The sequence below is a fragment of the Odocoileus virginianus genome, chromosome 13 (genome assembly GCF_023699985.2).
Source record: "Odocoileus virginianus isolate 20LAN1187 ecotype Illinois chromosome 13, Ovbor_1.2, whole genome shotgun sequence".
Taxonomy (NCBI): domain Eukaryota; kingdom Metazoa; phylum Chordata; class Mammalia; order Artiodactyla; family Cervidae; genus Odocoileus; species Odocoileus virginianus.
The window spans coordinates 62,719,872-62,864,050 of NC_069686.1; the positions used below are offsets into that span (position 1 = coordinate 62,719,872).

Below are 144,179 nucleotides of genomic sequence, written 5' to 3' on the forward strand. Positions count from 1 at the left end.
ATGGTAATGATAACCCTATATGCAAAACAGAAAAAGAGACTCAGATGTATAGAACAGACTTGTGGACTCTGTGGGAGAAGGCGAGGGTGGGATGTTTCAAGAGAACAGCATCGAAACATGTATATCTAGGGTGAAACAGATCACCAGCCCAGGTTGGATGCATGAGACAAGTGCTCGGGCCTGGTGCACTGGGAAGACCCAGAGGGATGGGGTGGAGAGGGAGGTGGGAGGGGGGACCGGGATGGGGAATACATGTAAATCCATGGCTAATTCATTTCAATGTATGACAAAAACCACTGCAATGTTGTAAAGTAATTAGCCTCCAACTAATAAAAATAAATGAAAAAAAAAAAGTGCATAGGAGAGGCTCCCTTACTAAAAATGACCTGAGAGCCCTATGTAATTATTTCTGTCTGAAAATAATTTCTTGCATTATGAAACTACCGTATGTGTTTGGGTACAAATGAAATGGGAACTGTAATCACCAACTTTTTATTCAAAGTATTTTCTGGCTATTTAATAATTTGGTATTTTCATCATAATTAAATAAGCCGTGTGGATTTCTAATGTGTTCTTCCCCGAGGGGCCTTATTTTCAAAGGTGGCTGGCAAATTGAGGTCAGTGTTTTCTTCTTTTGGTGCCAAAAGGGAAAATAAGGAAGAGAAATAGAGAATTCCCAAGAAGTCTTTTTAAAATACTTATACATTAGTTCGGACCAGCAGAGGTTTGCTGTACCTGAAGCTATAGGAAATCTATTAGCGTCTTTAAGGATGAGGGTGAGGACAGGAGGGCCGGAGACTGGGTCAGCTGAGGCAGCGCCTGCAGAGAGGGACAGTGCTCAGAATTAATAGCTGGACTGTCACAGGGACATTGCTGGATGTGCCCAGCCTGGGGTGGGGCTCGCCTTTAACCCAAGATCAGTGCTTCATTTCCCCTCGATTTCTTTGGTCCAGGGAAACTCCCTGGAGGTGATACCTTCCCGAGAACCCAAGCCGGCTGGTGCGGAAGGAAGTGCCTGGGCTTGGGTTCCAGCAGGGCTGGTTCTACTCCTGACCCTGTCGCCTATCACAGCTGTGACACTTCGGGCAAATCTCTCTGCCTCTCTGAGCCTCCCTTTCCTCATCCGAGCACTGGAAACAGTCACGTCTCTCATTTGTCTGTTGCGAGCCTGAATGAAAACGTAGAGCAGGGAGGAGATGCTGAAGGGATGGCAGCTGTAGCAGGATGATTACCGGCAAGCCCATCCATCCGTCCTCATGAACACACTGTCAGCAGATCTTTGGGCACACTTGTACGGGAGGTGGACCTTCCCAAAGAGCTTTCCCATCTGCTCCCTCTTGTGGGTCCCTTGATGTTCCATGAGGGGTTGAGGTCTCCAGTTTGCAACTGAGGAAGCTGAGAGGTCACCCTGCTCACAGTGGCAGAGGGGCTAGACCTAGGACTCCCTATGGAATTTGCAAGGCCCAGTACAGAATGAAAATGTGGGCTCCTGGTCAAAAATAATGGTTGGGAATTTCACGGAGGTGACAGCAGAGAATGAAGCCAACAGCCAGGTCCTGCTGGGCAGCGGCTCTGGGATCTGCATGGGTCACTCCTCACATAGCCGGCTCGGTCAGACCAAGGGCATTGAGCCACATGCCTCAACCTGACCCCAAGTCTGCTGCCTCTTTGCCTGCTCCCAGAGCTGTGGGGAGCCTGGTCACCATGATCACCATGGACTGATGGATCTTATGGGTGGGAGGGTCCAGGGCTGCTCCCAGCCCCTCAGGCTGGGGAAAGCAGCATGCTGCCTGGAGGCCTTCTCCAGGGAGCTCTGATCACCATGGAAATGACGTGCTCCTGACTTGCCCTGAAATCTCCTCCGAGAGCTTCAGTGACCAGCTCCCGATGACTTGGAGAAAGCCATGCTCTGCTCCTTTCTGCAGCCATTTGGGTGTTTGGACATAACCCCCTGTCTCCCACTAGTATTTCTCCTGCAGGCCAATGAGCTCCAGATCTCTTTAGCCATATGGTGTCTGAGGCTGAATCTGGGCCTCTTAATGTGGTCAGAGTGGAAAGAGAATTATTTCAGGACTCTTTCAAGTAACAACCTGCACCTACTGTGCTCAGAACTCTATTCCAAGTGACAGGAATCCAGAAGTGAACATGAAACACAGTCCTTGTCCTGCAGTCTGGGGCCTTGGGATGACCTGGGTCCAGGATGCTCGTCACCCAGCACAGGTGGGGCAGAGCGTGGGCAGGGAACTTGAGGGGTTGGGAGAAGCGGGGCCCAGATGGCTTGGGGGCTGGCTTCTCCCAGTGGGTGCTTGAGTGAGATCCCCAGGGAGGAGAATGAGGAGTTCCTGGGGGCAGAGCCTTCTAGGCAGTGAGCAGAGGGCAGTCGCTCAGAGCCATCCCTGGGCACAGAGTGTAGTTGAAGCAGTGGGATGTGAGGAGCTGGCCTGTGTGAGCTCCTAGAGGCGGACTGGGTGCTAGGACCCCCTGAGGGGGCCATCACTCTAGAGCCTGATATTAGCTGGAACTGCCCAGGAAAACTGAGGAATTCCCAGGGCCCATGCCCTGTCCCAGACCATTGAGACCAGAATCTCTGGGTGTACACATGCCAGGGATGGGGTTTGGAAAACTCCCCAGGTGTCTCTGATCTATGGCCAAGGTGAGGAGGATGGGTGGAAGACAGGGGTTTTCAGTACGGCCGTCTAGACCAGCAGCACCAGCGTGCCTGGAACCTGGCTGTAGTGGAAGTTCTTGGGCCCCACCTCTGACTGGGGAGCAGAGACTCTGGGCTGGGAATCAGATCAGGCCTCTGGGTGGTTCTGATACCCTATGGGGTTTAAGGACTGCTGTCCTAAGAGCTTAGGCTTTTGGGACAAAGATCCACAAAGACCTGCTATTTCCTCTTCTCTGCCCTGGGGTGTCCCTTCCCTGAGGCACCAAAGGACTTAATCAGCTACCTACTCTGGGGGTGGTGAGGAAAGGGGGAAAGGCAGGGAGAAGGTACTTCCATCCATGATTATCTCAAAATGTTGCCCAGCCAGACACAAACCTGAGGACCAGGCAAAAGTGGGCAAAGGGGCCCCTGAGGCTCTGAAGGGGTTGAGGTCCCTGCCAGACCCTCAATGGGAGGGCCTGTGGCTGCCAGTCTGACAGGGACTGGAGTGGGGGCGAGTGGGTGCCCTCCAGCCCGTCAGCCTCTTGGTGGTCTGCCGGCTCCTTGTGAGAGCTGCCGGGCCCCAGCCTGGGCTCCCACATCACTATCCCAGTGTCTGTGTGGCAGGGGTTGCCGGGTGGGACATCCTCACTGCCCTCGGAGGCTGGGACTCTGAAAGCAGGTCTTACCTCTCAAAGGCTCTGGGGCCATGAGAAGGGAAGGGCAGCATCCCTGAGATGGCTGGGGAGTGGGTACCATGGCAGGCCGGGAACCCCTGCATGGGGACTGGTTACATCAAACCCCTTCAGCCTGTCTGCCCATCCAACATGAACTGGTGCTGCTGAGAGCTGGGCGGAGAGAGCTCCAGACTTCGGGCCAGTAACCTGAGGTTCCCTCGGGGCCTACCTGTAGACAGGGCCTGGGACAGTGACTGCTTTTCCGGGTCAAGAAGCTTCGGAGAGAGGTGAGAGAGTGTGCCGTAAACCCAAGTGATGAATCCAGGCGCACCAGCCCTCCTGCCAACGCTTGCTGACCCCACGGGCTGGGTCGGTGTCCGCTCCGGGCCTCCATGGTCCCCGGGTGCCCTCCGAGAGGGCAGTGGTCGCAGGTACAGCCAGTCTGTGTTTAGGGCTAGTCTTCTCTGGACCCAGAGCTCTCAACACCAGAGATATCCTCTCTCTCTCTGTTTTAATTCTTTTGTTTTTTGGCCACTCGTGCCTGGTGACAGGCAGGGCAGAGCGCACATTTTCGTCCCCTGATGGCCCTCAGGCCTCTCCTGGGGTGACCTTGCTGCGCCTGAATGCCCCTCGGACCCCTCTGCTGTCTGGTCATGCAGACTGGTTAGGAAGGGTGTGTTTTCAGGCTTCGGCAACAGCCTGTCCATGACTCGTCAGCAGACTCCGTAAAGACGGGAACTTTGCTCGTGTTGCTAGGCTCGTGTGATGCAAGGATGAGAGCCAGCTTGTTTTGGAGGCGGTGTGAGAAGCTGCAGTCAGGGGCCTGGAGAGTGCAGTATCTGGGACATCAGAGTCAGGATGAGTCGTTAAAGTTGCAGAGAGTCCGGGAAGGCTTCCTGGAGGAGGAGGTGAAGACAGAGACGGTCAAGGGTGGGAGGGCTTGAGGACAAGCTCCGAGAGTAATTATGCTGGAGAAAGATGTAAATCCCCCAAGTAAAATGAAGTAATTAAAATGTCAGCACCATCACCTCTGATTTCACACAAAGCCGAGTACTCCACGCCTCATAAGAGCCCCGCCGGAAACTATTGCCGAGAAATGTTTTCTTTAATTGGACAAGGCACCGATTTAGACAATGCCTCTCTGGCAGGGATTTAAAAAAAAAAAGGGTAAATGACTTAATCTTGGTTCCCTTGATGAAGCTAAGGTTTCTGAGGGGGCTATTGGAAGAGATAGAATTTCTCTCCACCTCATTGGGCTCATCTAATAAAAAAATCAAACTTCATCAAGCCTTAACCTACTGTGGCTGAGGTTCCAGCAAGCTCCCAGGAGCTCCATGTGGCCAGAAGACTTCTCTGACCTTCTAGAGAGGTCAGGGGAGAGGGCTGGAGAAATGGTCAGTCCTTCGGGGGAGCTGGGGCTGACACCAGGCTCCGGGTCCCCCATCCTGATTGCCTGGATTTAGAGGCAGTGCTGCCTGAGACTCTGGGACCCTGGCCTGCATCTGAGCAGAGCACGGACCTCTGAGCGTCTCTAATGGGCTCATGCTGGCTTGGCATCTTGCCTTGGGGCCTGTTCCCTCACCTGGAAAATAATAACCATCACCCACTGGGCATCTGCTCCCTGAGTGACCTTTAACCTGTGTTATCACTTCTCACCACCACCCCATGAGGTAGCAAGGAATTATCCCCATGAACGGATGAGTAACTCGAGGTCTGGAAAAGTGAGGTCTTGACCAATGTGAGACCACCAGTAATCAGTGGAGGCAGTGTGCCCTCAGGATCATCTGTCTTCCCAAAGGTAAGCTTCTTCCTGTTTGTGGGTTGAACTGAATGACTTGTAAGGGCCCCTGGCAGATTGGCCATCTGCCCCTACATGGCTTTGCGGGGCTTCTGTGTACCCAGGCACCCACAATAACACCATGTCAAAAGGGATGCACATTTTCACTTCCCCAGTGGTTCATCAGCTAACATACCATGACACCCCACCACATGCCAGGAAGGGCATTCACTTCCATTATCAGTGAACTTTAGAATCCACCTCTGAGACATATTGATTGTACTTTAGGATTGACTGAAACATTAGGCTCCCAGACCTAGGGAATAGGGTTTGTATGGCAGGAATTACTTAGAAGTCTTGATAACAATAGACAATATTATAAATCAAGCCCCCATTTCCCACGTTATTTTAGTACCATCAGGTTGGTGAAGAAACCTGTTGGAGGTGGAATTTGCCTCCAAGACAGATGAGAATCATTTCAAAGTAGAGTCCCCTGGACCTGGTTGGCTTGGCTGGGTGTGACCTATAAGGGGGCAGGCAGTAAATGGGAGTGGGACACTGGCTGTGGATGTGCCCTGGGCTGGATCTTAGAGTTCATGGAGGGAGGGGGCAGGGCTCGCTCAGGAAGGGTTGGCTGCACTCCTGGGCCAGCGGCCCTGGGTTGTGGTGTCCTGGCCTGGGGGCGCTTCTTAGAGGCATCCATTCAGCCACCTCTGACTCAGCAGCACCAGGGCCAAGGCCGTCTGCCTGGCCCGTGGTGTCCCCACGTCCCCCTCGAGGGCTCGCTCATCGTGTTTGCTCAGTCATCAGGCCACGTGCTCATTTAGCAGAGGCCACTGAAATGTACCGTGCACTTGGCACTCTTCTAAGGTGGGGAGAGCGCAGTGGCGAAGACCAGCAGCCCCTTCTCTTATGGAACTGGCATCTCAAGAGGAGTCCTCCCCGAGTTAGAAAGCTCTGATTTCTGGAATGTTCTTTCTTAGGACAAGCAACCCAGCCTTCCTACGGCTCCCCCACCGGCCACCCCCTCTTCTCTGGTGGTGGACCCCCATCCTCACCTCCTTTCCGGTCCAGGCTCCTGCAGCCCGACTGAGCCTCAGGCACCCCTCCCTCCATCATCGTTCCATCACACAATCTCCGCCAGTTCTTCCCTCTGGACCCTGGGTTCCACTGAAAAGCATTCATAACTCTTCTGAGGGGTCCTGGCTGGGCAAGAGCAACCCTTGTAGATGCCATAGCTGCCCTAGGTTGCTGCGCCACCTTTGGAAATGGTTCCCCCTGAGCTGGTCAGAGTTTGAACCCACTGTTAAAATTTCATTTAGAAACAGCACTTGAGGATGGGGAAGATGGAGGGGAGGTGGAAGATGAGGTTACGGGGCAACAGGGAGACAGAAAGGGGTCAGATTCTCTGCTGTGAGCCTGGTGCAGGGCATAGCCAGCCTCTCCACCCACGTGAATATGTCACATTGGGAGGCAATCAAGCTTTTATGAAGGGAGTGCGGATGTAAAGTCCTCCACTGAATTTTCTATAAATGCTTTTTATTAGCCAGCGCTTTACAATGTGATCACTATTGAATTAAGCATCCATTAGCTTGTGCTCCCGGGGGAAGTGAGGATGGTTCCCTGAGTCCTCCGTGCAGGTGGAGCCACAGGAATGTGAAATCAGGTCCACAGCGAGGCCTGGTTATCAGGAGGGCATTGACAGCCCTCAGAGGACATCTTCCTCAGGAAGCAGGATAATATAAGACACGAGCCCCGAGAGCAGAGCAGCTTCCCTCCTAAACATCAGTGCATTTAAAGCAGCATCCAAACAGACATGTGGTTGCCAAAGGGGAGGGGCATGGGGGAGGGATGGACTGGGAGTTTGGGGTCAGCAGACGCAAACCATCATATATAGCATGGATAAACAGCAAGGTCTTACTGTGGAGCACAGGGAACTATATTCAGTATCCTGTGATAATCCAGAATGGAAAAGAATATGAAAAAGAATATATACATGTATAACTGAATCACTCTGCTATGCTGCAGAAATTAACACACCATTGTAAATCAACTATAATTCAACAAAATAAACTGAAAAAAAAAAAAAAAGCAGTCTCTGCTCATTCTGCACACCTATCTCCTCTGCGTTTGAGGGTCCTGCTTCCCCTGACCTGGACTCAGTGTTCACAGCCCCAAGAAGGTACAAAGCGAGACCAGCTTTCTCGTGGTTGGACAAGGCGTCCCTGCTGTGGCCAGCTCGGCAGCACTAGGTGTGACCCCGAAACTCTGAGGAGGGTGAGGGACAGGCCCATTTTTAAGGAGCCTGCCGTCTGATGGGGGTGACAGCCAGGAGCACGACATGGAGGCATAAGCTGCTAAAGGAAGTAGTTGAGGTCTATGGGGGGTCGGGGGACGTGATCTGAAGGAGGGGCTCTGAGCACTGAGGGGGGCTGGGGCTTGTGTCCTTCCTGGGGGAGGAAGGTGGTCCAGATGGCGAGTGAGGACATCGGCCCCCAGGACTTTCCCTGTCGGCAGGAGGGGACTGTGGGAAGTGTAAGGTGGAGCAGATGCCTCTAGTGTGGTTGGGCTTGGAAATAAGATGTCCAAGTAGCAACTGGCTCTGGGACGCAGGTGGACAGCTGGCTTAGACATCTTTGTGTGTGTGTAAGAGAGGTTCTTTCAATGACTGAAAGAAGAGGGAAGGGGCCAGGCTTCAGGGTGTCCCTTTGGCATTAGCAGATGCAAAGCTGAGCAGGGGCCCCATGTGCAGTTGTGTGGGTTGTGCACTGCCCAAGGATGCTGCATCTAAGTGAGTACCGCTCTTATCATGGAAACCCTAGATTTATATTTCTGGTGTGCTAATTCACAAAAATGGAAGTAAAATGCCTCACTTTAATATCAGAAAATGATGATGATTTTTTCTATGAATGGCAAAGAACTATCTTAACAAGGGGCATTTTTTTTAATCTTAGGTTTTTTTTCAGAAGGGACATCTTTTTTTGATTTGCACAAAGGTATCACATAGGCTCCCGTCATCCCTGAGGTTGGTCGTGTGGACTAGACCAACCCATGGTGGACAGGAGAAAGAGGGGTGCCCTGGGCTCCTCTCTGGCACACCCATGTCTGGTCCACTGCCCAGCCCCACAAACCTCTGCATCTGGCCTTCTTTAGCAATAATCTTCATGAATTTTCCATCGAGTATTGGGGTGCCTCCGTCATGAGGACCTACAGGCAATGAGGATGAGAGACCAAAGGGGGAGACCAGTGCAACAAATACCTTGCTGGAGGTACTGAAAATTGTTCAGGTGAGAGGCGGGAGTGGGGCCGAGGGTGGAGGTGGGGCAGCAGGGTAGGATGCAGTCCAGTGTGGAAGGGAGACTGGGGGCTGGGGAGGACAGGGGCTGGGCCGTGCGACTCTGCTGCTTTCTGCTAGGTCGCTTCAGCTGTGTCTGACTCTGTGCAACCCCATGGACTGTAGCCCACCAAGCTCCGCTGTCCATGGCCTTCTCCAGGTGAGAATACTGCAGTGGTTGCCACTTGCTTCTCTAGGGAATCGTCTTGACCCAGGAGTTGAGCCCTTGTCTCTTATGTCTCCTGCATAGCAGGTAGGTTCTTTCCCACTGGCGCCACCTGAGAAGCTAGTCTGTTGCATTGAGCAGGTTTTAAAGCCCAGCCTGGCTTGAGAAAGCTGCCAATTCCTTACTTTGAGGCATGTTGTAACTTCCAAACCATTTTTGCTGGAAGCACTGGTCCTGAAACACCTGATGCGGATTTCTGGCATCATTTGAACTGTCTTTCTTTTCCGCAGATACAACAGGCTATGAGGCTGGGCTGTGGGAGGTTTAGAGAACTAGCCGCAAGACTGGGCACAGAATTACTTCTTCCAACTAAAGACCAGGAGGTCTTGTGTCCTTAGGGTGACCCCTTTTCCAGGAAGCTCCTCAGTTTCCCAGGACACAGCTGTCTCCTGTTGCGTCAGCCCTTCGGCTTGTCCAACAAGCTGGTTTTACATCCAGCTTGACTTCTGTCTCAGGAACGGCCCCTGTATCCCAGGATAACACACTGGGTTTGGCAGTCAATTCACTGAACGTGCATGCCCAGACAACCACGATGGCCCAACCCAGCCCTGTGATGAGCTTCTGCTTCAGAGGCTAAGAGAGAAGCTCACACTGGGGACACCTGAGACACTTCTTTAATTCTTTTTAAAACTTTTGTTTTATTAGAGCATGGTTGATTAAAAATGTTGTGTTAGTTTTGGATGTACAGCAAAGTGACTCAGTTATACATGGATACACATTCTTTTTCATATTCTTTTCCATTAAGATTTATCACAAGATATTGAATACAGTTCCCTGTGCTCTACATAGGACCTTGTTGCTTATCTATTTTCTATGTAATATTTTATATCTGCTAATCCCAGACTCCCAGTCCATCCTTTCCCCTTGGTAACCACCAGTCTGTTCTCTATGTCCAATCTCGTTCTTCTTAAGTTTGGGCCACACTCCTGCTCATTCTTTTCCTCCCAACACAGCACCCTTATCTGGTCCACAGCCATCCCTGAATGCATAGAGCAGCTCCATGGGCAATATTCCTGCATCCTTATGTACTTATTTGTAGCACCTGAATCCCAGAATAGACATTTCTCCATTAAGGAATACAAATAATGGAAGAAGAAAAAAGACACCCACTTCCTGGAGCAGATTGCTTTGCCCAAAATAGTCCTATAACAAACAGGCTGCTGGACTACCTCGTGATGAAACCTATGAACATTTGTAGTATTTTACATTGAGCTGAATAATTTATTAATGTTTAATATTTCACAACAGTAAAGCAGAAAACCTGATGAAATTTTCATATCTGCTATTATAAGCTAAATGGACTGAGATGCAGCTGGGTGGTGCTGAGTGCCTGCAGGTAGGTGTATACACACTCCCCCGTCCCATTGGCAGACCCACGTGGCCAGAGCAGCTCTCGTCTGCCTGTTACCCCAAGGTCCTGTGCACTTGGGAGAACCAGGTGCTTGAGGGCATCTCCAGTTTGGTTGAACAGCAGGTCCTATTTAGGAAGTGATTTCACTAGGGCCAAGCCTCTTCCTTACTCCTTTAATTTTCCTCACTGCTCTGTTTTGGATGCCTGAATTGTCCACCATTGGTACAGATTGCATTCTTTGTGAGATAATCAACATCCAAGGAAAACGTGACTGATGATTAACAATAGCCATTAAGTAATAATATGATTAATAATCTGAAAAAGAGTATATATAGTGATAGTGAAAGTCACTCAGTCATGTCCGACTCTCTGTGACCCCATGGACTATACAGTCCATGGAATTCTCCAGGCCAGAATACTGGAGTGGGTAGCCTATCACTTCTCCAGAGGATCTTCTCAACCCACGGATTGAACCCAGGTCTCCCACATTGCAGGCAGATTTTTTACCATCTGAGCCACAAGGGAAACCTGATTAATAATCTGAAAAACAATATATACATTCTTGAAATAATGTGAAATAGAATAATATGAAATAATAATAATATGAAATATATGAAATAACTGAAATAATATGGTGGCCTCACCTTGGGAAGAGTTGAAAGTACTTTTGGTATCTTAAAGGATAATTGCATTATGTTAAGGCCTCCTTTAGGAGATTTAAATGGGAGAAGAATAACTTGAGGGAATTTGGGGGAGCCAAAGGGATGCCCTGGAATGGACAGATTATTTTTGACCTACTAGTCTCCAAATAGTCCACTTCAGGAAATGAAGGGGTACAGTTACCATCTCTCCTGGCATCCTGGCAACTGGGGTGGAGGCAGGTAACCCAGCCTGGGTCAGTTGGATGTTCCTGCCCGGGACCCTGAAAGTTGCACCACAGGGTTGCTCAGGATAGGAAGACATGGTTCTCTGTAGCTGCGGAAGACAGGAGCCCAGGGACAGTGCAACCAGTGGTGGCAGGCCCAGAAAACTGTTTTCAGCTTATGAGCTTCTCAAAGTCTTATTTCCCTTCATTTTCATCTCTATTCCGAATCTGATTCTCCAGGCTTCATTGATTCTGTGAGCTAGCCAATGTACTGCAATTAAACTTCTTTTTTGCTTCACTTCGCTGGTGGTGTTTTCTGTTCTTTGCCTGGCAGAACACAGATTGTTAGAGCTCTCAATACACTATAAATCACTTTTTTGTGTGTGTATGTCTGTGTTTTAGAACTTAACTCAATGCGTTAGAGAATTAGCAACTGGGGCTTTCAAAAGCCTTCAGAGGGAAATAAACAAGTTAATTCACCCACAGACCTCATCCTAAGAAGGCTTGGAGCAGAAATCATCAGTGGGATGAATGAGGCGATTCAGATCTGGGCTAACCCTTAACCAGAACTAGGATATGGGAGAATTTTGCTTGAGATGGTTTCCACCTTTCACACCTTACATTTGCTACCCAGTATTTACAGAGAGAGGAGGCTGGAGGAATTTCATGGAAGTGACTTGGAAGATTTTTAAACTAATTGAGAAGGTGAATGATTTTGAATAGTGTTTCATTTATTGATTTCCCATTTACTGATGTATACAAATGCCACATTCCTAGAGTAGCGGCTGGTCCGTAGGAAGAGAACAGAGTACCAGACACCAGGGTCAGGGGACTATAAGGTAAAATATTTACCATCGATGACCTCGTTTAACCTCACTTTATAACTTGGTCTAAATCCCAGCTTGGAGGTTCAAAAAAACCACTGAAATGAGTGTGTCAGCATGAACGTGGATCGAGGACAATTTTTCTTGGCATTTTTGCCATAAGGATGCAGAGAAGCTGAGAGAGAAATGGTGTTTTATTTGGTGTGGTTTCAGGCTTCATGAAAACCAAATCAAAACCAAATGGAAAACAGCCCATCACTCTCAACCAAATATAGAAAGCTTTTTTCTCATAAAACAACTCCTCTCTGGCATATTGGATTCCTGTTCCTTTTGCTCACTGAGTGACCTCTTGTGACCTGACCGGGACGGCTACAGGCTGGGAATTCTTGACCACAGAGTGAGTAATTACAGGCCCTTCAGTCTTCCCCCTTCTCCAAAAGTGCTATCACCCTCACTGCCCACAGCCAGACCAGTGAGAACGCCACACGCAGCCTGTTCTCTGCCAGTGCGCCTCCTTCGAGGCCATGATGCTGAGGGCTGACCCCCAAATCTCACATCACATCCCTCCTGAGTCAGGCAGCTCTCTTTCGAGGAGTGTTGCAGGGGTCCAAGCTGCTTCCACTTATGACTTTGCCATCTTGTGCTTCTTGTGCTGCAAAGAGGCCAGCCTGTCACTCAGTGGGCAGGTAGGGGAAGAATGTGGAGACTTATACGCACCTCATATTCAACCAGATCAGTCTGAAGTGACATGCATCACTTCCACCCACATTCCATTGGCAAGATATATGGTGCCATCCAAATGCAAGGGGAGCTGGGAAATGTAGTCTCTGTGCCACCCAAATGCAAGGGGAGCTGGGAAATGTAGTCTCTGTGCCACCCAAATGCAAGGGGAGCTGGGAAATGTAGTCCCTGCACCACCCAAATGCAAGGGGAGCTGGGAAATGTTGGCTGGCTTCCAAGCGACGATGTGATGCTGTGGGCCCATGTTGGCCTGCCACCATGTCTACTCTTCTATCTAATACTGAAACCTTCCCCAACAACCAGCCTTTGACTCACTACCCTGGGGAGAGAAACTGCATGAATGAATTCACTCTCTGCCATTAGTATATGATAACATTTTATTATTCCCAGAATACTTAAAATTTTAAAAAGAATAGGAAGATAAAGCAGTGAATCTAAAGGTAGAGGAGGTATTTTTGGAATGGGAGATATTCCTGCTGTGATATCTTCTGTTAATTTGTAGAGGGACACACATTCACCTGGGTGCAGGGGGATTCACCTCCAAACCTCCAAGCCCACCCGTATCAGAGAAGGGACAGAGAATGTCCCTTTCATAGGTTTTCAAACAAATTCCAGTCTCACTGTGTCCTTACTGGCTCTGTAAGTCCAGAGGCAGAGCTGCTGGCATCTACTTGGCGACCAGCTTGATAGTTGGTGCTGCCCAGCTCCATTGGAGTGGGAGGGAGATTGATCAGAGCGCCATCCATTTTCCAATGCTGATAGATTTCCTGATTCACTCACTTGGGCCAGACATGCATCTCCTGCTAGGCAGTAAAAATGTCAATAACCGCTCTCTTTTTACTCTTCTTCTTTCCAAGCTGGAGACAAGTTTCCATTAAATCCTTAACCCATGCTTTCTTGATTAAATCAAATTTACAGCCAGTGGATAGGGACAGAATTTCAGCCACATTCACCTTGCCCTCTGTAAAGTACTCTGGACTTGGCTTTTCAACAACTCTCATATTTTATGCCTCACGTATCAGTTTCCAGGCAAGGCCAAGGGCAGGCTCTTGGCTAAGCTTTGGATATGGTGAAGCTTTGTCACCTTCTCTGTGAGCCCTGTGTCCCCAAGACAGAGGAAGGGGAGGCGGCGCTGCAGGGAGGATGTCTCGTTTGGAGGGAGGGGGGTGGACCTCCCTGAGAGTGGGTGACATTGGAGAGAAAGCGGGTGACAACCGGGAGGGGCCAGATTCACTAGAGTTTTGGTCGTTTAATTAAAGCCGACTGTGTTTATGCTTCTGTCATCCTCTAAGAAACTGAGCTGATAGACAAATTCATACCTGAGTATTAAAGACTAATCAGAGTTAATGTTACTGATGACTTAACTTCACGTCAGTCACTATGTGAACCAGTTTACACATGACCTCAGCTAATTGTTCCTGTGAGCCTACACAGAAAGTACTATGACTTTCCTCATCTTATAGATGAGGAGATGGGGCTTAAGAAGAGGATAAATAACCTTCCCAAGGTCACACGTCTGTAATTACTGGAGCTAGAATGGGAATCCCTAAACTTGGCTCCAGAGTCCATTCTCTTGCCTGCTGTCCTACTGTGCAATTCCAAGAGTTTCTTTGTAAAAGAATCTGTATCTCTCTTTCTCTCTACATATGTGTGTGTATATATATATATATATATATATATATACACACACACACATACACATACATATATATGTATATCTCCAGGGAATTTTCCTGACCCAGGGATTGAACCCACATCTCCTGCATTGCAGGCAGATTCTTTACCATCTCAGTCATATATATGAATAACTTAGCTGTATATTTGAAATAACACAACATTGTAAATCAACTATACTTCAATAAAAAAGTGAACTGAAAAAAGAAGAGCTTCTATGTCATTGCTCCCAGAAATGGTTGCATTTTAAAAGGGTCAAGAATGAAGCTAATGGAATAAAGCAATGCTGGTGGCCACTTGACAAGGAGGTGAGGGAGACCTTTTGAGCTGGACAGTCTTCACAACCTGTCTTTCAAATCATGCCAAGCTTTTGGTGCAGTTTGTTGTCTGTTGATAAGCCCAGTCTGTGGTCATGTCCAAGATGGAACATGTTACCCCCAATCTTTTTTTTTTTAATTGAAGGAGAGTTGATTTACAATGTCATATTAGTTTCAAGTGTACACTGAAGTGTTTCAGTTATCACACACACACACACACACACACACGCATGCATGGGCTTCCCAGGTGGCTCAGAGGTAAGAATCTGCCTGCTAATGCAGGAAACACAAGAGATGTGGGTTTAATTCCTAGGTCAGGAAGATACTCTAGAATAGGAAATGGCAATCTGCTCCAGTATTACTGCTTGGAAAATCCCATGGACAGAGGAGCTTGGCTGCCTACAGTCCATGAGGTCGCCAAGTGTAGGACATGACCGAGTGACTGAGCGCACACTCACACACATGCATTCTTTTCATCACAGGTTATTACAAGACATTGAGTATAGCTCTCTGTGCTACACAGTAGGTCCTTATTGGTTATTTATTTTGTATATAGCAGTGTGTATGTGTTACATTACAAAGGTCTGTCTAGTGAAAGCTATAGTTTTTCTAGTAGTCATCTGTGGATGTGAGAGTTGGACTATAAAGAAAGCTGAGCACTGAAGGATTGATGCTTTTGAACTGTGGTGTTGGAGAAGACTCTTGACAGCCCCTTGGACTGCAAGGAGATCCAACCAGTCCATCCTAAAGGAAATCAGTTCTGAATATTCATTGGAAGGACTGATGCTGAAGCTGAAACTCCAATACTTTGGCCACCTGATGTGAAGAACTGACTCATTGGAAAAGACCCTGATGTGGGACAGATTGAAGGTGGGAGGAGAAGGGGACAACAAAGGATGAGATGGATGGCATCACTGACGCAATGGGCGTGAGTTTGAGTAAGCTCTGGGAGTTGGTGATTGACAGGGAAGCCTGGCAAGCTGCAGTCCACGGGGTCACAAAGAGTCGGACACGACTGAGTGACTGGACTGGACTGAACTGAACAGAGTGTGTGTATGTTAATCCCAAACTCCTAATTTATCCCTCCCACTTTCCCTTTGGTAAGCATAAGATTGTTCTCTATGTCTGTTAAGTCTGTTTCTGTTCCATAATAAGTTCATTTATATCATTTAAAAAGATTACTATGTAAGTGATAATCATATAATATTTGTCTTTTTCTGACCTACGTCACTTAGTATGATAATCTCTATGTTCATCCTTTGCTGCAAATGGCATTATTTAATTCTTTTTTATGGCCGAGTAGTATTCCATTGCGTATATGTACCACATTTTCTTTAACCATCTGTTGATGGACATTTAGTTTGCTTTTGTGTCTTGGCTATTGTGAATAGTGCTGCAATGAACATCAGAGTGCATGTGTTTTTTGAATTATGGTTTTCTCTGGATACATGACCAGAAGTGGGATTGTTGGATCATACGAGAACTTTATTTTTAGTTTTCTGAAGACCCTCCATACTGTTCTCCACCGTGGCTGCACCAATTCCCATTCCCACCAGCAGTGTAGGAGTGCTCCATTTTCCCACACTCTTGCCAGCACTGGTTATTTGCATACTTTTGGATGATGGGCGGGCCATCTTCATTCTTTTTATTTTCTTTTACTTTTAATTGGAGGATGATTACTTCACAATACTGTGTGTGGCTTCTGCCATACGTCAATATGAATCAGCCACAGGCATACCCATGTCACCCCCCCTTAATCTCTTGCCACCTCCTTCTCCATCCCACCCCCTAGGTGGTCACAGAGCACTGACTTTGGGTTCCCTGTGTCCTATAGCAAATTCCCACTGGCCATCTACTGTACATACGGTGATGTGCATGTTTCAATGCTCCTCTCTCAAATCACTCCACCTTCTCCTTCCCCTACTGTGTCCATGAGTCTGTTCTCTGTGTCTGCATCGCCGCTGCTGCCCTGGAGGCAGGTTCACCTGTACCATCTTTCTAGATTGCATATATAGCATCATCAGTCTTAAATCTCGGATGTGGAGTTGGAAGGGTCGAGATCAGTTTTGAGCTGGTCATGAATGGGTTGGAAGGAACACAGAGAGATGTAGGGGAGCCCAGCCGCCACCCTTCAGCCTCTGTTTGTGTTTTCCCCACACTAGTGTTGGTGCATTTTCACACTTAAAAAAAGTCAGCCTTGAGTCAGATTCTTCAGCCTGTGGTTATATGGATGTCCTTCCAAATGGATGTGACTGCTACAGTAAGACTAGGATATTAGTTTTGCATGGGTGGCCACTCTGGAAAAGCATTTAGAGCCCTTACTTGTGCAGAGAGCCTTGGGGGTGGGGGCCACTGGGGTGCTGAGGGTCAGTGGCCCCCCACCTCCCAAACACCCTGGCAGCTTCTTGGGGAGAGCCTCTGCCAGTAACAGTTAGCAAACAGATAATATAAGAAGCTCCCTCCTAGGTGCTTCTGGGGACATTCAGTCATCTGCCCCTGCAGCCTTGTAGGGATGACAAAGGCCCAGGGAGTTAGAGTGGTCAGGGGAGGAAAAGGCCCAAGGAGTTAAAGTGGTCAGGGGAGGAGGTTAGGGGAGGACCCAGACTTAGCCTGGGCTGCTTTGCCGGGCGGGTAGTGGGTGTGGAATGTTGCTGCCTATGGGGCCGGGGCTGCAGCTGGTGGCGGGGGACTGGGGGGAAGGAACTCAGGTGTTGATTGCCCCTGTGTCTGTGGGTGCTGCCACCTCCCCCTTAAGTAGCCCCGGGCTAAGTTGAACAGCCTCAGGGAGCAGGATGGGTCAAGGGTTTGGACTGGATCTTGCAGACAGCCATCTTTCTGAGTCTTGCCGTGACCTTCCCTCCGTGGAGTACACTCAGAGTATCTCTTCCTCTCCTGTAAGGACGTGAGTCCTACTGGATTAGCACACCACACTTATGACCTGCATAGCGTTGTGCACAAGGACATCAGGCCAAATAGCGTGGTGACGAGGCTCTGCCAACAGCCTTGCACCTGCTATGAAGCTCAGTCTGCACAGAGGAAAGGGCAACTGTTTCCAGTTTTCCTACAAGTCCTGGGTCCCCACCTTGCTGTGCTCCTCCCACCCCTCCACGGCCTTGACTCAGAGGAGGGCCTTGATCTAATTTCCCCAAAGGTTCTACCTAGCCCGGGTCTGCTCTGGGCTTGGGCACCCCAGATGCCTGACATTTGGGATGGGATCCTGAGAGGTGGTGAGGGGCAACCAAGAGCAATGTCACGGCTACTGTTGTCTCCTAGATGGAATGGCCATTCCTGAAAAGGAGGGAAGACGTGTGGAAGTGAATAAATGTGACTTGCAGGGGTCATCGTCTGATACGGCTGTCATAACAGTACACCCCTCACCGGGGTTCTTCCCTGGCAGAAATTCATTTTCTTAGAGGTCTGGAAGCTGGAAGTCCAAGCTCTGGGTGCTACAGGGCTGGTTTCTCTCTCCTCACCTGGCCAATGACCGTCTCTGTGTCCTGACATGATCTTCCTTCTGCGTATGTACATTCTGGCATCCCTTCGTGTAAGGACATGGGTCCTATTGGATTAGGACCTCACCCTTATGACCTCATTAACCTTGATGACCCTCTTAAACTGTTCTCTAAATATAGTCACAGTGGGACTAAGGCTACAACATATGATTTGGATGGGTGGGTGTGTGTATGCTAAGTCATTTCAATCATGTCCTACTCTTTGTGATCCTATAGACTATATAGCCTGCCAGGCTCCTCTGTCCATGGGATTCTCCAGGCAAGAATACTGAAATGGGTTGCCATTTCCTACTCCAGGGGATCCTCCCGACTCAGGCATTGAACCTGCGTCTCTTATGTCTCCTGCATTGGCAGGCGTTATCTTTACCACTGATGCCACCTGGGAAGCCCCTAGGTGGGTGGGTGGAGGAGACAGTTCAGTCCATAACAGCAGGGAATACTTGAGATTTTGTTAGTGCTTTTGTAGTATCAGCAAAGTGTGTGTGTGTGTGTGTGTGTGTGTGTGTGTGTGTGTGATTCCAACTAGTTTCAACCTTCCAAAGCAAGGCTGTGTTTGAAAAGTCTTTTTTTGACCCCTATCCTCATAGACCCCCAACCTTCCACCAGAGGGCCAAACATAGGAGGCGTTGCATAAATGCATGTGAACAAACCCCAAGTGAAGCTTCTTGGTGGATACTGTTGCCAAAGATGACTCTCCACCACTTGTCCATGGCTTTCTCTAGATGGGATCTGGGAGAACTGGGCTGGAGAGAATGCTCTGATTGGCTCACTCTTTGAAGGATGGTATGAAATTTTCAGAAGGGAAATGAAATTTCATTTCAGTCAATTCACACTTCAAGCTCACTTTGTTAAGCAACATTATTTATTCAGTAGCCTTTGGATTTCACATGCTTTGTGTTTAATGGGTCCAATTATGCTCTTTATGGCATGTCTGTGAAAGGTGCCATTTTTACTATCCGAATGTTGATTTGATGTGATCTCGGATGTTATACTAATCTATGGGGGAGAGGCCCTTATAGCCACCAGACTCCGGTAGTAAGAATGAGCAGAGAGAGAAGCTTTTATCTGTCTGCATAATTCATAATTGCTGTCTACAAAGGTCCTGAAGGATGCAGACCTTTCACTTCTTCAAAGACTGTTCATTTTTCATTTTACTAAATAGGAAAGTAGCTTATTTTTCTGAATGGTAAAAAAACTGATACACCTTAAAAAATGTAAACAAAGAAGAATACTACAAAAATTAGTGCTGACTCATAACTCTGCCACTTAGGGACAGCCTTAGAGGTTTGAATGTGCTACCGTTTGATTTTCTTCCTAAGATCATGCACATGTATATGTGTGTCTGCCCCATGCCTTTTTCATAATAAAGCATAATATATATGATCTAAATGTTTCCTTCCCCTCATTTAAAAAATATTTGTAATTATGAAAAATTCCAAATATGTACTAAAACAGATTGTATAACATATTGCTTCTCTATTTGTGACTAATCTTTAAAAAAATTATTAGATTTGTCACAAAACATTGGCTATATTTCCCTGTGCTGTACAATATATCATTAAAACATTTTAATGTATGTATTCATGTACGGCTGCACTGAGTCTTCACCTTCGTGTGGGCGCTGCTCTCTCGTAGTGAAACGTGGGCTTCCCATTGTGCTGACTTCTCTGCTGTAGCACATGGGCTCCAGGGTGGGCGGGCCGCAGCAGCTGTGGCTCCCGGGGTCAGGAGCTGCGGCTCCCGGGGTCTGGAGCACCGGCTCGCTGGCTGTGGTGCGGGGGCTTAGCGGTGCAGTGGCGTGCGGGATCTGCCTGGACCGGGGATTGAACCCACGTCTCCTGCACTGGCAGGCAGATTCTTTACCTCTGAGCCGCTAGGGGAGCGCCTGCACGGTGGAGTCTTGCTGCTTACCTGGTTCACACCTGTCAGCAGCTTGTATCTTTTAACCTGTACTCCTACCTCCCCCCACCCCACCCCCACTGGCAAACACTGGTTTTCTATATCTGTAAGTCTGTTTCCGTTTGGCATATATATTGATGTGTATTATATACACATATACATTATATACCTATACATTGATGTGTATTATTCTGTAGATTTTACATAAAAATGATACTATATGGTATTTGTCTTCCCCTCTCTGACTTATTTTTCACTCACTTATGTATCTCTAAGCATAATATTCTCTAGGTCCATCCTTGTTGCTGCAAATGGCACAATTTCATTCATTTTTATGGTTGTGTAATGTTCATTTGTGGCTAATCTTATTTTGTCTGTATTTTAATTTACCCCCTCCCCAGATTATTTTGAAGCAAATCCTAGCCATCATATCATTTATTCAGTAACTATTTCTCCCTAAAAGATAGAGATACTTCAGAAATAACAATATTTTTGTCATACTTAAATAATTAATAGCAACATCTTAGAAATTCTCAAATATCTAGTCACTGTTAAAATGTCTTTGTCTTACAATGATTTGTTTGAATCAGGATCAAGTTTTATACTTGTAACTGGCTGTTTTGGTTATGTCTCTTCAGTCTTTTTCATCCATAGTTTCCACCTCGAATTTTTTCTCTTTGCAGTTTACTTGTCAAAGAAACTCATCATCTGTTCTATAGAATTTCTCAGCCTGAATTTTGCTGATTTCTTCCCCATGGCATCATTTATAATGTTTCCTTAAATTGCTAGTTCAATCTCAAACCTTGATCAGATTAAGATTCCATCCTTATGAGTCAAGTGTACAAGTCTACTTGTGAACACCCCCAGGAGGCACATTAAGTGCTGCTGTCTCGATTTGAAATGCTACCTAGATCTAATATTTGCAGCTGAATTATTTCCCCCCTCCCATTCATAAGTTGGAGTCCCAAGCTATAGAACCTCAGAATGCAACTGTATTTGGAGGCAAGGTGGCTAAGTTGCAACAAAGTCATTAGGTGTTATGATACAAACAGGGAGCTTCCTTGGAGTTCAGAAGTAGAGACTCCACCTGCCAGTGCAGCAGATGTGGGTTTGATCCCTGGGTCGGGAAGATCCCCGGAGGAGGAAACGGCAACCCACTCCAGTATTCTTGCCTGGGAAATTGCATGGACAGAGGAGCCTGGAGGGCTGCAGGCCGTGGGGTCGCAAAAGAGTCGGACACGACCACTGGACAGCATCAGATGCAAAGAGGACGCACGGGCACGGATGCACACAGAGCGATGACCTTGCGAGGACACTGGGGAAGATGGCGGCCCACAGCCGGGAAGAGACGGCCAGGCAGACCAGCGCCGCGGATGCCTCGGTCGTACTTCCAGCCGCCAGAACCGTGAAAAAGGACATTTCTGTCATTCAAGCACCCCTGCCCCCTTGGTCTGTGGTGCATTGTCAGGGCAGCCCGAGCAAACTAATGCGTCTATAAATTCATTAGACAATATAAAATTGTTATATTCTGATCCTACCATATTCTAATCCTACAGAAGCCAAATACTTCTGTAAAGATAAATTTTCCTTCAATCACTATTTTGTCACCTGTGGGGAAAATTAGCACAGGAAGAACAAGATAGATGCTTGATTCTTTTCCTTTATATCCCAGTTTTCAAAATAATGGTTTGGTTTCTTATTATCCCCCCAAAGTGAGTGACAGGTTTTTTTTTTTTGTTTGTTTTTACTATCAAATAGATTTAAAAATATTTGATGTGTTTCAATATACCTTTAATATATCATAAACATTTTTCTATGTCAATATAATTACAAATAATTAGCTTTAGTGACTACATGGTTTTCCCGTATATGAATGCATTAGAATTTATATAACCATTTCTTACTGTTAGACATTTACATTAAAGCCCTTTTGATTTAGCATTTCCACTCAAGTTCAGTCTTGCTCTCACAAATAAATACATTTTTCCCTGAAGCAAGGTAGTACTTTCCCTAATTTATTTGAAAAGGTGAAATTAGTAGATTAATTTTTAATGATGACTATGATATGAAAGGCAGTCTGGTTAGTTGAGTGGCCTTTTTATTGAAGCTTGAAAGATCTTTTCTAGTCTGTCTATTTAAAATATTTATACCATGGGTGAGGAGAAAATCTCTCTTTTTTTTTCTCTCAAGGTTTGAAGTTCTTCATCAAGGACAGAAGTTAAAATAAGACTTGCAATTAAGCTCAAATAGTCATTAAGAGTGAAAAAATGATGGTGGCAAGTTACTTTTTGATATTTCCACATTTGCTTGAATGTTTTCATTTTTGAAAATCAATGTTCTTGCTTTGAAAGAAGCCATTGCTACCTTCGCTAATCCTTCCTAGTGGTAGGAACCGAGCCCACGGCCAACTTTGTCCGTCAGTGTGAGGACCAGAGCAGCTCTGGGTCAGGTGGCAGCCCACCCTGATGTGCCTGGATTGGTACAGTTTATGCCTATTCTGGAGCAGCTCCTCATAATGTCCCCTTTCACTCTCAAAAGAGTCCTGTTTTGGACAAGAAATTATATGTAATCATCCTAGGTTTTAATAGTTTTGTTTCCTTCTACCTGTTCAGATTTCTTCATGTCCCAGCTTCCTTGAAGACAAGACGGTGATATTGAAGAATAAACTTCCTGTCCACCCAGATGTACCCTCTCCCCACAATCACGTGGCTATAATTAGTTTCCCCAACTTGTGCTTATTTCTCATTTAAGCAAATTTCTACCATCTCCCTCCTCATCCCCTACTTTTTTCTTTTTTAGCCATAGTCCCTTCAATAGAGCACAAAGCTGTCAGAGCAGGGAGGAAATTGCTGTGTAACAGATCTGAACAGGATTGGGTCCCTCTGGAAGACTCAGGCTGGAGGAGTCATTATCTGAGCCCAGGCGACACCGCTAGGGCACGAGAGCAGGACAAGGACCAGGGCCTCCCGATTTTTCTGCCAACTTATCTTGGCTAAGTCATCCTTTTAATAATTGCTGGCAATTTGATGTTTTGAAGAAGATGGGACCCTACCTGCTTTCCCCTCACGTTTGCCATCAGGGGGTGAATTAGAATGAAAACATGTTTCACATCTAGTTCTGCTGCTGCTGCTGCTAAGTCGCTTCAGTCGTGTCCGACTCTGTGCGACCCCATAGACAGCAGCCCACCAGGCTCCCCCATCCCTGGGATTCTCCAGGCAAGAACACTGGAGTGGGTTGCCATTTCCTTCTCCAATGCAAGAAAGTGAAAAGTGAAAGTGAAGTCGCTCAGTCGTGTCCAACTCGTAGTGACCCATGGACTGCAGCCTACCAGGCTCCTCTGTCCATGGGATTTTCCAGGCAAGAGGACTGGAGTGGGGTGCCATTGTCTTCTCCCTAGTTCTGCTACAGATGCTCTATTTATTACCAAGTTCACATTTACTAGAAGCGGGCACAGAAGAGTTCTACAACTTCTCTCTGTTAACTCGGTCAAGTCCACACCTAATTCTTCGGCTCTTTGACGGGCACCTTGTATAAAACGTTCACTTACAGGCAGAGGTAACAGTGTTCTGATGGCGGAATCAGAACTTTCTGGCTAGGTCGGGTGACAGCATCTTATGTTGAGGACGATGAGAGACTGCAGTCTAGACCCAGAGCCACGGGTGAAATCTGCTGGGTTTGACAGATTATTTCTTGCAAGGATGTGAACTCCCATCCACCCTTCTAGCCAATTACAGTCGTCGAGTACCATGTACTGAGCCAGTGAAGGTGTATTTCTCACAGTGGGGAAAGGATGGCTCACAGCAGCCCTTCAGCCTAGTCCTTTCCTTTGGGCAGGGTGCTGGAATGCCTCTGGGAAAGGAAAAAGGAAGGTAAATGTTCTTGCAAACATGCTAATTTCAAGCCAAGCAGATAACATTAATGATAACTAACAGGGGAGTCCTTACCTGTGGAATGTTGTTAGCGGGATGTACCTGGTCTGTGTAAGGTTGCTTATGATAAGGAAACTTGGAATCTAGGGATTTGTGTTGCATGACTTCCTGGAAAGTGTCGAGTAGGCTATGTGACAATTTGAGTGTGAAAACAGAGATGTTTCCTAATTTAAGCATATCCCTTTTGCATGAGAGATGTGACTGCATGCCATACCTCAGAGTCTTGTTAATGTAACAAAAAAGAATCCAGGGAGCTTATTCTGGGGGCAGGGGCGGGTCTAGATCCCTCCTTGCATCACTTCCGCTTCACAATTGCTTGTATTTTTGAAAGACAAAGAATCAAAATTTTTGATACTGGGTAAGATCTCTGATTCCTGAGAGCCTTATTTGACACTGTGCTCTCTCTCAAATCCCATGGACAGAGGAGCCTGGTAGGCTGTAGTCCATGGGGTTGCTAGGAGTTGGACACGACTGAGCGACTTCACTTTCACTTTTCACTTTCATGCATTGGAGAAGGAAATGGCAACCCACTCCAGCGCTCTTGCCTGGAGAATCCCAGGGACGGGGGAGCCTGGTGGGCTGCCGTCTATGGGGTCGCACAGGGTTGGACACGACTGAAGCGACTTAGCAGCAGCAGCTCTCTCTCATTCCTTAGGCTAAACAGTGCATCCATGCAGATAAAAACTTCTGAGAGGCAACATCTTACTCTGTTCTGGAGTGTGGATTTATTTATTTACTCTTTTATTTTATTGTGTATTTTTATTTTTTAAAATTTATTTATTTTTAATTGAAGGATAATTGCTTTACATAATTTCGTTGTTTTCTGTCAAACATCAGCATCAATCAGCCTTTTTAAATAGTGATGTCTGTTTACTAAAGTAAAGGAGAACCCAAGGGGAAACAGTATAATTTCACATTCCCTATGAACCATTAATATTACCCAGTGAAAGTGAAAGTGTCGGTCACTCAGTCGTCTGACACCTTGTGAACCCACGAACTGTAGCCCACCAGGCTTCTCCATCCACGGCATTCTCCAGGCAAGAAGACTACAGTGGATAGCCACTCCCTTCTCCAGGGGATCTCACCGACCCAGGGATCAAACCTGAGTCTCCTGCTTGTAGGCAGGTCCTGTACCATCTGAACCACGAGGGGATGTCAGTGATTAAATAACACTCTCCCCACTTTAAGTAAATGAAAAAAATCAACCCCTGCAAAGAGCCCCACTTTCGATTTTTGAAGTTTTGAAAACCTTTTTATTTTATATTGAGTATAGCGGATTAGCAGTATTGTGACAGCTTCAGGAAGACAGCAAAGGGCTCAGCCATCACACACACGTGCCCACTCTCCCCCACACCCCTCCCGTCCAGGCTGCCGCATAACATGGAGCCGAGTTCCCTGTGCTATACAGTACGTCCTTCTTTGTTACCCATTTTTAAAATTTATGTGTTTTTTTTATTGAAGGATGGCTGCTTTACAGAATTTTGTTGTTTTCTGTCAAACCTCAACATGAATCAGCCATCAGTTCAGTTCAGTTCAGTTCAGTCGCTTAGTCATGTCCGACTCTTTGCGACCCCATGGACTGCAGCATGTCAGGCCTCCCTGATCATCACCAACTCCCGGAGTTTACCCAAACTCATGTCCATTGAGTCGGTGATGCCATCCAATCATCTCATCCTCTGTCGCCCCCTTCACCTCCTGCCTTCAATCTTTCCCAGCATCAGGGTCTTTTCAAATGAGTCAATTCTTCGCATCAGGTGACCAAAGAATTGGCATTTCAGCTTCAGCATCAGTCCTTCCAATGAATATTCAGAACTGATTTCCTTTAGGATGGACTTGTATCTCCTTGCAGTCCAAGGGACTCTCAAGAGTCTTCTCCAAAACCACAGTTCAAAAGCATCAGTCTTTGGTGCTCAGCTTTTTTTACAGTCCAACTCTCATATCAATATGACTACTGGAAAAACCATAGCTTTGACTAGATGGACCTTTGTTGGCAAAGTAATGGCTCTGCTTTTTAATATGCTGTCTAGGTTGGTGATAACTTTTCTTTCAAGGAGCAAGTGTCTCTTAATTTCATGGCTACAGTCACCATCTGCAGTGATTTTTGGAGCCCCCTAAAATAGTCTGCTACTGTTTCCACTGTTTCCCTATCTATTTGCCATGAAGTGATGGGACCAGATGCCATGATCTTAGTTTTCTGAATGTTGAGCTTTAAGCCAACTTTTTCACTCTCCTCTTTCACTTTCATCAAGAGGCTCTTTAGTTCTTCTTCACTTTCTGCCATAAGGGTGGTGTCACCTGCACATCTGAGGTTATTGATATTTCTCCAGCAATCTTGAATCAGCCATAGGTATACATCTATCTCCTCCCTTCTGAGCCTCCCTCCCTTCTCCCTCCCCATCCCACCCCTCTAGGTTGATACAGAGCCCCTGTTTGAGTTTCCTGAGACATACAGCAAATACCTGTTGGCTGTCTATTTTACATATGGTAATGTAAATTTCCATGTTACTCTTTTCATATGTCTCACCCTCTCCTCCCCTCTCCCCATGTCCATAAGTCTATTCTCTATGTCTGTTTCTCCATTGCTGCCCTATAAATAAATTCTTCAGTATCATTTTTTCTAGATTCTGTATATAAGCATTAGTATACGGTATTTATCTTTCTCTTTCTGACTTTACTCTGTATGATAGGTTCTAGGTTCATCCACCTCATTAGAACTGACTCAAATGCATTCCTCTTTATGGCTGAGTAATACCCATTGTGTATATGTACCACAAGTTCTTTATTCATTTATCTGTCGATGGGCATCTAGGTTGCTTCCATGTTCTAGCTATTATAAATAGTGCTGCAATGAACACTGGGATAGATGTGTTTTTTTCAATTTTGATTTCCTCAGGGTATATGCCTAGGAGTGGGATTGCTGGGTCATATGGTGATTTTATTCCTAGTTTTTAAAGAAATCTCTATACCGTCTTCCATAGTGGTTGTATCAATTTACATTCCCACCAACAGTGCAAGAGCATTCCCTTTTCTCCACACTCTCTCCAGCATTTATTGTTTGTAGACTTTTTGATGATGGCCATTCTGACTGGTGTGAGGTGATATCTCATTGTAGTTTTGATTTGCATTTCTCTAATAATGAGTGATGTTGAGCATCTTTTCATGTGTTCGTTAGCCATCCATATGTCTTCTTTGGAGAAATGTCTGTTTAGGTCTTTTTCCCATTTTTTGATTGGGTTGTTTGCTTTTTTGGTATTGAGTTGTATGAGCTGCTTGTATATTTTGGAAATTAATCCTTTGTCAGTTGCTTCATTTGCTATTATTTTCTCCTATTGTGAGGGTTGTCTTTTCACCTTGCTTATAGTTTCCTTTGCTGTGCAAAAGCTTTTAAGTTTAATCAGGTCCCGCTTGTTTACTTTTGTTTTTATTTCTGTTACTCTAGGAGGTGCGTCATAGAGGATCTTGCTTTGATTTATGTCATGGAGTGTTCTGCCTATGTTTTCCTCTAAGAGTTTTTTATAGTTTCTGGTCTTACATTTAGGTCTTTAATCCATTTTGAGTTTATCTTTGTGTATGGTGTTAGGAAGTGTTCTAATTTCATTCTTTTACATATTGCTGTCCAGTTTTCCTGGCACCATTTTTGAAGAGGCTGTCTTTGCCCCAATGTATATTCTTGCCTCCTTTGTCAAAAATAACGTACCCATAGGTGCAAGGGTTTATTTCTGGGCTTTCTATCTTGTTCCATTGATCTATGTTTCTGTTTTTGTGCCAGTATCATATTGTCTTGATGACTGTGGCTCTGTAGTATAATCTGAAGTCAGGAAGGTTGATTCCTCCAGCTCCATTATTCTTTCTCAAGACTGCTTTGGCTATTCTGGGTCTTTTGTGTTTCCATACGAATTGTGAAATTTTTTGTTCTAGTTCTGTGAAAAATGCCATTGGTAATTTGATAGGGATCATGTTGAATCTGTAGATTGCATTTGGTAGTGTAGTCCTTTTCACAATATTGATTCTTCCTACTCAGAAACATGGAATATCTCTCCATCTGTTTATGTTGTCTTTGATTTCTTTCATTAGTGTCTTATAATTTTCTGCATACAGTTCTTTTTTCTCTGTAAGTAACTTTATTCCTGGATATTTAATTATTTTTGTTGCTATGGTGAATGTGATTGACTCCTTAATTTCTCTTTCTGATTTTTCACCGTTAGTATATAGAAATGCAAGTGATTTCTGCATATTGATTTTATATCCTGCAATTTTGCTAAATTTACTGATTAGCTCTAGTAATTTTCTGATACTATCTTTAGAGTTTTCTGTGTACATGTACAGTATCATGTCATCTGCAAACAGTGAGAGCTTTACTTCTTCTCTTCCAATCTGGATTCCTTTTATTTCTTTTTCTTCTCTGATTGCTGTAGCTAGGATTTCCAGAACTATGTTGAATAATAGTTGTGAAAGTGGACACCCTTTTTTGTCCCTGATCTTAGGGGGAACACTTTCAGTTTTTCAACATTGAGAATAATGTTTGTTGTAGGCTTATCATATATGACCTTTACTATGTTGAGATAGTTTCCTTATATGCCCATTTTTTGGAGAGTTTTAATCATAAATGGGTGCTGAATTTTGTCAAAGGTTTTTTCTGTATCTATTGAGATTATCATATGGTTTTTATCTTTCAATTTGTTAATAAAGGTGTATCACATTGATTGATTGTGTGTATTGAAGAATACTTGCATCCCTGGAATAAACCCAACTTGATCATGGTGCACGGACTTTTTGATGTGTTGCTGAATTCTGCTTGCTGAAGTTTTGTTGAGGAATTTTGCATCTATGCTCATCAGTGATATTGGCCTGTAGTTTTCTTTTTTTGTGTGTTGTCTTTGTCTGGTTTTGGTATCAGGGTGATGGTGGCCTTGTAGAATGAGCTTGGAAGTGTTCCTTCCTCTGCAAGTTTTTTGAAAGAGTTTTAGAAGGAGAGGCATTAGCTCTTCTCAGCAGTGTGTACATATCTACCCCAAACTCCCTAACTATCTCTTCCCCTCATCCTTCCCCCCTGGCAACCATACGTTTGTTCTCTAAGTCTGTGAATCTGTTTCTGTTCTGTAAATAAGTTCATTTGTATCTTTTTTTTTTAAGATTCTGCATATAAGGGATGTCATAGGCTATTTCTCCTTTTCTGTCTGACTTACTTTCCTCAGTATGATAATCTCTAGGTCCATCCATGCTGCTGTAAATGGCATTAGTTCATTCTTTTTAATGGCTGAGTAATATTCCATAGTATATATGTACCACATCTTCTTTATCTGTTTCTCTGTCGATGGACATTTAGGGGCTTTCATGTCTCGGCTATTGTAAACAGTGCTACAATGCACATTGGGGTGCATGTATCCATTCAGGCTGTGTTTTTCTCCAGCTATATACCCAGGAGATGAATTGCTGGGTCATCTGGTAGCTCTATCTTTAGTTTTTAAGGAACCTCCATACTGCTCTTCATAATGGCCGCACCAGTGGAGAAAGTGTAGGAAGGTTCTCTTTTCTTGGAGTGTTGATTTATAACTAGGTGGTTCAAATATTCTTCAGTCATCCCTGGATATAGATTACAGTTAACTTGCTTACATAAATACAGGATGCTGTTCATATTGAGATACTTTAATGCATTTTACAGATAACAGATAGCAGATAGGCTACCCTGGTGGCTCAGAGGGTAGAATCCGCTTCAGTGTGGGACACCTGGGTTTGATCCCTGGATTGGGAAGATCCCTTGGAGAAAGGAATGGCAACCCATTCTAGAATCTTTGCCTGGAGAATTCCACGAATAGATGAGCCTGGTGGGCCAAGGTCCATAGGGTCACAAAGAGTCAGACATGACTGAGCAACTAACACAGACAACATAACATTACCAGTGCAGGATTATGTCTCTTATGATCACTAGTGATGGTGATGAATAGCAATGACAATCACATTAGTTTTGGCAGTAAGTACCAGTTGCTTTGTTATTGTTCTGTGCTGTGCATATCACATCTATTAGCTATAGTTCAATATATCTGCAAGGTCTCTGTTCTCATTTTCCAGGTGAAAAAAACATATTTCAGAGAGATTATGTAACATGCCCAAGGTCACATCAGTGTGACCTCAAGCCTGTTGTACCTACAGCCTTTGAATCTGCTTCAGCTCTGAACTGCCACCCATGTTGACCTTAAGAATTGGGATGAATGGGAGCTTTGGGTTTTTGTAGTTTTAGGTTTATAGTGGCTTTAAGGAAGTTAACTGTGCATTTCACTGCAGGATCAGTATGACAAATAATGGTTTCAAATCTGTCATTTGAAAGCTCAAAGTGAAGCTTATATGCCTAGCAACATTATCCTGCCAAACCTAGTGGGGTCACAGACCTATCTCCATAGCAATTTCATTCAAGATTTTTGAGAGTTGATACCAGAGCTTTGAGATGCCAAAGCTAGAGCAGCTGCAATGATAGATGAGACAGTTCACAAAAAAGTTCTCCTTCCTGGCACCTTTGATCTTTACAACTTCCTTTCCCATGCTTGGCTAAAACGGAAGAAGGAACAAAGGTGAAGCACTCCCACAGTGCCTGCCAGGAAATGGTATCTGATAATACGATTCTGAGGGATGTGCTTTGCTGTAAATTCACAAACACATTGGCAGCTGTGTCATCTGGATGGTTTCCACCCCCTTCATTGGAAGAAGGTCGGGAGTTTCTCACAGTCACTGCTGCGGTACCTCTGGTGCTCAGAACACAGCCCGTCTCGTGGCTGGTCACAGTAAACGTTTATTAAATTACTCATCTTCCAGGTAGGAGTTTTGTTCTTGGCTGAATGTTCCCAAATCCATGTGTCAAAGCCCTCAGTCCCAATGTGACGGTATTAGGAGTTGGGGCCTTTGAGAGATAAGTTCAGATGGGATCATGAAGGTGGGGCTCCTCTGATGGTATTGGTGTCCTTATAAGAAGGGGAAGAGGCATGAACATCTCCCCTCCATGCTCACATGCCAAGGAAAGGCCATACAAGGACATAGGGAGAAAGTGGCAACCCAGGCTCTCACCGGTCACCTCCTGGTACCTTGATCTTCAACTTCCCACCTCTAGAATTGTGAGAGATAAGTGTTTGCTGTTTAAGCCAACTGGTCTACGAATTTGTATAGAGCCATCCAAGTGAGGGCACATTTTAAACATCAGAATGGTTTCACTTAAAAGCCTGTGGGGACTGAATTTTGCTCCAGCCACTTCAGGCATGTGTCAATCTTGTCTTCCAGCCTAGACAGCAGGTAGCTCAAGTGCAGGTTGCAGCCTTCTCCAGGCTATCCCAGCTATGCCTGCATTTGAGGCACCCCTGACTGCCTGAGCACTCAGGGAATTTGTCCGCTTGCCTGAGGGATGTGTAACTGTGGGCACAGACCTAGGCAGGCTGGCAGAGTCGGGCTGCACCTGCAGGCTCCAAGTTCCAGCTGCTTCAACAGCATCGCTGGAGGAAGGCTTGTTTGGGGTGGTAATAGGGTGACTTTGCTCCCAATAAATAGAAATTCTACTTTCCTTGCTCCGTCTCATTCCTGTTTAATTTACAGCCTGTGCAATGGAGAGAGAGGGCAGGGGATGTAAAACCGTTAATAAATGTGCCTTACTTCCTTGAGGTGTCAGGGGACACAATAGAAAAGGCTTCATCTTCAGCTCAGGGTCCATGCCAATGAGTTTGAAGCAGCATGTAATTTCTGGCAAAGACCTTTCTGGCTCACAGATGACAAGTGAGGTCGAGTGTATGTTTTGCACTTGTTTTTAAAGCTGTGAAGGGCAGAGGGTTGGGAGGCGGCATGAGAGAGTAGTCCCATGTCTAAGTTCTCTCTCGTTGTCAGTGACCTCAGGCTGTCTCTTTCTGGGTGATGTGCCTTTGCTGGGACCTGGGAGGTCTGAGGGACTGCTTTTGGATACCAATGCTATGCTGTCACCACCTCTTATTTAGACTGGTGATAAAATGGTCACATGACTCATTTTGGACACTTTTGAGAATCAGAGTATTAATTACATGGGACAAAAGGTGAAACCAGGACTGTCCTGGGCAAACTGGAATATAATGTGTACCTTAGCCAGTGACCTCTAACATTTTTCACTTGCAATGAAGTCTTCAGATCATGGGACTTCCCTGGTAGTCTAGTGGCTAAGACTTCATGCTCCCAATGCAGGGGCCTGGGTTTGATCCGTGGTCAAGGAACTAGATCCTGCGTGCTGCAACTAAGATTGAAGATGCTGTGTTCCACAACTAAGACCCGGTGCAGCTGAATAGATAAATATTTTTAAAAAACAAAGCTTCAGGCCAGCTCCCCACTTTCAGAAATTTCCTGCTAGCCACTGCAGCAAAGGAGAAAGTCTTTCCTCTGGGCTCGCCTAAGCGCTTTGTTCTTCTAACAGATAATGATTGAGGATCTCCTCTGGGCACACAGTTGTAAAGTCATGGTTCTCGATCTTGTGTCACTTACAGTCTAATTCAAGTGTGGTTTTGGATGGACAAACGATGGCCACGACATCATTTCTTACCCACTGAGCCACCAGGCAAGTCCTTTTGGTACATCCTTAAGTGCACTGGGACTCTGGGGGCAAGGAGTGGGGTAAGAGTGCTAAGGAAGTCCTCAGAGGAAGACAGCCAAGCTCAGGAGAAAGACGTCGGTTCCAATTCTGACTGTCACGGCTGACTTGGTGCCATGTAGCAAGAGGCCTAGGCTCTCCAACAAACAGTAACAGCTACAGAGTGTCTGATGCTGAGTCCTAGCTTGCTCATTCTTTGTCCTCTGAAAGTGAAAGAAAATGTGTTAGTCACTCAGTTGTGTCTGATTCTTTGCAACCCCATAACTATAGCCCGCCAGATTCTTTTCTGTCCATGAAATTCTCTAGGCAAGAATACTGGAGTGAATAGCCATTCCCCTTTCCGGGGGTTCTTCCTGACCCAGGATTGAACCCAGATCTCCCACATTGCATTCAGATTCTTTACCATCCGAGACACCAGGAAAGCTTGCTCATTGCTCGTCCTCTGAGCAACACTCAAAGAGATAGTCTTATCTCCATTTTGCAGTTGAGGCTCAGAAAGAATTAGTGACCTGCCGATGACCCCATTGGAGGTAAAAAGCAAGTTTCTATCAATATTTGAACCTAAGTTGATACTATAGGCTCCCCCACAGGAGCTGCAGGAGACATGGGTTCAATCTCTGGGTTGGGAAGATCCCTTGGAGGAGGGCCTGGCAACCCCCTCCAGTATTCTTGCCTGGAGAATCCCATGGACAGAGGAATCTGGTGGGCTACAGTCCATGGGGTTGCAAAGAGTTCCACACAACTGAAGCAACTGGGCCACACGCACTCTCCTCACAACTGTTCCACTATTCCAGTGGTTCGGGCACCAGCAGAAGAAGCCTCACCTGGAACCTTGTTCAGAATGTAAATTCTTTCTTTCTACTTTATTCTTTTTATTTTAGTTAATTAATTAACTAAAAATTTATTTTATTAAAGTTCAGTTGATTTGCCAAGTTGTATCAGTTTCCGCTGTACCGCAAAGTGAGTCAGTTGTACATACATCTACATTCTTTTACATATTCTTTTCCATCATGGTTTATCTCAGGGTATTGAACAGAGTTCCCTGTGCTATACAGTAGGACCATGTTGTTTATCCATTCTATATACAATAGTTTGCATCTGTTAATGCCAAACTCTCCGTCCATCCCCCACCACTCCTGTCTCCCCTTGGCAACCACAGATCTGTTCTCTGCGTCTGTGAGTCTGTTTCTGTTTCATAGATGAGTTCATTTGTGTCATATTTTGGATTCCACATATAAGTAATATCATATGGTGTTTGTCTGACTTTCTTCTCTTAGTTTGATCATCTCTAGGCTTATCCATGTTGCTGCAACTGGCATTATTTCATTTTTTTAAGACTAAGTAGTATTTCTTTGTACATATGTGTAAAAGCATATGTGTATATTTGTGTATCTCACATCTTCTTAATCCAATTGTCTGTTGATGGACACTCAGGTTGTGTCCATGTCTTGGCTTGTCAATCGTTAGCCTGGTAAGTATTTGGAACATAGTAAATAGAAGGTTCAAAGAGGGAGGAAAACCATCTGTCTGGGCAGGGGAGGGCATTTTGGATGACCGGGTGCTGCACAACCAGCTGCTAGCAGGGTACGGAGCCGTCCTCCCATTGTCTTTAAACTCCGTCCTTCTTTCCCGTCTGTAGGAGATGATCATGATCATTATTACTGGTGAGACACCTGCTCAGGGTAATGAACATTCAGTTCACTGCAATCAGCAATGAGCGGCTCCTTGTAATTGGCTCATAAGAATGACAAGGTGTTGAAAGCACAGTTAAGGCTTTTCCAATTCACATGTGCCATTAGCAGGAGCTCATTAAAGACACGCACGAAGAGAAAGTGTAAATACAGAAGCCTGCTGTTTGTAATTACAGCTGTACATCTGACCGCCTCCTCCCAGGGCTCAGCCGGGAGGGGCTCCAGATGCCGGCACCGCCTGGCCCCTGAGTCTCTGCCTCTTTATTTATGCCATTTCTCGGGGTGCTCATCTCTGTGGAGCTGCAGGTGGGCTAGGATGCAACTTACAGAGTGGCAGTGATACATGTACATGACCCAGCTGGGTAGTTCCAGCCCAGTCTGTGGGGTCCCAATAGCCCCCTTTTCCTGCTGCCTACTGAGGGCACAGCCTGGAAGCTCAGTGTGGGCCGAGTGACCTTGCAGGTCATGTGATGCAGAGTTCTTTGGCCTGTCTTCCGTACTGTAAAAATAAAAGTAACTGACAACCTAGATTACCAAAAAACTGCCTCTACTATATATAAAACAGATAATCAATGAGGACCTACTGTATAGCATGGGCAACTACACTCAATATTTTGTAATAACCTATTTTAGGGAAAAAAATCTTAAAAAGAATACATGTGTGTATAACTGAATCACTTTGTTGTACACCTGAAACCAGCACAAATTATAAACCCACTATACTTCAATTAATAAAATGTGCTTAATGTATAGTCAAGAAACATCTATTGAGTGATTCTTCTATGCCAGGCTCCATTTAGGGACATTCTGCTTTGATTTTAACATGTTTCTAACTAGAGGTGTTCCTGAAGCCAGCTGTCTACAAAGGCAGCTCAGTAAGCCCAGCTGCATGGTATGATCCAAGGTGCAGAGAAAGGCATCTTTTTCTATATTGAAAAAATCCTACCAAGCAATAAAACATTTTAAAGACAACAGAAATGTCTCAGTGTATCCTGAGGGGAAAGAAGATTTTGTAAGGAATCCCTTGAGACTGAGATGAGTGTTTGTATGAACTCTGCAGGTGCTCTGATGGGGGCCGAGTGGTCCAAGACACTGTTCTGTTCTGTGGTCTTTGTGGTCCAGGGCTGATATTTTTAAAAAATATTCTTTTTCATTATGGTTTATCACAGGATACAGAATATAGTTCCCTGTGCTATACAGTAGGGCCTTCTTGTTTGTCCATCTTATATATAATAATTTGCATCTGCTAATCCCAAACTCAGTCCATCCCCCATCATGCCTACCCCTCTTTGGTACCCACAGGTCTGTTCTCCATGTGAGTCTGCTTCTGTTTTGTAGATAAGTTCATTTGTGTTATATTTTCTGTCGTTTAGTCACTAAATCATGTCCAACTCTTGTGACCCCATGGACTGCAGCTCACCAGGCTCTTCTCTCCTCCACTATCTCAGGGAGTTTCCTAAAATTGATGTCCATTGAGTTGGTGATGCCATCCAACCATCTCATCCTTTGTCACCCCCTTCTCTTCCTGCCCTCAATCTTTCCATGCATCAGTGTCTTTTCCAATGAGTCAGCTCTTTGCATCAGGCGGCCAAAGTGTTGGAGCTTCAGTTTCAGCATCAGTCCTTCCAGTGAATATTCAGGGTTATTTCTTTAGGATTGACCGGTTGGATCTCCTTGCAGTCCAAGTGACTCTCAAGAGTCTTCTCCAACACCACAGTTCAAAACAACAATTCTTCAGTGTTTAGCCTTCCTTATGGTCCAACTCTCACATCTCTACATGATTACTGGAAAACTGATAGCTTTGACTGTACGGACCTTTGTTGGCAAAGTAACATCTCTGCTTTTTAATATGCTGTCTAGGTTTGTCATAGCTTATCTACCAAGGAGCAAGTGTCTTTTAATTTCATGGCAGCAGTAACCTTTCATAGAGATTTTGGAGCCCCTCAAAATAAAGTCTGTCACTGTTTTTCCACCTATTTGCCATGAAGTTATGGGACCAGACGCCATGATCTTCATTTTTTGAATGTTGAGTTTTAAGCCACTTTTTTCACTCTCTTCTTTCACCTTCATCAAGAGGCTCTTTAGTTCCTCTTTGCTTTCTGCCATAAGGGTGGTGTCGTCTGCATATATGAGGTTATTGATACTTCTGCCAGCAATCTTGATTCTAGCTTGTGTTTCATCCAGCCCAGCATTTCCCATGATGTACTCTGAATATAACTTAAATAAAGAGGGTGACAATACTTCTTTCCCAATTTTGAACCAGTATGTTGTTCCATGTCCAGTTCTAACTGTTGCTTCTTGTCCTGTACACAGGTTTCTCAGGAGACAGGTAAGTGGTCTGGTATTCTCATCTCTTTAAGAATTTCCCACATATTTTAGATTCCACATACAAGTGATATCATATGCTATTTGTCTTTGTCTGACTTACCTGCCTCCTGCATACAGAAAACTGTATGCAAGTCAAGAAGCAACAATTAGAACTGGACATGGAACAACAGACTGGTTTCAAATCGGGAAAGGAATACATCAAGGTTGTGTATTGTCACCCTGCTTATTTATCTTATATGCAGAGTACATTATGAGAAATGCTGGGCTGGATGAAGAACTAAAAAGCCTCTTGATGAAAGTGAAAGAGGAGAGTGAAAAAGTTGGGTTAAAACTCAACATTCTGAAAACTGAGATCATGGTATCTGGTCCCGTCACTTCATGGCAAATAGATGGGGAAACGGTGGAAACACTCACAGACTTTATATTTTGGGGCGCCAAAATCACTGCAGATGGTGACTAGAGCCATGAAACTAAAAGACACTTGTTCCTTGGAAGAAAAGCTATGACCAACCTAGACAGCATATTAAAAAGCAGAGACATTACTTTGCTGACAAAGGTCCATCTAGTCAAAGCTATGGTTTTTCGAGTAGTCATGTATGGTTGTGAGAGTTGGACTATAAACAAAGCTGAGCACCAAAGAATTGATGCTTTTGAATTGTGGTGTTGGAGAAGACTCTTGAGAGTCCCTTGGACTGCAAGGAGATCCAACCAGTCCATCCTAATGGAAATCAACCCTGAATATGCATTGGAAGAACTGATGCTGAAGCTCCAATACTGTATTCACCTGATGCAAAGAACTGACTCCTTAGAAAAGACCCTGATGCTGGGAAAGTTGAAGACAGGAGGAGAAGGGGATGACAGAGGATAAAATGGTTGGATGGCATCACTGACTCGATGGACATGAGTTTGAGTAAGCTCCAGGAGTTGGTGATGGACAGGGAGGCCTGGCGTGCTGCAGTCCATGGGGTTGCAAAGAGTTGGACACAAATGAGCGACTGGACTGATTTACTTCACTTAGTATAATAATCTCTAGGTCCATCCATGTTGCTGTAAATGACATCATTTCATTCTTTTTTATGACTGAGTAGTGTTCTATTTTGTATATGTACCACCTCTTCTTTGTTCAAATTCATCTGTTGATAGACATTTAGTTTGCTTCCATGTCTTAGCTGTTGTTAATAGTGCTGCAATGAACACTGGAGTGAATTATCTTTTCAGATTATAGCTTGTCCGAATAAACAGGGCATGACATGACCCTTTAATAGCACAGGTATACTGTCTGTCTGTTCATATATTGTATATGTTTGAGTTTTATATACAAAAAGAGTAAGATGTTTTTCACCCCCTTCAAACATCCCCAATGCAATGCAGACACATAGATGGAAAATGATGCTGGCGAAGACAAAGACTCACAGAGGTATTAAGAGATGGCCATAGGTGTCCCTGTGCAGGGCTCACTCTGTTCTGGGTGCCATCCCAAGTACTTTAGACCCAGGGTCCCCACCCAGGGCCTTGGGCTGGTATTGGGCTATGGCCTGTTAGGAGCTGGGTTGAACAGCAGGAAGTGAGCAGTGGGTGAGCGAGTGAAACTTCATCTGCTACTCCCCATTACTCTCATTAGCAACTGAACCATCCCTCTGACTTCCCCGGCCCGTGATAAAATTGTCTTCCAAGAAATTGGTCCCTGATGCCAAAAAAAGGCTGGAGGGGACTCTCAAGAGTCTTCTCCATCACCACAGTTCAAAAGCATCAATTCTTCAGTGCTCAGCTTTCTTTATAGTCCGACTCTCACATCCCAGAGGGATGGGATGGGGAGGGAGGTGGGAGGGGGTTTTGGGATGGGGAACACATGTAAATCCATGGCTGATTCATGTCAGTGTATGGCAAAAACCACTACAATATTGTAAAGTAATTAGCCTCTAACTAATAAAATAAATGAAAAAAAATCAATACAAATGAATTTATATACAAAACAGAAACAGACTCACAGACACAGAAAACAATCTTATGGTTAACAAAGGGGGAAGGGGATGAGGGATAAATTAAGAGCTCAGGATTAATATATACACACTACTATATGTAAAATAGATAACCAATAAGCATAGGGAACTATACTTAGTATCTTATAATAACCTATAATGGAAAAGAATAATCCACCTATATTTCAATAAAAAAATACAAAAACTATGTAGGTGATTAAGATGTTTAGTTCACTGGTCTAGCTAAAGCTAGTCAACAATTAAGACAAGTACAGTCCATATGTACCAAAATGATAACAAAACATTTGCCTTCCTCCATTATTTCATTGCTAGGAATTTATTCAGAGACAATCCCAGATGCACATGACATTATAACTACAGTGCTTATTAAATTTTACTTATAATGGGAAACATGTGACAAAAACAATAGGCTTTCAAATTACATTTCTTTTGATCCAGACATAATCAGATTTGCCAACAAATATTTATCTAGATCCCAAGGATAGCTGCATAATGCTGAAAAGTTGGAAATATCTTAATTTTCACAATTAGGTTGGGTGAATAAAAATGTACTTTATCTACACATGATATATACCATATCATCATTAAATGATGATAAAAATGAATATTTAATGGTGGAGGAACAGTCTTCATGTTGTGTGAAGTGAATAAAAACATGTAAATCCATGGCTGATTCATGTCAATGTATGACAAAAACCACTGCAATGTTGTAAAGTAATTAGCCTCCAACTAATAAAAATAAATGAAAAAAAAACACAATCTGAGTCAACAGATCTTTAATGGGTGCTTATTGTGTGTCTCCAGGCAGCGCTCTAGGTCCTAGGAAGGTATTAGTGAACAAAAAACAACAAAACCCTGACGTAATCATGGAGATGACAGTCTAGCGTGGGAGAGAGGTGGTTTCATGGCATGTTGAAGGTTAAAAGTGTGACAGAAAGTAGATCGTCTAGGGAAGATAGAGGATGGTGAGGGGTTTGTAGGGGTGGTGAGTGGAGGGTTTTCAGTCTGAAAAAAGCCTCGGTCTGGACGGCCTCACTGAGAAGGTAGCATTTGGGTTAAGATTGAGGGAGTGAATAAACAACAAATTCCTACTGTGTAGCACAGGGAACTATATGATAAACCACAGTGGAAAAGAACATGGAGAAGAATGCATTGGGTTGGTCAGAAACTTCATTTAGGGTTTTCCTTAAGACGGTAAGAAAAAACTCGAATGAACTTTATGGCCAACCCAATATATGTATGTATAACTGAATCCTTTTGCTGAATAGAAGAAATGAACACAACATAGTAAATCAACTATATTCCAATAAAATAAATTAAAAAAAGATCGAATGGGTGAGAAGGAGTGACCATGGGATAGGAAAGTCCCCAGTCGAAGGGGACCTTGCGGGGGCCCTGGGGCCACCTGTACCTGGCTCATCCAGGGACCCGTGAGGGGCCCCGTACGGCTGGAGTCAGGCAGAGGAGGGGTGAGGCCCAAACGGCGAGGGCAGTGTGATCACAGAGGGTCCCAAGAGCCATCGCCAGCGATTCTACTTTTGCTTGAAGAGAGATGGGAGGGATGTTTTCTGCGTTTGTGAGATCCTATAGCTGTGCTGTCCAGTACGACAACCTCTAACTCCTCGTCGCTGCTGAGAACTTGAACTGTGGCTACTCTGAACTGAGTGCCTTGTAATTGTAAAATGCACGCTGGGCTCAAAGGCCAAATTCAACACTGCTGCCGCCGTTGCTGCTGAGTTGCTTCACTCATGACCGATTTTTTGTGACCCCACGGACTGTGACCTGCCAGGCTCCTCTGTCCATGGGGTTCTCCAGGCAAGAGCACTGGAGTGGGTTGCCATGCCCTCTTCCAGGGGATTTTCCCGACCCAGAGATCAAATCTGCATTTCCTGTGGCTCCTGCATTACAAGCAGATTCTTTGCTAGTCAGCCACAGGGGGAAGCCCAAGTCTGTATTCTTTAGTATAAAAATAATTTAAAATATCTTCATCATTTTTATATTTACACATTGAAACGGCAATACTTTAGGTATATGGACTTTTTTTACTTTGTAAAAATAATTCATTTATTTTTATCTGAAATGCAATGGATTTTTGCCATTTGTGCTTTCTTGTCATATGGGCTATGAAGAAGAGCAGGTTTAAACATATGTAATCATTCTGTCACCTCCTGTCCACTGTCTTCTGGTCAGCTGCTGTTTTAGCAGCGTTTCTTTGTGACAGCAGCCAGCAACAGTAGGGGGCTTCTGGACTTTGTGTCCAACCTTGGATGGATCCAGCCTTGGATGGATCCAACCTTGGATGGATCCAACCTTGGATGGATCCAACCTTGGATGGATCCAGCCTTGGATGGATCCAACCTTGGATGGATCTAACCCTGGATGGGTCTGTGATTGTATCTTTTGCTGCTAAAGGAGTACAGCCTCCACGTGTTGGCAGTTTCTCTCCTATTTGTCTGATCAGAAAATCTTGGGCAAATTGTGAATTCTTCAAGACAGCTGCTGTTTCTTCATCCATTTCAACAGTTTCATCTTTCTTAAATGTGAAATTTGCATCAAATATTGATTTTTCGTGTCCTATGATTCCTCCATTATGAATAACTAGTCATCTTTCGGTTGGTCCTGTCTTAGGGAATTTGAAGAGGTGACATGTTGCAGAAACAAAGTGGCAGTCACCAATCACGCTTTCTAGTTCCTTGTTTTGAACTGTAATGAAATTGGCAGTGACCAAATGAGGAGGGCAGAGCCAATTTTTTGGGCAAGGATAGGAAGGTCTTTCCAGTACAAAGCACCAACCAGGCACTCACCCCATAAAACTTTGTGTATCCTGATTTTTCCTGGCAATTCAAGACTAGCATAGATGTCACTGAAATATAGCCCGGCACCATGCTTTAACACTCAACGTATCTCCTGCAGCACTTGCTGTTTATTAGGTACAAGGTTAATGGCATAATTGGATATCACAATATCATAGCGCTCATTCTTGATTCCAGCCTCTTCCAGTTTCTCTATGTAGCCATGAATAAAGGTCACATTGGGTGCCTGGAAGCCACAGTTTTCCATGTGATATTCAATGTACTTGTTAACCACTTCTACTGACCTTCTGTCATATCTATTCCAGTGACATGTCCCTTCTCACCAACCAACTAAGAGCGTAGCAATCTCGGTTAATTCCACTACCCAGGTCCAAAATCCATCAGTTTTCCAGACACTGAGCGATGACCAGACCCCGGCCATAATAGCTCAAAGATGCTCCCTCGTGTACACTCTGCAGGGCTCCCCGGATGTTTTTGCGGACAGCCTGCTGCAGTGACACCGGCATTGGTCTGCTGATGTCTTCAGCTCCTGCATGTCTTTCTGGATCTCAGTGTTGTGAGGGGTCACCGCGTCGCCTCTGTCTCCAGGACTTGGGGACCCTGCAGATGGCTCTTGAGGCTAGATGCTGTGTGCTGTCTTAGTTGCTTAGTCATGTCCGACTCTCTGCGATCCCATGGACTGTACCCCACCTGGCTCCTCTGTCCATGGGATTCTCCAGGCAAGAAGACTGGATTGGGTTGCCATGCCCTCCTCCAGGGATCTTCCCAACCCAGGGGTCGAACTCAGGTCTCCTGCATTACAGGCAGATTCTTTACTGATGGAGTCGCCAGGGGAGCTGTATATGTTGAATAAAATAAATATACTGTTAAAGTTAATCGAGTTGTTTCATTCTTCCTTTATGGATGTGGCTAGTAGAAAATGTAAGCTTACAGGCGTGATCCCCGCCTATTTCCACTGGACGATCCTGCTCCGTAGAGAACAATGGGACTGTTCAGTCACTCAGTCGTGTCTGACTCTTTGTGACCGCATGGACTGCAGCACACCAAGCTTTCCTGTCCTTCACTGTCTCCCTGAGTTTGCTCAAACTCATGTCCATTGAGTCGGTGATGCCATCCAACCATCTCATCCTCTGTCACCCCCTTCTCCTGCCCTCAATCTTTCCCAGCAGCAGGCTCTTATCCAATGAGTTGGCTCTTTGCATCAGGTGGTCAAAGTATTGGAGCTTCGGCTTCAGCATCAGTCCTTCCAACGAGTATTCAGGGTTGATATCCTTTAGGGTTGATTGTTTTCCTTGCTGTTCAGATGACTTCAATTCTATAGATGAGAGGTAGAAGCAAATGGGACCCTCATGATTGTGTCGGAGGTGAACAGAAATGGTAGGAGATGGGATACAGGTTCACATTTACTTATTTTGGGGCTGTGCTGTGTGGCTTGCAGGATCATAGTTCCCCTACCAGGGACTGAACCCATGCCTTCAGCAGTGAAAGCTCAGAGTCCTAACCACTGGACCACACAGGAATTCCTAGGACATCTTTTGAATCATAAATGATACAGTTTTGGGGGCAGACTGGATGGGAGTGTGAGAGGATAACTCTAGGGTTTTTAACTAGGAAACTGGAAGGGTGGAGCTGGGACTGATCAGGTCTCAGCATCAGGTATTGAATTTGAGGTGTCCACAGCACAGCCAAGTAGAGATGCTTGGTAGAGAGTTACAGAGGGGAGTCTGGAGCTGGGGGCGAGGGCAGGGCTGGGGAGTGAGCTTGGAGGGGATGTTTCAAGCCCTGAGTCTAGACAAGGACCCCAGGGAAGAGAAGAGGACTGACCCCCAGTGCTCTCAGCTCTCAGCCCCCTCTCAGCTCTGAGAGGCTGGAGGAAGAGGAGAAACTGCAAAGCCAGCCAAGAATGGGTGGGGAATGGGGGCTGGAGGACTGACATCCTATAAGCAGAGCAAAGAAAGAGCTTTCGGGAGGAAGGAGAGGGAAAGAGAGGCAAACACCAGAGAGAAGAGGGCTCTTTTAGTGGAAGGCTGATGGGAATGTCTCAAGGCAGACCCACCAGGGAGGAATTTGGAGGAAGCAATTGCTGCAATTTTTTTCAAAGAAATTAGTGTAAAAAGGAGCAGAAAACTGGGAAGATAGCATTAAGATTAGGCTATGCTTCCAAATGTGAAGAGTTGCACCCTTGGGATGATGAATGTGCTTCTTAAAATTTTGTTGTGACTTAGGAAAATAATTCCTGTAACAACCAGGTTAATTTTGAGCAGAAAATGTTCTAAAATCAACAGTGGAGTTTGTATAATTTCTTAATAGCTAAACCCTCTAATCAGCTCAGTTCTTAAATACAGAACTGGAAGTTGGGAGCTCCCTATGGATGTTTTCAAATTTCCGCTAAAAAAATGGAGTGACATTATCTTTTTTACTTGGGCTGAGACACAATATTGAATTTCTCCTTAAATTACTAGGAGCTGGCCTGTTTCTAGAATGGACCTGAACAAATTGATCTACACTCTGTCAATGAAGGGCTTTTAAAAGGATCTTCTTGCCTTTCAGCCTTTTTCAAACAAGTATTTATTTTTTATTTTTTTCCATTTATTTTTATTAGTTGGAGGCTAATTACTTTACATCATTGCAGTGGTTTTTGTCATACTTTGAAATGAATTAGCCATGGATTTACATGTGTTCCCCATCCCGGTCCCCCCTCCCACCTCCCTCTCCACCTGATCCCTCTGGGTCTTCCCAGTGCACCAGGCCCGAGCACTTGTCTCATGCATCCAACCTGGGCTGGTGATCTGTTTCACCCTAGATAATATACATGTTTCGATGCTGTTCTCTCAAAACATCCCACCCTCGCCTTCTCCCACAGAGTCCACAGTCTGTTCTATACATCTGAGTCTCTTTTTCTGTTTTGCATATAGGGTTACGTTACCATCTTTCTAAATTCCGTATATATGTGTTAGTAAACTGTAATGGTCTTTATCTTTCTGGCTTACTTCGCTCTGTATAATGGGCTCCAGTTTCATCCATCTCATTAGAACTGATTCAAATGAATTCTTTTTAATGGCTGAGTAATATTCCATGGTGTATATGTACCACAGCTTCCTCATCCATTCGTCTGCTGATGGGCATCTAGGTTGCTTCCATGTCCTGGCTATTATAAACAGTGCTGTGATGAACATTGGGGTGCACGTGTCTCTTTCAGATCTGGTTTCTTCGGTGTGTATGCCCAGAAGTGGGATTGCTGGGTCATATGGCAGTTCTATTTCCAGCTTTTTAAGAAATCTCCACACTGTTTTCCATAGTGGCTGTACTAGTTTGCATTCCCACCAACAGTGTAAGAGGGTTCCCTTTTCTCCACACCCTCTCCAGCATTTATTGCTTGTAGACTTTTGGATAGCAGCCATCCTGACTGGCATGTAATGGTACCTCATTGTGGTTTTGATTTGCATTTCTCTGATAATGAGTGATGTTGAGCATCTTTTCATGTGTTTGTTAGCCATCTGTATGTCTTCCTTGGAGAAATGTCTGTTGAGTTCTTTGGCCCATTTTTTGATTGGGTCATTTATTTTTCTGGAGTTGAGCTGGAGGAGTTGCTTGTATATTTTTGAGATTAATCCTTTGTCTGTTGCTTCGTTTGCTATTATTTTCTCCCAATCTGAGGGCTGTCTTTTCACCTTGCTTATAGTTTCCTTTGTTGTGCAAAAGCTTTTAAGTTTCATTAGGTCCCATTTGTTTATTATTGCTTTTGTTTCTAAAATTCTGGGATGTGGGTCATAGAGGTTCCTGCTGTGATTTATGTCGGAGAGTGTTTTGCCTATGTTCTCCTCTAGGAGTTTTATAGTTTCTGGTCTTACATTTAGATCTTTAATCCATTTTGAGTTTATTTTTGTGTATGGTGTTAGAAAGTGTTCGAGTTTCATTCTTTTACAGGTGGTTGACCAGTTTTCCCAGCACCGCTTGTTAAAGAGGTTGTCTTTTTTCCATTGTGTATCCTTCAAACGAGTATTTTTAGTTGAAGGATAATTGCTTTACAACGTTGTGTTGGTTTCTGCCACACAGCAGCATGAATCTGCCATGGGTGCACGTATGTCCGCTCCCTCTTGACCCTCCCCCCGCCTTCCACCCATCCCAACCTCTAGGTTGTCATAGAGCCCTGGTTTGCGTTCCCTGAGTCACAGAGCAAATTCCCACTGGCTACTTATTTTACATGTGGTAGTGTATATATTTCCATGCTACTCTCTCCATTTGTCCCACCCTCTCCCTCCACCCCCCATCCTGTGTCCATAAGTTTGTTCTTTATGTCTGTATCTCCTTTGCTACCCTGCAAGTAGGATCATCAGTATCATCTTTCTAGATCCCATCAGTTCAGATGCTCAGTCGTGGCCGACTCTTTGCGAGCCCATGAATCGTAGCACGCCAGGCCTCCCTGTCCATCACCAACTCCCGGAGTTTACTCAAACTCATGCCCATTAAGTCGGTGATGCCATCCAGCCATCTCATCCTCTGTTGTCCCCTTCTCCTCCTGCCCCCAATCCCTCCCAGCATCAGGGTCTTTTCCAGTGAGTCAACTCTTCGAATGAGGTGGCCAAAGTATTGGAGTTTCAGCTTCAGCATCAGTCCTTCCAATGAACACTCAGGACTGATCTCCCTTAGGATGGACTGATTGGATCTCCTTGCAGTCCAAGGGACTCTCAAGAGTCTTCTCCAACACCACAGTTCAAAAGCATTAATTTTTCAGCACTCAGCTTTCTTCACAGTCCAACTCTTATATCCATACATGACCACTGGAACAACCATAGCCTTGACCAGATGGACTGGTCAGACTGGTTCCAAATAGGAAAAGGAGTATGTCAAGGCTGTGTATTGTCACACTGCTTATTTAACTTATATGCAGAGAGAAATCATGAGAAATGCTGGGCTGGAAGAAGCACAAGCTGTAATCAAGATTTCTGGGAGAAATATCAATAACCTCAGATATGCAGATGACACCACCCTTATGGCAGGAAGTGACGAGGAACTAAAAAGCCTCTTGATGAAAGTGAAAGAGGAGAGTGAAAAAGTTGGCTTAAAGCTTAACATTCAGAAAACTAAGATCATGGCATCCAGTCCCATCACTTCATGGGAAATAGATGGGGAGACAGTGGAAACAGTGTCAGACTTTATTTTTTTGGGCTCCAAAATCACTGCAGATGGTGATTGCAGCCATGAAATTAAAAGACGCTTACTCCTTGGAAAGAAAGTTATGACCAACCTAGACAGCATATTAAAAAGCAGAGACATTACTTTGTCAACAAAGGTCCGTCTGGTCAAGGCTAGATCCCATACATATGTGTTTATATATATGATATTTATTTTTCTCTTCTGACTTACTTCACTCTGTATAATGCACTCCAGTTTCACCCACCTCATTAGCACTGACCAAATTTACTCCTTTTCCTTTTTATGCCTAATACTCCACACACACACACACACACACACACACACACACATGAAGTGAAAAGTCTCTCAGTTGTGTCCAACTTTTTGCAACCCCATGGACTGTAGTCTGACAGGCTCCTCTGTCCCTGGAATTTTCCAGGCAAGAATACTGGAGTGGGTTGTCATTTCCTTCTCCAGGGGATCTTCTCGGCCCAGGGATCGAACCCAGGTGTCCTGCATTGCAGGCAGACTCTTCACTGTCTGAGCCCCCAGGGAAACCCGTATATTTACACCACAGCTTCTTTATCCATTCATCTGCTGACAGGCCTCTGTGTTGCTTCCATGTCCTAGCTGTTGTAAGCAGTGCTGCAGTGAACACTGTGATACGTGTGTCTTTTTCAATTATGGTTTTCTCAGTGCCGTTCAGTCTTTTAGTGCGAAAGTCAAGGGGAACTTCCCCATGTCAGGGTTATTCCCATGTGAGTGGCACTTAGGCCAGGATTTGGTGCAGCCCTGTTATCACCTGAGATGTGATTATTTACAGTAAAATAGTGATAGCCACTACTGTGTTCAACGCAGGCCAGATATGATGTTAAGAACTTTATCTACATTTATTAATATTAGTATAATCAGCATACCTGATTATATCTAATATATTAATATATTATATAATATATATATTATATATATAATTATACCTAACCTATGAGTTAGATATTCTTACTACGTCCTTTTTGATGGCTGAGGTAGCTAAAACTCAGAGATCACATGGGTGGTAGAGCCAGATTTGCTTGATCAAAGTTCAAGTTCCAGCCTATTCTCAGGGATGAACAAAACTGGGGGAAACCTCCCTTCCCCCTCCAGGCCCTGCTACCTATGGTAGGTAGGGAGGCAGTGCAGTGGGGACTCCACTCGGGCAGCCTTTTGCAAGTTTTCAGTCAAGATTTTAGAATAAAAAAATATATTTTCTTCCTGAAGGAAGAGTTAGAAGGAAGAGTTTTTCTGCCTTCAGAGCTTAAAAACTAGTCAAGAAGCGTGCTCAGCACTGTCTGTAACCTTGGCCTGTGATAGAGTTTTGGCAAATCCAGCCTCTGGTATCACTAAGAGGGGGTCAAGCCCCCCATTTATCTCTATATCAGAGAGAGTTGCATCTTAGCAATGGGAGAAAATGTCTTAAAACAACTTCCTTCAAGAAGACAAACAAAGAAACTGAAATAAATAAAGAAAGAAAGAAAGAAAGGGAAAAAAATCCCAGAAACAAAAACAACCCCCAAACTCTTTTAGGCTGTGTATCCAAAAATTATTCCTGTGGTATTTTTATTCCCCAAATAAAAGTCCCTCATACTGATGAGTTCCATTAAAAAATATCCCTTGTGAAACACACCGTTGGTGGAAACGGAAGTCGGTGCAGCCACTGTGGAAAAACAGTATGGAGGTTCCTCAGAAAACTAAAAATAGAACTGCCATATGATTCAGCAATTCCACTCCTGAGCACTTATCCAGACAAAACTCTAAGCTAAAAGGATACGGCACCTTTATTTTCATAGCAGCACTATTCACAGTAGCCAAGACATGGAAATCACCTAAATGTCCATCAACAGATGACTGGATAGAGAAGATGTGGTACATATACACATTGGAATACCACTCAGCCATAGAAAGAATGAAACAACGGCATTTGCAGCAACGTGGATGGACCTAGAGATCATCATACTAAGTGCAGTAAGTCAGATAGAGAAAGACAAATGCCGTGTGACATCAGTTATATGCGGAATCTAAAATATGGCACAAATGAACTTAACAGCAAAATAGAAACAGGCTTACAGACATAGAGAACAGGCTCGTGGCTGCCGAGGGGTGGGCGTGGGGAGGGGTAGACCAAGATTAGTGGGTGCAAACTATTATGTAGAGAACGGATAAGCAACAAGGCCCACTGTACAGCACAGGGAACTATACTCAACAGCCTTATGAAAAACCATATGGAAAAGAATATGAAAAACAATGTGTATATATATATTTAACTGATTCACTTTGCTGTACTGCAGAAATAAACACAAGATTGTAAATCAACTGTACTTCATTTAAAAAAAGAAATAAAATGTCCCTTCACTTAAAAAAAGAAATAAAATGTCCACAGATTTGATTGTTTTGCTAGCTAGTGACAACCCTATAGCGTGTAAAAATTTTCTACAGTGAGTTCAGTAAATAGAATAAACACTTCCACTGTTTCTTCTAGTCTCCCCTTTATGAAAGGGAGTAATAACATCCCTCACAGTCTGGAGCTAATGTAAGTGTTCAGCATGTTGGCTGCCCATAATAAAGTCTTGGTAAATGTTAGCTGACATTAATAATAAATTCATACTAGATGACTGACATAATTAGCATATCAAACACTAGCCTAAGCATCACACCCTACTTCTTGATCTAAAATACCTTCTTCGTAGGCAAATTGTGCTTGGGAGATGTTTAATAGTTTTATTCTCTTAAATAGGTAAATATTTCTCCCATAATTTGATTTACTCTGTAAGATGAACCCAGTTAATTATTTGTTGCTCTGATGGAGGCATCAATTTTATGTATCTAAATTTGTACGGATTCAACATTAGTGGAGAAAATCTGAGTTGACCAAAGTGTCTGTAGGTTGCAGACTGCAAACATACTCAGGTGTCTAGAGAAAGTAGAGTTTCTTTATGCTGTCCATAAATGCTGTGTTCCTCTAAATTAACTTTAAGCCCTTCTAGGTTTAAAATTGGAGAAGGAAATGGCAACCCACTCCAGTACTCTTGCCTAGAAAATTCTATGGATGGAGGAGCCTGGTGGGCTACAGTCCATGGGGTCGTAAAGAGTCGGACACAACTGAGCGACTTTTCACTTTCAGATTTAAAATAGTGTGGCCTGATTAATTTGTTAGGTAACATATTCAAAAAATTTTTGGGTGCGTTTCAAGTTTATTTTATTACTATTAGCGACATTTTTGCTGCTCTGTGGCATGCGGGATCCTGGTTCCCTGACCAGAGGTCGAATCCTAGCACGCTGCAGTGGGGGTGTGGAGTCCTAACCGCCGGACCACCAGGGGAGTCCCAGCGTATTCCAACCTTTAAGGAAAAAAGTGTCAGCCTTTTAATCCCCACCTCTCTCCCCTCCCATCTACTCCCCAAGGTGGCATCTGATATCCTGGGGTGAAGGGAGTCATGTTGGATCCCTGTCCCTCATCTGACACCCACTCCCCTTCTACGCCCATCACCTGCCAGAAGCCTCCTCTCCCCAGGATTCCCTGGGCCAGAAGAGGGGCTTTTCCTTCCTTTTCTGATCAGACCTCCTACCCAGGCCTGGCTTCTAACTTATCGGATAGATTCTAAAGAAATGTACTCAGACATAAGAAAGAGCAAAATAATGCCATTTGCAGCCACAAGGATGGACGTAGAGACTGTCATTGTGAGTGAAGTGAGTCAGAGAGACAAATGTCACATGATATCACTTGTAAGTGGAATCTAAAAAACTATTTGAGCTAGGTACAAATGAGCCTATTTACCAACAGAAATAGACTCACAGATGTAGAAAAGAAACTTACGGTTATCAGGGGGACAGCGGGTGTGAGATGAGTGGGGAGGTAGGCACTGACATATCACATTGTGTGTGAAATAAAGAACTATGAAGGACCTACTGTATAGCACAGGGACCCTTACTCAGTACTCTGTGATGGCCTATATGGAAACAGAATCTAAAAACGAGTGGATATATGTGTATGTACAGCTGACTCACTTTGCTATACACGGGAAACTAACACAAGAGTGTAAATCAACTGTCGACTTAGAAAAAATGCACAGGTGAGAGTTGTGAGTTAGATTTTATTTGGGGCAAAATGAGGACCTCTGCCCGGGAGACAGTACCTCAGTTAGCTCTGAGAATCTGACCCAAAGAGGCAGTGGGAGAAGGACAGTATATATGTGATTTTGGTGAAGGGGTAATACATGCAAGTGAGTACATACTTTTCCGGAAGGTTTTTACCAATCTTGTGACGCTTTGCTAGGAACAGTCATTATCATGAATGATTTTAGTGCTTTTCTAGATATGGGGAGATACAAGAATTGGGCTCATGAAATCGGCTCCTGAAAATAGCTAACTAATATCTAACGATCTGGCGATCTGTTCTGCCAGGTTCTTTCCCGCCTGCTCCGCTCCCCTTGAGCACAGAGTGCCTCACTTCTGCTCCCCACCCTGAATTCTTCTTAGAGGGTGTTGAAGATCAACAGCTATAGCAGCACATGATTTAATCCTGTAGAGGTAGATAGCAAGTGCCAGTTTGTAGCTGACACAACTATGCTCCAATAAAATGTAATTGAATAAAAGACATGTAGCAAATCTTTTCTTCTCTTTTTTTGCAATGCCTGACTTCTAAGCCTATTGTTTTGTTAAAGAGTTTGTGGCCTGGCTACCTTTTGCCATGGAGCAGTGAGCCCCAGCCCAGGAAATGGGGGGTTGCAAACGGAAAAGGAGGAGATGGGGTTAAAAAGCCTTGATGGAATATTCACACGATGTCATCCCTGCAACTGTGTCTTGGAAATGAGCGAGGAGCTGGTCATCCAAATGGCCACATTAACTTGGGTAATTGCCATCTGTAAGTAACATGTGAAAATGGAAGGATGTACCAGATGGTTCATAACTGCTGTGGCGATAGAATTAACAATGATTAGAAAGCTGACGGGTGGTACACCAAACACCAGAAGTTGCAGTGAGCAAACTCAGTCATCATCGGAAAAGGAAGAACACCAAGAGGGGATGCATTCACTGAGGTTCCCATATGGATCCAAGATTTCACCTGTGAATATTTCTGCTTCACGAAGACTATCTGCTTCCTCATACTAGCATCATTTAATATTCCAAGGACAAAGTGTCAGTCAAATTCAGAGAAAAATGAGTAGTTAGAATTAATAAGGGGAATGTTGATTTTTATTTATTAGTTTCCATTCTCCTTGTTATTCAAATAGACCCATGTACTCTAACCTCCCTACTCACCTTTGTCCGTTCAGCTCTGGCAGCTCTATCCCGCCCCTCTCCCCCTTCCTCCCTACTTCCCTCCCTCCCTCCATTCTCCTGACTAAAGCCATTCATCACCAGGGAAACACCCCCTCGGAAACACTGATTCCCCATCCTCAGCGTAACAGTAGACCATGTTGGAAGGTGATGCTGGTCTGTAGCCCGTGTCATTGCATATTTTGGAGATGAGCACTGTTTTGGGACACAAGGAGGGTTTGAGCTGTAGAAGCACTTGGAAAGGAAAAGAGAAGCTAATCAAGTTGTCAAATTTTCCCTTGAAGACAGACTAATTAAGTTGTCAAATTCTCTCTCTCAGAACACGTGAATACTGCAGTCTTACAAAACTGTGTCATTATCCACTAGAGGCGACACCCATTTTCTTCTTTTCGCATTCCAATTAGAAGGACTCACCAATCAGTTCAGTATTCACAAACATTGCATGTGATGGCTGACGAACATTTTGCAATATTGTATGTATGTCTAGATATAACACTGCAAAACACAATACTCTTCTGTACTTTGGCGTTTAGATAGACAGTGACTACCAGAATCACAAACAATTTTATATTTAGATGAATCATTAGATGAATTTAATTAAATTTTGAAAAAATAAAAAAAAGTTTTAAGTACTTTTGATTTTAAAATTTGGTATTTGTTACTTATAATTTTATGTTGCCCTAGCTTCAATAGATAATGTTACCTATTTTTGAAGAAAAAGAACTTCTTGGGAAATTTAGGAACAATAAGTTAAATTTTTCATTGACATGTTTGAAGAAAATAGATTCAAATTTTGTGTACATTGAATACAGTTCCATTTTTTAAAAAAATTCTTTCTATCATTACTAATGATGGAAAAGAAATGATGTACAAACCATTAACATATGGTTTTAATAAAATAAAGAGAATTAGAAAAGTAGAAAGAGGCAGGATTAGGGGTGAACAGTGGGGGCTTTCCATGTTCCACCAGTCAGAGTATTCACACAGTCATTTTTTAAAATTAAAATATACTGGGACTTCCCTGCCAGTCCAGTGGTCGGGACGTTGCCTTCCATTGCAGGGGGTGCTAGTCAGCTCCCGGGTTGGACAGCTAGGATCCCACATGCCTCATGGCCAAAAAACCAAAACATAAAACAGAAGCAATATTGCAACAAATTCAATAAAGGTTTAAAAAATGGTTCACATTGAAAAATAATAAAATAAAACTGAAATATACTTGATATACAATATTATGTTAATTTTAGGTGTACTGAAATTCATAGTGATCTGACATTTGCACACATTATGAAGTTATCACCATAAGTCTAGTAATCATCTGTCTCCATGCAAAGTTATTACCATATTATGAACCGTATCCCTTACCCTGTATGTTACATCCCTGCAGCTTATTTATTTTACGACTGGAGGTTTGTACCTGTTAATCCCCTTCACCTTTTCACATCCCTCTCCCTACTGGTTTGTCCTTTGACCTGTATGTTTTTATTTTGTTTATTTTGATTGTTTTATTTTTTAGATTCCGCATAGAAGTGAGATCCTTTCTTGTTTGTCTGATTTCCTTCACTTAGCATAATACTCTCTAGAGTCACTCGTGTTGTAGCAAATGGCAAGATTTCATTTTTTATGGCTAATATTCCATTGTCGACATATACCACAAATTCTTTACCAATCAGACACTTAGGTTCCTTCTATATCTTGGCTTTGGCTCAGTGGTAAAGAATCCATCTACCAATGCAGGAAATGCAGGAGGCTCCAGTGCGATCCCTGGGTGGGGGAGATGCCCTGGAGGAGGAAATGGCAACCCACTCCAGTATTCTTGCCTGGGTAATCCCATGGACAGAGGAGCCTGGAGGGCGATAGCCCATAAGGTTTCAAAGAGTCAGACACAACTTAGCACACATGCATATCCTGGCTACTATTGTAAATAAGACTGCAATAAATATTGATACGCATATATTTTTAAATTAGTGTCTTTGTTTTCTTCATGTAAATACCCAAAAGTGAAATTGCTGGATCATATGGTAGCTCTAGTTTTAGTCTTTTGAGCAGCCTCCACACTATTTTCCATAGTAGCTGGACCAATTTACACTCCCATCAATAGTACATGGTTCCATTTTCTCCATGTCCTCAACAGTTCAGTTCAGTCGCTCAGTCGTGTCTGACTCTGTGTGACCCCATGAATCGCAGCACGCCAGGCCTCCCTGTCCATCACCAACTCCCGTAGTCCACCTAAACCCATGTCCATTGAGTCGGTGATGCCATCCAGGCATCTCATCCTCTGTCGTCCCCTTCTCCTCCTGCCCCCAATCCCTCCCAGCATTAGGGTCTTTCCCAATGAGTCAACTCTTCGCATGAGGTGGCCAAAGTACTGGAGTTTCAGCTTCAGCATCAGTCCTTCCAATGAACACCCAGGACTGATCTCCTTTAGGATGGACTGGTTGGATCTCCTTGCAGTCCAAGGGACTCTCAAGAGTCTTCTCCAACATCACAGTTCAAAAGCATCAATTCTCAGCTTTCTTCACAGTCCAGCTCTCACATCCATACATGACCACTGGAAAAATCATAGCCTTGACTAGACAGACCTTTGTTGACAAAGTAACGTCTCTGCTTTTTAATATGCTATCTAGGTTGGTCATAACTTTCCTTCCAAGGAGTAAGCGTCTTTTAATTTCATGACTGAAATCACCATCTGCAGTGATTTTGGAGCCCCCCAAAATAAAGTCTGACACTGTTTTCACTATTTCCCCATCTATTTCCCATGAGATGATGGGACCAGATGCCATGATCTTAGTTTTCTGAATGTTGAGCTTTAAGTGAACTTTTTCACTCTCCTCCTTCAGGATCATCAAGAGGCTTTTTAGTTCCTCTTCACTTTCTGCCATGAGGGTGGTATTGTCTGCATATATGAGGTTATTGATATTTCTCCTGGCAATCTTGATTACAGCTTGTGCTTCCTCCAGCCCAATGTTTCTCATGATGTACTCTGCATATATGTTAAATAAGCAGGGTGACAATATACAGCCTTGATGTACTCCTTTTCCTATTTGGAACCAGTCTGTTGTTCCATGTCCAGTTCTAACTGTTGCTTCCTGACCTGCATACAGATTTCTCAAGAGACAGGTCAGATGGTCTGGTATTCCCATCTCTTTCAGAATTTTCCACAGCTTATTGTGATCCACACAGTCAAAGGCTTTGGCATATTCAATAAAGCAGAAATAGATGTTTTTCTGGAACTCTCTTGCTTTTTCAATGATCCAGTGGATGTTGGCAATTTGGTCTCTGGTTCCTCTGCCTTTTCTAAAACCAGCTTGAACATCTGGAAGTTCACGGTTCACGTATTGCTGAAGCCTGGCTTGGAGAATTTTGAGTATTACTTTACTAGCATGTGAGATGAGTGCAATTGTGCAGTAGTTTGAGTATTCTTTGGCATTGCCTTTCTTTGGGATTGGAATGAAAACTGACCTTTTCCAGTCCTGTGGCCACCGCTGAGTTTCCCAAATTTGCTGGCATATTGAGTGCAGCACTTTCACAGCATCATCCTTCAGGATTTGAAATAGCTCAACTGAAATTCCATCACATCCACTAGCTTTTTGTTCATAGTGATGCTTCCTAAAGCCCACTTGACTTCACATTCCAGGATGTCTGGCTCTAGGTGAGTGATCACACCATCATGATTATCTGGGTCATGAAGATCTTTTTTGTAAAGTTCTTCTGTGTATTTTTGCCACCTCTTCTTAATATCTTCTGCTTCTGTTAGGTCCACACCTTTTCTGTCCTTTATTGAGCCCATCTTTGCATGAAATGTTCCCTTGGAATCTCTAATTTTCTTAAAGAGATTTCTAGTCTTTCCCATTCTGTTGTTTTCCTCTATTTCTTTACATTGATCACTGAGGAAGCCTTTTTTTTCATCTCTCCTTGCTAGTCTTTGGAATTCTGCATTTAGATGGGAATATCTTTCTTTTTCTCCTTTGCTTTTCACTTCTCTTCTTTTCACAGCTATTTGTAAAGCTACCTCAGACAGCCATTTTGCTTTTTTTGCATTTCTTTTCCATGGGGATGGTCTTCAACAACACTTGTTATTTCTTGTCTTTTTGGTAATAGCCATTCTTTTTTTTTATCTGCATTTCGTTAATGATTAGTGATGTTGAACCACCTTTTCATATGCCTGTTGACTATCTGACTGTCTTTGGAAAAATGTCTATTTAAGTCCTCTGCCCATTTTTAAAATTGTGTTGGTTTTTTAAAATTGGGGTTGTCTGTTTGCTCAATATTCAGTTGCATGAATTTTTGTATATTTTGGATATCAGCCCCTTTTTGAATATATCATTTAAAAATATCTTTTCCCTTTCAGTAAGCTGTCTTTTCATTTTTGTGTGCAAAAGCTTTTTAGATTGATGTAGTCTTATTTGTTTATTTTTGCTTTTATTTCCCTTACCTGAAGAGAAAGATCCAGAAAAATATTGCTAAGGCATATGTCAAAGAATGTAATGCTATGTTTTTCCTTCTAGGAGTTTTATGGTTTCAGGTCATACATTTAGGTCTGATTCATTTTGAGTTTATTTTTGTATATGGTGAAATAGTTTGATTTGATTATTTTTCATGCAGCTGTTTAGCTTTCCCACACCATTTACTGAAGAGGCTGTCTTTTCCCTCTTGTATATTCTTGCCTCCTTTGTCATAGAATTGCTGACCATATAAGTGTGAGTTTATTTCTGGACTCTATCTTGTTCCACTGATCATTGTGTCTCTTTGTACCCAAACCATAGTGTTTTGATTACTGTAACTTTGCATGATACTTTGAAGTCAGGGAGAGTGATATTTCCAGCTTTGTTCTTTCTCAAGATGGAGATGAGTTAGGGATGCAAGGATGGTTTAACATCTGCAAGTCAATCAATGTGATAGCACATTAACGAAATGAAGAATAAAAATTACATAATCTTCTCAATAGACGCAGAAAAGGCTGATGAAATTCAAATCCATTCATGATAAAAACTCTCAAGAATGTTGGTTAGAGGGAGCATATTTTGACATTATAAAAGTCATATATGACACTCCCACAGCTAACATCATACTCTGGTAAAAAGCTGAAAGCATTTCCTCTAAGAGCTTTCACTGTATTCATCCATCCATTCCCCAAGTTTGGTGAGCATCTTTTTAATCATTACCTTGAACTCTTTAGATTGCTTGTCTCTACTTTGTTTAATTCTTTTTCTAATAGTGTGTTTTATTTTACTTTAACTTTTATTTATCTATTTAGCTGCATTAGGTCTTGGTTGTGGCATACAGGATCTTCCATCTTCATTGTGGCATACTGGATCTTTAGTTGTGGCAAGCGGGATTCAGCTTTCTGACCAGAGATCAGACAACGATCCTCTGCATTAAGAACACAGAGTCTTAGCGACTGGACCACAGGGGAAGTTCTGTTTAGTTCTTTTTTCTGAAGTTATGTCCTGTTTCTTTGTTTGGAACATATTCCTCCTGTCTCTACATTTTGTTCAACTCTGTGTTTATCTTTGTGTGTTAGGTAGGTCCGTTACGTTTCCCAATCTTGGAGAAGTGGCCTTGTGTGGATGTCTGATGAGGCCCAGCAGCATGCGCCTCTCTGGTCACCAGAGTGTGTGCTCTAGGGATGCCCTGTATGTTGGCTGTGAGGGTCCTACTCTTCTGGCATGCTGACTGCAGTGGGTGTGTTGGTAGGCAGGGCTGGCTCCTGGCCTGGCTGTCTGTGAGACCACGCCTTGTGTAATGGCCGTGGGCCACTGGAGGGCAGGGTAGGCTTCCTACATGGTTGGCTGTGTAGCTCAGGATGTCCTCGCGCTGGTGCTGGTCCAGTGGAGGATAGAGCTGGGTCTGCAACACTAACTGGCTAGAGAAAAGCTTCCAAGATGGTGTTTGCCAGCTCTGGTGTTTCATAGTAGACTGAACACCCCTCGATGGCTGTTGCCAACATCAGTGTCCATTGGGGTAAATCTCAGTTGCCTCCTGCCTCTCTGGGAGGCTCTTCAAGATCAACAAGTGTCAGACTCAGGCTACTTTCAAACTGCTGCCTCTCCACTGGGAATCACAATGGGTGAGATTTTGCATGCACCCTTTGTGAGCAGATTCTGTGTTTCCTGTAGTCCTCCAGTTCTCTTGAACATAAGCCCTGCTGGTTTTGAAAGCCAGATGTTCTTGGGGCTCCTCTTTCTAGTGTAGGGCTGGGGAACCCTCACTCAGAATTCTCACTCCTTGGGGAGGACCTCTGAGATTGTAATGTTCCTCCTTATGTGAGTTGCTGACTCAAGGGTGTGAATCCAGATAGTCTATGTCTCTATTCCCCCTACACATCTCGTTGTGTCTTTAATTGTGGAAAATCTTTTCTGCTGGTCAACAGGTTGTTCTCATAGATAGTTGATTTGTAAGTAGTATAATTTTGGCATACACTGATTGGTTGTGGTCTGTTAGTTGCAGGATATTTTCAGTGTTTGAATGTCCTCAGCAGAACTGCCCAATAGAAACAGAATGGGAGGCACATATATAACTAAAAATTTTATAGAAGTTACATTAAAAAAATAAAGAGAAACATTCAATTCTAATGAAATATTCTATTTAACTTATCAAGTAGTGACTAAGCTTATTATTAATGAGCTAATTGATCTTTCCTCTTTAGCCTTAGAAATCTGGTGTGTGTCTCACACCTGAGAGCATCTCCTCACAGGGACTGACCACACTGTGAGCGCTCAGTGGACACAGGGCCATGGCGATCGCGGTGGACAGGGCAGGTCTGGAGCCTCGTTTGGGATTCTGTCTGAGAAGCCTGAGAGATTTATAACCCTCTGCAGACAGGGTCCCATGAACGTTGTTCTCCCCGGCTTTCCTCCTGGGCTGCATGGTCAGTTAGCTCTCATTCACTGCTGTCACAAAGTCAAATCCACAGGGTGAGTGGCCACCCTGAATTTATTTCTCAGAGGATTTGCAGCTCCTACAAGCTAACAGACCAGAGGAACTGGAGCCCCAGTCACGGAGGAGATAAAAAAGTATCCAAAGACCCTTGGCCCACAGATTTTTGCCAACAGACAATTCTCCATATCCCAGTAATGGTTCCACGGAAGCCAAAAATTGGAAACACTTTGTTTTCACAATTGGGCTTCCTTGATGGTTCAGATGGTAAAGAATCTGCCTGCAATGCAGCAGACTTGGGTTCAATCCCTGGGTTGGGAAGATCCCCCGGAGAAGGGAATGGCTACTCACTCCAGTGTTCTTGCCTGGAGAACCCCATGGACAGAGGAGCCTGGTGGGCGACAGTTCATAGGGTCGCAAAGAGTTGACTGAGAGACTAACACTTTCAGTTTCATTTTATTTCACAATGACGTTGATTATCTCAAAAGGATAACACCTGAATGAGAGTCTTTACCATCCTGTTGAGATGGAAAAAACAGTACTTCTGAAATGACATTCCAGTAGGAATCCTCTGGTTCTGAAGAAAGTGAAAGAAAGTCAAAGAAGGTGCCAGGAATTGGAATTTTGAACTTGACTGCTGAGGAATAAAGATCAGAATTTCAACTTGGAATGTGCTAAAGCCACCGATGTCTCTCAGCATTTGCTGTGGCCACTTTCATTTTACACAGTTAAATCTTCCTTCCCTAATTTTACCTGTGTTCTGCTGAATGATCATATTCCTTGGAGCTTGATTTAGAAATAAATAGAATGGTTAACAACTGGCCTTTGAGTCAGTAGAACTTATTTTTTCTTCTTGTAGTGGGATGATCATGGCAGGATATTTCCTCATGGCCAGGAAATAGGTAAACATGTTTTCCCATGTGTAAGGAGAGAAATAATCATAGTTCTTATTTCCTAAATTTTCATGAGGATTCAAAAAATAATACACATGATGCATTTAGCACAGTGACTGCCATGTCAAATTAAATAAATGTTGACTGCTATTAACATCTTGAGCATTTGTATCTAACTGGTTGACCAACTGTAGGTTGATGTAAATCTACTTCTTGGTATATGGAACTGATTTATTTCTAAGTAAAAATCTTGACACCCCAACAATTTGATTCTGTCTCATTTGAATGAAGGTGAATCAGCCCAAGGTTGACCAGGTTTTTCCACCTATTTACTTTTTTCTCCCTATTTTCTTTGTCCTCCTTTTCTTCTCTTCACTATTATCTTCTCAGTTTCTCTCTCCTCTCCACCCCCACTTTTTTTTTTTAAACATTTTAAAACTTTTAATTTGTGCTAAAAAATACCTGCATTCCAGTATTTAAACATTGTAACAAAAAGGAAATGGCACTCTAAGCTGCACTTCACAGCCCACAGGACATCATGGACCAGCTTGTTTTTTACTCTAGAGTTCAGTCGGACTACCCAACTCCCTCCTTCACCAACAATTTTTTTCCTTCCAGTCAGACAGGCAGATGAGAGAGGCAGGCCGTGGCCTACACATTGTTAGTAGCTCTCCTTTCTTTATGTGCAAGAGGATGGCACAGTCATTTAAACTTGAGCCAACCTCTTTGTCTCCTGCAAAGCTAAGCAGCTAAAAGAGGTAAAATAAGAAGGCATCGCTTGTGGAACGTACAGTGTATACTGGCAGCGCATGCCTCATTACGACTTGCCTGCTTGCTCATCCCCTTCAGTAGTTTCTTTTGAAGGCAGGGGATTTTTCTCTTGCATTTCTGCTTTCTTCAATTTCGATTTGTCGGACTTCTCAATCTCAGCCATATTGGGTTTGTCAGACATGGTTTCAGAGGGAGCAGAGCGAGCTGCGAAGGAGAGAAATACAGTCTGCAATGGCTGATGAGAGCTCTCCTTCCCTCTCTTTCTTAGTTATTTTCAGCAGTGACTTAGGGATACTGGTACCCTCAGTGGGCACTGCCTGCCTGCCAGGGCAAGTGCTGAGATGACTCTTAAATGATGCCTTTGCATGTTGGTTCTTTTTTTTTTTTTTTGGCTTGTTTCTTTTCTTGTAGATAATGGCCATGCAGTAATCCTGAGATGAGAGCTGAGACCTTCAGTTGACTCAGTGTGGGTTTTCCAGAAATAGTCCCTGATGATGCGCTAGATGATGATAACTGAAGGCAGGAATGCTCTGTTTATAAATTTGTCGCAGGGCTCACCTGCACCATCACCCTGGCCTGGCCCCAGCCTCGCTGTGAAGCTGTCATAGTCCTCCTCTGCAGGGACACCTGTGGCAGATGTGACGCTGGAACAGGACGATAGAGAGGCTGCTCTGGGAATAAACGCAGGGGGCAGGGCCATCCAGAAGTGCTGTCTCAGTGAGGCCGCAGGTAACTAGGAGGCTGGCAGGGGCACAGGCAGCAGAACTGGGGGTGCTGAGGTCCAGTGGGGACTGAAAGAGCACAGCCAAGGATACAGGTGAGACCCAAAGCCAAATGTCAGGCTGCAACCAGGTGTGCGAGAGCCCTCGGGGTCAGAGGTCAAGGGGAGCCAGGGGTCAAAAGTCAGGGGTGTAACTTCATCAGCTGTTTCCTTAGACAGGTGGCCTCCATCATGTTTCCTGCTGGGCAAGATGCTGATCATGCATGTGACAGATCAGGGTATGGAGGTGGGTGGAGTTATCGGCTTGAGTGGTATGGGATCGAGTGAAGGCAGAGTTGGACATTTTGGTGGAAGAGTTGGTGTCAGATGTTGTTACAGGCTGAATGTTTGTGTCTCCCCCCAGACTCGTATGTTGAAGCCCTAAACCCTCATTGTGATTACATTTGAAGATTAGGTCTTTATGGAGGTGATAAGTGTCCTTATAAGAAGAGAAAGACCTCTCCCTCTCTTTCTCCTCCTTGTCAACATACAGCCCAGAGGCAGCCAGCTACAACTTAAGAACAGGGCTCTCACCAGATCCCATCATGCTGGTGTTCTGATCTCAGACTTCAGGGCTCCAGAGCCATGAGAAATACATTTTTTGCTGTTTATAAGTCACCCAGTCTATGATATTTTGTTATGAAAGCCATAGCCCTAGGCTAAAGTAGTTGTAAGGTTTGGTTTTGGGGGTGTGTGGAGAAGGGAAGGTGTGTGCCCTTGGAGACACAGGCAGTGAGGGTGAGCTGTCATAGAGTTCCAGTCAAGACTAGCATCTCCAGGAAGGGGATGTAGAAAAGCAAGATGGGGTCCCAGTGCCAAAGATATTTGGGAGACCACCAAAGGCAAAACAAATACTTTCCCCAAAGCAACTGAGTTTCCTTGGGACACAAGATCCAAATAGCAAGATAACTTGGGCCAATCAGTGAGGCTGGTCGCATCTCTTTAAACTTGAACTGGAGAGCCTGAGTGGGAAGGGAAAGAAGAGGAGGATAAAGTATACCCAGATACAGAGAAAGTAGAGTACAGAGGTTGAGCATGAACAAGGACTGACAGCTAAAATTTTTGTCTATTGAAGAGTGAAACCTGTAGAAAGGATCTAAGAGAGAGAAGCCCAGATCTGTGAATGGCTGGACCCTTTCTTTCATCCAGGTGTTGTTAAAGTATCTGTTGATCATTGTTTGATAAAATGTAATATCTCACTGTGTATATGTGTATCTATATATAATACCTATATATGTATGCATGCACACATAATGTACAGATGTGTATATCATGTAATATATATACAGACTTATTTATTGATATGTGTATATATATTTCCCCATCAGGAGGCCCATGGTCTGTGCTCAGGCAATAGTGTAGTCAGTGGATTAATCCCCATATGGAGGCAGAACCTGGCTAATAGAATCCATTGGGATCTATGAGTCTGGAATCTGTTCCTTAAAGGAAAGAGGACAGACTTTGTATTCTCAGAACTCGCATGTTCCTTGGCTGCTCTCCTGAAAGTCTGGGCTGGAGACGGTGTTGGGAGGGCCTGAATTTCCATTCAGAGGGCATCTGTGTGCACATGTATGGGACCCAGTGTTCACAGGCCACCCCAAGTCCATCTTTTCTCCCAGAGATTGAGTGGGATTCCTTGGTCTGGAATGTCTCTGCCTAGTCATAGGATCCCACCTTCTCTGGGATTCTCCTTTCTGTGTGTGCAGGCCACCATTCTGCTCCTGTTCCTGGTCCTGTCTCTGATAATGCTGAAGCTGAGTAGGACCCAGCGGGGCTCCTGTGTATGGAAGCTTTTCAAGCAGTTGCTAATCAGGGAAGGGAGGGGATGAAGAGAATAGGGAGGAGCAGTCAAGATAAAATAGTGCAGCCTTGGGGCAGGGTCCTAGATCCGTCTCGACTGGTACACATAACAGTATCTTTGAGCTTTTTTTAATAGAACTAAAACCCCTGACAAAAGGAAGATGTTAGCATTCTTCATTCCAGAGAAGATCACAGTTTAATCAATTTGAGAACCATAGAAACTCATCAGGAGACCACTTGAGGCCAGATTAAAGAGATACAGGCCCTGCAAACACCCTGATCCTTATTAGCAACCCTGCCCTTGAACCATCCTATAAAACTATAGGATTCGTGAACTACAGGTTCATCCTAGAAAACTCCTCACCAAATCTTCCTGGGTTGGGACACAGTTTTTTAGGGCAGGAGCCTGCCGTGTCCCTCTTTGCCTGGCAAAGTAATAAAACTATTCTTTTCTGCTTCACCCAAATTCTCTGAGTTTTGATTAGGCACCTGTGCAGAGCAGCTGAGTTTTGGCCTCCGTACTGCGGAGCTGGTTTATTGTGAGCCTGCCATGCACTGGCCACTGTTCTCAGCATGCGATGTGTATTGGAGTGCTTAATCTTTACTGCCACTCAAGAGGCAGCGTCTTTCCACTCAGGAGAACCTGGGGGCAGGGAGGTGCAGTGCCCGCTGGAGGTTGTGCAGGTAGCTCATGGGACAGGCAGGATGAAGAACCATCATGGACCACAACCCCTGTTACTCAGCCCTTCCTGCCCCTTCTCATCTCTTCTTTGCTCTCTGCCTCAGTTTACAGGGACCAGGGATCTGCCTTTAGACCAAGTGGCTGCCGGGGTGATGATGAAGGGAGCAAAGCAGATCAGCAAATGGTCCTTTGGCTCTGAAGGGAAGGAGAGAGGTGAGGCCACGCTGATTCCTTAATTTCTCTTGGAGTCATAAATAGAAACCACAAGGAGGCATCGTCTTCTGGCTCAAGTGGAAAAACCTTAGTTGACCTGTGTATGTGTGCGTGTGTACACATGCGTTTATGCTTCCCACTAACAAACACAGGGCTGGGAGAGCCAGACTCTGCTAAAGACTGGAGGAGCTCACAGGCCCCATATCAGCAAGGAACTTCTGTCCATCTTGGGAAATAGGATTTGATTTGAATCCAGCTTGACCCTGTACCTGTTGTGGGAATGCGGACAGTGACTCAACCACTCTGAGATTTCGTCTTCTTATCTGGAAAACGACAATGGATACAATGTAGAGATGCTTGGAAGACCAGAGGATCTGTGGATGTAGGGCTTGGAGCCCCATCCTAGTGGGTGGCAGGTGTTCATAGTCGGCATCTGTCGAATCTGCCTGCCCAACGTCCCTTGTCTATCCCCTGTCTATCCGTTCAGTTCAGTTCTGTCACTCAGTCGTGTCCGACTCTTTGCGACCCCATGAATCGCAGCACGCCAGGCCTCCCTGTCCATCACCAACTCCTGGAGTTTACCCAAACTCATGTCCATTGAGTCGGTGATGCCATCCAACCATCTCATCCTCTGTCATCCCCTTCTCCTCCTGCCCTCAATCCCTCCCAGCATCAGGGTCTTTTCCAATGAGTCAACTCTTCTCATGAGGTGGCCAAAGGATTGGAGTTTCAGCTTCAGCATCAGTCCTTCCAATGAACACCCAGGACTGATCTCCTTTAGGATGGACTGGTTGGATCTCCGTGCAATCCAAGGGACTCTCAAGAGTCTTCTCCAACACCACAGTTCAAAAGCATCAATTTTTTGGCACTCAGCTTTCTAAACAGCCCAACATGACCACATCCATACATGACCACTGGAAAAACCATAGCCTTGACTAGACGGACCTTTGTTGGCAAAGTAATGTCTCTGCTTTTTAATATGCTGTCTAGGTTGGTCATAACTTTCCTTCCAAGGAGTGAACGTCTTTTAATTTCAAGACTGAAATCACCATCTGCAGTAATTTTGAAGATCCCCAAAATAAAGTCAGCCACAGTTTCCACTGTTTCCCCATCTATTTGCCATGATGTGATGGGGCTGGATGCCATGATCTTAGTCTTCTGAATGTTGAGTTTTAAGCCAACTTTTTCACTCTCCTCTTTCACTTTTATCAAGAGGTTCATTAGTTCTTCACTTTCTATCATAAGGGTAGTGTCGTCTGCATATCTGAGGTTATTGATATTTCTCCTGGCAATCTTGATTCCAACTTGTGCTTCTTCCAGCCCAGTGTTTCTCATGATGTACTCTGCATATAAGTTAAATAAGCAGGGTGACAATATACAGCCTTGATGTACTCCCTTTCCTATTTGGAACCAGTGTGTTGTTCCATGTACAGTTCTAACTGTTGCTTCCTGACCTGCATACAGGTTTCTCAAGAGGCAAGTCAGGTGGTCTGGTATTCCATCTCTTTAAGAATTTTCCACAGCTATTGTGATCCACACAGTCAAAGGCTTTGGCATAGTCAATAAAAGCAGAAATAGATATTTTTCTGGAACTCTTTGCTTTTCCGATGATCCAGTAGGTGTTGGTAATTTGATCTCTGGTTCCTCTGCCTTTTCTAAAACCAGCTTGAACATCTGGAGGTTCATGGTTCATGTACTGCTGAAGCCTGGCTTGGAGAATTTTGAGCATTACTTTCCTAGTGTGTGAGATGAGTGCAATTGTGCAGTGGTTTGAACATTCTTTGGCATTGCCTTTCTTTGGGATTGGAATGAAAACTGACCTTTTCCAGTCCTATGGCCACTGCTGAGTTTTTCAAATTTGCTGGCATATTGAGTGCAGCACTTTCACAGCATCATCTTTTAGGATTTGAAATAGCTCAACTGGAATTCCATCACCTCCACTAGCTTTGTTCATCATGAAGCTTCCTAAGGCCCACTTGACTTTGCATTCTAAGATATCTGGATCTAGGTGAGTGATCACACCATCGTGATTATCTGGGTTGTGAAGATGTTTTTTTACAGTTCTTCTGTGTATTTTTGCCACTTCTTCTTAATATCTTCTGCTTCTGTCAGGTCCCTACCATTTCTGTCCTTTATTGAGCCCATCTTTGCATGAAACTTTCCCTTGGTATCTCTAATTTTCTTGAAGAGATCTCTAGTCTTTCTCATTCTGTTGTTTTCCTCTGTTTCTTTGCACTGATCACTGAGGAAGGCTTTCTTATCTGTCCTTGCTATTCTTTGGAACTCTGCATTCAAATGGGTATATCTTTCATTTTCTCTTTTGCTTTTTACTTCCCTTCTTTTCACAGCTATTTGTTAAGGCCTCCTCAGACAGCCATTTTGCCTTTTTGCATTTCTTTTTCTTAGGGATGGTCTTGATCCCTGTCTCCTGTAGAATGTCACGAACCTCCATCCATAGTTCATCAGGCACTTTGTCTATCAGATCTAGTCCCTTAAATCTATTTCTCACTTCCACTGTATAGTCATAAGGGATTTGATTTAGGTCATACCTGAATGGTATAGTGGTTTTCCCCACTTTCTTCAATTTCAGTCTGAATTTGGCAATAAAGAGTTCATGATCTGAGCCATAGTCAGCTCCCTGTCTTGTTTTTGCTGACTGTATAGAGCTTCTCCATCTTTGGCTGCAAAGAATATAATCAATCTGATTTCAGTGTTGACCATCTGGTGATGTCCATGTGTAGAGTCTTCTCTTGTGCTGTTGGAAGAGAGTGTTTGCTATGACCAGTGCTTTCTCTTGGCAAAATTCTATTAGCCTTTGCCCTGCTTCATTCCGTACTCCAAGGCCAAATTTCTCTGTTACTCCAGGTGTTTCTTGACTTCCTACTTTTGCATTCCCGTCCCTATAATGAAAAGGACATCTTTTTTGGGTGTTAGTTCTAAAAGGTCTTGTAGGTCTTCGTAGAACCATTCAACTTTAGCTTCTTCAGCATTACTGGTCAGGGCATAGACTTGGATTCCCATGATATTGAATGGTTTGCCTTGGAAACGAACAGAGATCATTCTGTCATTTTTGAGATTGCATCCAAGTACTGCATTTTGGACTCTTTTGTTGACTATGATGGCTACTCCATTTCTTCTAAGGGATTCCTGCCCACAGTAGTAGATACAATGGTCGTCTGAGTTAAATTCACCCATTCCAGTCCATTTTAGTTCGCTGATTCCTAGAATGTCGACGTTCACTCTTGCCATCTCCTGTTTGACCACTTCCAATTTGCCTTGATTCATGGACCTAACATTCTAGGTTCTTATGCAACATTGCTCTTTACAGCATCAGACCTTGCTTCTATCACCACTCACATCCACAACTCGGTGTTGTTTTTGCTTTGGCGCCATCCCTTCATTCTTTCTGGAGTTATTTCTCCACGGATCTCCAGTAGCATATTGGGCACCTACCGACCTGGGGAGTTCATCTTTCAGTGTCCTATCTTTTTGCCTTCTCATACTGTTCATGGGGCTCTCAAGGGAAGAATACTGAAGTGGTTTGCCATTCCCTTTTCCAGGGGACCACATATTGTCAGACCTCTCCACTATGACCCGACAGTCTTGGGTGGCCCCACACGGCATGGCTCAGTTTCATTGAGTTAGACAAGACTGTGGTCCTGTGATCAGATTGGCTAGTTTTCTGTGATTATGGTTTCAGTCTGTCTGCCCTCTGATGCCCTCTCTCAGTGCCTACCATCTTACTTGGGTTTCTCTGACCTTGGACGTGGGGTATCTCCTCTCGGCTGCTCCTGCTCTGCGCAGCTGCTGCTTCTTGTCCATGCTCCATCCAAGTCCCCCTTTCAAATTCCTGTTCCCCTGCCCTCTCACTCAGAGGTGGGTGAGTGACCCTGGTCTCGTCTCGACCATCAGAGTCACAGAATTTGGTCCAGGACTGGGCATGAAATACCATGCAGGACAAATAGAATTAAATTCTGAAAGTTTTGTGGGAATGACTTGCACAGAGAAGACTTGGTCATGAGCTGCTGGTGGCTGTCTGGGACCCACATAAACAGAGCCTGCCTGAGAATAAAGCTGACACGTGAGAGAAGAGTATACATCCGGAAAGAGACACAATCTGATAGCATCCTCAGGCCCAGGATCCAGCTGTGCTGCAGTAAGATATGCCCTTGCATTTCCCAGGAACACGAGCCAACAAACTCCCATTTACTAGCTCAACCACTCACAAAAAGTGTGGTGGTCCAGTCAGTGTTCAGAACTATTGAAAGTGCTCAGAGAGTCCTTTCCCCACACCCTGCCCTCTGCATCTCTTCCATATGGCTATTCCTGAGTTATATCCGTTCACAGTAAACCAGTAATCTGGTAAATAACATGTTTCTCTGACTTCTGTGAGCTGCTCTAGAAAATTAACTGAACTCAAGGAGAGGATCATTGGAACCTCTAACTTAAAACCTTTGGTGAGAAGCGCAGGTGCCAGCCTGTGATTGGCATCTGAGGTAGAGGGAACTGTCTTGTAGGTATGTGCATACGCGTATGCTCAAGTGTGTCCAACCAACCTCTTTGAAACCCCATGGACTGTAGCCCTCTGCCCATGGGATTTTCCCAGTAAGAATGCTGGAGTGGGTTACCATTTCCTCCTCCAGAGGATCTTCCCAACCCAGGAACCAAACCCACATCTTCTGAGTCTCCTGCAGTGGGAGGTGGATTTCTTTTTACCACCGCGCCACTTGGGCAGCCTCAGTCTTGTGGGACTGAGCACTTACCCTGTGGCATCTGATGCCGTCTCCAGGTATACCATGTCAGAACCGAGTTGAATTGTAGGACACTCTGCTGGTGCTGGAGGATTTCCTGTCGGGGTGAAAAAATCCATGCACACACATTGGAACTGGGTGCAGAACCCTTAGGAGCCAAGCTCGGTATGTTAAACGAAGCATCTCAGTCCAGTCTTGGAGTGATGTGCTCAGTTGCTCCGTCATGTGTGACTGCGACACCATGGACTATATAGCCCACCAGTCTCCTCTGTTCGTGGAATGTTCCTGGCAAGAATACTGAAGTGGGTTGCTATTTCCTCCTCCAGGGGAGATTCCCCACTCAGGGATCAAACCCAGGGATCAAATCCTGAATCTCTTGAATTGGCAGACAAATTCTTTCCCACTGAGCCACCTGGGCAGCCTCATCTTAGAGTAAAGCTGCTGCTGCTGCTAAGTCGCTTCAGTCGTGTCCGACTCTGCGACCCCATAGATGGCAGCCCACCAGGCTCCCCCGTCCCTGGGATTCTCCAGGCAAGAACACTGGAGTGGGGTGCCATTTCCTTCTCCAGTGCGTGAAAGTGAAAAGTGAAAGTGAAGTCGCTCAGTCGTGTCTGACTCTTAGCGATCCCATGGACTGCAGCCCACCAGGTTCCTCCGTCCATGGGATTTTCCAGGCAAGAGGACTGGAGTGGGCTGCCATTGCCTTCTCCAGTCTTAGTGTAATAGGGAAGAACAAATTTGACTCCGTATTAGCTCCATTTCTTTTACTTTAACCTTTGTGTTCTTTTGCTTTTGCTGTGAATTAAGAACGTTGCCTATAGCCTGAAATTTACAAGATACTCCATTCTCAAAGCTCTGATTTTTAAAGGTATAACATTTTCCCATTCATATAGAGATAAAAAGTTGCAGAATGGAGAATCATACTTGTCTTCTTGTAGGTTTGCAGGAACATCGTGACCTGACCTCCCTGGATAGATGCCGGAACAAAGGGTTCCTGCACCAAGAAGTTTGCAAGAACCCACCACACTCCTTCATCTTGCCTTGAAAAGTGCTTTGCTGAAGCTCTTTGGGGAGTTTGGGATTTGTGTGTGTGCGTGTAAGCTCGCATTTTCCTTGTGCTCCTGCAATAAGGCTTTCTCTGTTCCAAACTCCATCGTTTCTGTTTGTTTGGCCTCATTGTGCTTTGGGCACATGAACTTGTGTCAAGTAACAATTTGTCCATCATCGACACCTGGTCCATCATTGATGGAAGCCCTGGTCAACAGTTACTTTTTCTGGTCTCATTTTCCCATTTGTAAAAGAGGTGGTTGTTCCAGGAAAATTTTCCAGGTCGTTTCAGGTGAAACATTCTTGCCTCATTCAGGGGAATTTATGGCCCCAGTTACAGGCAGTGGAAATTTTTCTGGCAGCACCTCTCAGGACCTCTTCCCTGGGGTTGAGCGCCCGCCTCCCTCTATTTGCTAGCATCTGCCCCAGTCTCCTGCTTCTGGTTGCGTGCTGCTGCGTGCGTAGCTAGGCGGCCATGTGCTGAATGGGCAGGGCACAAGAGTTCCATTGCCCATCTCTGATTAGCATGGCTATGCCCCTTAATCCAGACGCCAGGCAGAGACTATGTTTGATGGCTGGCATGCCGGTGGGTTGATTGGAACTGTGTCAGGGATGACCCCAGGAAAGTAGAATCCTCTGGCTCACTGCCTGCTGAGTGGAGATGAAGAAGAAGAGGTGGAGGCCACGCAGATCCGGCAAACTAAGTGACCAGCACGTCTGTTAAGGTGCCAGGCTTTCAGCTGGAAAGACCTTCACATTGCTCTTGCTACTGTGTATTTGTTTGGCCTGTGGAGACCGTGCAGACCTAACGGCGCTGACACTTGAGTTGAGGGTACTCACGGGGATCGTGACAGCCATGGGAGGGAGTGAAGACAAAACAGTTCTGAGGACGGACGGCTGAGACTGAGAAGGCTGTTTTTTACCCTCACTAATGACCCTAAAATTGACTCAGTGGTCCAGAAACTCCAAAAGTAAAGCCATTAGTCACAATGTTGTCAGAGTGAAGAAAGAAAGAAAGAAGACGACGTGCGGATCATTTTGGAGCTGATTCCACACACATGCCCATTTTGCACGCCTGAGTGCCCGGGCCAGGCTGCCTGGTGTAATTATTGTTTGCTCTGCATGAGATTAAGGCAGGCACATGACCAGCACATCTGAGTGTCAGCCAAGAGCCAGTGCCCAGCTGAGAAGTATGGCTCTCATTTTCTCTGTGGGGAAGGACCGGGCTGGTGACTGTGTTGTTGAGCCATCATCCCATCAGTTTGGAGGGCTGTGGAGTACAGTCACCAACGGTGAGGCAGAAAAGGCCCCAGAGGGTCACAGTGAGGACATCTCCAGGTTGAGAGGGAGAAGGAGAAGAAAATGATAAAACAGGAATGTTGGGGCTCCAGTCACACCCCTTCCTGGGGGCGGGGACCTGCTGTCCTGTACTTGCTGTGATTCCTCTGAGACTGTAAATTCACAGAGGCGAGGTTCTTGTTTTCCCTTTGCAATACCAGTAACAATAACAGTAACAACAGTTCTTTTAAAATTTTTATTTTATTTAAGTATAGTTGATTTACAAAGTTGTGTTAACTTCTGCTGTCCAGCAAAGTGATTCAGTCACATATATCTATTTCATATTCTTTTCTGTTATGGTTTATCACAGGATATTGAACATAGTTCGCTATGCTATACAGAGGGGTCCATTCTATATACAATAGTTGGCATCTGTTAACCCCAAACTCCCAGTCCGTCCCTCCCCCACAGCCACAGGTCTGGTCTCTATGTCTGTGAGTCTGTTTGGTAGATAAGTTCATTTGTGTCATATTTTAGATTCCACATATAAGTGATTTGAATGAATCACTATTTTGTGATAGCTCCTGGGATGTGCTGGGCCCCGTATGTGAGTTAGTTCTGCAGAGCAGAAACCCATTAACATTCCTCTCAGGTCAGTGGGAGCGTGGATGTGTAAACAGATAATTAGAATGCCAGGGGTAACTGCTGGACCACAGGGGCCCAGAAGGCTGAACATGAGTCTACTTTAGTGGCATTCATAAGACTGAGCAGAATCCTTAGTCATTGACTGAAAAACTCTTCCTACGTGATTAAATTCAATTTGTAGGCTAATTGCCTATCTACTCACAAAGCCAGTTTTTGGAAAAAGAAGGTGAGAAGGTTTCAGTGGGGGATGAGAGGTATCGTTTATTAGGTACCTATAGTAAGGAGCCTCTTATAGTACAGATTTTTAACAGTGAACAAGAGACTCAGTGAGGTTAAGTGACTCGCCCAAGGTCACACAGCCAGGAAGTGTGCCAGTCAGAATTTCAGTCTAGGTTGGACTGACTTGAGAGCTGACTTTTGAAAATATTTTTAAGCTTATTTTTAATTGGCGAGTGGTTGCTTTGCAGTATTGTATTAGTTTCCACTGCAGAATAGTCTGAATCACCCATATGTGTACATATATCTCCTTCCTCTTGCGCCTCCCTCCCACCCCTCCGCCCCATCCTAGCCCACTAGGTCGTCACAGAGCATTGCTGACTCTTAAGATACACTATGAAACTGGGCCTCGTTGCAAATATACACTGCCTCAGGCCAGAGCTCCTAGCCCCAGGTGGCCATTGAGCGGTTGAACTGTGGCTACTAAGATTGAACTAAAATTTTACTTTTATGGAATTTCAAATAATTTAAATTAAAGGTAAAAACCCTGATACTTTATTTAGTTACCAAACTTTTATGTACATTTACAATAACTTGGGTATGTGAATCTGTTCTTCTCTATTCAAATTTGATAAATGCTAAATAGGGATCAAGTATTTCTTCTAAAAAAAATATTTAGTGTCTATTTATTTATTTATTTTGAATTATTCTTAAAATCGAAGTATAGTTAATTTGCAATATGTGAGGATCAAGTATTTCTTTTTTTAAACCAACATCCATTTATTTGAATGAAAAAAAACCTCTGTATTCTATATTCTCCAGAAAGATTTACTATAGAAACGAATACACTATATGAACTCTGTCTGCCTAATTTCACTACGATAAAGACAGCATGTGACTTCTAGTTCCTACAGAAGGTGAACTGAAAAGCATAGGTGCAAACAGACTGTATGAGCAAGCCTGAGCATGTGCGCATGTGCGCAAATGCGGTTAAAAACTTTAGCGAGCAACTGCATTTAAATTTTTTAAGATGCCTGACCCTAGGTTGTGGCGAACTCTAAGAAAAAACCATGGGTTGTCACTAGTTTTATCTGCAGAAAAAATTTGCTACGAGGATCAAGTATTTCTGATGCAAATTTAATGTCTTCATGGAGCTGTCCCTTAAGTGTAAAATACATCCCAAATTTTGGAAACACGCTGGTTACATGTTGAGATGATGGATATGTAAAGGATTAAATAAAAACTGCTTTAAAGGTACATGTCACCACTTGAAGTGGCCATTAGAAATCTTGACACGTGACTTGAATTCTATTTCTCTTGGACGGTGTTGCTCTAAGCCAGAGTTTTAAATAAATAAATGAACTTCGTTAGCTCCTCAGGGCTCCTGGATGCAGGACAAGGTAGCAGCAAAAGACATTCCAAAAATGTTTCTATTTTTCTATCTTAGCTGACCTGGCTAAGACCATTGAGTCATCAGAATTGTGGAGGCCTAAAGAATCCAAGGAGATCCAACCAGTCCATCCTAAAGGAGGTCAGTCCTGGCTGTTCATTGGAAGGACTGATGTTGAAACTGAAACTCCAGTACTTTGGCCACCTCATGCGAAGAGTTGACTCCTTGGAAAAGACCCTGATGCTGGGAGGGATTGGGGGCAGGAGGAGGAGGGGATGACAGAGGATGAGATGGCTGGATGGCATCACCAACTCAATGTGCATGAGTTTGAGTAAACTCCGGGAGTTGGTGATGGACAGGGAGGCCTGGCGTGCTGCGATTCATGGGGTCGCAAAGAGTCGGACACGACTGAGAGACTGAACTGAACTGAAAGAATCCACCTGGAATGCAGAAGACAAGGAGACATGGGTTTGATACTTGGGGTGGGAAGATCCCCTGGAGTAGGAAATGGCGACCCACTACAGTATTCTTGCCTGGGAAACTCCACGGACAGAGGAACTTGGTGGGCTACAGCCCATGAGGTTATAGTCGGACGTGACTGAGTACACACACGGTTGCAATGACTGTATACAGAAGAAGAACACCAGTTCCCGTGGTGTCTTCCAGAGAGGCCAGTGCAAGGCCAGAGGTCTATGGCACAAGACGTAGAGCAGCTTAGGGCGATGCCCAGATGGGCAGGAGAGCAGGAAGTGAAAGAAATTGATGATGACTCTCGGTGTGGTCTAAGAGATAGTTTTAGCAGAAGCTTTCAAAGCCCAGATGATTCACGCCCACATACCCATAAGAGCCCAATCAAAAGCTGTGAGGCTCCATATCACCTGAGAGCATAGCCGATTCCAGAAACAATTTAGGCTTCGCTATTCCAGCTGATTTGAGGGTTTTACTTTTGTCTGAGTCTATTATTACAAAGGTTTTCTGTCTGACTTTTCCATTACTACTCTATTTGTGAAGCTCAGATTCAATATTTAAAGCCTGAATTTTCCTTTCATACCAAACTTTAGTGACAGAGTAATTCAGATGGATTTGAGGGGAGAGAGGGAAATGAAATGAGGTAAACTTTAAAGTTAATGAAGAAAACACCAGTGATATTGGGTGAGCATTGAGTTATTTTGAAAGTTTTGGAAAAAAAAGAATTGCAGTTGGTATTCCGATTTTCTCTTGAGGCTGTTTTTGGTACTTTTCTGAAGTGCTTGCCTCTATAGCATTATTAAAGCTATTGCTCAGGATTTTAATGTCTGCACATTAATGGTTTTTTCCCCCCCAAGGCTGAGGAGTGGAGGAGGGAGGGAGACACACACACGGACAAAGAGAGAGAGAAAGAGAGAGAGGTAAATTAATCTTGGAGTAAGGATGGCTTTAGACTCTTAGCATTGGCTGATTTAATATTTGTGATTTCAAATATTGATTTGCAAAGCACTCCAGAAGGACCTCTAGCACACAGTGTTTGGTCACTTTCAGAAGCAAACTGTGAATAGAGAGCAGTATGACGCTGACCTTGAGGAACTCGTGAGTGAGACCAGCCAAGCCCTTGTCGGCACAGCTCCCTTTCATCTCGGTGTTTTTGGAGGACATAATAACCTTCATTGGAGGTTTAGAGAGCCACATAGCATCACTAATTATTAGAGAAATGCAAGTCAAAACTACAGTGAGGTACATGGGGCCATCATTAAAATGTTTACAGTTAACAAATTCAGAAGAGGATGTGAAGAGAAGTGAAATCTCCTACACTGTTGGTGGGAATGTAAATTAGTGCAACCACTATGGAGACCAGAACAGAGGTTCCTCAAAAAACTAAAAATAGAACTGCCATATGATCCAGAAATCTCATTCTTGGCCTTGTATCCTGAAAAAATTCCAATTTGAAAAGATGCATGCACCCCTATATTCATGGCAGCACTATTTACAATAGCCAAGACATGGAAACAGCCTAGATATCCATTGACAGATGAATGCATAAAGAAGATGTGGTGCATATATACAGTGACTATTACCCAGCCAGAAAAATTGTGAAATAATGACATTTGCAGCAACATCGGTGGACCTAGAGATTATTATCCTAAATGAAATAAATCAGACAAATACCATATGATATCACTGATATGTGAAATCTAAACTATGACACAAATGAATTTATCTGTGCAACAGAAACAGACTCAGAGATAGACAACAGACTCGTGATTCCAAAGAGAGAAGGGGATCAGGGAGGAGTGGACTGGCAGTTGGGGTTAGCGGATGCAAACGATTATACAGACAATGGATAAACAGCAAGATCATACTGTATAGCACAGGGAGCTATATTCAGTATCCTGTGATAAACCATAATGGAAAAGGATATGAAGAAATAAAGTACTGTATCTATCTATCTATCTGAATCACTTTGCTACCAGCAGAAATTAGCACAACTGTATAAATCAACAATACTTCAATAAAATAAAAAAGGCCACTTAAGGGTTTTAACTGCACTTTGTACATTTAATGGAGATATCTTGTCCTGTGGGTGTTCAGAAATTTGGGGATCACTAAATATCTGAAGAGATCTTTGTGAACGTCAATATCAGATGGAACTGGAAGCTTTGGGGAAACTCTGGTCAGACAGTGTTGCTGAGACAATTCCTTATTTTTCTATCTATTTATTTATTTTAATTGAAGTGTAGTTGACTTGAAATATTTATTAGTTTCAGAGAAGTAGCATAGTGATTCCATATTTTTATAGATTATGCTCCAATTAAAGTTATTGCAAAAGGATGGCTGTATTTCTCTGTGTTGTATAATATATCTTTGTTGCTTCTCTATTTTATGCGTAGTAGTTTCTATCTTTTAATCCCATACCCCTATTTTGCCCCTCCTCCTTTCCTTGCCATTTGTAACAACATGGGCAGATCTCTAGTGTATTATGCTTAGTGAAATAATCAGACAGAAAAAGACAAATATTCCATGTTGTCACTGATATGTGTAATCTAGAAAACAAAACACCCAAATGTATATAACAAAATGCCAGTTTACTGCTTCTCTAGAAGATTTCAGAGCACCTGTTGGCTAAATGGGTGGAAGGCAATGCCACAGGGTGAAAACCGACCCAAGTAACTTGTCAGGGATTGATCATGCATTGCGGTTGAATGTGGACAGTCAAGGTCTCTGTCAAGACTTCTGCTACCCTGGTTCTGCCTCCATCCTTCCCATGTCCAGCAGGGTGTGCTCTGGGCATTGCCTTTCCTGGGTTGGTCTGAACTAATGGTGCGCAAGCTTTCTTCTGTTTACTGGTCGTTTATTCACATTTGTAATAGTGATGATAGTGCTACTTCCTATTCTGTAAGTCTGCATAGTTCAGTCATTCCAGACCTTCACCACACTGCTTATTCATTTGCTTAGTCATTCATGTCTTTTTAAATTTTATTTTATATTGGAGTATAGTTGATTTGCAGTGTGTTAATTTCAGGTGTAGAGCAGCCATTCCCTTCTCCAGGGGATCTTCCTGACTTAGAGATGGAACCTGGGTTTCCTGTATTGCAGGCAGATTTTTTACTGCCTGAGCCGCCAGGGAAGCTCAAACACATAGTTGGTTTACTATGTGTTAATTTCAGGTGTATAGCAAAGTGACTCATATATACATACATATGTATATATATACATTCCTTTTTCATATTCTTTTCCCACATAGGTTATTACAGAGTATTGAACATAGTTCCCTGTTTTATAAGTAGGTCCTTTTTGATGATCTACTTTAAACATAGCAGTGTGTACATGTAAATCCCAAACTCCCAATGAATCATTCATCTCTTTATTCACCAAACTTTTTATTGATTTCCTACTGTGTGCAAGATCATTCTGAGCACACAAGGGCATCTAAGACATTTCTTACCATGTCTAGCTTTGCAGTTCATTTATTCACTTAGTTTAAGTAATTTTAAAAATTCAGTGATATTCAGTGAATTCACACTGTGGTGCTCAGCTCTGTGCAAGGCTTCAGGGTCTCCACTGTGTAGATTAGGATTGCCCACTTCCTCATCCATAGTAGCTTTATTTTTTTGACTTATTTTTTAATTGAAGTGTAGTTGATTTACTTCAGATTCTTTTTCAGATTCTCTTTCCTTATAGGCTATTATAGAATATTAAGTAAAGTTCCCTGTCCTATGTAGTAGATCTTTGTTGGTTATCTATTTTCTATATAGCAGTGTGTAGATATTAATCCCATCCTCCTAATTTACCCTCCCTCCCTTCCCCTTTGGAAACCATTAATGTGTTTTCTATGTCTGTAAATCTATTTCTATTTGTAAATAAGTTCATTTGTATCTCCCCTGCCCAGATTCCATATATAAATGATATCATATGATGTATGTCTTTCTCTGTCTGACTAACTTTACTTAGTATGATCATCTCTAGGTCTGTCCATGTTGCTGAAAATGGCATTATTTCATTCTTTATTTACTACTGAGTCGTATCCCAACTGTATATATGTACCACATCTTCTTTATCCATTCATCTGAGTTGACTCCCCTTTAATATCACAATTTTTACATTTACATTCTTCTAAAAAGTCTGATTAGAAAGATGCATTATATTTCAAGCACATAAAAAAATAATAGAAGTGAAAAAAATGGAAAGGAATGAAGTCAGAGAAATAATTCTTGCCCATACTATATCCACAGGGCTCAGATAGCTTTCTAGAGATGAACTAAAATTGTCACTCTGTGTTTTCCTGAGTGCTAACTCGAGATAAACAAAATCACTGGCCCTCACTGAAAGGACCACACCATCAACCACCATCCCAAGAACACAGGGAGGAGTGTCTTTTGCAGGATCATTTGTCTCGCATCCCTTGTTTTGCTGAGGGTCCACCATCTAAGCTCAGTACAGTAAAGGCAACTTGTGCATGCGTGCTTGCATGCCAAGTCGCTTTAGTCATATCTGATTCTTTGTGATTTTACAGACTGCAGCCTGCCAGACTCCTCTGTCCATGGGATTCTCCAGGCGAGAATACTGGAGTGGGTTGCCATGCCAACTGACATGATAACAAATCAAGGACCCCCTGATAAGAAGCAGTCTGTGTTTGAAATTACTCTGATGGTGACATACAAGCCCGTGGGAAATAGAAGAGCTGTAAACCCAGGTGCCCTTGGGGTGTGGCAGGTAGTAACTCTGTCTGTGCCCACTGTGTGCTACAGCAGGGAGTGACGGGTAAGGACATTCTGGTCACGCTCCAGTCTCATACTCTTTTCAGTTCAGTTCAGCCGCTCAGGCGTGTCTGATTCTTTGTGACCCTATGGACTGTAGCACGCCAGGCCTCTCTGTCCATCACCAACTCCCGGAGTTTTCCCAAACTTATGTCCATTGATTTGATGATGCCATCCAACCATCTTATCCTCTCTCGTCCCTTTCTCCTCCCACTTTCAATCTTTACCAGCATCAGGGTCTTTTCAAATGAGTCAGCTCTTTACATCAGGTGGCCAAAGTACTGGAGTTTCAGCTTCAGCATCAGTCCTTCCAATGAACACCCAGGACTGATCTCCTTCAGGATGGACTAGTTGGATCTCCTTGAAGTCCAAGGGACTCTCAAGAGTCTTCTCCAACACCACAGTTCAAAAGCACCAATTCTTTGGCACTCATCTTTCTTCACAGTCCAACTCTCATAACCATACATGACTACTGGAAAAACCATAGCTTTGACTAGACAGACCTTTGTTGGCAAAGTAATATCTCTGCTTTTTAATATGCTATCTAGGTTGGTCATAACTTTCCTTCCAAGAAGTAAGTGTCTTTTAATTTCATGGCTGCAGTCACCATCTGCAGTGATTTTGGAGCCCAGAAAAATAAAGTCAGCCACAGTTTCCACCGTTTCCCCATCTATTTGCCATGAAGTGATGGGACCGGATGCCATGATCTTCGTTTTCTGAATGTTGAGCTTTAAGTCAACTTTTTCACTCTCCTCTTTCACTTTCATCAAGAGGCTCTTTAGTTCTTTACTTTCTGCCATAAGGATGGTGTCATCTGCATATCTGAGGTTATTGATATTTCTCCCAGCAATTATACTCTACAAAATGCTATAAAGTACAAACTAAATATCCTTGAGGATCAACTTCAGCCTTGGTTGCTTTTTTATGAGCTCTGACCTAGAAAAGTAAATGCACTGAAATTAGTCAGGCAAGTGCCCCTAATAACTATTTTCTATATCTGAGCTATTGATAAATATTGGGCAGAAGCAATTCTTGGTCTTTGACAAGTACTGAGAAATCAGTGGGCACTGCAGCCTTCTGAATGATTGGTCCTTGAAATAAATGTCACAGATGTTCCTGGAACAGTGTTGTGTCTTGGAGTTACACACTGAGTATAATCCCTGCTTTTGTGGAGCTTCAAGATACAAGTGCAATAACGTATACAGTGAAGGGTTATATATGTATAAATATGTACTAGGGATGCAGAGAGGAGGGGGAGACTGGCCCTGAACTGTGTGTCTGGAGGTCAGGGGGTCAGGAAATCAGAGAGTCAGAAGATCCGAGCATCAGGGATCATGGGTCAGGAACGACTTCATCCAGGAGGAAGGTGGGAGGCAGTTAGGTCATGGTGAAGTAAACACCACCGCTTCATAATTTGTTTCCAGTTGTGCCCTGGGTGCCAAGAGGTGTAGTGTGATTGAGGGACGGTCATTTGGCGGCAGTCCAGGGCTCTTCCATGTCAACCGTGTCTTTAGGGGAGCTGGGCAGTATGACAGTCCTGGGTGAATCTTTGGGAGAGCTGTGGGTAGGGATTCGTGGGGTCCAGCAAACTGAATCATCTCCCCGCGCACGTCTGGAAGATTCCCCAATTCATGGGTCAGGGACCACTTTCTATAATTGAAACTAAAAATACAGATTCTCAGGCTTCTTGCCTCCCTCAGTTCTGGGCAGGACGCGGGACTTAGGTATGGTCAGTGAGGAGGTGGCCCAGGCTCTGACGGCAAGCAGGGACCAGGAGCGCCCCTCTGGCAGAGTGGAGAGGGCGGGTCTGTGGCGACTGGGCGGGCCCAGCCTAGATCCCTCGCGCACCAGGGCTTTGCTTCCTGCGGCGCAGTCTCGGAGTGGTTCTCTGGCCTCTCCTCACTGTTGGTCAATCTCCCATATACCTGTTTCCCCCCAAAGGGATGCAAAATTCATTTGAGAAGTTGATAAAAGTGTTGCAATTTGAAGAAGTGTTTTAGAACATCCCAATAAAACATGTGAGTAATTATAAACTAATTGGGAGATGTATGAAATGTATTATTTTTTGACAATTTTAAATTTATTTATTAGAGAAAATAGAGAAAAATTCTGCTAAAACAACAGTGAATATAAAATATGATAACAATGATTTATGAGAATGGCAGGTGTTTTGTTTTTTTTTTCTGAAACCAAGAAGTCATTTGAATCCAAACTCAATAACTTTTAATAAACAAGCTGTCTGCCTAAACTGACCCTAAGACTGAGGGTCAGTTTCTGTCACTTATAACCAGGAACCATGGTTGGTGGTCTCCTTTGTATGTAGAGGTTATGGTTGAATGGAAATAAATCAGTTTTCAAACTGTTAAATGAATACTGCTTCAGAACATGACTGAGAAGGTTAAGTGAGATCATATCTGGAAAGCTTGGGATATGATTGTTCTATAGTAAAGAATGCATATTAACTATTGTAAGTATTAAGTTCTGGGGTTCACTTTTACACTTAATCAACAAATATTCAAACAAGCCATTTAACATTTTTGGCCTCACATCTTTGCAAAATAGGAATAATACATGCCCTGTCTAATTCATGATGAATGTGGATGCCAAACAAATTATGACATGGGAAAAGGCTTTATAGAAGTATGCAATTCCATATGAATATAATACATTTCTATTACTTTTATTTAGCTCATCACCTGCTTTTTACTACCTACCCTGATCCCTGGAGACCCTCAGCACATATTCATTTTATGTGATGGCTTAGTTGTGCTGAGAGGGAGAGACAGTCCAGAAAAATAATAGAAAAATTATAAATCTTATGAACTTTAAAGTTTCACAAGTGTTTTACTGTTCCTGTGAGGCCAAAAGGAAATCTAATATCCTATCTTGAAATCCAGAGCTGCCTTATTTTATGTGTCAAAAGCCTTTAGAACATTTAAATCCTTCCCCTACTCCAAAAGTGCCACGAGCTCTGGAAATAGTTGTTAGGCTATTCCTGTTGGATTAGTTTCAAGATGTGCCCATATGAGAAACTAAACTTCAGGTTCAGAGAGCACGTTGGAAGGCAGCTGGGCATCAGCGGGAGGTGGTTGAGCTGGCGATTGGCCAGGTCACGCGACGGCATTCCAGTGAGCAGGGATTGCTTGATCTGCTTATGGAGGTGTGAAAGGGGCCCGTCCTGGGAACAGAACTTAGTGACTGAGACTCACCAGTGGTTAAATGGTAAGGAGGTGTGGGGGACAGGCAGAGAGGGTGGTGGTGGAAGCAGAGCGCAGCTGGTGCAAAGGGTGCACTCACTTTTGAGGGTGATGGGGACTCAGGGGAGTGCTGTGGTCACTTCTTCGTTCTAGAAAGAGTGACCTGCGGCATGGAGGATGTGCTAGAGGGGAGGTCATGGGAGGCAGGAGGATGGGTGGGAGCCTGGTGGTCTCCTCCGGATTGCGAGGGTAGAGACTGGCAGCTGGCGGTGGCAGGGGAGTCAAGGGTGGGTTAAAAGTGTATGTGAGGCGCAGGAGATAGCAGGCTTGTTGACTGACTAGGTGAGGGGATCATATAGGGAGGAGCCCAGCGTGGCTTTGATTTGGACATTGGTGGTACCATCAACTAAAGTGGGGCATATAGGAGGGGCATGTTTGCAGGCAAGTGAAAAGGATGATGAAGACCAAAAGGGAGCCTATCATACTGAAGTTGTCCTGAGCATAACGTGGTAAATTCTCAAAACACACCATAGCTGCGGTAGCCCAGGAAACTCATGGAAATTGACCCTATTTTTCACCTAATTTTCCTCACCTGCTTAGCTTCACGAATCAGATTCCCAGGGTGCAATAGTCGCTTGTTATATGGAATTTCTCAGCACAAATGTTGGATCTTTTTTAGTTCAGCATTTCCTGAAGAGTGTTCTGAGGAACCCTAGGTCAGTGAGGTGAGAGGCCAAAAAGTAGTTCCTTGTTTAGATGAGTTTGGGATATGCTGATATCCACAAAGTTAAACACATTCCTTTATTGCAGCATTTCTCAGAGCGTTGGATATATTCACACGTATCTGAGTTCAAGAAGGGAGATTTACTTCCCTGGTGGCTCAGATGGTTAAGTGTCTGCCTGCAGTGCGGGAGACCCGGGTTCAATCCCTGGGTCAGGAAGATCTCCTGGAGAAGGGGATGGCAACCCACTCCAGTATCTTGCCTGGAAAATCCCATGGATGGAGGAGTCGTAGGTTGCAGTCCCTGGGGTCGCAAAGAGTTGGACACGACTGAGTAACTTCACTCACTTCCTAAACATAACTGATGATGAAATCTTTTTATCAGGGAGAACACTCATAATACTAGCTTGCTGCACACGCTGGAAATACTCTGGGGATAGCTGATTAAGACTAACCCCTTCTTTAAGAGTATCATCAAAAAAAGTTTCAAAGTATTCTGGAAAATATAGAGTTGAGACAATGAATAAGTGTGTACCCATATCCCAGCTTTGATAAGTTATAACATTATGCCTTATTCATTCAGCTGTCTTGAGATATAATTTGACAGATGCACCCCCTCCTTGATCCTATCTCTTCCTGTCTCACCCCAGATGTAAGCCACATGCTATGCTGAACTTACATGCCATGCACATCTTATATACTTGCCAGATATCTATGTATTTCAGACAACACATACTTTTGTTGTTAAACATTAATGTTTAACTGTTGTATACGTGGTAGAACAGAACCGTATCCTCTGCATCTTGCTCTTCCTCTTCCACTATGTTTTTGGGCTTTCCATTGTACTTGCTGTTGTTTAGCTGTTCAGTCACTCATTCGTGTCCAGCTCTTTGCAGCCCCGTGGACTGCAGCACGCCAGGCTTCCGTGTCCTTTGCCATCACCAGGAGCTTGCGCAAACTCATGTCTATAGAGTCGGTGATGCCATCCAACCATCACATCCTCTGTTGTCCCCTTCTCCTCCTGCCCCCAATCCCTCCCAGCATCAGGGTCTTCTAATGAGCTGACCCTTTGCAACAGGTCACCACAGTGTTGGCGCTTCAGCATCAGTTCTTCCAATGAATATTCAGGGCTGATTTCCATTAGGATGGACTGGTTTGATCTCCTTGCTGTCCAAGGGACTCTCAAGAGTCTTCTCCAACACCACAGTTCAAAAGCATCAATTCTTCAGTGCTCAGTTTTCTTTATGGTCCAGCTCTGACATCCATCCATGACTACTGGATAAACCATAGCTTTGATTAGATGGATCTTTGTTGGCAAACTGATGTCTCTGCTTTGTAATATGCTGTCTAAGTTGGTCATAGTTTTTCTTTCAAGGAGCAAGCATCTTTTAATTTCATGGCTGCAGTCACCTTTCACAGTGATTTTGGACCCCAAGAAAATAGTCTGTCTCTGTTTCCATTGTGTCCCTATCTATTTGTTATGAAGTAATGGGACAAGTTCCATGATCTTTGTTTTTTGAATGTTGAATTTTAAGCCAGCTTTTTCACTCTCCTCTTTCACTTTCATTAAGAGGCTCTTTAGTTCTTTTCACTTTCTGCCATAAGGGTGGTGTAATCTGCATATCTGAGGTTATTGATATTTCTCCTGGCAGTCTTGATTCCAGCTTGTGCTTCATCCAACCTGGCATTTCACATGAAGTACTCTGCATATAAATTAAATAAGCAGAGTGACAATATACAGCCTTGACGTACTCCTTTTCCAGTTTGGAACCTCTCAGTTGTTCCATGTCCAGTTCTATTGATTCTTGAACTGTGCGCAGGTTTCTCAGGAGGAAGGTGAGATGGTCTGGTAATCCCGTCTCTTTAAAAAATTTTCACAGTTCATTGTGATCCACACAGTCAAAGGCTTTAGCATAGACAATGAAGCAGAAGTAAATGTTTTTCTGGAATTCTCTTGCTTTTTTGTATGACCCAGTGGATGTTGGCAGTTTGATCTCTGATTCCTCTGCCGTTTCTAAATTCAGCTTGAACATCTGGAAGTGCTTGGTTCATGTACTGTCAAAGCCTAGCTTGAAGAATTTTGAGCATTACTTTGCTAGAATGTGAAATGAGTGCAACTGGGTGGTAGTTTATAATCCACAAACCTGTAGCGAAACTACTACTGTGTTTTCAGAGTTTTTTTTGTTGTTATAAACAAAATTTGTGCTAACATTCTTGTCCACATATCTCCCTGCACACAGAAGTGAGAACTTCTCTAGTGAGTATTCCCAGAAAGGAAGTTGCTGGAATCAGATTTTCAGGAGGCAACAGCTACTTGCTACAGGGAGCTCCTATCTCTCCACTTTCTCATCAACACTTATTATTATCATATTCCCCATTCCCCACATTTCTTTTTGTGAAATGGCAGCTCTTGTTTAATTTGCATTTTCTCAATATTTTGCAAGGCTAAATATCTTTTCATGTGTTTACCAGCCCTTTGGTTTCTTCTTCTGTGACTTGCCAGTGTTCCTCTTTTTTGCCTGTTTTTCTTTATTGTGTCTTTTTTTTTTAAATGATTTTTTCCCATCAGTCTGTATCTTGGCTTTTTATCTTGTTTAGGACGGTGTTTGTGGTACAGAAAAAATTTAAAAGTTTTATGCAGTCAGGTTTATATGGTTCATGCAGTTTGTGGCTTCTATAATAAAGTTTTCCCTACTCAGGTGTTAAAGGATAGCTTGTATGTTTTTAAAAAAGCTTGTCATTTTGCTTTTCACATTTATGTCTTTAATTCTGGGTTTATTTTTAAGTATTTTGAGATAGGAATCAGATTTCACTGTTTTCCATTAGATTATCAAATGTTTCAGCACCACATATTGAGTGATCTGTCCTTTGCTTCTTGATTTGTAGAGCCCACTGTGTCCTTGGTCAGGAGTCCACCTGCTTGCCTTTCACATCCACTGTGTTGCGGTTGAAGAAACCAAGTTTCTCTGGGAAGCCAGAGGGTTGCTCAGTCCCAGAACAAGTGGTGGCAGGATGGAGCAGCCCAGTTATACAGTCTGAAGTCCATGGATTTCCCAGCCACACCAGTGAGAAAGGCAAATTCACTCTGCTGGTATTTTCTTCTTATTTTTCTTTTTTCTTCCCTCCCCTCCTTCTCTCAACTTGTCTTCCCTCCTGCCTTCTTTCCTTCTCTTCTTTTTCTCCTGTATCTCAGTTAGGCTTATGTTTCAGCATTGAGATATATTTTTATGCATGACATAAACATCAGAACACAGCTATTCTTCAAGCAAATGTTTTATCAAAAACACAGCTGGGGAGATCACATTTCCTTTTCATGAGTTGGGGCTGGCAAGCCTGAGCTCTTTTCCATTTAGAAGAGATAGATGGTTGGGGCTATTAAAATCTACAGCACTTTGCCTTGGCTTTGAGTGATTCATGGCTACTAATCCCTGTGGATATATTTTTATTTTCTTGGATGTATTGGATGTGCAGGTGGTATATATTGGAAAAGCCTGTTGTTTATTGACACAAGCCCAGTAAAGACTCTGATTAATCTCAAAAATAAATAGAGAAAAGTGAAAGGTCACACTCCGGATCAAGAGCTCCGATTATAGCACTGATCCCTGAGTTATTTATTTCCAGTTGAGAGTGATCCTCCCCGCGGAGTCATCAGGAGATGGATGGAGATGAACAGGTGAAGTGTGCACGGGGCCCCTCTTGCTCTCTCTTCTCACCCTTTCCCGTCCCTGCTGCTCAAATGTGCCTGCTCTAACTCAGCATTTTGGGGAGAAATTCAGCATTTTCGTTGATGACTCTCTTGTTTGATAGGCTGTTTTCAGTTCCTTGGAGATATTTTGTCCCTTCCCCCATACCCTTGAGGAACCCAGAGGTACACATTTTAGGCTCTTCCGACGTGCCTGGTGAGGCTCCTGTGATAGACTCAAGGCTGTTTCCTGGGGTTGTTCAGAGCGGTGCCCAGAGGCCACCTGGTCCCTGGTATAAGCAGGAGAACAGTACCGCCTGCGGGTTGGTGCTGTCTTGCGTGGGCTGAGAGTGCGCCTGGGAGAACGGAGTGATGGAGGGGACATGAGACAGGAAATTGAATTTTGAGACTGAACGCTGGGGGATCTCTCTCACCCAAGTTGGGCGCTCATTCCTCTTCCTCTCCTGCTGGCATTCAGGCTCCTGGTGTCCTGACGCTCCCTTCTCTTCCTCCATTAGTGGAGCTTAGGACATGTGTTGGTTTAAATTTTTTTTTAAAAATAAACAAGTATAAGTGATTTACAATGTTGTATTCATTTCAAGTGTACAGCAGAGTGATTCAGTTATACACATACATTCTTCTTCAGATTCCTTTTCATTACAGGTTATTAAAAGACACTGATTATAGTTCCCTGTCCTTGTTGTTTATTTCGTATATAGTAATGTGTATGTGTTAATCTCAAACTTTAACACAATGCCTTTGTCTGGAGAATGGAAGGAAATTTCTTGCAAATTTTCCTGGCTCTCATCTGTCTTTCTGACAATTCATCTGCCACCCTGGTTGCCAGAGGAAACTTTCAAAAAACAAACAAACAAAGAAACAAATGATGCAGATAAATTGCATCGCTTCTTTGGTTCAAACCCTTCCTGAAAAGGTGCTGGCTTCCTGAGTTGGCTATGACTGAGAAGTTATACACCTCACTCCCGTTCACATCCTTTGACCTGAACTTAGATCAGAGGGATGCTGGGAAGCGTGGTGCTTCCCAGGGCAGACGTATGCCAGCAACAGTGCTGCAGCTGGGGAAAGGTGTGATGCTTTTGGTGGTCTACTGCCTGTCTCTGCCACACCACTGGACTCCTTGACACTCGGGTGAAGTCGCTTGTGTAGGGATCCCTCCTCCCTTTTCCATCCTTCTCGCCATCACTTCCTCCGCGATGCCTTCCTTGGCTCGTCTCAGTGGTTCGAGAGAGAGGGAGACGTGAGGCTGCCGGAGCCCAAGAGAAGATGAATTATACATCCCTCCATCCAGAGATCAGGGTGGGGGTTAAATCACTGCCTGCCTGCCTCCTTCCCTCCCCATCTCCCTCCCTCTCTCCATCCCTCCTACTCTCTCCCCCTCTTCTCCCTCCCCCCTCCCCCAGAGACAATTTTCATTATCCTCAGTAGCTCAGGGCGGGAGAAATTCTAATCAGAAATGTACCCACTTGTCCCACAGCTTCTTAACTCCATGGAGTCCCCATGGATACAGTCCGCGGTGATTACATGTGATGAATTGCTGATGCCTTTGTGATCCCCCTTTCAGCAGCCTCTGTGGGACCTGAGGCAGCACCGATGCCCGAGCGCTCCGTCCCCGAGGTGCTGGCAGTGAGAACGCTGGGGCGGCTCGGAGCTGTGTGGTGAGCTGAGTCTCCCCGGGGTCTTCTGAGGACTCACGAGAGCTCTGCAGTTCCGGCTCTTCTCTCTCCTGCACTTTAAAGCCACTGTGTGTGATCTCGCCCGAAGCCATCCTTGGAGCCTCCGGGGGAAGTGGTTAATGTGAGTGACAAAATACATTTAGGAACTTATGGTAAAAACCCAGACCGCCAGAATGTAACATTGCTTTCCTGAACCCTAAGCAACCGGAAGGGGCCCTATACTCTTAAGGCTGCAGTGGCAGACAGGTGATGTACCTGAGTGGACCGAAGACACGAGGGAGGTGGGGGACGGGGACAAAATGCTCAGTGCGCCTGAGTCAGGCCTGGCTGCCTGCTTGTTCAAAAACTAGCATGAGAGAGAAAGAGAGAAGTTGGTAGAAAGGAAAGGTGCCTTTAATCAGAATGCCAGTGGGAAATAGAATATTTCTTGCATATCAGTAAACAAGGATGTCACAGTCGTCAGCAATTGCAGCCACCACTGATGGTAAGGTGGTGAGCCCTGAGGAAACTCAGAGTGTTGGGAAAACACAGAAAACTGGCCTCAGAAAGGTGAGGTGCACACCGAGGAAACCAGATCTGAAAGAGACACGTGCACCCCAATGTTCATTGCAGCACTGTTTATAATAGCCAGGACATGGAAGCAACCTAGATGCCCATCAGCAGATGAATGGATGAGGAAGCTGTGGTACATATACACCATGGAATATTACTCAGCCATTAAAAAGAATTCATTTGAATCAGTTCTAATGAGATGGATGAAGCTGGAGCCCATTATACAGAGCGAAGTAAGCCAGAAAGATATAGAACATTACAGCATACTAACACATATATATGGAATTTAGAAAGATGGTAATGATAACCCTATATGCAAAACAGAAAAAGAGACTCAGATGTACAGAACAGACTTTTGGACTCTGTGGGAGAAGGCGAGGGTGGGATGTTTTGAGAGAACAGCATCGAAACATGTATATTATCTAGGGTGAAACAGATCACCAGCCCAGGTTGGATGCATGAGACAAGTGCTCAGGGCTGGTGCACTGGGAAGACCCAGAGGGATCGGGTGGAGAGGGAGGTGGGAGGGGGGATCGGGATGGGGAACACATGTAAATCATGGCTTATTCATGTCAATGTATGACAAAAACCACTACAATATTGTAAAATAATTAGCCTCCAACTAAAAAAAAAAAATGAAAAAAAAAGAAAAAAAAAGGTGAGGTGCATAGCAAAGGAATGATCTCAGTGAGTGTAGACTCTTGTATCTTCCCATGTATAGAAAAGCACTAAATTCCTTAGCTTGGGATATCTGCTGCTAAGTCGCTTCAGTCATGTCCGACTCTGCGACCCCATAGATGGCAGCCCACCAGGCTCCCCCATCCCTGGGATTCTCCAGGTAAGAACACTGGAGTGGGTTGCCATTTCCTTCTCCAATGCGTGAAAGTGAAAAGTGAAAGTGAAGTGGCTCAATCGTGTCCGACTCTTAGTGACCCCGTGGACCACAGCCTACCAGGCTTCTCCGTCCAAGGGATTTTCCAGGCAAGAGTACTGGAGTGGGGTGCCACCGCCTTCTCCACTTGGGATCTCTAGTTTTCTTTAATTAACAGCAATCTTTGATGTTTGGACCACTTGCCCTTGGTTGTAAAACTTCTATATAACCGGGCTCCACCCCTCACCTCCTTGGAGCAGTTCTCTCAGGGTTACTTGAGATGCTGTCTCCTAGGCCTGAAGCCCTAAAAATTCCCACCAATAAAACATAACTCTTAAATTTTGGTGCTATTGGTAAGGAACCCACCTACCAACACAGGAGATGGAAGAGACACAGGTTTGATCCCTGTGTCAGGAAGATCTCCTGGAAGAGGGCATAGCAACCCACTCCCGTGTTCTTGCCTGGAGGATCCCACAGACAGAGGAGGCTGGCGGGCCTCTGTCCATGGGGTTGCAAAGAGTCGGACACGACTGAAGCGACTTAGCACGCACATAGGTACCTAACTTGTAGGTTGTGAATATTTTTAAGTCGACACTGGCAATCTGGAATTAACATCCCCCAAAAACCACCTCTAAAGAGTCTGCTCAGCCATGGAAGTTTTTCAAGGGAAACAGGGAAGTCATCTCAGTGAATCACTGAGGTGAAAGTTCAGAGGGGTTGCATCCCACACTGTGTGCAAGCTTGTTGATTTCTTGTGATATTTCTTTAGATGTTACCTTGTTCACACAGTTTATTTGGGAGATTACTGAAGGGGAAGCCAGGGAAGAGATCTAGTCATCTGTTAATTACTATTCTTCATTTCTCCTTCTTTGACCTATGGAAGGAACCCATACATTAGGCATGGTATTATGTGATTAAAAGATTTAAAAGGTGTGCTTAGGCCAGAGATGAGTGTATCTCATGGCTTGGGCCAGAGGTGGACTGTGGCCCACCAGGTTCCTTTTGTCCATGGGATTTCCCAGGCAAGAATACTGAAGTAGGTTTCTGTTTCTTTCTCCAGGGGATCTTCCCGACCCAGGGATCGAATCTGTGTCTCCTGCACCAGCAGGCGAATTCTTCACCACCGAGACACTGGTATTTATTGGGCTGTGACCTTGATCTGAGCCGTGACTTTGCATCCTCAGAACCCCAGAACGAATGGTTCTATTTCTTCTTCCACATTGCAGTTGGGGTCCGTAACTCTTTTAAAATTAATTTTTATTGGAGTATAGTTATTACAATGTTGTGTTCATTTCTGCTGTATAGCAAAGTGAATGAGCTGCACATGAACACATGTCCCCTCTGCTTTGGACTTCAGTCCCATTTAGGACACCGAGGCTCATTAGATAGAGTTCCCTGTGCTATACTGTATGTTCTCATGAATTATCTATTTTCTACATAGCATCAATAATGCACATATGTCAAGCCCAATCTCCCGATTCCTCCCACACCCGCTCTCCCCTTTGGTATCCATACATTTGCTCTCTGTGTCCGTGTCTCTATTTCTTCTTCTGCAAATGCAATCGTCTATACTATTTTTCTAGATTCCACATATATGTGTTTATACATGATATTTGTTTTTAAAATATTGAATAGTGACAGCCGGCACTAACTTAGTGCCAGAAACTGCTTTCAGCACTGTATTTATATTTGCCTATTTAGCCTTAGGTAATGGGTTTTTATTATTATTAGTGTCTCCATCTTACACTCTAAGACTCCGAGGCACAGAGACAGTAAAGAGCTTGCCGCATGTTACCCTGCTGGTAAGGGGAAGGTTCAGGATTGAAATCCAGACAGGCTGGTTCCCAAATTCTCGTTCTTAAGCCCCACACGCTCTCCATAACTTGCCTGATACCATGTGGGTCCTGGATGAGGGAGCGGGGGTAATTTTCAGAACATGAACTGGGAGCTCTGGGTACATCTCAAACTGCACTCGCCCACCCAAAGGGGAGGGCTCGGCTAGAGCCTGAGAAGATGCCTTTTTTTAAAAAAAGTTTCTATCCACATATTTATTTATATAAACGTATACTTTCAAGAACTTACATAAACTGTATGGGGAAATTCACTGCAGAGATTTTTGCCATCAATTCTTGTCAGAGCACTTAAAAAAATTTATGGCCCTGACACGAAACATGCAGGATCTTAGATCCCTGATCAGGGATTGAACCTGTGCCCCCTGCAGTGGAAGCTTGGTGTCTTAATCACTGGGCCACTAGGGAAGTCCTTACTTTTAAAAAAGTTATTGGAGTCTAGTTGATTAGCCATGTTGTGTTAGCTTTGGGTGTCCAGCAAAGTGATTCAGCTCTATATGTACATGGATCTATGCGAAGGATTGGGGGCAGGAGGAGAAGGGGACGACAGAGGATGAGATGGCTGGATGGCATCACCGACTCGATGGACATGAGTTTGAGAAAACTCTGGGAGTTGGTGGTGGACAGGGAAGCCTGGCGTGCTGCGATTCATGGGGTCGCAAAGAGTCGGACACGACTGAGCAACTGAACTATAACTAACTATTCCTTTTCAAATTCTTTTCCCATTTAGGTTATTACAGAGTATTGAGCAGAGTATTGATACTGTAGGTACTTGTTGGTTATCTATATTAAATGTAGCAATGTGTACATGTCAATCCCAAACTCCATCCCCATCCCTCCACTCCACCCTTGCCCTTGATCACCATAAATTCATTTTCCGTGTCTGTGAGTGTGTTTCTGTTTTATAAATAAGTCCATTTGTATCATTTTCTTAAGATCCCACATATAAGCAATATCCTATGCTATTTGACTTTCTCTGTCTGACTCACTGCACTTGGTATAAATCTCTAGGTCCCTCCATGTTGCTGCAGACAGCATAATTTTGCTGTTTTTAATGGCTCCACAATAGTCCACTGTATCTATGTACCACAAGAAGATCTCCTTTTAAAATAAGAGGCTTAGTTGTGAATGTTTGTCCAATGAAAACCAGACAGCTAGTGCAGCTAATGCCCAGAAAGAAATAAGACCAGCTCATGGCAAGTCAGATGTAAAGTGAGGGCTGTTCACCCCCTGGAAGAGCCAGGAGGTTGGGGTGGGCATAAATGAGGCAGGTGGCAGGAGCCTATGAGGATTTGGAGAGATGCCAGAGTCAGGCAACGGAATGCCACAGCTCATTTGAAAACAGGCATTCGCCTGGTAAGTTGATTACAGATTATTTAAAAATATAGTATATTAATAAAGTTTAATGTAGCATATTAATAAAATATAGTGTGTTAATAGAAATTAATATAGTGTATTAATAAAATACCGTACCTGAGGGACAGTAAGGCCAGGAGATCAGGAGATGGCTGCCATTGAAAAAACGGTTGTTACTCAAGGTTCCTAGGCGGAGGGGGCCTGCTGCATCGCCTGGCCACACACAGGCCACAGGGAAGCCCCGGGCTTGGCCCGGAGGCGAGGCAGTTGGGGGAGAACCAGCGCAGGAGCCGTCACTGCGGTTTCCATAGGAGGAAACGGGCGAGCAGGCTCAGCAGGCTATGGTTTGGCTAGTTTGAACAGAGTTGAGGGTTCTGAGGCAGAGGGCGGTCCCTAGTGGTCTGGCACCAGGCCCTGGGGTATGCAGGCTAGCGAGACAGTGGCCTGCACGTGCTAGTCCTGTGAGAAGCCCACAGAGGAGGTGGTGGGCTCTGGCTTGGTTCATTTGTGTTTGAAAGGCACACTCAGGCATTTTCTTTAGGAGCTGGCCATCCTCAGGAGGCGCAGTTCCCCCAGAGATGGCACAGCTCCACATGTCAAAGCATCAGAATACCGAAGATAACAGATGTGGTTAATATCTGGGCCTGGTATGACTTCTTTTTTTTTCAAACAGTTTTTAAAATCAAAATATAGTTGATTTACAATGTGTTAATTTCTGCTGTACAGATAAGTGATTCAGTTGTAAATATATGTATACAAATCTTTTCATATTCTATTTCTTTATGATTTATCACAGGATATTGAATATAGTTCCCTGTGTTATATGGTAGGACCTTTCTTTCCCCATCTATTCTCTATATGATAGTTTGCACCTGCTAACCCCAGGCCCCAGCCCATCCCTCCCCTGACTCCATCCACCTTGGCCCCCATAAGTCTGTTCTCTCTGTCTGTAAATCTGGTTTCTGTCTCATAGATAAGTTCACTTGTGCCATATTTTAGATTTCATGTATAAGTGATATCATATAGTATTTGTCTTTTTCTTTCTGACTTACTTCACTTAGTATGATAATCTCCAGGTCCATCCGTGTTGCGGCAAATGGCATCATTTCATCCTTTTCTATGGCTGAGTAGTATTTTCACTGTGTTTATGTATATATATATATATATATATATATATACATATATATATATATATACATACATACCATATTCTTCTGTATCCATTCATCTGCGGTCTGACTTCTCTCCAGTATATAGCATCATTGAAGTTTTGTGATCTCAACCTATTTAAAATGAACTTTTCCAGGACTCTGTTTTGCAAAGGCTATTTCATACGCATACCATGAGGACCAGCTCCCTCCACCACCCTCTCCCCTCAGCCGTATAATTATTATTCTTGGACTCAGCAAGAATCAGGACACGCGGTAAGGGAATGCTCGCCTTTGCTGCGCCGATGGTCAGACGCTGCGCCGTGCACACCGGCCCTCCTGGTGCCTGCAGCGCCTGTGACTGGGGTCTGTCTTCTGCGATGAAGACAGGTTGTTAAGCTGTTGTGCAGGATGAGGACTGCACAATAGCTCCACACCTGAGGAGGTGCCATTCACTCAGTAGGTTTGTGTATTTATTATAAATTTCCAGCAGATGGCAGTAAAGTGCTTGACCTAACAAAGTCTGTGCCTGCATGCCTGCCAAATTGCTTCAGGCTGATCTGACTCTGCGACCCCATGGACTGTAGCCCGCCAGTTTCTTCTGTCCGTGGGGTTCTCCAGGCAAGAATACTGGAGTGGGTTGCCGTGCCCTCCTCCAGGGGATCTTCCCAACCCGGGGACTGAACCCACATCTCTTATGTCTCCTGCACCAGCAGGTGAGTTCTTTACTATTAGAGCTACCTGGAATGCTAGGATGATTTTTCTGACAAATAGAAATAAAGTGCCTATAAGTCACACACAGGTGCTGAAAGGGTCCAGTGCTCATCAGACCCGGCCTCATAGGCCACCCTGCCATAATTTCTCTCCGCAGGGGCTGCAGTCGGGCCTCATCACCAGTCAATAGACAGGCTTCTCAGCTTAGCTCCCAGTGAAGTTCCTTGTAGTTCTAAAGCAGCCTAACTTTAAAAAATGTTAAAAGAATTCTTTTACATAAAATTTCTTTTCCATTATGATTTATTATAAGATATTGAATATAGTTCCCTGTGCTATACAGTAGGTCCTTGATGTATTTTATATAAAGTAGTGTGTATATGTTGGAGAAGGAAATGGCAACGCACTCCAGTGTTCTTGCCTGGAGAATCCCAGGGACAGAGGAGCCTGGTGGGCTGCCGTCTATGGGGTCGCACAGAGTCGGACACGACTGAAGCGACTCAGCAGCAGCAGCAGCAGTGTATATATGTTAATCCCAAACTCCTAATTTATCCCTCTCTCCTTTCCCTTTGGGAACTATAATATTGTTCTCTATGTCTGTGAGTCTGTTTTGTAAATAAGTTCATTTGTGTCATACTTTAGATCCCACATATAAACAGTATCACATGCTCCCTGGTGGTCTAGTGGTTAGGAATCGGTGCTCCCTCCCACATATAAGCGATATTATATGATGTTTGTCTTTCTCTGTCTGACTTACTTCACTTAGTATGATCACCACTAGGTCCATCATGTTGCTGCAAATGGCATTATCTCCTTTTTATGGTTGACTAGTATTCCATTGTGTGTATGTTCCACATCTTCTTTATCTATTATCCATTGATCGACATTTAGGTTGTTTCCAAACCTTGGCTACTGTGAATAGTGTTGCTCTGAGCATTGGGGTGCATGTATTTTTCTGAATTAAAGTTTTCTTCAGGTGTCTGTCCTGGAGTGGGGTTCCTGGGTCATACTGGAGGTCTAAGCTTTAAGTCTGCTACCAGAGCTCTCGGGAGAGAGCAGGAGGTCTGGGAAGCTCAGAGAGGATACCACATAAGTCAAGGGGGTAGTGCTTGCTGTCAGGGGTCCTGACAACCTGAGAGAGTGGGAGGACTCGGAGACCCTAGGATGCAAGGTGCAGGGGGTCCGTGGTCAAAGAGAAAGGCACGGCGTGGGAGGACATACGCAAAAATCCTGTGGGATAATTATTCAATAATGCATCCTGTCCTAGGGAGTGACCAGGATACTAAAGATGAGGTTCAATTACTCGGACACAGAATGCAAGGTGAGGCAAGTAAGGTGCAGGCTTGGCTTCTGTCCTTGTCCCTGGAAAGTCACTGGGATGGAGTGGGCGGGGCAGATACAGGCCGAGGGCCTCCCCAGCTCCTGTGCCCTCCGTTCTAGTGAAAGACCAGACCAGCAGTTATTTTAGCATCTGGCTGGTTTCCTTCTGGACAAGAACTGTCCTTGGGAAGAGGGTGTGAAAAACCGCGAAGAACGTGAGATCCTAAGGACATGGGTGACAGGGGGACCCCAGTCACCAGCTGGGAGTCTGAACTACTCTGAGTGAGACAGTGAGAAGGACTTATTTTCTGTCCTTTGAAAGTGGAGGAAAGAAGTGGAGGGAGGCAGAAGGAGGGGGTGAGGGAGGCAGAAAAGTGGTGAAAACCTGAGTTCCCAGTGAGTGGGGAGCGGTCAGGGGAGGTGCCCCTGGATGGACTCCTGGGGGGGAACAGGCATGTTTGACCCCCCACGTGGACTTGGCCTGTGATGGGCTGTGGAGGCTGCCACTCGAGCGCCACTCTCCCGTCCGTAGTGAGCTATGCTGTACTCATCCATGTTCTGCATGGAAGTTTGTGTGTGTGTGTGTGTTTAAGAGAGCATAGAAGGAACAATGGCTATGTCCATGTAAGCCCCTCAGGATTCTATAAAATCGTGGTGAAGGTTTGTACCTTCACAAACTGTGGACTTTGGTGGTTTGTTTAGTTTTCCTAGATGCCAAGAATTTGCGTGTAGCAACATGGATGGACCTAGAGATATTATACTAAGTGAAGAAAATCAGAAAGAGAAAGACAAGTACCATATGATATCACTTGCATGTGGAATCTAAAATACAACACAAATGAACTTATCTATGAAACAGAAACAGACTCTCAGACATAGAGAGCAGACTTGTGCTCGCCAAAGCGGAGGAGTGGGGAGGGAAGGATCGGTGTTTGGGGTTAGCAGCTGCAAATTATACACGTAGGATGAAGCAGCAAGAAGCTCCTACTGTATAGTGCAGGGAACTGAACTATACTCAATATCCTGGGATAAACCACAAGGGCAAAGAATACAAAAAAGTACATATACATATGTATAATTGGGTCACTTTGCAGTATATCTGAAACTAATACAACTTTGTAAATCAACTATAGTTCAATAAAAAAGATTTTTCCTCCATTTATCAGAAGAATTTTTCTGCCTCTCATCTTCACCTATGGCTATGCTGGGAAAAAGCATTCAACAGATATATTCTGTTCTTCAATAGATATATTTTTTAAAGAAATGAATTTGGAATGGCTTTATATTTGTTTGTCCATTCATTTATTAATTCAGCCTCGTTTATTAGCAGTCTAAAGTATGCAGGGATGTGTCCTGGGCATTGGGGAGCCATGGAGAAGCTGGCTGCCTTAGCAGATCTCAGGATGCAAGAGGGATTGATCAGGGGCATAGGAAATAGAGCAGCGCAGGTTGCATTTTTTAGTAGGTACTTAAAAAATGGTTTTTATTGAAGTATAGTTATTTTACAACGTGGCGTTAACTTCTGCTGGACAACAAAATGACTCTATTATACATGGATATACATTCTTTTTCGTGTTCTTTTCTATTATGGTTTATCACAGTATATCGAATGGACTTTCCTGTGTACAGTAGGACCTTATTGTTTATCCATTCTCTATACAATAGTTTACATCTGCTAACCCTAAACTCACACTCTCTCCCACTCCTTTCCCCTTTGATAATCATCCGTCTGTTCTCCATGTCCCTGATTCTATTTCTGCTTCATAGATAGGTTCATTTGTGTCGTGTTTGAGATTCCACATATAAGTGATATCATATGGTATTTGTTGTTCTCTTTAGTAGCTACTTTTAATTTGCTTGACAAACTGCTGTGGAAAGATCCCTCGGGTAGAAATTACTTCGTGCTGGGGAAAACACAGGCCTCGGTCCAAGTACTGGTCTGATACGAGAGTTTTTGTTGGGATCAGGGAAGGTAGGCAAAAGATCAGCGTGCCCCTGACCTGAAGTCGTTTTTGGTGAGGAGTGTCAGGGACGTCTGGCCTCATCCTCTGCCTTTCCAGCACTGACCTTGTGCGCATTCTTAGTCTCATGCTGGCTCTGTAAAAGGAGGACAAAACTGTTCTGGAAACCAAAGAGAAAATGGCTTTGGAGAGCTCTCATATTGGTCTCCTGGTGAGTTGTAAGTAAACACATTCTTGGGAGCTGAGCCATGAAACCCTGTTGTTTCAGGCCAGGCGGGCTTCACAGCTGCCAAGCGCACGCTGCCCCGGGAGCCCCCCGCCTGTGGGCCTGCTGGAGTGCCTCGTGCCGGGCGCTACGGGCAGAGCTGGGGAGCCGCAGGTCCATCCAGGCCGCGGCTGGGGCTCCGAGCCTGAGCAGTGAGAAGCAGAGAGGGGGCTGATGCACAGCGTCAGACCCTCCCCACTCCTTTCCCCCTGGGGACACGCGTGTGTTTTCCCATTTTAAAACTTAAGTAAAAATCACCCATTTTATATAATTTTGAGAATCTTGAAAGCAGGATAGAATTGAGTAATTATAATCAGGATGTGAGATAATTCTGCAGTTCTCAAAGTTTCCTCATGTCTCAAGCTCCTGACAAACACTGACCTATGAAATGTCCCTATAGTTTTGTCTTTGCAAAAATGTCATGTATATGGAATCATACAAGGAGCTGACTGGAGGCCCGGTGGTTAGGACTCGGTGCTTTCACAGGTTTAATCCCTGTTCTGGGAGCTAAGATCCTGCAAGCTGCATGGGACAGCCAAAATCAATAAATAAATAAACAGACTCATTGTACGCAACCTTTGAAGCCTGCCTTCTTTCCATTAGCAGGATGCTCTTGCACTCATCCATGTTGTATTATTAGCTAGTTCCTTTTTTATTGCTGTGCATTATTTCTCCCTGTGGTTATAGCCAGTTGCTTCTCCATTCACCAGTTGAGAGATGTCTGGGTTGTTTTCCATTTTTGGCAGTTTTTGAAAAGTTTCGATAAACCTTTGTGTACAGGATTTTGTGTGAACATAGGTTTTCATTTCACTTGGGTAAATGCTGAACAGTGGAATTTCTGGCTTGTAGATAAGCATATGTTTAGCTTCATAAAAGACAGAAATTGTCAGAATGGATAGTAAAAACAATTACCATAGATAAAAAGACACACCGTACAATAATAAAAAGGTCAATTCACCAAAGAGACATAAGAATCCTAAATGAATAAGTACCTAACAATAGAACTTCAAAATACATGTCTTTTTATCTGTATTTATTTTCTTTGCCCTGAAGTATGTCTTGATGTTATTACAACCACTCCAGCCTTTTTTTTTTCTCAGTAGTATTTGCAAGAAATACTTTCCCCCATATCTTTAATTTACCTATATCATTATATTTCAAGTCAGTTTCTTATAGAGAATGTGTATTTTGGTCATGATGTTTTTATTATCTGGTTCTGATAATTTCTGTCTTTTATTTGACACGTTTAGACCAGAGGTTGTCGAGCTATGACCTGTGGGGCAAACCTGGTTTTCCTATGGGTTTTGTATTTTTTATGGCTTTTTTCATGTTTCAGTGGCTGAGTAGAGTGGTTGCACCAAAAAAGATATGGTCCAAAAAACTAAAAATATTTATTGTCTGCCCCTTTTACAAAAAATTTTGTTAACCCTTGGTTAAAACCATATACTAGTACAGGTAGCCTCGGAGAGAATACCAAATGGATCAGTGTGAGTGGCCACAGCGCCTTGGTGTACATTCACAGAGAGGCCTGCTCTGAGAATGGAGACGCAGCAGAGAAAGGGAGACCCTGAGAACTCCAGCCCCTATTCCAGGGAGTCAGGCACCGGAAGAGTGAATCTGCGCTCCTGCACTGGTGTTGCCATCACCATGAGCATCTCTTGCTTGGCTAAGACTTGGTTAAAGGTACTGACGGGCCCACCGAGACATGAAGATGATGGCCAGGAAGAAGGGCACTCAGAACGGAATTTTTATTCCACACTAATACTATAAAATGCACTCCAGTTTCCTTGGGCTTCCCTAGAGGCTCAGAGGATAAAGAATCTGCCTGCAATGCAGGAGACCTGGTTCGGGTCCTCTCTCAGTAGCCCATGTTGCCAAAGCAAAAACCTGAGTGGAAACAAATTATTTCAGAATCTCAGTTACTCCAGTCAAGAAGCTTAGAAGACAAGGTCCTGCCTTTATTGGTGAAAAGTGGAGTGAATGGGTAGCGATGAAAAGGTGAAAATTTACCTCTGATTCCCTTAAGTTCCCTACAAAAAATAAACACAACAAATATCTTACAGTCTACTCCAAAAGCAAGAAAAACATACATTTTGGGTCCAGAAGTAAGATCTGTAAGCCTGAGGACAACAGAGGACCTTCCAGTGAAGTACAAGGCAGGTGCCCAAGTGAGCTGGTAGCTAATGGTTGCCTGCGGGCAGCGACTGTGCAGTCTTATACAGTCTGGGTGGTGGTCACTGTATCTAAGAGTATTAACAGTAGATACAAATGGAGTCTGGATTTGAGAATTTCCAGAACAGACAAGAATGTTCAAACCATGTAGAGAAACTAAATCTGGCTTATTTCATGAATGTAAGTAAAATTCAACCTAGGTTATTTTTTGTAAATGGCTCTGACAAACATAAAAGAAACATAGTCATTTTCCTAAAAATGACATGAGAAGCTTCCACTGTAAGAAGCAATCATTGTAAAAATTAATAATGTCCTCATTTTTACTCTGTTAGTCATTCTGTAACTTCCTGGCCCAAGCTTCACATCAGTCTCTGAATTTGGAAGCTCCCTGTTTCTGAACTGTTTTTATATCCACAATAAACTCTTACTAAATATTAAAAAAATATACATTTAATGTAATTATTGATAAGTTTAGACCTAGGGATACTACTTTGTTATTTGTTTTCTACTTGTTTCCTTGTTTTTTCTTCCTCTGCATGTTCTTTTCTGCTTTCTTTTGGGTAATATGAACATTTAAAAATATTCTAGTTTATCTATTAGGTTTTTGACTATTGTCCTGTCTATGTATACAGACATAGAAATATATAAAAAAGTGCTTGCTCCAGGGATTAAAATATATTGTACAATTTATACTTACCTTTTCAGAGTTTATTTAGCTTCACTATTTTGCCACTTCAAATGGAATGTATTAATGTTACCACAATATAATGCCTTTTCCCCTCCCTCATTTCTGTTATAATTTTGTTGTGTATTATATTTATTCATGCTGAAAACTCAACTGTTATTAAATTTTTTTCTTTCAACCCTGCAGTATATTTTAAATAATTCAAAAGGAAAGAATAGTCTACTATATTTACCCAGATATTTTCCTTTTTTCTTTCTTTTTCTTCATCCCTGGTTCTCTAAACCTGACTTCTGGTAGCATTTCCCTTCTGCTTGAATAACTTCCATCAGCAATTAAACAGTTTTAAATTTAGATGTAACTGATATGTAACATTATGTTAGTTTTAGGTGAGCAGCATCATGATTTATATATGTATTATGAAATGACCAGCATGATGTGTCTATATATGTTATTACAAGTTTTTCTTCCTTGTGATGAGAATTTATAAGATCTATACTCTCAGTAACTTTTAAAATATATAATACAGTATTATTACTAACTTTATCCATCATGCCCATGACTTATTTATTTTATAACTGGAAGCCTGTACCTTTTGACCATCTTCATCCATTTTCCCACAACCCCCGTCTCTGGCAACCACGAATCTGTTCTCTGTGTCTCTGAGCTCAATTTTTGTGGGTGTGTATGGGGGGCTCCCCTAGTGATCCAGTGGTAGAGAATCCGCCTGCTGTGCATAATCTGCGTGAGAATTGGGTTCAGTCTCTGGGTTGGAAAGATCCCCTGGAGAAGGGAATGGTAACCCAGCCCAGTGTTCCTGCCTGGAGAATCCCATGGGCTTAGGAGACTGGCGGGCTGCAGTCTGCAGAGTTGCAAAGAGCTGGACACGACTGAAGGGACTTAGCATGTGTGTGTTTTAGACTCCATATGTAAGTGAGATCATGTGGTATGTCTCTGTCTGACTTATTTCACTTAATATAATGTCCTCAAGGTTCATCCACATTGTCATAAATGGTGGGATTTTTCTATTACTGCTGAATCATAACAGTTCTTTTTTAAAAATATTTTTACCATGTATGTCTATTAAATTAAGAAATATCTGTAGTAGAATCATATAGATAAAAGAAAGGAAGACTTTTCTCACAATTCTCAAACACACTTAATACAATAATATTACACAATAATAAACATACTTTGTACAATCATAATAGTATTTCAATGTATTGTCTTGATTTTATAGACATCTTAACATGTTTTACTAGTTTGGAGTTAGTATTCCTAGGGACTTTCTGTATTTATTTAAAAAACTAATTTATATATTTTAATTGGAGGCTGATTACTTTACAATATTGTGGTGGTTTTTGCCAAACATCAACATGTATCAGCCACGGATGCACATGTGCCCCCCATCCTGAACCCCCCTCCCATCTCCCTCCTGACCCCGTTCCTTGGGGTTGTCCCAGAGCCCCAGCTTTGAGTGCCCTGCTTCATGGATCTAGCTTGCACTGGTCATCTATTTTACCTATGGCAATATACCTGTTTCAGTGCTATTCTCTCAGATCATCCCACCCTCGCTTTCCCCGACAGAGTCCAAAAGTCTGTTCTTTATAACTGCATCTCTTCCATATAGGGTCATCATTACCATCTTTATAAATTCCATATATATGCATTAATATACTGTATTGGTGTTTCTCTTTCTGACTTACTTCCCTCTGTATAATAAGCTCCAGTTTCATCCATCTTATTAGAGCTGACTTAAATATGTTCTTTTTTTTATAGCTGAGTAATATTCCACTGTGTGTATGTACCACAACTTCCCAATCCTTTCGTCTGCCGATGGACATCTAGGTTGCTTCCATGTCCTAGCTATTCTAAACAGTGCTTCAGTGAACACTGGGGTACATGTATCTCTTTCAATTCTGGTTTCCTTGATGTTTACGCCCAGCAGTGTGATGGCTGGGTCATATGGTAGTTCTATTTCCAGGTTTTTAAGGAATCTCCACATTATTCTCCATAGTGGCTATACTAGTTTGCATTCCCACCAACAGTGTAAGAAGGTTCCCTTTTCTCCACACCCTCCCCAGCATTTATTGTTTGTAGACTTTTTGACGGCAGCCATTCTGACTGGCATGAGACAGTACCTCATTGTGGTTTTGATTTGCATTTCTCTGGTATGAGTTATGTTGAGCATCTTTTCATGTCTGTTAGCCATCGGTATATCTTCTTTGGAGAAATGTCTGTTTAGTTCTTTGGTCCACTTTTTGATTGGGTTGCATAACAATTCTTTTAAAGAAATTCTGTTGGGAATTGATTCTCTCAGCTCCCCCTAATCTGAAGATGTCTTTATTTCAGCCTCATTTTTTTTTTAATTTAAATTTTTATTTTTTTTTATTAGTTGGAGGCTAATTACTTTACAACATTGCAGTGGTTTTTGTCATACATTGAAATGAATTAGCCATGGATTTACATGTATTCCCCATCCCGATCCCCCCTCCCATCTCCCTCTCCACCCGATCCCTCTGGGTCTTCCCAGTGCACCAGCCCCGAGCACTTGTCTCATGCACTCAACCTGGGCTGGTGATCTGTTTCACCCTAGATAATATACATGTTTTGATGCTGTTGTCTTGAAACATCCCACCTTCACCTTCTCCCACAGAGTCCAAAAGTCTGTTCTGTACATCTGTGTCTCTTTTTCTGTTTTGCATATAGGGTTATCGTTACCATCTTTCTAAATCCCATATATATGTGTTAGTATACTGTAATGGTCTTTATCTTTCTGGCTTACTTCACTCTGTATAATGGGCTCCAGTTTCATCCATCTCATTAGAACTGATTCAAATGAATTCTTTTTAATGGCTGAGTAATATTCCATGGTGTATATGTACCACAGCTTCCTTATCCATTCGTCTGCTGATGGGCATCTAGGTTGCTTCCATGTCCTGGCTATTATAAACAGTGCTGCAATGAACATTGGGGTGCACGTGTCTCTTTCAGATCTGGTTTCCTCGGTGTGTGTGCCCAGAAGTGGGATTGCTGGGTCATATGGCAGTTCTATTTCCAGCTTTTTAAGAAATCTCCACACTGTTTTCCATAGTGGCTGTACTAGTTTGCATTCCCACCAACAGTGTAAGAGGGTTCCCTTTTCTCCACACCCTCTCCAGCATTTATTGCTTGTAGACTTTTGGATAGCAGCCATCCTGACTGGCGTGTAATGGTACCTCATTGTGGTTTTGATTTGCATTTCTCTGATAATGAGTGATGTTGAGCATCTTTTCATGTGTTTGTTAGCCATCTGTATGTCTTCCTTGGAGAAATGTCTGTTGAGTTCTTTGGCCCATTTTTTGATTGGGTCATTTATTTTTCTGCAGTTGAGCTGGAGGAGTTGCTTGTATATTTTTGAGATTAATCCTTTGTCTGTTGCTTCATTTGCTATTATTTTCTCCCAATCTGAGGGCTGTCTTTTCACCTTGCTTATAGTTTCCTTTGTTGTGCAAAAGCTTTTAAGTTTCATTAGGTCCCATTTGTTTATTTTTGCTTTTGTTTCTAAAATTCTGGGAGGTGGGTCATAGAGGATCCTGCTGTGATTTATGTCAGAGAGTGCTTTGCCTATGTTCTCCTCTAGGAGTTTGATAGTTTCTGGTCTTACATTTAGATCTTTAATCCATTTTGAGTTTATTTTTGTGTATGGTGTTAGAAAGTGTTCTAGTTTCATTCTTTTACAAGTGGTTGACCAGTTTTCCCAACACCACTTGTTGAAGAGGTTGTCTTTTTTCCATTGTATATCCTTGCCTCCTTTGTCGAAGATAAGGTGACCATAGGTTCGTGGATTTATCTCTGGGCTTCCTATTCTGTTCCATTGATCTATATTTCTGTCTTTGTGCCAGTACCATACTGTCTTGATGACTGTGGCTTTGTAGTATAGTCTGAAGTCAGGCAGGTTGATTCCTCCAGTTCCATTCTTCTTTCTCAAGATCACGTTGTCAGCCTCATTCTTAAAGGATATTTTTATGTATACAGAGTTCTGGCTTGGCAGTTCCTTTATTTTTGCATGTTAGAAGTGGCTCTCCATGCCTTTGGCCTTTAAGGATTCTGATGAGAAATTTGTATTCATTTGAATATTATTCCCCCATAATTAGCATATCATTTTTCTCTATATGCTTTCACTTTTTTTTCCTTTAGTTTTCAAAAGTTTGATGATAATGTATTTGGGCATGGATTCTTTTAGCTTTACTGAGCTTCTTCAATCTGTGAATTTATGTCTTTTGCCAAATTTGTAAAGTTTTCAACCATTATTTCTTCACGCATTTAATTCACTTCTCTGAGCATTTTCCTAATAGCTGTTTTGAAATTTGTGTCATATAGTTATCATATCTGTGTCATCTTGGTGCTGATGTCTGTTTGTCTTTCCCATGTTAATTGAGATTTTTACTCGTTCTTTCTGTGCTGAGCAATTTTGGGTTCTGGCCTTAATGCTCTGAATATTATGTTACAAAACTCTGGCCCTTATTTAGGTCCTATGGAGAATGTTGCTAGGAGACAAACCTGGCTGGGTTAAGGCTGCAAGTACTCCCAGGCTTCTCTGGGTTTCAACTGCAGGTTCATCTTCGGAGCCTTTGTGGTGCATTTCACATCTGTCCTACACGTGTGCTATGTACCTGGCGATCTGGGGTGGGAGTGGTGGTCTATCTCTTAGTGCAGTTCTCCAAGTCTTTGGTTTGCTGTTTAAGAACACATCCAGGCATGTGCAGCTTGCTGGTGGGCTTATCTTGAGCTTTTCTGGAGATTTCCCTCTCGTGTGCATCATCTCTCTGGTATATTCTGGTTGCCTGGGCCTCTTCTTTGTGATCTTCTGGTCAGAAAGCTGTGGTTTTTATGACCTGCTCTGCTGTGTACTTCCTCTGACTGCCATTGCTCCTGGGGCCAAGTGGTAGGAATACAGAGTAAAAAGGCAAGGGCAATTTGCTCCCACTTTCTGGGGTTCGTCACTCACCTGATCAGAGAAGAGTTTCTCTTATTGGGGAGTTTTGGATTCCTGTGCAACCCTAGGGCTATGTCTGTGACTGCCTCTGCCATCTGATCTGATGTATGAGATCAGAGAATGAAAAAAGGGAAAAAACCTGGGAGATTCACCCCAATCTCTCTGAGTGTTAGAACATCTCTCTTACTCTTTCACCCGGACATAGAGGGTTTTGCCTGGCCCTCTCTCTGTCCAGGCCTCAGTGTCTGCCTCTGGGTGTTTTGAGTGTAGTGGGGGAAAATGTAGGAAAAATGGGAAACTCACTGCCAATGTGATTGTACTTTGAATTCTGATCTTCTGTAATTCCCCTGCTACTATTTATTTATTTACTTTTTACAGTCCTCACATAACTTCTCTGCAAGTTCTGGAAGGTCTTACAGTCCCATTCAACTGGACAGACATGGCAGAGTGGGTTTACTCCATCTTGCTCTGAAATGGGGGCTGTTGGTTTTTAATACCCGACATTTAAGATATATATGATTTGAAAGGATGAAGTAAGCCTTTCCGTAATAACATGGAGAGGTCATGATACGTTGAAAAAAGAAACAACGCAGGTCACAGGGCACTTTAGGTGCTATGTTCTCACTTCTCCATAGTTGTATATATTTATACATAGAAAATTTAGTGTTTTAACATGCTTGCAGTTGCCAGTAAGACAATATCTAATCAAAAGTGCCTTGAACATTAAGGAAAATTTACTGTTGTGTAATGGAAAGTCTGAGCATTGTTGGTTCCAAGGTGGGTTAATTTTCTGGCTAGAGAATGTCAGGGCTCTTAGTTTCCTATTCAGCAATTCTTTGGACTTTCTCTAGTTTACAAGATGAGCACAGTACTCCAGTCTTCCTTTCCTTGGGTGCCAATGTCCAAAGTCAGGAAGAACCATCCCTTCTTGTGTTTGTCTTGTACCAAGGAGGGAGTTTTTTCCTTAACTAGCCTAGCAAACTTCCTTTATGCTAATTGACAAAGATTAAATCATACTTGAGCTTGGCTAGCCTCTAGCACCTATAATGAAATTTCCTGTTTGAACTGTACTAGTCCAAATTTATCTCCTGAGCCTGGGAAGGGAATTCTGAAGCCTGTTGGGCTGCCAATGCTGAATCAAAGTCAAACTTATCTTCACAAGATGGAAAAGGGGAAAGGAAAGAAGGCAAAAATAAATAGAAAGATACCTTATGTTGGATTAGAAGACTTAATACTGTTAGACTGTTCATATTACTCAGGTGATGTACAGAGTCAATGCAATCCCTACTAAAATCCCAGTGGCGTTTTTTACAGAAATGGAAAAAAAATCCTAAAATTCATATGGGAACACAAAGGACCTTAAATAACCAAAATCATCTTGAGAAAGAAGAACAAATCTGAAGGAAGGCCTCAAACTTCCTGGCTTAAAAACATATTTCAATTAAGAAACAATTTAATTTACAACTGCTTTAAAAAGAATAAAATGCTTAGGAATAAATATTATCAAGGAGATAAAGACTTGAACACTGAAAACTGTAAGAAGTTGATGAAAAGTATTAAAGAAGACACAAACGAATGTAAAGATCTCCAGTGCTCGTGGATTGGAAGCATTAATATTGTTAAAAATGTCCATTCTACCCAAAGCAATCTGCAGATTCAATACAATCCTTATTAAAATTTGAATGCCTTTTTTTCCTAAAAACAGAACAAACAATCCTAAAATTTGCACGCAATTGCAAAAGACCTCAAATAAACAAAATATATATGAAAAAGAATAATAAAGCTGGAGGCCTCATTGTACCTGATTTTGAACAATATTACAAGACTGTAGTAATCAAAACAGTATAGTATTGGCATAAAAACAGATTTAGAGGTCAGTGGAATAGAATAGACAGCCTATAGATAGGCTGTGCACATAAGGTCAATTGATTTACAACAAAGGAGCCAAGATTTTACCATGGGAAGAGAATAGTTTTATCAATAAATTGTGCTGAGAAAATTAGACAGTTACATGCAATAAAATGAACACGGACCAGTTTCTTACCCCATGTGAAAAACTATTCAAAATAGATTAGTGCCTGAATATAAAACCTGATATAAAACTCCTAGAAGAAAATATAGGCAATAAACTCCATGATGTTAATATTAGAAATGATTTTTTTTTTTGGACTTGACACCCAAAGCAAGGGCAACAAAAGCAAAAATAAATAGGAGGGATACATTCAACTAAAAAGCTTCTGCTCAGCAATGGAAACAGTCAACAAAATGAAAATCAAGTGTAAGAAAATATTATATATATATAATGTATAAAATATACATATAAAATTATATATCTGATAAGGGGTTAATAGGCAAAATATGTAAAGATCTCATACTACTCAGTAGCAAAAAGTCCAAAATGGGCAGAGCATATGAAGAGACATTTTTCCAGAGAAGACATAGAAATGATCAACATGTATATGAAAAGTTTCTCAGCATCACTAATCATCAGGAAAATGCAAATTAAAATCACTATGAGACACTTCACTCCATTTAGGACAGTCATTATTTAAAAAAAAAGAAATTAACAAGTGTTGGTGAGGAAGTGGAGAAATTGGAAACCTTGTGCACTGTTGATAAAGATGTAAAATGATGCAACTGTTATGGAGAGGAAAGTGAAATTTCCTAAAAAAAAATTAAAAGCAGAATTACAGTATGATCCAACAATCCTACATCAAGAGGCTCTTGGTTAATTTTCCACAGTTTATTGTGATCCACAGAGTCAAAGGCTTTGGCATAGTCAATAAAGCAGAAATGGATGTTTTTCTGGAACTCTCTTGCTTTTTCAATGATCCAGTGGATGTTGGCAATTTGATCTCTGATTCCTCTGCCTTTTTTAAAACCAGCTTGAACATCTGGAAGTTCATGGTTCACGTATTGCTGAAGCCTGGCTTGGAGAATTTTGAGCATTACTTTCCTAGTGTGTGAGATGAGTGCAATTGTGTGGTAGTTTGAGCATTCTTTGGCATTGCCTTTCTCAGGGATTGGAATGAAAACTGACCTTTTCCAGTCCTGTGGCCACTGCTGAGTTTTCCAAATTTGCTGGCATGTTGAGTGCAGCACTTTCACAGCATCATCTTTCAGGATTTGAAATAGCTCAACTGGAATTCCATCACCTCCACTAACTTTGTTCATAGTGATGCTTTCTAAGGCCCATTTGACTTCACGTTCCAGGATGTCTGGCTCTAGGTGAGTGATCACACCATCGTGATTATCTGAGTCATGAAGATCTTTTTTGTACAGTTCTTCTGTGTATTCTTGACACCTCTTCTTAATATCTTCTGCTTCTGTTAGGTCCATACTATTTCTGTCCTTTATTGAGCCCATCTTTGCATGAAATGTTCCCTTGGTATCTAATTTTCTTGAAGAGATCTCTAGTCTTTCCCATTCTGTTGTTTTCCTCTGTTTCTTTGCGTTGATCGCTGAGGAAGGCTTTCTTATCTGTCCTTGCTATTCTTTAGAACTCTGCATTCAAATGGAAATATCTTTCCTTTTCTCCTTGCTTTTTGCTTCTCTTCTTTTCACAGATATTTGTAAGGCCTCCTCAGACAACCATTTTGCCTTTTTGCATTTCTTTTTCTTGGGGATGGTCTTGATCCCTGTCTCCTATAGAATGTCACGAACCTCCGTCCATAGTTCATCAGGCACTCTATCAGATCTAGTCCATTAAATCTATTTCTCACTTCCACTGTATAGTCATAAGGAATTTGATTTAGGTCATACCTGAATGGTCTAGTGATTTTTCCCTACTTTCTTCAATTTAAGTCTGAATGTGGCAATAAGGAGTTCATGATCTGAGCCACAGTCAGCTCCTGGTCTTGTTTTTGCTGACTGTATAGGGCTTCTCCATCTTTGGCTGCAAAGAATATAATCAATCTGATTTCGGTGTTGACCATCTGGTGATGTCCATGTGTAGAGTCTTCTCTTGTGTTGTTGGAAGAGGGTGTTTGCTATGACCAGTGCGTTCTCCTGGCAAAACTCTATTAGCCTTTGCCCTGCTTCATTCCATACTCCAAGGCCAAATTTCCCTGTTTCTCCAGGTGTTTCTTGACTTCCTACTTTTGCATTCCAGTCCCCTATAATGAAAAGGACATCTTTTTTGGGTGTTAGTTCTTTTTTTTTTTTTTAATTTTTATTAGTTGGAGGCTAATTACTTTACATCATTACAGTAGTTTTTGTTATACATTGATATGAATTAGCCCTGGATTTACATGTATTCCCCATCCCAGTCCCCCCTCCCACCTCCCTCTCCACCCGATCCCTCTGGGTCTTCCCAGTGCACCAGGCCCGAGCACTTGTCTCATGTACCCAACCTGAGCTGGTTATCCGTTTCACCCTAGATAATATACATGTTTCAATGCTGTTCTCCTGAAACATCCCACCCTCTCCTTCTCCCAGAGTCCACAAGTCTGTTCCATACATCTGGGTGTTAGTTCTTAAAGGTCTTGTAGGTCTTCATAGAACTGTTCAGCTTCTTCAGCATTACTGGTTGGGGCATAGGCTTGGATTACCATGATATTGAATGGTTTGCCTTCAAAATGAACAGAGATCATTCTGTCATTTTTGAGATTGCATCCAAGTACTGCTTTTTAGACTCTTTTGTTGACTATGATGACTACTCCATTTCTTCTAAGGGGTTCTTGCCCACAGTAGTAGATATAATGGTCATCTGAGTTAAATTCACCCATTCCAGTCCATTTTAGTTCGCTGATTCCTAGAATGTTGACATGCCATCTCCTGTTTGACCACTTCCAATTTGCCTTGATTCATGGACCTAACATTCTGGGTTCCTATGCAATATTGCTCTTTACAGTATTGGACCTTGCTTCTATCACCAGTCACATCCACAACTGGGTATTGTTTTTGCTTTGGTGCCATCCCTTCATTCTTTCTGGAGTTATTTCTCCATTGATCTCCAGTAGCATATTGGGCACCTACCGACCTGGGGATTCCTCTTTCAGTATCCTATTATTTTGCCTTTTCATACTGTTCATGGGGTTCTCAAGGCAAGAATACTGAAGTGGTTTGTCATTCCCTTGTCTCTAGTCATCCATAGTTAGCCATAAAAATGAAGGAAATCCTACAATATGGATGAAACTTGAGCACATTATGCTCAGTAAAAAAAACAGTCATAAGGGCAAATACTGCCTATTCCACTTATGTGAGGTGAATGGTGGTTACTTGGGGCTGTAGTTGGGGCAAGGAAGAATGGGAGCTTTTGTTTAACAGATATAAAATAATAGTCATGAAAGATGATTAAGTTCTAGTCATCTGCTGTACAATATTGTGGCTACAGTTAATAATACTGTAATGTACAGGCGTAATTTTTTTGAGAGATAGATTTCATGTTGTGTTTTTTAATGCATGTGTATATGTGTGTGCACAGTGAATGTATACATATAGCTGTTATACTTCGTTGTAGAGCAGAAGCTAATACAGTATTGCAAAGCAACTATACTCCAATGAAAAAATAAAAAAAATAAGGGGGAATGGAAAATGGTTTGGTAGACAATCAACCATCTGGCATGGATGTTTGTACCAATGCTGATCTACTAATATCTCTAGGGTGTGTTTATTGGTGGAAATTTTCACTTTCTTGGTTTTGCTGTTTTCTGCATCATTTTATATAACTACATAAAAATACACGTTTCCATTTTGAGAAAGGATAAAAAAATTCCTTGTTTTATTCATTTCTCCATGGAGCCTGCTGAGGCTCTCTCTGCCTGCTGCCTTCTCTGGATGGCTGGAAGCATTCAAGGTCAGTCTCATAGTTTAAGATTTCAGTCTAATCTACCTTGTATTGTTTGCTATTATGACCTATGCTTTTATTTGTCTCCTATCCCCAACTAGGATGTAAGCTCTTTGAGGTCAGACATATTTCTTCTTCTTTCTTAAGGGCATCCAGGGCTGAGAACTTGGATGAAGCACACAAAAATTACTTATTAAATAGATTTACATGTATTCCCCATCCCGATCCCCCCTCCCACCTCCCTCTCTACCCGATCCCTCTGGGTCTTCCCGGTGCACCAGGCCCGAGCACTTGTCTCATGCATCCAACCTGGGCTGGTGATCTGTTTCACCATAGATAATATACATGACAAAAACCACTACAATATTGTAAAGTAATTAGCCTCCAACTAATAAAAATAAATGGAAAAAAATACTTATTAAATGATTTGTAGTTAGTCTGTTTCTGGGCAAGCTGTTGGGAAAGGGGTTAATGTGTGGTCATTTGTTACCAACCCATCCATGAAAAAAAATATGATCATTTGTATTTGGATCTTGGAAGATAAGGCACAATTCAAAGGACTGAAATTTTTCCAGAAAGATCTAAGTGGGAAGCAAATGATAACCAAAAAAAATACTACTTAAGTCATTCAATACTGCCTCCATTGAGCAAGCCTGCCTCTTAAAGGATTTTCATGTTAATGGGCCAGGTACTTTGGTTCAGTGGATGAAGAATATCACATATCAGTAAACAGGATTTGTGGCATCAAGCCAACAGCCACTGTGGCCACCCCCAATTGTGCACCCCAGGGGGATTCAGGATGGAGAAAAACAGGACACTGGCCCTAGATAGCTAAGGTGCGTATCAAAGGAATAATTTCACTGAACCCAGACTCTTGCATCTTCCCATACATAGAAAAGTGCTAAATTCATTAACTTGAGATGTTGGGTTTTCTCTAGTTAATTATCTAATTATCTTTGATATTATGATTATCTGGTCTTTGTTGTAAAACTCCTATATATCCAGTCTTCTCCCTTACCTTTTTGGAGCAGTCACTCAAAACTATCTGAGAGGCTGTCCTTTGGCCTAAGTCCTTAGAAAGTCTGCCAAATAAAGTTTAACTCTCAACTTTTAGGTTTTGCATTTTTTTTTCAGTTGACTGTTTTCAAATGTTTTACTTTAGACTCACATGTTCTTTTCTGGTGGTCTGCAGGGATGTATATTCAATTTATAATTTCTTAGTTACCCAGAATTTTCTTTAAATTTTCCAGTAATACACCTTAAAAAAATCAAATGATTTCAGTTCAGTTCCGTTGTTCTGTCGAGTCTGACTCTTTGCGACTCCATGGACTGCAGCAGGCCAGGCTTCCCTAACTCCTGGAACCTACTCAAACTCATGTCCATTGAGTCGACAATGCCACCCAGCCATCTCATCCTCTATCATCTCATCCCTTTTTCTCCCACCTTCAATCTTTCCCAGCATCAGGGTCTTTTCAAATGAGTCAGCTCTTTGCATCAGGTGGCCAAAGTACTGGAGTTTCAGCTTCAGCATCAGTCCTTCCAATGAACACCCAGGACTGATCTCCTTTAGGATGGACTGGTTGGATCTCCTTGCATTCCAAGGGACTCTCAAGAGTCTTCTCCAACACCTCAGTTCAAAAGCATCAATTCTTGGGTGCTCAGCTTTCTTTATATAAGATAGGATATCTACTTACACAATGCTTTTTATCCCTGAAAGATAATATTTTTTTTATCTCTTTACATTACAGAATGTCCAAGTGAAAAATACCTCTGACATGATTCTAATCCCTTTAGATAGGGAAATAGGCTTGAAGAGAGGAAATGCTTTTTCAAGGTGTGCAGTTAACTATTGACCGTTTTGAATTAGAATCCAGGAAGAATGAATGATTCTTGACTTTATCCCTTTGCCAGGCTGCTTCAAAAAATCTCATTTCCTTGAAGGGTTACTGCTTGTTTTGGCCACTCAGTAGAGTTGTCAGGGCAAACTAATTAAGCATGATTGTGAAACAAGTTAGAATTAACGTGTATATATTTCACTGCAAATGAGTGTACTAATTCTTTATGGAAGAGATGCTAGAGAGTTCCAGGTGGTAAGCAGTTGAGTTTGAGATATCAGAGGACAAATCAAGAGGATAAAGTCACTGGGAAGATGAATGGGCAAAACTTAGGAGAAAAATACCACCCACAGTGAGACTTCTCTGGTGGTCTAGTGATTAAGACTTCACCCTTTAAAGCAGGGGTTGTGGGTTCAATCCCTGGTCAGGGAGCTAAGATACTAAATGCTTTGGTGCCCAAAACCCAAAAACATAAGGCAGAAGCAATATTGTAACAAATTCAATAAAGACTTTAAAAAATGACCCACATTAAAAAAAACCTTTAAAAAAATATCAGCAACAGCTACAAGCTTGTTGCATAAAGCAGATGTTGGAGGTGGGCATGTTTCTTGCTATTATTGAGCTAAGACTGCCCTTTCTGCATCTCCTGTCATGCAGGAGGTCTAAAGCCTTCACCAGGGTTTTTGTGAACTCATTTTTACTCTCACTCCTAGTTACTTCTGGCTGGGATTCTGGCTTTCCCAGATGGAGACCTAGCAGGACCCTGAGGAACCCTTCTGTATACAAAAGGCCCTCCATGTCCCTTGTTTATTATTTTTAGGCCAAAAAGGGCTTATACAATTAAATGCTACTCAGCCATGGAAAAGAAAAAAATAATGCCTTTTGCAGCAACATAGATGGACCTAGAAATGGTTATACTTAATGAAGTAAGTCAGAGAGAGAAAGGCAAGTGCTATATGATATCACTTATATGTGGAATCTAAAATATGACAGAATGAATTTATCTATAAAACAGACTCACAGACATAGAGAACAGACTTGTGGTTGCCAAATTGGAGGAGGATGGGATGAAGTGGGAGTTTGGGATCAGCAGATACAAACTGTCACATGTGGGATGGATAAACACCAAGGTCTTACTGTTCGGCACGGGAGCTATATACCATATCCTGTGGCAAACCATGTGTAAAAGAATGTGGAGAAGAATGTATATATATATATATATATATATATATATATATATATGTATGTATATATATATATGTATGTATATATAACTGGATCACTTTCTGTAAAGTAGAAGTCAACTACACTTCAATTAAAAAAAAGAAAAACAAAAAGAAAGAAAAAAAAAAGGCTTTGGTCTCATGGGCCTTCCCCAAGTGCCAAAGAGCAGGCTCGAGCAGTTAATGTTTAGGAGAAGAGGGTCACAGGACTCCTAGTTCCTCCTGGATGGGTATGTATGGCCGTGTGCTGCCTATCTCTGGGTTCTGTAGAACTAGGACCTCCAGTCAGATGGGGGCTGGTGACTACACGCTGAGCACAAGCAGGCATGCCTCAGAATGATTGGAACTAGAAGGTGGAGATTCCAGAAGTATCACCCTGGTATCTCACCACCAACCAGTCAGAAGGCCCATGAGTGGACCACGCATTCTGGACCCTCTCCCCTTACACTGTCTTTAAAATCTCTTGCCTGAAAACCACTGGGGGGGTTCAAGTCTTTGAGCACAATCACCCGTTCTCCTTGCCTGGCCCCAAATTAAACCCTTCTCTGCTTCAAATTCTGGTGGTTTAGTTTGTTTGGCATCACTGGCCTTCAGGCACAGGAACTTGAGTTCAGTAACAAAATGATCATTTTCTGTTGTGCTTCTGGAGACTGCTCCATTATTCTTGCATTGGCCTTGATCCAAATGTGTGAAACAGATCTGTCTTATTTATTTATTTCCATTCAAGCAACTCGCTAAGACTATTGGGCCATTTCAAGATGGCTCTTAACTGGTTAAATGTAGGACAATTATCCATCAATAAAAGTAATAACTGGAATATACTGACACATTAAATATGTTTAAATACAGAAGTCCATAATGATGATTAATAATAATAACTCTCTTTTATAACCTTTGGATTCTAGAGAAGCTATTTATTATTTTGAAACAGATCAAATAAAGGGAAAGTAACAATTCTTTACTCTGTCCTTACCATATTAACTGACTCTCAGAATAATCAAATAGTTGACAAGGGGAAATTTCTCTATAAATAGGTACAGAAAGAACAATAAATTAGAATGCCTCTGTTTTGCAAACTCTAGTGAAATAATGATATAGGCATTGATCATCAATAATATTGGTATCATAAAATGACAAACAGCTGGATATTATGTGTTTCTCCGTAGAAGTTTTCAATGCCATTTATGAAGTAGTCTTGTCAAAGACATAAAACTATCTAAAGGGTTGATTGAGTTACAGTTTTATTTCGTTTGACAAGACTCCTTCATAAGTGGTGTTGAATACTCCCATCAGGAATAATTTGCTTTAGATTTCAAATATCCTAGAGAGGGAAAAAAATGGACAAAGGTGAAGATGAACTAAGATTGACCATGAGTTTGTAATTGTTAAATCAGAGTGATGGATACAAAGGGCTTTGTTATTTTACCTCACTAATGTTGGAGAGCTTCCCTAATTTATATAATTGTCCTAGTGTAGCATAAGCAAAAGAAAATGAGCGCACACACAGAGCAGCTCTCTACTGAAAACTCAGCAGTAACAGCGGGGGAGGTCACACCAAGCTTCCTACAGTGGTGAATTTAATGCTGAATATTTAACTTCTTTGCATTAAAAATGCTCCTCAGCCTTCCCAACAACTCAAAATCTACTACTGTGTTTGGTTTCCCCTCTGCCTATGATGACTCCCCCATCTCCAGCAATGCCAGAAAAAAATCCTGCTGCTTTATTATATAGAGATTTGGCAGGTCCTAACCAGGAATTCCGGAGAAGGCAATGGCAACCCACTCCAGTACTCTTGCCTGGAAAATCCCATGGACAGAGGAGCCTGGTAGGTTGCAGTCCATGGGGTCGCTAAGAGTTGGACACTACTGAGCGACTTCACTTTCACTTTTCACTTTCATGCATTGGAGAAGGAAATGGCAACCCACTCCAGTGTTCTTGCCTGGAGAATCCCAGGGACGGGGGAGCCTGGTGGGCTGCCGTCTATGGGGTCACACAGAGTCGGACACAACTGAAGCGACTTAGCAATAGCAGCAGCAACCAGGAATTCAGGATTCCCAGGTAGCACCAGGAGTAAAGAACCCACTGCTCAATGTGGGAGACATAAAAGATGTGGGTTTGATCACTGGGTCGGGCAGATCTCCTAGAGGAGGGCACGGCAACCCACTCCAGTATTCTTGCCTGGAGAATTCCATGGATAGAGGAGCCTGGGGGGCCACAGTGCATAGAGTCGCAGAGTTGCACACGACTGAAGTGACTTAGCACACACACACACAAGCTGGAACTCAAGTCTGAACCTTCCTTGGCAAATCCAATGTTTCATTGATGTACTAACCCCAGATCTCACAGCTCCCCTCTGGTCTTCGATAGGGTAAAGATGAACCTGGTACCACCAAGGCCTTCAGGAAATGCTCTAAAAAGGGAAACATATTCCTCTCTCCCACAGTGGGTGTGGGGATGGGTAATCCAGTTCCACTGCATCGACTAACTCAGGGACCCAAGTTTCCTCAGACTGGTGCCCCAGACCTGGCCCAGGGAAGTGTCTGGGATAAGAGGGAGTGTGGAAGAGACCACAGCCATTGTCCACAGGAGCAGACCTGGAAGCCACACCCATCCTTCTAGATCACAGTCATCCACAGAAGTCTGGTCGCAGGACCCCAGCAGCCACACACAACCTGGGGATGTAGCCTCTCTGAGACCTTGTGCCTGGCTATAGGTCTGCGTCCGCAACAAGGGGGAGAATGAATTTGGGGGAAGACAACTCTCTGTTCTCAGTATCTGCATGGAGTGCAGAAGTTTAGTCCCCATGAAGATTCTAACCAATATGTTTGTTGCCAAAATCCAGCCTCTGTACGCTGTGTGTGTGTGTATTTAGTCGCTAAGTCGTGCCTGACTCTCGTGACCCCACGGACTGTAGCCCACCAGGCTCCTCTGTCCATGGGATTCTCCAGGCAAGATTGCTGGAGTGGGCTGCCATTTTCCCCTCCAGGGGATCTTCCCAGCCCCGGAATCGGACCTGAATCTCCTGTTTCCTATATTGCAGTTGGATTCTTTGCCTGCCGAGCCATCAGAGAAGCCTTCTGTGCACTCGTGCCAAATCAAATCTCAGCAACAGAGTTTTGGGTGAAGTAGCTTTGTTGCTTTGCCAAGCAAAGGGGGCCACAGAGCCCTAATGCGTACCCTCAAGACTGTGTGTCCTGACCTGGAGGGGTTAGTGAGGAGTTCTGTTCAAGGAGCAGGGCACGATCAGCTCGTGGACATCTTTCCGATGTTGATGGTGAGGTAATAGGGACTCAACATCATCAACCTTCTGGTTCCAACCTGGCTGGGGTCTGCATGCTTGTGGGCCGTGTACAGTTCACTTCTTCCTCCCGGTGGGAGGAAGCTCAAAGGGCATGGCTCGGAATATTGTCTATAGTCCTTGAGGAAGAACTAAGGGTCCTTGACTTTGTTCAATGGCTAAAGTATTATTATTTTCTTTCTGCATTTCCTCACTCCTCTGATTAACTTTATTCTTTGACTAAAGTCTTTCTATAGACCAAAGGCAGGTGGGGGACTTGGGTGGAGATCTATTCTGGGAAGGGCTCGTAGGGTCCTGCTCTGACATGAGCAATGCATTCTGCTGGGACAAACGCAGCTCTGACTTGGTTTCCTGCTCCCCTTTAAAGGCTGCTCAGTGGTGATTATTTGGCCCCACCCTTTCAGACCCCTGGCATTTCTGTTCTCTCGTGGGTATGAATGTTTCCCATCATTTCTATGAGAGTGTCTAGTTCTAGACAATGACTCAGTTTAGTAGAGCATACTCGCCTGTCTTCCAGCTTGGTCCAGAGTCAGGGGATATGAGGGACTTTCTCTCAGTTTCTCCATCTCTCCAGATTCCAGTCCACTGCAGACCCTTCAAAGCAGGAAAGTGGAGGTGTGGGTTGAGGGAGGGAGGTTGCTGTCTCCTGGCAGCTGGCTCTGCTGGGAGCTTCCTGACCCAGAGTCCTGGCAGATGCAGAGACCTGACTCCCAGGGCTGGCACTGGCAAGGCTCTTCAGAGCTGCTGCAGCGGTGCTCTGTCTGTGGTTGCTTTGAGCAGATCTTGCCTCTCTGCTCTGGGCGGTGACTTGAGACATTGCAGTCCTGAAGAATGTCATCTTACATCCCATTTCCTGCTGCAGCCAGCTCTCTGCGTGGTCCTGTCAGCCCCAGGACATCCCACTGGCTTCTCTTCCACGAGGCCCACGTGGGTCCTTGGGAAGCACCACATACCCCTCGCTCTCTGGGAGAGTATACTGATCTTATCTCAGCCCTGCTCTTTGCCCACCTGGAACTCTAGATTTTCCAGGCGGGAGTCAGAGCCCAGCCCTCCCTCTGGCTCTTGGGGGGCATATGCTGAGCTCTCTGTGAAGTTCTGTTTGCCCCGCTCCATCAAGTCCTTCCTCCCCACCTCCACACCTCAGTTTTGGAGTGGGAAGTGGGATTTACAGTACAGCTGGCTCCAAAAATGCCTTTCAGTATTCATGGGGTGCGTGAGGGAGTTCTCAGGTTGTGGGTTGAGGTTCTCATCCAACCTCTATAAATTCTGCATTTGGCGATTTGTCTCCCAGGAAGCTTGGTATTGAACATCTATTGTCTTGGTGCTCAGTGGAAACTGAAACAGGAAGAGTTCCATCCTATCATCCTAGGATATAAATGAATCATGCTGCCTGCAAAAGGCAAAAGCGGCCACTGTCAGTTTGGGTTTTAAATAATGCTCTTTATCTCTCCACTACAGATGAATACCTGACTTGCATACAATCCTTTCTACAGAAAGGTGAACCTGAGGGGGAGGCCGGCATGAGTGTTCTGCCTTTGGTCCCTTCCCCCGAACCCTGTGCGTGCCCCAGAAAGCATGAACGACTGGGTGCGACAATCTCTTTAAATAGAGTTTTGATCCCTGGCTTTCCTCACGCGGGGTCGTCCATCACGGGAGATCACGTTTTTCATATCGGTACGGGCAGCACATGTTTCCTTTAAACTCAGAGAAACAAAACCTTCGGATAGCGTGCATCTTTCCTGTGGCCTCAGTTTCGGTGATTAGGTCAGTGGCAAGGTAGCAGCAGGGAGCTGCCCAGGGCCGTGCTTATTAGACCCAATTAGTGTAGACCTTGGATTAATATGGTTCCACCTTCACGCGTCCAAGCCCCTTTCAAGGCTGTGAGCCCAGTGGAAGGATTTATGGTGTGGGCAGTGGGCTGAGTCATGAGCCAGGTACCTGCAGAGAGCAGCCTGTTGTTGTGTCAACACGTCCTTGAGCCTCAGGGCTGAAGGGACGCTCGGCACACCCTGGTTGGCTGCCTGCTGAGTGCCTGGCACTGGGGACAATGTGCACAGGATGCAGAAGACAGTCCCTGGTTGCAAGGAGCTCAGAGCCAGCAGGCAGAGCGATGTGAGCACAAACAGACCGGCAGCCAGTCATTCTGAAGGCTGGTCCATCCGGGGCCCAGGCAGAAGCATCTTTGTTTGGGGGCTGTTCCTCCAGCCTAGACTCACCCAGCACTGCTCATTTCTAGATATACTCCTCTCCTTCACCTTCCCACCTGGCCTTCAGAATTCATGCCGGCACCCTTTCTTTTGCCCCACCCTCCACTGCCTGTCCATCTCAGGGTGCTGAACTCCCCTCATTTGAGGTCAATCTTTGCCTCTCATTATTCTTGAAGTTTCCTTGATTGATGATACAAACTGGTCTGGATTCACCAGCTTTGACCTTCTGCTCTATCCAGGATATGATTTCCAGGGTTCTCCCTTCCATGACCTTGGCAAGGTATCTTCCCATAACAGACATTTTCCTGGGCAATTCTCTGTAGTCTTGGTCCTCCTATGTTCTCTGGGGAAGAGGATGCAAAGTAGGGATGCTAACCTCTAACATCCCAAGAGGGGAATGGCCAGTTATGTGATGCCAAAAAGAGTGAGTTTTATTTACAGGAAGCCTCCTGCTTGATATCTGATTATTTAGTTTATCATTTCACCTGGGCTTGGGATGCTTCTGATTAGAGAGTTTTGATCTTCCCCCAGGGACTGCATACACCCCAAACTCCCCAGGACTACATGCACGCATATCTCCGGGGCTGGCACACACCTTATAACTTCACACCAAACTGGAGGGCTCATCGGTTGCCAAAGTCTCACAGACCTTGCATCTCACTTGGGACCTGCTTTCTAGCTGTATCCCTGCCTGTGGTTCCCCAAGTATGATGTGTTCTCCCCCCCACCAGCCCTTGGTCCAGCTCTTCCCTCCATCAGTAATAATGCTCGCCCTTGTTCAGCGGGTAAGTCTCTGTTGTCTTCTGAGGCTCAGCTCTGGGTTCTTCGAGGGTACATCTGATTCTATATTCCCTTATGGGATCTCTTATACATTACATTTTCATTCAGCTACAGCTGCAATTTTATGTTTTAATTTTTTGTAGAGCTCTTCCTTCCCCTGGAAATGTCACGGCCTGCCCTATGCAGGGCATCGATGTGCTGAAACTGAGCATGAAGGGGGGATGAATAGGGATATGAGGGTGGTTGGGGAGCAGCTGGGTCAGGATCAGGGCTCTTTCTGAATGAGGCTCTGTATGCTGAATTCTTTCAAGATCATGGTGGGACAGAGGCCCAAATGCAAGCCTCTCTGGCCTGGAGAGGATCCGGGTTAGGGAGTGCGTGACTGTGAACTTGGGCTGCTGACCGTGCACATGTGGGGACAGGGGAGGAAGGGGCCACATGTGAGGCAGCCCAGGGCCTGGGGAGCAGGGTCCTGAGAGCCACAGAGGGAATGTGCTGGATGTGATGTCACTGGGCTGGGCTCCTGTGCACGGAACCAAGCAGAGATCTGTGGTTGTGCCCCTAGAAGAAAACTGTCCTCTCCCGCAATGCCATCATCGTGGAAACATGATCAAGCCTGAATTAGAGTTCCTTTCTCCACTTAACGAGGGGCTCTTCCTGAGTCACTCCATATAAGCAAATTATCCATGGGGAAGCATCAGGTATACTGAGAGACCCAGAAAGGTGTCACCAAGGCAATGGACCAGACTTGAGATCCAGGCCCACTGAGTGCAAAGCCAACTTTCCCATGTTGCCTATTGTTTATATGTTCTGATTGTTTCTTTTTTTAAAAATGAGACATAATTGATGTCTGACATTATATTAGTTTCAGATGTACAACATAACGATTCAATATTTTATATGTATTATGAAACGATGATCACAAGAAGTCTGGTTATCATACCTCATGGTTACAAAAAATTGTCTTTCTTGTGATAACTTTAACATCTACTCTCTTAGAAACTCTTGAATATATTATACAGTGTTAGTGACTATAGTTATCATGCTATCATTACATTCCTTGCTGTTGTTCGATCACCAAGTCGTGTCCGACTCTTTGCAACCCCATGGACTGTAGCACTCCAGGCCTCCCTGTTTCTCACCATCTCTAGGAATTTACCCAAGTTCATGTCCATTGAATTGGTGGTGCCATCCAACCACATCAGACCCCTATGGCTTATTTATTTTATAACTGGAAATTTGTACCTTTTGATCCCCTCCACCCATTTCACCCAACCCAGCCCAAACCTGCCTCTGGAAAGGCTAATTTGTTATCTGTATCTATGAGGTTTTTTTTTTTTTTTTTGGTTCCATATGTGAATGGAAGTCATTTAAGTGAGAGCATATGGTATTTGTCTTTCTCTGTATAACTTATTTCATTTAGCATAGTGCCTTCATGGTCTATCCATATTGGTGCAAATGGCAAGATTCTTTTCTTGCTTATGGCTGAATAATATGTGTATACGTTTTCTTATCTGTTCCTCTGTCAGTGGACACTTAGGTTGCATCCGTGTCTTGGCTATTGTAAATAGTGCTGCCAGAGAGTACAGGTATCTTTTCAAATTAGTGTTTTCATTTCCTTCAGACTGATACCCAGAAGTGGAATGCTGTATCAAGTGGTTGTTCTGATGTAAATTTTGAGGACTCACCATACGGCTCTTCACAGTGGCTGCATCAACTCACATCCCCACCAAGTGCCAAGTTCCTTTTGTCCATATCTGCCCCCAGTCCTTGCTATGTCTTGTCTTTTTGATAAAAGCCATTCTGACAGGTGTGAGGTGGTATCTCATTGTGGTTTTGATTTGCATTTCCCTGATGATTAGGTATGTTGAGCATCTTTTCATGAACTTTTTGGCCATCTGGGATTTCCTTGTCTGTTCAGATCCTCTGTCCATTTTTTAATTGGATAATTTTTCTTTTGCCCTTGAGTTGTATGAATTATTTATATATTTGCATATTAATCTCTAATTGAATATATGATTTGCATATATTTTCTCCTATTCAGTAGAGTGCCTTTTCATTTGGTTGATGGCTTCCTTTTCTGTTCAGAAGCTTTTTGGTTGGATGCTGTCTCTTGTTTATTTTTGCTTCTGTAGCCTTTGTTTTGTGTGTCAAATCCAAAAAATCATCAGCAAGACCTGGCAAGAAACTATAACCTGTGTTTTCTTCCATGAGTTTTATGGTTTCAGGGCTTACATTCAAGTCTTTCATCCACTTTGAGTTGATTTTTGTATATATGTAAGACAGTGGTTCAGTTTCACTCTTCTGCATGTGATTGCCAGTTTTCCCAGCACCATCTATTAAGTAGACTGCATTTTAGCCATTATATAGTCTTGATTTTGTTGTAAATTAATTGTCCATATATGTGGGAGTTTATTTCTGGGCCTTCTATTCTGTTCCATTAATCTGTGTCTGTTTTTAAAGCTAGTACATACAGTTTTGATTAGTGTAGCTTTGTAATGTAGGTTGAAATTAGGAGGCATGGTGCTTCCAGTTTTGTTCTTCTTTCTCCAGATTGCTTTGGCTATTTGGGATCTTTATGGTTTTAAACAAATTTTAGCATTGTTTATTCTATTTCTGTGAAAAACTCTAGTTGTTTCTTACACCTAATTTTTTACATCTCCTTTTCTAGTAGTTCGTGTTACTTGAGCTTCAGAAATGGGGTTTAAGAGTGAGGAGTTCATTCAGAAGAGCAAGAAAATGATGCAAAAGATGCAAAAGAGAAACCTCAGAGTGATTCCTTCCCCAGGGTGAAGGATTTAGGATATTTGTGTTCCATGTCCTGCCTACCACTGGGTGAGTCTTCCTGCCAGAGGTGTTGATTCCCAGATGCTTCTGATCTGCTGTGCAGATGAACAGAGTAGCCTTCCATGTTTCCAGAAGAGCCTTCAGGTAGAGGTGTAGATGCTGGAGTTGGCAGCTGTTTGGAGCATCTAAAATGATGTAGTTTGCAGAAAGGATACAGAGCCTTCGCAGTACCTGCTACACCCCAAATAGCGTGAACCCTGGATATCACTTCTGGTTCTGTCACGAATAAACTGTTTGACTTTGAATAAGTCATGTGCCCCTTGTGCCTCAGTTTCCTCAAAAGCAAAGTGAGGGATTAATAATTTCATCTCTTCAACTAGGATACAGAGTTCTTGGGAGCAGGGACTGTTCTTTGGACACCCTGTCCTTCAGGCATGGGTCCAGTTCAGTTGGATGCCTCGTCTTCCTGCTTATTCTATCAGTTACTTTATCTAAGACCTCAGGAGACTCAAAACATGGAGAATGTTTGTGTTTCCAGGAGCCACACTATTAGCATGCGTGGGGCTAGTTCTCCTTCACTAGCCCATCCTTTGATGCTCAACACAAACTCTGGAAGCAGGTAGAGAAATGGTCCTTGAGCCATCTGATGGAGCAGAAAACAGGAACATAGGACTCTGGATGGATTAGGTACTCAGAAATGCTCGCATTGCTAAGGACTGAAACACTTCCCCTGTTTTGGCTGGACAGCAGGTGCTCCACACAGATTTCTATGTACATGTAACTTTGAGTGAACGCATATTCTAAAATGTCACCCACAGCCATTAGGAATGCAGAGGCTCTCCTTGGCATGGGCCATTAACTACCATTTATGAACTGGTTTAAACCCCGTGAACGGCGCATCCAGGGATGACCTTGGCTCAGGTGTCAGTAAATTATGCTGCTTGGCGCTTTGGCTCATGCTACCATCCCTGATCTGAAGGTGGCTAATTATTACCCAGGCAGTAGGCATGTCCTTTCCATATTCATGGGATTTCCACTTCTGGGTTGTCTGTTCATTTCCAAATACTTTCTGAATTAGTCTCTGAGTCTCTTCTGACTTCTCTAAAATGTAAGGTTTAATTTCCATCAAGAATCACCCATGTCTATAAATAATCTCCAAAGTGACTCTGGATGTTCAGCCTATGGAAAGTTATTTTTGAGGTGCTGAGGATTTCTGAACAGATTGCCTGGTGAAACTGTTTCAAAGTTTGAGGCTTTATTCCTTCTTTACTGTAGTTTCCATTTTGTATAATACTAAGATTACACCATATGACACATGATTTAAAAAGTAAGATAAATTGATGGCTAGGCTGGTAAATAGCTGTTGACTCTCGAGTTTGGGGAAGGTATTAAAGGTTGGTGCAAATTTGGTTCTGAACTTCCTAGCAGCCAAAGCAAAGAAACTATCCACAAAACCCATGGCATCATTAGAAAAATAAAATCCAACAACTTAGCAAAACCTAAGGTTCCTTTTATTGAAGCTTATGGATTTTCACAAAAGGGTGGAGTATCCCACAACTGGCAAGGTAACTGCAATCAAACCAACAAGTTTTTGCTAGAGAGCTGAACTTAGTCATGTGGCCACTGCATCTGTATGTGTTAGGATGGGGGCAGGCTTGAGGAGTCTCTAGAAAGCCAAGACTCTGTGTGGAGGTGAGTGGGTTCCCATCTGCAACTGGTTTTCCTGAGTAATTCAAACCTCGAAAGAGGACCTTGGACACCACCTCCCTGTCCAGCCAGCTTGGACATCTGAGCAGACTTAGAAAAGGGCTCCTGGTCTACAGGGATCCCTTAGAAAGCATACTTGCCAGGACTAGGTATGAGCCCTGTCATAGGCAAGAACAAATCTGACTCCATTATTAGATCCATTTCTTTTACCTTTGTATTCTATTGCTTTTGCTTCCAGTTAAGAATGTTGCCAGGCTTCCCCAGTGGTTCAGTGGTAAAGAATCCACCTGCCAGTGTAGGAGATGTGGGTTTGATCTCTGATCCAAGAAGATCCCACATGCCATGGTGCAACTAAGCCTGTGTGCCACAGTTATTGAGCCTGTGCTCTAGAACCAGGGAGCTGCAACCACTGAGCCCATATGCTGCAACTGCTGAAAGCCGCATGTCCTAGATAGAGCTCCTGCTCTGTACCAAGAGAAGCTACCACACTGAGAAGCCTGCATCCTGCAACTAGAGAGGAGCCTCCCGCTCACCACAAGTAGAGAAAGACCACACACAGCGGTGAAGACCTAGCCTGTTCAAAAACAAATAGACAAATAAAATTATATATATAAAAAGTGCTGTCTATAGCCTGAAATCTACAGGGTAGCTCGTTCTCAGGACTCTGCGCTTTAGAGGGATAACACTTCCATCCATGAACATGTGCTCAGTCGTGTCTGAGTCTTTGCGACCCTACAGGTTGTACTCCTCCAGGCCCCTCTGTCTATGGGACTTTTCCCGGCAAGAATACTGAGGTGGGTTGCCATATCCTTTTCCATTTCCATTCATATAACAATAAAAATTTTCAGAATAGAGAAACATTTGCCTTGGTCATTTACAGGAACACCATGACCTGACCTACAGGGACAGCTGTGAGAACAAAGGATTCCAGCAGAAGAGGTGGGCAACAACCAGTGATGCTCTTCCCTCACTTTGCCTTTGGAAAGGTTTTGCTGAAACCCCTCGAGGATCTGGAGTTTTGGGGTACATGTGCCACCCACCTCCTTCCATGTCCTTGCGATAAAACTTTCTCTGCTCCAAACTCCAACATTTGGTTTGTTTGGCCTCACGTGCATTGCGGTCACAAGAACTTGTGTTTGGTAACATATCTTGGCTAGCAGAGCACCCCCCCCCACTCCCTGCCCCCCGCCCTCCCTCCGGGTCTTTTGTTCTGGCCTTGAGCCGCAGGGAAGAGCTGAAGACCTCCCCCTGTATTTGGATTCCTCACTGTGTGCAGCCTTGGACCCTCCAGGTAAGGAGTGAAGCAGTTGCCAGCCGCCTCAGGGGGACTGTGCTCTCTTAACACACAGGGTGCTGTTTACTCAGTACCACATGTATCAACATGTTGATAAGATTTGTGTGGAGATGCATCCCGGTTGTGACATAGCCATGTGGATGGAGTTATCTTTTCAGCCAGAGAGAAGGATCCTGTATTTTGACAATCACTCAGGACGCCCTGAACACCTTTGGCTCCCGGCATCTGTGTGTGTGGAGTTCTGTCCCCCAAAGATGAGAGCGCCGCATGTGCTCGCTGGTGGCCATCCCCCTACCGCTGGTACCTGCCTTGCTCTGATGATTGGCCTCAGATTATTTTCATTTCCAGAAGCCATGTCTTGAGGTCACGGCTCAGTTCCCCACAATGCAGATAAGCCTCTTCTCCCGGGGCTGGGGAATTTTCACATGTGCATGAATGGTGGGACACCCACGGCTCTGACTCACGATATTCCTGTGGTCTCAGTAGCTTTAAACAACAGCTGTTATGGAAACTTCTGGTTCAAAGAGATATGTTCCATTCAGAGATAATTTCTCTGCAGGAGTGATCAGGCCTTAAGATATGAAAAGTGTTTATTGTGCTGAGTACTTTCTGCCGCATGACATTACCTGGGGTGTGGAGAGTTTTTGAGTGTTTCAGAGTGTTTTTCCTCACTTAATTCTCACCATGCGTCTGTGAAGAAGTACATCAGTTAGCATGTGTCTGGTTGCAAGTGACAAAAAATACTCCAACTGGCTTGATCTACAGAGGGGATTTAGTGGCTGGTTCACATAACTAATATGCTCAGATGTGGTCAGTATTCAGGGAAGCCTGAACTGGGCTCAGAAGGGATCCCTGAGAGCTAGGGCCTCCTGCTGCTCCTGCTCTGTCTTCCTGGCCTAGGCTCACCTTCAAGTTTATATTGAAGGCCTCTGGCAGCTCAGGATACCATGCGGTGTCAAAACAGTTGATGGAGTTCTAACCCTTGCAGCCTCTTATTGTGTTACCCAGTTGTCAACTGGAAAAAAGTGCACAACTTAAAAGTCGAGAATTACGTTTTATTCCATGGGCTTCCTGAGAAGCTAGGTATGGAAAACAGCTTCTCACATAACTCTGAGGGACTGCTCTGAAGAGGCAAAGGAGGAGACAGGATATTAGGGGTTTTAGCAAAAAAAAAAAAAAGAAGATAGTTGGAACGTCAAAAGATGACTGTTAAAGAAAGTCAGACATCTCAAGGTAAAAATATTAGCACTTTTCAATGTAGGGGAAGATGTAAGAGTCTGGGTTCTCTGGAATCATCCCTTTGGCCTGCACCTTAGCATCTAGGGCCAGTATCCTACTTTTGTCCGTCTGGAATCTCCTGGAACCCCTCAGGGTGCATGGTCGGGGGGGAATGGGGGCAGCTGCAGCGGCTGCTGGCTTGATGTCTGCAGCGTCCTCTGTTTACTGACGTGGTGCATAGCATTCTTCACTCACACAGTGGAAGAGAAAAGGCCTCCTATACCAGATTTACAGAACAAGGAGAGATGTTTGACTTTCCCACAAGCCCCAGCTCCTTGCCTCTGACTAACTTATGTGTTCATCCTTGAACCAATTCTTGATGGCCAGTGGCCATTTCATGACTGACTCAAGAACATTTTCTGGGACCTGGGATGGATTTCAGCCTCATCAGGTTGATCTCTGAGAGATAGCAGTGAGTGGTCCTGAAAAAAGATCTTAGTTCCCTGCCCAGGAATTGAATTTGGGCAGCTGGTGGAGCAGATGGTAAAGAATCTGCCTGCAATGCTGGAGACCTGGGTTTGACTCCTGGGTCAGGAAGATGCCCTGGACAAGGGAATGGTTACCCACTCCAGTATTCTTGTCTGGAGAATTCCATAGACAGAAGAGCCTGGAGGGCTGCAATCCATGGGGTAGCAAAGAGTTAGATACAACTAAGCAGCTAACACCTCCACTTGTTCACTTTTCACTTGGATGAAAACCCAGAATCCTAATGCTAGACCCCCAAGGGCTGCCTTGACTTTTCCTTCCACCCCCCCTGTTTGAAAGCAAGAATGTTTCAAGGAGGCAATAACTGTAAAGACGCGTACAAAGTTTATTATTAGAGACAAAAGGCAAGGTATGGGAGAGCACACACAGAAGCAATTTATTTATTTCAGCCAGAAGCGAGGCAAAAATACATACCTGGAGCAGAGTGAAGGCATCCTGAGCCAGAAGGAGTGCAGTAAAGAGGGGATTTAAATCACTTATATAAGACAGCTCTTTCAGGTCTTTTTTTTTTTTTTTTAACCTTTGGCCAATTATCTTGCTTCATTTTTCACATCTGATTTGTTCTAGAACCTTCTCCAACATATGCATGCAACTTTTTGCTAAGTTGGATCCCACTGCAAGGTCTGTGGATGCATGTCCACACTCATGGGGTGGGAACCACTCTGTTTTTGACCTCCAAGAAGCCTTTCTGCTCGTGTAGTTGGAGAAGTTTTCCTCAGAAGTGGTCATCTTACCTCTTTAGCATATTATCTCTGCCACTAGCTTTTTCCTTGGAGTGTCAAGGTGAGAACAAAGCTTCAATTTTATTCCACTTGACGAACACCAGCTGTCCAGCCCAGGGGCCCATCTATGTCTATGAAACAAAGCCTTCTCTTCCTGAAAGAGGGGGATTGGTGTGCAGGTGGGTAAGGGTGAAGCTTACACTGTTAATAGATGAGAATCTGGGGCTTTTCTAGGGCCAGATAACGCATGAGGGCTATTTTCTCCTCCCCACCACTGCCTGTGAGTTTATTGAGGGCCTGGGGCCATAGATTTTTTTCCCCTTGGACAATGCAGTGCCCTTAAAGCGTACTTACTATTTGTTGAGGGTAGTTAGGGATGTGTGACTGGGAAGTGGGACTGGCTTGATGCAAGTGGAGGATTAAAATGGAGCCTAAGGAAGTAAATCTGAACTAAATTTGAAACCCTATAAAGCAGCTGAAAGTCTGGGCTTGATCAACAGAGAGTGAGATATTCTATAGGAGAACATGGGGATGATTTCATGACCAGAGGGGGACAGAATATGAGCTGACCTGGCGAGAAGGCCAGGGAGGAGGTGGTGGGATGAGAGCGCCTGCACTGCCTCCCCTGCCTCCCCCGTCATCTCCACCTGTAACTGAAGAGGATGCTATTCAGCCTGCCCGGGACAGACCTGTCCCCAACATAGCCTGCTGTAGCTCTCCTCTAAAACACCCAGATAGAAGTATCTTAGGAACATTTCCCAAGTTTTTCAGATGCTAAAAACCACCACCAAATGGAAGAAATTAACTATTTGATGATCTTGAGCCCACAGCCCCCAGAACTTCTAGTGTCTAAGGATTGATCACCATCAACGAATCAGAGGATTGTGAGTGAGTTCATCCCATGACGTCACCCCCTATGACGCCCCTCCCTCATCTGGCCTTTAGACATGCATTGCTGTAACACTTTGAGGTTTTAGGGTTTTTTTTTAGCGGGGAGAGAGGCATGAGCCATCTGTTCTTCTTGCGTGGCCCTGCAGAAACCTTTCTCTGCTCTAAATGCTTATGTTTTGATATCGTTTGGCTTCACTATCCATTGGGCATACAAACCTGTACTTGGTAACACATTCATTCCAAGAAAGAAATGACTGCCTTGGAATTTAGGGCTCAACGGATAGAAAATATTGACAGCAGAACCCTGCAATTCATTTTTCTGTCTTGTAGGGTTGGATGCACTTGGATCTAAATAGTGAAGCTTGGGTGGAACTTTGGGTCCTGAGTCTTGGACCAAGAATGTCTGTTGGCATTGACTTGTTTGCCTGGAGTCAGGCGGGGAGATTTAGCCAAGTGGACTGTGAGGGCTTCCCATAGGCCTGAAAAGATGGCTACAAGGCCAAACGTAAGGTGTGGTGTTTAGCAAGAAATGTGGCCTTTCTCAGTGTGTGTTGGGCCCTGGTCCTGTTGTGGGGCTCTGTGGGCTGCTTGGACCTGTCTGGGCCTCCCACAGTGTGAGGGGTGAGCAAGCTCCCTGGGCTTCCAGCCTTGTGGTGCTGGGTCTTCTAGGCCTTCAATGGGATGTTCTGTCAAGGACACCTTGGCAACACTAGCAGGCCATGTCTCTAGGCTTATTCTGTCTTTCTGACGCACCACATAGTCACTGGGCCTCCTCCGTCAAGCTTAACTCAGCTGAGTCACAGAAAGAATATACCAGGCATGATTTACCAACCGATATCCTCCCCCCGGGGAACACAGGACATTTGGGGTAACTATTCAGCCTCAGACTGGGATATGTTAGGATGCAGCCCTCTTTTTCTTTTTCTTTTTTTTTCTGCTCTTAAAGGATTCAGACTGGTTTTGCAGGCGGCACACGCTCAGGAGGCACAGTGATAGAGAATTTGCCTGCCAGAGCGAAAGACCCGGGAGACAGAGCTTCGATCCCTGGGTCGGGAAGATCCCCGGAGTAGAAAATGGCAAAACCCACCCCAGTCTTCTTGCCTGGGAAATCCCAGGGGCGGGGCAGCCCCACCCCAGCGTTCTTGCCTGGGGAATCCCAGGGGCGGGGCAGCCCCACCCCAGCGTTCTTGCCTGGGGAATCCCATGGGCGGGGCAGCCCCACCCCAGTGTTCTTGCCTGGGGAATCCCAGGGGCGGGGCAGCCCCACCCCAGTGTTCTTGCCTGGGGAATCCCATGGGCGGGGCAGCCCCACCCCAGCGTTCTTGCCTGGGGAATCCCAGGGGCGGGGCAGCCCCACCCCAGCGTTCTTGCCTGGGAAATCCCAGGGGCGGGGCAGCCCCACCCCAGTGTTCTTGCCTGGGGAATCCCAGGGGCGGGGCAGCCCCACCCCAGTGTTCTTGCCTGGGGAATCCCAGGGGCGGGGCAGCCCCACCCCAGCGTTCCTGCCTGGGAAATCCCAGGGGCGGGGCAGCCCCACCCCAGCGTTCTTGCCTGGGGAATCCCAGGGGCGGGGCAGCCCCACCCCAGTGTTCTTGCCTGGGGAATCCCAGGGGCGGGGCAGCCCCACCCCAGCGTTCTTGCCTGGGGAATCCCAGGGGCGGGGCAGCCCCACCCCAGCGTTCTTGCCTGGGGAATCCCAGGGGCGGGGCAGCCCCACCCCAGTGTTCTTGCCTGGGGAATCCCAGGGGCGGGGCAGCCCCACCCCAGTGTTCTTGCCTGGGGAATCCCAGGGGCGGGGGCAGCCCCACCCCAGCGTTCTTGCCTGGGGAATCCCAGGGGCGGGGCAGCCCCACCCCAGTGTTCTTGCCTGGGGAATCCCAGGGGCGGGGCAGCCCCACCCCAGTGTTCTTGCCTGGGAAATCCCACGGGCGGGGCAGCTTGGTGGGCTCCACAGCCCGTGGGACTGCAAAGAGAGTCGGACGTGACAGCCACTGGGCACGGATGCACACGTTCTGTAGATCAGCATAAGAAAGGCGACTTTAAGCCTAGAAACCTGTCCGAGCTAGAAGAATATCAGTTATCTCTGAGGTCACATTGGTCATCTCTCGGCTGAGCCCCAGAGGCAAGTTGCCGCCTGGCAGGCAGGTGGTCAAGGGCTCTGTTTTAGTTTCATAAGACTTTTTAAAAAAGGGGCAGGCTCCCTTTATTTTTTATCTATTCATGGTTGTGCTGGGTCTTCGTGGCTGCACGCAGCCTTCCTCCAGCTGACGTGGACCGGGGCGATCTTCAGTCGCGGTGCACTGGCTTCTCCTGTGGGGCTTTCTCTCGTGGTGGAGCTCAGGCTGTCGGATGCACAGGCTTCAGTAGTTGCTGCACATGGGCTCGATAGCTATGGCACGTGGGCTCCTCCTGGACCAGAGATCAAATTCATGTCCCCTGAATTGGCAGGTGGATTCTTACCCACTTTGCTACCAGGGAAGTCCCATAAAACCCTTAATTATATAGTGGTGTGCGCTTAATCGCTCAGTCATACCTGACCCTTCTCAACCCCATGGACCGTAGCCCCCATGGACTGCAGTTCGTCTGTCCATGGGATTCTCCAGGCAAGATGGCTGGAGTGGGTTGCCATGTCCTCCTCCAGGGGATCTTCTTGGCCCAGGGGTTGAATGCAAGTCTCCTGCATCTCCTGCATTGGCAGGCGAATTCTACCACTGAGCTGCTTGGGAAGCTGAATTACACGGTTACTCTTTCTCCAAAGGCCAAGAGGCAATGAAAACAGGAATATGTAAAAGAAAACAATGTAATTATAACGGTAAAGATTTAGGTGCCAGGAAAGAAGAACAAGCAGCAGGTATTCAGCCTGGGAAGGGAGGAAGAGCACCCAGGGGCAGGGCCCTCCGTGGGGCTTTCAGTCCGACTCTGGTCTCCATGGCAGCCAAAGTGAAGGAGGAGGCAGATCTGCTTGTCCTTTCCTCTTCAGAAGGGAAAGGACAGCCAAGCATGTGACCTCAGCTAATCTTCACAACAGCTCAACAAACTTACATCCAGTTTATGGATAAAGAAATTGAGTCTTATTGAGTTTAAGGGACCTTAGAATTACTCAGTTGTTGAGTGGCAGGGAGGGGATTTGAATCCACATCTGTATTCTGTGCTCTTGATCACAGGCTCCACATTTCTGAGGTGAAGAGGGCAAGCAGATAGTGATGTTGGTGTTATCTGATACTCTTAAGGGACCCATGCTGACCCTCTGGCCTGGATGGATGGTCTTAGCACCTGGATCTTTAGAGGAGCCACTAAAACAAACCTCAGTGTAAAACAAACCTTACCTGTAGCCACAGGTAAGTCAGTGATGCTCATATGACCACAGGGAAAGGCTGGTAGAGACCCTACTTCCCCTCGCCCCCACCCTTCTGAGTTCCCAAGTTCTCATTCTACATTTTCATAGGACCCTTCTGAGGCAAATGTCCCGATGTTCGTAATCCCACTGCCCTAGAGAGGATTTGGCTTCTTTGGGGAGGGGTGGATGGAGTCATCAAGGTCAGTAAGGTCTACCTATTTATAGGGCAAAGGACAGGTTCATCTGAACGCAAAGTTCACTTGCTCAGAGAGTAAGCTAGTTAAAGTAAACCCAGAAGCCTCTCACCATTTTTCTGTGTGGGGCAGAGTTTTCCCTTCTGCGCAGGGGAAAGACTTAGCTGACTGAAGATGAGCTCCTGGGACAGAGCCTCTAAGGAGCTTTCAGAAAGAAAAGGGACTCATGGGCCAGAAAGGGTCCAGAGGAGACTGTCTTGGGACAGTTGGCACACACTCGTTTGTAGCTGGACCTGGAAGGGGCCCCTGCATCCAGGCCATGGACTCTCTGGACCCTCCGCTTCGACCTTCCAGAGGCAGTAAAAAGACACGGGAGCAGGAAAGGAGCAGGTCTGCCATCCTTCGCTCTCGTGTTTCTGGCGGGGACTCACCAACTTAGTGGGTGCTTTGCTGTCTCCGCATCCTCCTGTTTTGTATCAGAGCATGTTTGGATCAGCCGTTAGGTCAGGTCTTGTGTAACAGGAAGTAAACTCACTGTTGCCTGCTGCAAGGATATGGACAGGAGGGCAAAGGGGAAGAGGCAGAACCGGAGAGGGAAAGAGAGGTGCAAACATGTTCCTGGAATTATTCTAAATAGGCAGATCACTGCCAGCTCAGTGTACACTCTTTGAAGAGCATGCAGGAAAGCTATGAGTTGGAGGAGGCTCTGAGTTGTGTTAATGCTCCCTTTAGAGGTGTTATCAGCCAAACAGATGGCAGACGCCCAACAGAACTGGAAGAAATCAAGTATCCTTCATAGCTCACTTAAGGTGGCATCGAGGGTGGTTTTATTATTTACAGAGTCATGGAAGCAAGGCCTACTACACCACAGCGTGTTGTTACGCAATTCCTTTCTCCTCCTGAACGCAGCATCGGTACGCTCCATATGGTCATTACAGGTAGATTCGTTTTACTTTGGGTATATATTTGTTTCTGGAGTAACTAGCTTTTGGCAACTCAACATGAAAATCAATTTGAAGCACTAAAGAGAGGTATGGGGAAGGAGAAGTTCCATTCAGACCTACAATAGATACCTTCAGTTTGGATAGACTCCCCTCTGTGGACCATTCAAAGGGATGTGAGATTGTGGGAGGAACTTCCCAGGGAACCTCCATCTAGGTGAGCCTCAGTGTCTGAAAACCCAGACAAAGGAACATTTACTGCTCAGGGACAGTTGGAATGCTTGCTGGAATTTCAGAGGGGTTTTTGCTTTATGAAAACATCCCTAGAAACTAAAACATCCTTGGTGCTGAAAAGTCACCAAAGATGCTGAAAACACAAAGACAGCAGAGAAAATGAGGTTCAGGGTCAGGAACCTCCGAACTTTAAGACAACCAAAGAAGGGAGATAATGGGAAAAATGGGGCTCTGTAATACGATGCTAATGAACTTGCTTTGGGATCCCTTATTAAACAATTATTTTTGGAAAATAACTACTTTGCAATATTAAAAATGTAATATATATTCATGATTTTATTCAGATTTTCTAGAAGGGTCTAAAGTAAAAAGTATACTTCCTTCCACCCTGTCCCTGTGAAGTTACTGTGATGAACTGCTTACTGTTTATCTGTTATTGTTTATTTCTTATGCAGATGAGAGGATGTACCTTGTTATTATTAAAAACATCACTTATGGGATCATATTGTATGGGTCATTCTGCAGCTTACTTTTTCATTTCATATTTTACCTTGAAGAACTTCCCATGCCTGTGCGAGGATCAACATTGGTCTCTGCAGTGACCGTCCAATGTTTCATTGTGTGGATGGATTATAGTTTTTTTAACTCCTTCTCTGATGACAAATATGTGTACTGTTTCTTGGCTTTTACCATTACCAAAAATGCTTCCAGCAGCATTTTCTTTCATGTATCTTTGTTCATATCTCTAAGTAGAGTGAATAGTTATGTTCATTCTATTAGGTACCGTTTATGTTGACCTTGAACAACTTTTCCTGCTGGTAGTATACTAGCATGTTTCTCTCTGCACCCTTTACTATTTGCCAAAATCACAGGAAAGAAGAATTCTTTTATTTATTCAGCCACTGAAAAATATTTTCTTGAGACCTACTGTGTGTCAAGGATGTGTATTAGGATATGGGAAACATGGAGGGCAAAAAGCAAAGTGGCAGACCCTTTCCGAGTGGAGCTCCTGGTCCAGATGGGGAGACAAACATTCAGTAATCACATTGGGTTAAGTGTAAATTATCATCTTTTAAAGTGCAGTAAAAGAGAAACACATAATAGTTAGAAGAGCATGTAAAAGAGAGAGCTGATCTCCTTAGGGCTGAGGCTGGGTGACCAGGAGTAGCTTCCTCCAGGAAGGGACAACTGCCTTGCCAAATGAGTAGAGATTCGCTAGGAGGAAGAGGGAAGGAGAGAGAGCATTGCAGAGAAGTGTATTCTAAAGAATACACTTTAGAGGAAGTTCCCGAGAAGAATCCAGGTGTGGAGAAGTCATAGGAAGAGGTGGGTTCAGGGCCAGACCACAAACTCACTCAGGGTTTACAGCCTTTCCTAGGAGGAGGGGGAAGCTTTGAAAAGGTTTAAACAGGGGAGATACATAATAAGACCACACTCTATACAGTACTGAGCAGTAGAGTGCACAAAATCACAGGCATTGTAGAGGATACACACATGGGACTGTGTAACCCAGACGCATGAACCAACTTCATTGTACATGAAAACTCATGTTTACATCTTTGAAAGTTCACAACTTGGGGATTCTTATGGACGGGGCTTCCTGTATTTAATTTTGAGTGAGGCTGATCATTTATTCTTATGTGATTGCCTTGGGAACATTTTTCTATTGGTTTCATCTTATGATTTATAGGAGCTCTTTGTATATAAAAGCACGAGCCTTTTATTGGCAAAGATTTATAAATACTTTCCCAATTCTGTCTTTTGGCTATTTTGCATGCTCCTTAATATTTATACGGTCAGATTTAGCAGTATTTCCTTTATGGTTTCTCGATTTTGTGTCATGCTTATAAAGGCCTTCTCTCCTCTAAGATTATCAATATTTCCTTATTTTTCTAGTGCTCATATGTTTTTACTTCTTACCTTTTAATTGATTTATCTGGGATTTCTTTTAGAAGAAAGTAGGGAAAATCACTAGAACATTCAGGTATGACCTAAATCAAATCCCTTATGACTATACAGTAGAAGTGACAAATAGATTCAAGGGATTAGATCTGACGGACAGAGTGCCTGATGAACTATGGACAGAGGTTTGTGACATTGTACAGGAGACAGTGATCAAGAACATACTCAAGAAAAAGAAATGCAAAAAGGCAAAATGGTTGTCAGAGGAGGTCTTACAAACAGCTATGAAAAGAAGAGAAGTGAAGGCAAAGAAAAAGAAAGATACACCCGTTTCAATGCAGAGTTCCAAAGAATAGCAAGGAGAGATAAGAAAGCCTTCCTCAGCGATCAATGCAAAGAAATAAAGGGAAATAATAGAATGTGAAAGACTAGGGATGTCTTCAAGAAAATTATAGATACTAAGGGAACATTTCATGCAAAGATGGGTACAATAAAGGCCAGAAATTGTATGAACCTAACAGAAGCAGAAGATATTAAGAAGAGGTGTCAAGAATACACAGAAGAACTGTACAAAAAAGATCTTTATGACTCAGATAATCATGATGGTGAAATCACTCATTTAGATCCAGACATCCTGGAATGTGAAGTCAAGTGGGCCTTAGGAAGCATCACTATGAACAAAGCTAGTGGAGGTGATGGAATTCCAGTTGAGCTATTTCAAATCCTGAAAGATGATGCTGTGAAAGTGCTGCACTCAATATGTCAGCAAATTTGGAAAACTCAGCAATGGCCATAAAACTGGAAAAGTCAGTTTTCATTCCAATTCCAAAGAAAGACAATGCCAAAGAATGCTCAAACTACCGCACAATTACACTTATCTCACACACTTTCAAAGTGATGCTCAAAATTCTCCAAGCCAGGCTTCAACAGTACGTGAACTGTGAACTTCCAGATGTTCAAGCTGGATTTAGAAAAGGCAGAGGAATCAGAGGTCAAATAGCCAGCATCTGTTGGATCATAGAGAAAGCAAGAGAGTTCCAGAAAAACGTCTACCTTTGCTTTATTGATTATGCCAAAGCCTTTGACTGTGTGGATCACAACAAACTGTGGAAAATTCTTCAGGAGATAGGAATACCAGACCATGGGAATACCAGATGGGAATACTGACCGGCCTCATGAGAAATCTGTACTCAAGTCAAGAAGCGACAGTTAGAACTGGACATGGAACAACAGACTGGTTCCAAATCGGGAAAGGAGTATGTCAAGGCTGTATATTGTCACCCTGCTTATTTAACTTCTATGCAGAGTACATCATGAGAAACACTGGACTGGATGAAGCACAAGCTGGAATCAAGATTGCCAGGATAAATATCAATAACCTCAGATATGCAGATGACACCACCCTTATGGCAGAAAGCGAAGAAGAACTAAAGAGCCTCTAGATGAAAATGAAAGAGGAGAGTGAAAAAGTTAGCTTAAAACTCAACATTCAGAAAACTAAGATCATGGCATCTGGTCCCATCACTTGATGGGAAATAGATGAGGAAACAGTGGAAATAGTGACAGATATTATTTTTTTGGGCTCCAAGATCACTGCAGATTTTGACTGCAGCCATGAAATTAAAAGACACTTTTCCTTGGAAGAAAATTTATGACCAACCTAGATAGCATATTAAAAAGCAGAGACATTACTTTGCCAACAAAGGTCCATCTAGTCAAAGCTATGGTTTTTCCAGTAGTCATGTATGGATGTGAGAGTTGGACTATAGAGAAAGCTGAGGGCCAAAGAATCGATGCTTTTGAACTGCAGTGTTAGAGAAGACTCTTGAGAGTCCCTTGGACTGCAAGGAGATTCAACCAGTCCATCTTAAAGGAAATGAGTCCTGAATATTCATTGGAAGGACTGATGCTGAAGCTGAAACTCCAATACTTTGGCCACCTGATGCAAAGAACTGACTCATTTGAAAAGACCCTGATGCTGGAAAAGATTGAAGGTGGGAGAAAAAGGGATGAGATGATAGAGGATGAGATGGCTGGGTGGCATTGTCGACTCAATGGACATGAGTTTGAGTAGGTTCCAGGAGTTGGTGATGGACAGGGAGGCCTGGCGTGCTGCAGTCCATGGGGTTGCATAGAGTCGGACGTGACTGAGCGACTGAACTGAACTGAGGTAGGTTTATTTATTATTTTTGATGATTGCTTGTCAGTTGTGCATCTTTATTTAATAAATCTCTTAATTTTTCTTGTCAATGTGAAATGCTACCTTTATCACGTACTGATTTTCCATCTGTCAGTTATACATTTAGATACAACTTTATTCTTTTTCTGTTTAATGTGATTTATTCTTGTCTATTCCTGCACAAAGTACTAATTTAAAAAATTATAGTAGCTTTGGGATATATTTTAGCATCTGCTAGTATTCAACTTCATTTTCCTTCCCTCACTGCCACACATGCTTTTCTTGGCAAACTGGCTTGTTTCTTTGCAAGGCCTCACTGGGAGAAATGAGCAGCCAGTGTGACCTCTACCACCAGTGTGAAGGGGCCTGTCATTCATGGTCTCATCCTCTGTGTGACGTTCAGTGACTGTTCTAGAGCATTCTCTTATTTGTAGTGTGATTTGGTGCTCCCCACTTCTTGGCATCAGAATGCCACAAGGATACCATTATCTTGGTGATCCGTTGCTTAAGAATCCACCTGCTAATGCAGGGGACATGGGTTGGGTCCCTGGTCCATGAGGATTCCACATGCTGCAGGGCAACTCAGCCCATGTGTCACAGCTATTGAGCCTGCAGCCTAGAGCCCACGCTCTGGAACAAGAGAAGCCGCTGCAAGAAGAAGCCTGTGCACACAGCTAGGGAGTGGCCTCCACTCGCCACAAGTAGAGAAAGCCTGCACACAGCAATGAAGACCCAGCACAGCCAAAAACAAGTAAGTAAGTATAGAGTAAAAGAGAGATGCCATTGGGTTCGCAGTTCCTCCCCTGTGTTTAGTAGCAGTGGAACAGTCAGATTTCAGAAGCATCTAAACTCTGTATCATCTGGAAAATGGGAAACACTGGCAAGTCTGAACTCTTACCTAAAGAAGCAAATACCATCAGTAGTAGCAAAACTCCCACCATAGATCAAAGAGGAGAAAAATACCACCCAGATAGGCTGGACTGCAGACCGCTCTCCCCTCCTCTTGTGCCCAAGCCTGGTTTCTCTCGGCCTGGTCTAGACCACCTGTTTTTAAGTCTCCTTCAACAGACGGAGCATGGATGTAAGAGTCAGGTCCAGGGGCAAACTTACCCACTTGCTCTGTAACCTTGGACCTCTTTACTTCTTAGAACTGCAGATTCTTCTCAGGACAGAGGAGATCCTGATGTTTGCTTTGAAGAGTTGATCTCAGCCAAAAAAGAGACCGTATCTGGATTGCACCTGGTACAGTGGAGCTGCTAATCAGAACCCATGGTTATTCAACACATTGCACATTTGCTTCATAAAAAATCCCTGTCCTCATCATACCCAATCCTTCTGAATGTTGATGCAAATCAGACACCAGACTGGAGTTTTCAAGGCCACTCCAGTCATTACTGGGTCTTTTGTAGGTAGTATTTAATAAAAAGGTGGGGGAGGGGATTCTAAAAGGTGAAAGTAGGCCGTAAAGAATATGCTCCAACTATCAGGTTTTACCCCTGGCTCCCATCCCCACACTCCCAGGGCTGTGCCAGGCGGGTGATAATGAAATAACACTCGGGCAGCCTGCGGCATCTCTCTTTAGTGGGGGCTCAGTTAGCATGCAGAATCGCTGCAGCGCTACCTCTGCAGTGGACTTTTACCCACTTCCTCATTTCGTAAGTTTAATTAGCCGAAACCAAGCCAGTGGTCTGGCATAGATGAGAATGCTTTCTGGATAAAAATATCAGTTCCCCTGAAAGTTCTTATGATAAGTCAGGAAAGGAAGTGGACGAACAACAAAAAAAAAGTGAGCTAACAATAACAAAACAAAACCCAGAGTCCAAAGCCTACTCTCTTGACCACTCTCCTAAAAAAGAGAAAAACAAAACAAAGAATATCAGGCCTGGGTCAAAAGGAACTTCTCCCAAGTGATGGAGCTTTCGAGGTGCTTTGTGAAGTGTGTTCTCTAAAAAGTCCTCAATACTTTCAAACATCAAACCTGACGGAGGTTTTAATTACCACGGCATTTCGTTAACAGAGAGGGTGACCAGGCAGTCAGGTCAAGGGTAGATAATGTAACTTTGACAGGAATATAGAAATGCAGGGTTGGCTTTAGTCAGAGGGTCGCCCTTAGATTTGAGAGGCTGAAGACCTTCATTAGGTGGTAAATACCAAGTGATGGGGGTTCATGATGGGGATTCGGTGATATGGTTGGAGCGGTAGCAGGGGTGTGGTCTGGGGAAACCCAGAGCAGACTTGGAGGGCAGGGCCATCGGGGAGACTTCAGGTGGAGGTCAGGCCGGCTCTCCCTGCTTCCCCGGCACTCAGCTGGGCGGTGAGGGCTGTAGATCCCAGGCCCACTGCAAGCAAGCAGCGGGATGGTGCAGGCATGTGCGGCCCAGGGCCCCCTCCGACCTTCCAGCATGAGAACCCTGGGTGCAGGCCCAGGGCTCGGGAGCTGTCTCATCCTCGTCTGCAGGGTCCGCCTCCTGTCCCCTCGGGTCCTCGGTGTCTGCCTCGCCTGGTCCCTGCTCGCCTTCCAGCTTTGGCTCCCTGTCTCGTTCATTCACGTCCCATCCCCAGGGGTCCTCCTGCTTACTCTTGCTTGTTCCTCAGAACTGAACTCAAGCAGCATTGTCTTCAGGAAGTTTCCCTGGTCTTTCTACCTGGCGGGGTCTCTCAAGGCTGGCTGAGAGGACCGGAAAGGCCGTGCACCTCCCTCCCCATAGTTCCGTCCCGGCGCTGTAACTAGGGGTGGTTTGTCACAGGTCCCCCTCGGTGTGGGCGCCTGCGCTTGCATGGCTGTGATGCCCCACCTGACCGGGATTGCTGAGCGCTAGGGGGGCTTCCTGCACAGTGGACTTCCCAGGAAGCAGACTCTGGGTGGAGTTTAGTGGTCAGAGAGGGTTTTCAGGGGGGTGTCCTTGGGAGGTGCCTCTGTGGATGGAAGGGGAAGGAAGCAGGAAGTGATCCGTTTTCACCAAAATTATAGAAACAGAAACCTGATTGAAATAAAAGGTGCTTTAAAAAATGAAATAGTTAATTAATTTTAAAATTAGTTTCATTGATGTATAATTGATATACAGCGTTGTGTTAGTTTCAGGTACAGTACAGCAAAGCGATCTAGTTACATATAAATCTATTATTTTTCAGATTCTTTTTATTATTGGTTAAGACAAGATATTGATTGTAGTTCCCTGTGTTGTACAGTGAGAGCTTGTCAGTTCTCTGTCTCACATATAGAAGTGTGTATGTGTTGATGCCAAGCTCCCGGGCGTCCCTCCCCAGCCCCTTGGCGATCTTCAGCCTGTTCTCTATGTCTGTGAGTCTGTCTCTGTTTTACGGGTAAACTCGTTTGTGTCACATTTTAGATTTCACATTCAAGTGATGTCATACCGTATTTCTCTTTGTCTGTCTGACTTACTTCACTTAATGTGATAATCTCTAGGTCCATTCATGTTGCTGCAAATGACATTAGTTAGTTCTTTTCAATGGCTGCTGTATTCTACTGTCTATGTGTACCACACCTTCTTTATCATGCATCCGTCGAGGACACTTAGGTTGCTTCCACGTCCTGGCTATTGTAAACAGTGCTGCTATAAACATCGGGGCACATATATCTTTTCAAATCAGAGTTTAATAAAGGTGTTCATTTGGGATTTGTTAGGACTGTAGCCTAAGACACAGACTTAAGAAGCACCTGTGTATCAGTGGACCACAGCAGAGGGGAGGCTTATAAAGGCAAAACCTCCAGGTGACAGTAGTTACTTGAGTTGTTTATCAAGAATTACAGTTGGAGGTGACAAGCAGTAAGAGAGTTTGTTAAGTAAGGATTGGTCGGTGTCTGAAATGGTGGCAGAGTTACCAGGGGAGATTCTGAGACCATGAGTTTGCAGCTGGTGGTGCTGTTCTGAATGTGGCTGGTAGTGTCCTTGGACCTGGTATAGTTCAAAGAGAGTTCAAGTTATCAGTGGGTCAGAGACCTGTCTGAGATCACCTGAACTGCGATCCCTCCATTACAATTTTACTCTGTTGTCAGCTGGGAGGCAAGCCTGACAACAGCCCTGCCTAGCTGTGTGGGGAATGCTGGGGCTGGAATAACCCTTAGAGACGTGCCTCCCTGGCTGATGTGGCCGGGCTTTGTACCCTCACCTCTGTCAGTCCTTGGATAAGGGCCACACTGAGAAGGGGACAACCTGAGGTGAGGGGTCTGGGTAATGAACCTGGAGGGGCGGATAGCTGTTTGGCCTGCTGCCAGCACCCCAGCAGCTGGAGGTCCCCACTGGAGGGGGATCCACTTGTCATGTCGCCCTGTTCACACAGAGCCTGAGAATATCAGGATGAATTATCAGGACAAGTCTGGCAGGCCAGCTATTTGCGGATCCTCAGCTAGACCCTCTCTGCAGACATTCTCTGTGGTCATTCATCTTCATCCCACAAATATCCAGGCATCAATGAAGGTCAGGCCCCGTTTTGTGCACTGGGGCCAGTGGGGAACTAGGCAGACAAAGTCTCTGCTCTTCTGGAGCCTGGGTTCTAGTGGGGAGACCAACAATAAACACATCAGTGTATATGTATAGTAAGTCCCCTAAATGCAAACCTTCAAGTTGTGAACTTTCAAAGATATGAATGTGCTCCTGTATGCTGGCTGTTATATTCTACTACTGTACTTTTCAAGGTAGGGAACTGTAAGATTAAAATATTTTCTTTATTTTTTGTTTGTTTTTTAATGTACTATTTGTGTGAAAAGTATTATAAACCTCTTATGATACAGTACTATATAGCTGATTGTGTTACCTGGGTACCTAGGCTAACTTTGTTGGTAATGTGTTAGTCACTCAGTTGTGGCCGACTCTTTGTGATCTCATAGACTGCAGCCCACCAGGCTCCCCTGTCCATGGGATTTTTCCAGGCTAGAGTATTGGAGTGGGTTGCCATTTCCTTCTCCAGGGGAACTTCCCAACTCAGGGATCGAACACAGGTCTCCTGCACTGCAGGCAGATTCTTTCCCGGCTGAGCTACGAGGGAAGTTTGTTGGACTTATGAACAAATTGGACTTAAGAATGAACTCTTGGAATGGAGCTTGTTTATATGAAGAGGACTTACTGTAATGCAATTTCCCTGCTTCACTGAAGTTCAACAGAAAATAAAGAGGTGATGTGAGCATGTCAGGGAGTAGGACGAGGAAGTTGACTCTTCTAGAAGGGTGTTTGAAAAGTCACCCATGAGGAAGTGACATTTGACTTGCCACTTAAGGGTGAGGAGGATGTGGCCAGGAGCGTTTGCAACAGAGACAGGAGCAAGTGCCAAGCTCTGAGTAAGAAAGAATGCTCATTAGTCTGGAGAGCAGAAGATGGGATCAGACAGGAAGGCAGACACCAGTCTTCGATTCTATGGCAGGAGTGCTAAGTTTTTAGAGTGTGTAAAGCAGGAAGTGTGAGTTTATCTGATTTATATTTTGAATAGGTCATTTTCTTGCTGCTAGAGTATGAATTGGAAGCAAGCAGATTGGTCAAGAGAGAACACGAGGCGAGATGTGACTTGGGTCCCTGCAGGGGCTGGAGAGAGTGGGCAGAGGAGATGTGAGGAGGGCATCGGTTGGACCTGCCGTGGACTGAATGAATCCTGTGAAGGGCATGGGGAAGATGGGAAACTTCTGGAGCTGGGTGTCAGCCCCTGGATGTTCAGGGGGGCCGCATCCTGAAGTGATGTGGGTCTGTCTGCCTCCTTTTCCCCATTGTTCATTTCCTGTTTTATATCCCA

At 44.0% G+C, this 144,179-nt stretch overlaps 1 protein-coding gene and 1 pseudogene across 1 annotated transcript; both read right to left on the minus strand.

The window, feature by feature from the left end:
• Positions 1 to 3,452: 3,452 nt before the first annotated feature.
• LOC110141328 (arsenite methyltransferase pseudogene) lies at positions 3,453 to 41,698 on the minus strand (annotated as a pseudogene).
• Positions 41,699 to 60,227: 18,529 nt separating this feature from the next.
• On the minus strand, positions 60,228 to 60,362 carry LOC110141329 (thymosin beta-4-like). Its single transcript, XM_070475838.1, has one exon. It carries the CDS (start codon positions 60,360 to 60,362, stop codon positions 60,228 to 60,230), a length of 135 nt encoding a protein of 44 aa, XP_070331939.1.
• Between the last annotated feature and the right edge of the window lie 83,817 nt (positions 60,363 to 144,179).

Coding starts and splice junctions, on each gene's coding strand:
- LOC110141329 (XM_070475838.1), bottom strand. CDS start 60,362: ATGTCTGACAAACCCAATATGGCTGAGATTGAGAAGTCCGACAAATCG.